This window comes from Rhyacophila brunnea, unplaced genomic scaffold (genome assembly GCF_057557595.1).
Source record: "Rhyacophila brunnea isolate RB1 unplaced genomic scaffold, BYU_Rbru_1.0 scaffold_12, whole genome shotgun sequence".
NCBI lineage: Eukaryota > Metazoa > Arthropoda > Insecta > Trichoptera > Rhyacophilidae > Rhyacophila > Rhyacophila brunnea.
Window position 1 is genome coordinate 17309728 of NW_028232774.1, and position 108621 is coordinate 17418348.

Here is a 108621-nt window from a genome sequence, read left to right on the forward strand (position 1 = left end):
CTGTGCTAGGTCCCACCCTGTACAACCTGTACACGCGGGACATAACGATTCCCATAGACAGCACCGGTAGCTCTACCATCTTAGCACAATACGCGGATGATACAGCTATCATAGCAAGATCGCACAACCTCAATCACGCCACCAAATTAGTCCAGACCTCGGCAAACCAAATTTCCAATTGGTGCGACAAATGGCGTATTCAAATCAACCCTTCAAAAAGCTCAGCCGTCATATTTTCCAAACGCGTAAACAGAAGACACTCACATAACGTTAAAAAAATTGTAATGAATTCACACCCCATCCCTTGGGACAAATCAGTTAAATATTTAGGCCTCACCATCGACAAAAGACTCACTTTTAACCCACACATTAATATCAAAAAACGCCAAGCCAAGGTAATAAACTCACGACTTCAACCCATGATGGGTAACAAAAGTAGACTGTCTACGCGAGCAAAACTTCTGCTATACACTGCAATCACTAGACCCATAATGACATACGCATGCCCCATCTGGGCATATTCAAACCCAAAACACCTGAAAACTCTACAGATAATACAAAACAAAACACTGCGTAGAATCACAAACGCACCCTGGCTCGTGCGCGGTTCTACGCTGCACAGAGATCTCAACTTAGAATCCATCCACGACCACGTCATGAAATTGTCAGAAAATTTTTACAAATCCTTGACAGGCCACCCTAACCCGACTATCCTAAACCTATCAACCTACGAAAAAAGCGACACAGATAACGTCTATAGGAGACCGAGGGCGATCCTTGACGACAAGCCACCATAGTTCCCCTCACATCCCTACCACAGACTCCCTCAGCCCGAGCGACTTAAACCACTGTTTAAAAACCAACCTTTAAAAAGACAATTACTGATGTTCGACCCCTCCCCGAGGATAAAAAAAAGATGAAGGGCAACCTGCCGCCCGTCGCTATTGCGCGGACGGAAGGAACTTTCCTCCCCTGACTTTTTAGGGGGATATCATGTATAAAAGATAAAATACTGCTCGGGTGATACAATCGGACATCGGAGGAAGATAATATTTTTGTTATCATCATGTACATCTGTTCTTCCACTTGTTAACTAATACTACTAACAGCCAAAGCTTTCATATCAACGACCAAGAGATGAAGGAGATAGGGGGCCCAGCCCCGGAGCTCCATCCAAATGTAAAAAGCTATACACCAATAAATAATAATATTTTATTAGAAATCGGCGAAGCTCCCGTCTGTTGCTATCAAGAATTTACTCTTTCTTAAATATGCGAATTTCCTCATGCTTTATATTACAGACGATAAATACCCTAATTAGGAACACAATAATGAAATAATATTTCCGAAAAGTTGAATTCTAGAGACTTTAAGGCGTTATTTTCTGAGTTAATCTGTGCGCCGGATACTTTTTAGCCGGTAACATTTTCGTATACACGCACAGAGGCACACCCATACCAACGCGTTGGTAGGTGTTGCTGCGTTATAATTTTAAGTGTTGCCACTCGCGGATAATTGATTCTATAATTATTAGTTTGCTATTAATGAGTTTACGGATCGAAATACCATTCGATTAGTGTGTTCCACATGACATATTAATTAATTATATACACTTTTAATACTAATCACTCGCTACCGCGTTCTTCTTCTTTATGTTAACAGTTATTCTTCTTCTTTCATACTATTACAAAATATATTAAATATGTTACACTCTTATAATAATCTCTCGCTACTGCATTCGTCTCTATATATTTAACAATCATTCTTCCCCTTTTATACTAATATACAGTTACATAATACATTCATATCTAACACTTTATAATAACATCGTCACAGGTTTTTTTATTGTACAGAACAAGGCAATTTTACATCCATCATTCTTTTACACTGCATTACCCTGCTCGTAGCAATCGATGCCCCGTTCGATACGTTTACATACCGAACGGGTAGCGTAAAAACCTGTGAACAGATAAACAATTTATATGTGATTCGACAAGGAAGCGTTTTTAGGCGTTTTACTAAGCCGTATAGTTAGAGATCAGGTTTACATGTCGGCTTATTACTAATCAATTTATTGTGCGAAGGCACCTACCTACAGGTAGGTGGTGACAATTCGCCCCCTCCGATGAAAGCTGACATGTACAGCCTGACCTCATCGGCCGCCTATACCTTCCTTGTTTAACCATCATACACATATAATATTTGTTTTTTTAGTTTAATTTTCCAGCCTCGGATTGCTTATATTCGTTTCTGGGCGTTTGATATGGAAGCGTTGTTCGCCGTATCGAGCGGCTAGCTTCGTACACATCATGCTACATTTCAGAAACGTTTACGCTATAACACTACTATTTATGGTATTTTTAATATTTATAACTACGTAATTAACTTAATTTTATGGGTGGTTTTCGTTTCATGTCTTCCAGATAGACGGCACTTGTTTTGTCGTCCTATCTGGGTCCATATACATTTTCGTTTTCGTTTATAGTTTACAGTTACAATTGACAATTTATAATTCACTGGTCTGACTGCAGCTCGGTAGAGAGTTTTATTAATTGCAATCGTCGACTCCTCCGAGTGCCAGCCTTACGGGGTTGTGTGCCCTCCGCTAACCGTTTGTTATTTATTCTTTCGTTAACTTTCTTTCGGTTATTATACACGTTCATAGGAATAGGTGTGGCCACATCTACTCCTATGGTGATAATTGTTTCGGGTATCGATACTTGTGTCGAACTAGTTGAGGGCATAGTCTCCTCGCCGATACAGGGAAGTATTTTGAGAGGGCGCATCTTTTTCCATGTCCTTTCCTTAACTTGTGCTAAGGGCAACTCGTCTTCAGATTCCTCACGTCGCGGTGACGGGGTTTGGGGTCGTATACTACCCCGCTCCACCTCCTCCGGTATCGCAAGTTGTGCGGGGTCGCCGTCTAAAGCACTGGGTTCTGCGAGTATGGCTTCCATCCGTCCTGCATCATTATTGTCATCCTCGTCATCCCTGTCTTCGGTAACTTCCTCTTCCATTGGAGGGTAATACTTTCTGATATGATCGATGTGGAATTTGTACGGTCGTCCACGGCGATCTACGTAGAACATTACGTCGCTGACCTTCCAAATGATCCGATGCGGGCCGCTCCATTTAGGATCAAAGCCGGCACACGCACCAGGTCGTTTCTTTGGGAATTCCCTTGTAAAAACGGAGTCCCCAACCCCGTATGTGGGTGGTTCGGGTCCACGTTCTTGCCGACGCTGTTCCACGTACCTTGCTTGGTTGGCCAACACTGCCGTATTCATCTCGGTTCTATCTCGCGCTACCTCATAACTGTCGATATCCCGCAGAGGGTTCGACCAGTAGCCCGGCGTACTTACTTTCTGCCCCCATAATACTTCAGCTGGGGAAAAACCCGTAGCTGCGTTTTTTCGGCGTCTAAGATCGCCTAAAATTTCGGTGACATGTTCATCCCATGTATTTTGTTCCAAACCGGCCAACCTAATACGTAACCCTTTCTTAATTTCTTGATTTCTTCTTTCCGTGGGGTTTTCTCGCGGCATCCATATGGACGTATTCCATTGCAAGGAATCCCAGCGTTCAAGTGCCGCAATCCAGGCCGGGTGATTGAACTGGGTTCCATTATCTGATAAGATTGCCCTTGGGCTACCGTAGCGTAGGATAATATTATCATGGATCAAGGGTATAATATTACCCACTACAGCTGATCTCATCGGAAAAGCTTCCGTCCATCGTGAAAATAGGTCTATTACAACTAGTAGGAAGCGATTCTTTTTTCGCGACGTAGGGTAAGGTCCCATAATATCGAGAGCGAGAATTTCCCATGGCCTTTTGGCCTCTACGTGAGTCGTTTGGGCGGCTTTGGGCTGTAGGGCGCCTCGTTTTCGAGTGGCGCAAATGCTACAGGCCCGGACATAAGTTTCTACCTCACTTCGTCTCTTATGCCAGGCGAATCCCTCACGAATCGCGTAGTCGGTTTCTGAAGCACCTGGGTGCCCATTTTCGTCATGAAAAGTTTTTAGTACCTCTTTAGTTAACGAGGCGGGCACTACGAGTTGTAAGTTCTGCCCGCTGCCTATTCGTACCAACGACCCGTTTCTAATAGCTAATCCTGTAAGTCCTCTATTCGAACCGTCGTTGGAGCGAATTTGTTGCATTAGTCCTCTGGTTATCGGGTCAGTTCGCTGACGTTCGATAACCCTTTGCCTTAGTGCTACGGTAGTTAGCAACATGGCCGTTACTGGTTTTGGTCTGCGTATAGGAGCGGCCATTCGTTCGTGTTCCTCATCAGGATTTTTATTATCACCGGCGGGTTCTTGGGGAAACCGCGAAAGATGATCGGCTAGGTGATTTTCTGATCCGGGGCAATGCTCTGTGTCAAAGTTGAACTCACTCAAGAGCATTCCCCACCTAGCAAGTTTGCCTTTTTGATGCTTCGCTGTATTAAGCCAAGTTAACGCTTGGTTGTCGGTAATAAGGGTGAACCTTCTATCTTCGAGGTACCCCCGGTATTTAGTGATTCCCCATACTGCGGCCAAGGTTTCCAGCTCATTGCTGTGATACCGGCTTTCGGCGTCGTTAACTCGTCTGCTCGCATATGCTATAACATCTCGGCCTCCGCTATCTTTCTTTTGAAAGAGCACCGCCGCAATTCCATGGCCCGAAGCGTCGGTTTGCAGGCAGAAAGGTCGTTCGAAATCCGGTCGTGCAAGTCGCAGAGGTTGTTTCAGTGCCTTTTTTATTAGTTCAAAGGCTTCTGTGGCCTCATCTGTCCACCGAAACCGAACTGTGGTACGCAGTAAGCGTGTTAATGGAACGGCCATTTCTGCAAAACGATGAATGTATTCGCGAAGCCAATTACATAACCCAAGGAAACTACGCACCTCCTTTTGGGTTGTTGGTTGAGCAGCTGCTTCTACCTCTTGAAGGTGATGTAGCTGGGGTTCGTTGCCGGTGGCAGTAATACGGTGGCCCAAATAGTCCACCTCGCGACATCCAATTCGACATTTCACCGGCGCAACTCGTAGGCCGTGGTATTGTAACCTCTCGAACACTAATCTCAAGTGATTTGCATGGTCCTCCCACGTTTTACTATAGATGATGATGTCATCTAAGTACACCATGCAAAATTTATTGATCAAACCCACAAGAACCTCTTGGGACATCAGTTTTTGAAAATGCGTCACTCCGTTTTTCAAGCCAAATGGAAGAACACGAAACTGGTAACTGCTGCCATCAGCGGTGGCAAAGGCAGTCAGCGGCTTCGTGTCCTTATGCAGCAAGACCTGCCAGTACCCAGAAACCAAATCCAGGCTGGAGAAGATGGTCGCCGTGCCGAGGTCCTTCAAGGTGTCTAGTATCAGTGGGAGAGTCGCTGCTTCCTCTATGGTTTTGCTGTTAAGTTTTCTAAAATCGATACAAAATCGAGATGATCCGTCCTTCTTGGCCACTAAGACTACAGGCGAACTATAGCTGGAGGTGCTCGGCTCGATCACACCATCAGCGAGCATTTGCTCGACGTCTTCCTGTATTTGTTTTCTTTTGGCTTCCGAGTGTTTATACGGCATCAATCGAAAAGGTACTTTATCTTTTAAAAAGATTTTAAGTTCGCTGGTTCTACTTGGAGGGCCTGAATCAGCGAATCTGTCTTCGAAGTCCTTCATGACCTTGGTCAGAGAGATGCGTGCTGCTTCAGGGATCCCCGGATTTAATTCTGCCAACGTTATGGGTCCGCATGATCGATGCGGTTTAGCGGTTTGACAATGAATGGTTTGCCTCTTCTTGTCACCGAAGTGCATGCAGCGCCTTTTCAGATCAATGACCGCTTCTTGTTGACTCAAGAAGTCCAAGCCCAGTAGCAAGTCCACGCTTAAACCGTCAAACGCGAGAGCGTTCAGTTCCACCGGACTATCGCGCAAATATCCGCGAATAAATACTTCGCCCCCGGTGCGTAAAGTTTCTCCATTGGCAGTGACCAGGTCTTGAGACATTCCCTTAACTCTATATGGTGGGCACACTAAGTCTCTTCTGACTAGGGTCCGTGTAGCTCCGGTGTCGATAACGGCTTCGTAACTCCCGGTTACTCCATCAATGCGCAGGGGTAATCTGAGGAGAGGTTTCACATTTACTTGTGAGTTTACTCCCCCCCCAGATAAATAGGCTCCTGCAGAAATCACGTTATCCGACACTACATACTTCAAGTTACCATTAAGTTCCACACTATTCACTTTATCTATAATATTTTTATATTTAACACTATTATTATACCTATTTTTATTTAATATCAAACTTTCACAATTATTTTTCACACTTTTACTGGGTAGATATATTTTATCACTATCATTGTTGTAATCCTTTTTAAAATCAACCCCATCTTGTGCGGGCAACAATTTAGTTTTATTTTTACATGGTAATTTCGGTTTTATATTTTTCTTTCTTCTTAAGTTATTATAATTCGCGTTATCGTTGGTGATAATTAATTTATTTATCACGCTTGGTTGATTATTTCTAGTTAAATCGGATGAATAAACGTTAATTTCTTTTTGTTTATACGGTTGGATATTATTTGTACGGCTGGCCGGTTGGGTCGTGTTAGCACGTGTTTTTGTCGAGCTATTTTTAGAAACTCGCGCGGCTCCGAGTTTTCGCACTTGCCGTATTATTTATATCAGCTTCGATATACATGTTATTATTTAATTCAGATACCCTATTTACTTTGTTCTTTAACATAATAGAGTCTTCATTAATGTTATATTGATATAGTACGTTAATATTTTTAAAAAAAGGTTGGTTTTTATTATTAATAGGATCGATGCCTTTATAACAAGAATTTAAACAACAAAATTTTGCGTCTGGCCTGACGTTAATATTTGACGTTAATTTATTACTTTGGCCTTTGAGATAATTGACGGGTGCTTTAAGAGCCGGGTAATTAATAATTTTGCCAGAGTCAGCTAAATATTTACTTACGGTTTGGTTTTGTGAGATCTCTGGATGAGCTGCGCCGTAGAGATGTTCTCTGTTTGTAGATAAAACTTGTTTCCAATCATTCTTCACCTTTCTTTCCTCGGATTTTACCATAGTTTTACGTCTTCCACGTTCGTTACTAATTATTTCACCTAACAACGCCGAGCCAAATACTTTTCGTCGTTTTGACGTAATACCCGTAGTAGGTATTTTTATCTGGGTAGCACCATTTGTTTCGGCGTCGTTAGGCGAAGTTATACATTTATATGGAACGTAAAACTGTTTACTAACATAATCTTTCTTATTACCTTGAGGAGGTTTCACAAATTCACTGTTGTCAGCCGTTAGAAGAACGTCCTGCCTTCCGCACTTAACACTAGTATTCAAGGACATTGGAAGAATGTTCCCGCTTTTAGCACCATGATGTCTGGCACTTGCAGATCCCCAGTCATCACCGTCGAGCCGTGGGTGACGTCTAGCTCCTGCAAGTCCTCTTCATTGCTCCCTCTGGACGTTCTCAGCCGGTGTCGTCCTTTCTTGATATTCCGGTCGGTTGTAATCCCCGCGCCAGTTCCCTCGGTAGTCGCCACGGCCTCTACCACGGAAGTTACCTCGATTTACGAAATATCCACCTCGGCCAACATAGGCTCCGGCCGGTGTTCTATCTGTGAGGTTTTCTTCCATCTGCGGTCTATGCCGGTCTACGTTTTCTGGGCGCGTTTCCCTCGTGGAATAGTTTATTTCGCGTGGTGGCGGCTGGCACGTACAGTGGCACGCGCAGTCTCTTTTAGTTGCTGGCCTCTGAATATGTGACAGCGGTACTGGAGGCAGGTAGTCTGGTGCCATCGGTCGAACGCGTTTGGCCACCTCCAGCAGTCCGTCTAGTGATTTCCAGCCACTCTGGCCCACTTGAAGCTGGTCGTGAGGGTTAAGAAGGTCGAAGAAAATCTCCGCCAATTCTTCTCCACCCGTAGTCGGCATCAAAACTTTGGCGAGCGCTTTCTTGTTCAGCAAGAACGGAAATACGTCCTCGTCAGGTTTCTGTCGGCGAGTTTTAAGCTCGCTTTCCTGTACTCGTCGTCTTGTGGAAGATTCAAAGAACCGGGTCATCCGGCTTTTGAAGGACTCTTAGTCGTCTTCGGGATCTACTTTCATGCTCCAGGTCTTGGCTTCACCTCGGAGCTGGCGTATAGCGAGTCGCGTCCAGTTTAGTGACGGGCTCCTGGCGGCTGCGTAATATTTCTCGCACTCCTCAAGAAATTCGGCTACTCTGTGCTGAGGTGCTCCGCTGAACGTCACCTCTAGTTCAGGTTTATGCATCCATTCCTTGTATTTTGGAAATTCCCCGGTCCTAGTCTCCTGAGTAATGCTTGGTAAAGATGACTCCGTGCCCGGGCTCCTCACGAACGCTGGTATACTGCGCTCAGGTATTTGTATACCTTCTTCCATCTCCTCATTCCTCTGGATCGGCTCCATCAGTGGAGGGTCCGCCATCTCTTCGCTAGATGTGTGTGGGTCCTTTGTCTGCGATCTAGTTCTCATATATATAATATATATATGAAATATATATATATATATTCCTCGTGTCTGTCGTCCGGTCGTGGATTCGAGAAAAAGAAGCTTTTTCTGAGCCCGTAAACGTTTGGCACCAAATTAACAACACCCCCTCAACGATACGCCACTGCGCACTTCGTTGATGTGTTTTCCTAGCTCAGTCGGTGGAGGGGTTATTAATAATAACGATGTTTCCTTTTGAAAAAGTCGGTAATGACTTGGTTTTATTTTCTTGTATGTAGCGTCTAGTAAATAATTTTACAGGCCAAATGTAGGTGAAGGCGGCAGACAGGAATACGTGACGACCGATGACTGCGAACGCGAGAGATGTTTCCCACCCGTAGGTAAACGGGATGTGAAACTCTCCCCGGGGAGTACTTCGGCGTTCAAGAAGCGAAGAGATGCGCGGCGAGAACTGGTGAAACTGGTCCAGAGTGTTTGAAGAGAGGCTGCTAGTAGAGATGAGACTTGTTCCCGAGGGAGGATCCGGTAGACTGATAAAAATCTCTCGGATGCGCCCTCTTTTATAGCAGCCTCCCTTATTCTAATTGGTCCAAAGAGTTTGAGAAGGGGTGACCAAAGATTCTACTATGTCCGTTAATTTCGTACTGCGTAATATCTCTTGTTTATTTAATAAGAATTTACTGGATTGTCAGAAGGACCAAGTATCAAGAGATAATATATTTTGTGCACGTGGATGGATATATTGACGTTATAAAATATCGTCTATCTAATTCTATGGATTTTATATGAATTTATTTAGAGCATTTAAATAGCTATCTCCGGCATAAACTCGCGGTTTTAGTCTTATGCCAGGAGTAAACGCACGATTTGATTAGCGTTTAAATTACATGCATTTACAACTACTTACTAGGTACCTATTGACATAATAATAGGCCCTGTAATCATTATCCATCGACCTTCACATAAACATTTGTGATTTTACGACGTAAAACCTGTCTGTTGCCTTTACCTTTTACAATATTACATTTATAATAATAACAGTTTAATCTTAAAACTACGTCTTATATAGTAATACGAAATAATATTTTACTATTTCCGAAAGATAGCAAAATACTACTTCTTCATAGAGGTAATTCGCAATTCAATGTCTAAGAGTATATCGATCGGCGATATTTCCCCCGCATTGCCTTATTTTTAGCCGCTGTCTTTACACCGCACAGCTGCATAAAGGTCGTGATTTTAATTTATTTTATTAGAAATCGGCGAAGCTCCCGTCTGTTGCTATCAAGAATTTACTCTTTCTTAAATATGCGAATTTCCTCATGCTTTATATTACAGACGATAAATACCCTAATTAGGAACACAATAATGAAATAATATTTCCGAAAAGTTGAATTCTAGAGACTTTAAGGCGTTATTTTCTGAGTTAATCTGTGCGCCGGATACTTTTTAGCCGGTAACATTTTCGTATACACGCACAGAGGCACACCCATACCAACGCGTTGGTAGGTGTTGCTGCGTTATAATTTTAAGTGTTGCCACTCGCGGATAATTGATTCTATAATTATTAGTTTGCTATTAATGAGTTTACGGATCGAAATACCATTCGATTAGTGTGTTCCACATGACATATTAATTAATTATATACACTTTTAATACTAATCACTCGCTACCGCGTTCTTCTTCTTTATGTTAACAGTTATTCTTCTTCTTTCATACTATTACAAAATATATTAAATATGTTACACTCTTATAATAATCTCTCGCTACTGCATTCGTCTCTATATATTTAACAATCATTCTTCCCCTTTTATACTAATATACAGTTACATAATACATTCATATCTAACACTTTATAATAACATCGTCACAGGTTTTTTTATTGTACAGAACAAGGCAATTTTACATCCATCATTCTTTTACACTGCATTACCCTGCTCGTAGCAATCGATGCCCCGTTCGATACGTTTACATACCGAACGGGTAGCGTAAAAACCTGTGAACAGATAAACAATTTATATGTGATTCGACAAGGAAGCGTTTTTAGGCGTTTTACTAAGCCGTATAGTTAGAGATCAGGTTTACATGTCGGCTTATTACTAATCAATTTATTGTGCGAAGGCACCTACCTACAGGTAGGTGGTGACATTCGCCTAAGAGATTTTTGACTAATTCATAGTTTTAATATTTTTATATCTATTTTAAAAAAACATAAATTTTTATAAAAAATATAAATGTGTATCACTTGAAATCCTTTTTATTTACTTATATCAAATTTTATTTATGTATGGTCCCAATATTGAATATTTTGTTTTTAGGAGAAATGATGCCAGCCACTTGCTCAACCTATTAGGTCCATACTCTGACTCATACACAAATTGAAAAACAATGTGTGTACTTACGTTATAGGCCGACGCTTAAGCCCCGCTGCCATCGTGGGTGTTGTCCCCTACTTTTCGTTTAAGTACCAAGAGACTTGAATTTTTGTACACATGTTGCATCTTATCAAATGTTTATATGATATTTCTGTTAATTTTAGAATAAGTACAATAAAATATTTACAATGGCACATTATGTTATATCGACAATAATGCAACACCCACATAAAAACTACTATCAATACGATGGCGTAGGTATTTACGGTAGGTTACGTCTTATTGGTCTGTGACCATAATCGCGCCCACTTATTCAATGACGAATGCTTACTTTTAATTCAACATCTTTCTGTTTTCTGGCGTTTGGTTGTTTTACGTTATAACGTTTTTAAAAATAGCATGCGTTTCAGATACGCCCATGAAAATCTTATCTGAGATTAGGTAATAATAATGTATGCACGAATATTAAATGGTACACATTTCAAGAGCATTACATTTTCAAAAAGTCACTAAGATCATGAGAGTATTAAAATTATGCTAAAATAAACATTATAAATGAATTTCACCTTACAAAGGCTTTTTAGTTTTCGTTTTTAGATAGTAACAGAATAATTTCGTGGCCAAGGCAATAAGCACGCATTAAAATAAGTTTATTGATATTTTAGGAGTTTTATTTTACATATATATTACTGTTTTATTTACCTAATATATAAGCTACAGTTTTCATTTGTGTGGAAGTTAAATCACATTTATATTAATAAGTATAATAAATAATTCATAATGTTACCAGAAGCTGATGTAAAAAATGTGAAAGAAGAAAATAATTGTGAAAAAAGTGTTGCAATAAAGGAAACTGTAATACATCAGTATATAGGGGCTATAATCAGTAAGTTTGTTTTAATTTCATTTTCAAAAAAGTGGTAAATCAATGGAAATCAGGGGTTTTACATATATTTGAGCGTTACGATTAAAAGTGAGTGAAAACGCTACAGACTATATAAAATAAATCATTTAGAACAATCACAGATGCCCTATACGCAAAACCACTCTTCACAGAGACTCGAACGTAGAAACCATTTACGACCACGTTTTGAAACTTTCTAAAAAAAATTAGGGCTACATGACAGAAGATTTCCTAAGCCAGTCGATCAAAGATCTAAACAATTACGATCCAGCCAACCTCGCCGAATTTTCAAAACCACGAGCAATACTGCTCTTCAAGGCTGTATTTTTCCCTACAGTAAGAGACAAAAAAGAGGTCATTTGGTTCCCTCTCCATCTGCATAGATGTAAAAAAAAATATTCCGCAGTGCTGACTCCGTCAATTTGAAGGAGAAACCACTGTATAACTCCTATTTTTCCCAGTTCTTCTTCATTTTTTTTCTATTCAGCCCACCACGAAGAGCCATGCGCTATTCGTTAATAGGTATACAAACGCGATTACTACAGATGACGAGGATAAAAGGCCGTTTGGCCTTGGTGCCTCATATTATACCTAGGTATATATTATAATTGATTGAAATAAAAGTGAGTTGGAGAGAATGAATGTATTAGAACTTACATGCTGATAGAAAATAAGAAAAAATTAACTAAGTAAGACTCAAACTCACGTATTTTTCTGGGGTTTTTGAAAACTACGTTTTTCTTTGTGTAATGATGAATCTGATATTATTAAACCTTATAAAAATATATTAAGTATTGATTAATATATAATAATTTTATCCTGATAGTCCTGATGCTCCTGATCATAAATAGTACCTAATTATTATAATAATAAAATAATGACAACTTTTGATAAAGTATAGCTCTTTGCTGAACTATACTTAGTAGAAAAAATATAGACTTACGATGCCCAAATCGGCAATCTAGTTTGAGTTAGAAAAACATCATATATAAATTGTTCTAATGCATTTAATTTTTGTACTATTCCATTTGAGTCGTTTTTTACGACCCGGGTTTCGCCTTTCGGCATCTTCAGGCACTATGTGAGTACCTTGGTATCAATGTGGGACATAAGCCATTTACAAAATTTTACAGGAGACTCACAAAAATATGTGAAAAGTGTCCGTTTTCCATATAAAATACCAACTTTAAACTCAAAAATCTCTATGAAAACTACCGTTTTTGATACTTTTGGTGGATTTTTTGAAAAGAGCTTCACTTGCACTACTAAAATCAATTAACACATGAATTTAGTGGGAGATGGCGTTTGTCCCATTTTGATACCAAAGTACTCATGTGGACTCACCAAAAGGAAAATACAAACTGACAACGAATACAATTAACTCTAACTATATAACAAATCAATACAATAAAGTAGGTACCTAATAAGTCAAGGATCACAATAAAAAAATTTAACAAACAAATTGTGAATAGTTTAAGTATTTGTAAAAAAAAAACCTTTATCTTATCAATCAAAGTTTTTGTTTACCTTTCCATGCACTTGGCTATTCGATCACTACACCTAAAACTATGTAACTTGAGTGTAGATGAGGAAGGCGTTATCACACAAAACTTAACTTTCAGGCAGTCTACAGTCATACATGTACGGAAACTCAATAGGGTGGCTGTCAAGTGCTCTGCCGTATCTGAATGCAGGGGAACAAGAGGGATGGATCGGAGGCGTTTTTTGCCTGGCAGCTCTTTTCGTTTGCCCTTTCTTCGGCTTCGTGGCTGATGCCAAAGGGCGGAAGATTGGTGGATTTATTGTGGCCTTGTGTTTTTTGGTAAGTTATATTTTTAAATAACCTATCTTTAAATGATAATATTCTTCTAAAATCTATGCAGTCGATTCTAGATTAATTTTCTGTCTGCTTTCCACATTCCTATTGGTCATCGAAAGGGTGATGTTTGCTTGAAAATATTATTTGTGCACATTAAACTTTGTCAGTCATACGTATTTTTTTTATTGGATTAAGACTACAATGTACAGATGAAGTTGGTTAATTTAAAAAAAAAACAATTAAACCCTGCATAAACCAAACCATAAAAGTGCATACTTTTTGATGCAAACTTATTTGTTTTCGTTGAATTAATAATACATATTATGACACTTGCTGTTAGTCAGTTTTTTTAATTCATTAAGCGCTGCTTAAACCAAGCCATAAAATATAAAAAATATTAGGTGCCTATATATAAAATATCCAAAATTATGTACGATTCAATGTCATAATAATAGATATTATTTACAGATAGATGAATATTTGTTGACTATTATCTATTATGGCTTGGTTTTCGCAATTTCGAACACCATCTGTAAATTATTGTACTCTTAGTTCAATGAAAACAAATACGTATAAATAACTGACAAAGTTTAGTACGTATGCACTATTTATATCGGATCTTAACAGCCTACCTCCACCTTTCGCTACTGCTATGTACGTCATGAAATAATTCTTGTTGACGCACTTCCGTAGCTCTAAAGATCACATTCTTAATAATCTTACTATATAAATAAACAATTTTTGCCAAAATGTCCTTTACGCCTTTTTAGACCATCAGCCTAATAATTGACAAAATGGCAGAAAAGCCTTCAAGCCGGGCAGAGAAAACACAATATTATATTACAATATAATTTTAAAATAATCATGACTGGTTTCATCTGTTTTGATGGGAAATTCTCAACTGATAGGAAATAATTACAAGATAAAAAGAACTTTTTATATACAACGTTTTTAAATGTTCTGTTGAATCATATAAACTTGACTTGACTAGCTTAAACGATCAAAAAAATTTGTTCTTGATAGAAATAATACTGAAATGTCATATTGATTTCCATAGTAACGCACGTATAGATTAATATTAATAATTTAGTTGCTAGGACCCACTTAGCAACCAATAATAGTTTTGCTTTTTACGGATTTCTTCCGAAATAACTTTTTATACAAAACAAAATTAACTGAAAATGAGATCAATTCTACTTAAAAATAGCTAAACGTATTTAAAAAATTCATTGGCATTGTGTTCTGATATGAGTACCTTGGTATCAAAGTGGGACATACGCCACCTCCCACTAAATTCATGTTTTAATTGATTATGGTAGTGCAAGTGATGCTCTTTTCAAAAAATCCACCAAAAGTATCAAAAACGGTAGTTTTCATAGAGATGTTTGAGTTTAAAGTTGGTATGTTATATGAAAAACAGTCACTTTTCACACATGTTTGTCAGTCTCCTGTAAAATTTTGTAAATGGCTTATGTCCCACTTTGATACCAAGGTACTCATATATTCTAAAAGTTTCAAATGTCTAGCTAGTCGGGAAGTTAGTTAAAAATCGATTGCAAGATTTGTACCGGACAAATAAGAATACGAGCTAAGAAAAACGTTGTAAAGTACATTATTACAGCTGTTTACTCCAATAATTTCAGGACAATATATATATTAAAGCCATGTACGTGAACAATTAACTTCACTTAATTTCACATAATACATTAACATTTATACCTAAACACTGAAACTGGTACTGATCGTTATTAAATTGAGTAAGTATATCAAATAATATATTGTAGTACCTACCTATTATGTTTTATTTTAATATAATATGAAATTTATTTGAAAACAATAATGTGGCATTCGGATTGAATTTTCTTCTGACATCTATTGATCGGTTTGATGGTTTTGTCCAATTATTTTTCTTCATATTTGTATCGCACACAGGGAATGCCCTTTACGTCCCCTTTTTTACGGTAAAACGTTGTAATGTATTTTTTTTTCAGATAAACTGGATACTCATTGTGTCCAGTACCAATATAGCATGTGTGCTGGTCGCGCGAATGTTCGCCGGGGCAGGGGGCTCGGGTTCGATTACAATCGTCTACATGTACAACAACGAGATAGCTGCCCCAAAATTAAAAACAGTACTTGGTAAGCGGGTTCAACATTTTAGGCGCAAAGCCCACAGAGCGCGGCGGGATGGAATCGGTGAACGGCGTAACCTCTAGCATCAAATACAATGTAAACATATACCGCAGTTACTGGTAATGACTCAGTTTGACCAGAGTGCGGGTGTGCGGGGCTTATCGCCATGTAAAGCCTAGTACCCACGCACGTTCTTGCTCGACGGTTTTGCTCGATCGAGCATATTGACTTGGAAGCATGTTCGTCGTTGCGTCCAAACAACTCGACACAAGACGCTGTAACGCCTCCGTCGCACCGCCACGACTTGACCACGAGTGAGAGCGAGGCCACACTAGCCTTGCCGGTGCGTCCTCACTCCCTCACTCAAATTAATCAATTACAGACCTTCAATATTTTTCGGATAGCGCAATTTGTTCGATGTCGAACAAAAAACCATCGAGCCAGATGGTACACACGTTGAGACATATTGGAATCAGCGTAAAACCATCGAGCAAGAACGCGCGTGTGTAGGTACTTACTATTAGGTGACATTGAATGCACTTCTTACGCCGCTTGCCAATCGTGTTTTCCAAAAACTAACATTTTTTTGGTGGTTTTGAAACAAACCTATTTTTGTTGTAAATTGTACGTAAAACATTTCACCGTGGCACACTTCGCCGTGAGGTTTTCAATCTTATTAGATTTAATATGATAATTCATTTAATTTTCATAGCTTATTTTGGCAAAATTCATGAAAACCTAACCTAACAAATAATCCAGTGTATCGGCTATTTTAAAAAAAAAAATACTGCTGGCTTACTGTAAAGTGTAAACCGACAAGAACCTTGTTCTATTTAGACATGAATTTACCACGAATGTTTTCTTTTTTGAATTATATGAATTCATCGCGTCAATTGTATAAGTATATTTGACGGATTTTGTTTTAATATTATTTAACATGTTCAGTCAATATATTTGCGTTTTGGCAGCTTCTAGCTGGCAACAACTTATATATTAAGTTTAATATACAATATAACAGTCAATTCATTTTCGAAACATATAAGCGTGTATGCTTTCTTATTACTTGAAACCGGTTTTTCGGTATCGATACATAATTTAATACCGGTATTGCAATCCCTAAATAGAACAACTAGCTACAAAGTACATAATTATATACAAATCTTGTATGCAAAAAAAGTAATACAAACATAATGAAAAAAGTACATCAAAATTTTTTTTTTGTGATGAGTGTACTGTTCTTTGTATAAATTAATTTCCAGGTGGTGCAATGGCTCTCCTGTACTCCATAGGCATATTGACTGCATATATATTGGGCGCCATCCTTTCGTACAACCAAGTGGCTTGCATTTATATTGGAGTATCCCTCGTCTTCTTTCCTTTGTGGTGGCTAATGCCAGAATCGCCGGCCCAGCTTCTTTTAAAGAAGAAAGAAAAGGTACAATTTATTTTTTTATTTCTTTGCTATTAAGTTTTTAATAATAATTATGAACAGTCAGAACGATTTGTTTCGATCATCTATCGCATGTTTTCATAAAGAGGGTACGAGGGGAATCTGGGGGAGGGGGTTTGTTGCTTTCACCATGAAGACAATTCAAAATAGTTAACACATCTATATGTTTCTGTGATTTTTAATGCGCCAAAATAACACGCATATCACTCGGAGATATTCCATAAACAAGGAATTATCTACAATAATTATTAACACACGGTACTGCGTCTTACATCATTCCAAATGCATTAAATTAGAATCAATTATGACGTGTTAAAAATATATTGCAGTAAGTACTATTCAACGATATTTTGACAGCTCGCCCGGCAGTTTACTTCCCAAGATGATAATTAACTGCCCATATACGAGATATCTCGAGATTTAACACTTTTTATTGATTGTGGAGTTATGTGATATTTTAGAGTATTGCCCTTCAGGGCTGGCAGAGGCAGTTGAGAAGATATTCATCGATAAAAAAGACACCAATAAAATTGGTCGCATTACCATTTTAAGCACGCACTTATTTACATGCTTATTATATAGGTATCAGACAGTAATCACCTTATAGAGTTGAACACGAATTTAGTCCGGCCATAAGCATTTTGACTAAAAACAGGAACTGATGCAGTTATAATATGACCACATGTAATTTATCGATACTGCCAACAAATACAAAGCCAATATATTATATTATAATTTAAATTTGGTAGCACACGTCATTAGGTGCATGCTTTTTTTAATTTTACCGATTTCATTACAAATAATAGTAATCAATCTTGCATATTTTGTGCAATCTATCATATTTTATTTTTAATTTATGTTCATAAATAATTTTATAATTTCAGTTACCATTAAATTAAATTAAACAAAATTTGTTTTATTTCCAAACTGGCATTTTAAAATTACACTCGCGATTTTATTATTAGTTGATAAAAGTATATGTACAATTTCCCGCAGGAATGAATGCTGGAAAACATCCTTGGAAAATTCGGGGAAAATAATGTATCTGAACTTCTGAACATAATATTGTATTTGTTTCGAATGTGGAGTTTTAAAAAACACAAAATTATTGTATAAATACTAATTTATACTTAGTACTTAAGCGGGTCCATGGAGTGGGGTTTTTCCATGCAGAGAAATTACCCTAACCACGTGTAATTATTATATATTATTTTATGAACATATTATGGGGAAAATGAACCACCATACTATTGCATCCTATTTCCTATATGAATCTTGTAAATGGTGGCTGTTTATAAATGTATTGCTTCGGTGATTTTTCTTATTTTTTTAATTTTCGATCATTAAGTAGATTGACTGTACTTTTTCCGCACCTATCAGTACGTGGCAGTGAATAAATAACGTCTCATTAGTGCGTAGCATTCTTGAATATTACCTGGTGTTCTTATGAGGTTTCCTATAAGCTTATTTTAGAACGCGCCCAGAAGAAATTTCTTCGATGTCTTTATTTCAAAACATTTAATTATGTTCCTTTCGATAATTCGTCAGATGATTATTTTCCGACTGCCTTTCTACAAGGCATGCTTACTTTTCACTCTCTTGAATCTTGTCGGTCTCTTCTGCTTTTGAAACACTTTTGCCTGTTATCGCGAGGGATGGTTTCCAATCCTGGTGTCCTAATGAATTTGAATTTACATACGCCTGTCAATTACCTACGTGGTCGTATCCATGATTTATTCTGAATTGGAACCGTTTCCTCGTGTCAAGCCTATCAGGCACTATTAGCGATGGGTGCAAGATTGGTAAATGCGCTCCCTAAAAACATAGACATTTTCAATGACGTACTTTGCATTTTGTTTTTGAAACTGTATTTTTCTGTATTAATTTGTACTTATGTAGGTATGTTTTGATTTTTTTTTTTGGTATTATTATTATTGTTATCATATTTTTTTTCTATATTCTCCTCTCTTGTGAGGGTAATGTTTGACTTGATTGATAATGTAAATATCATGTTGTGTACGTCTTGAATATAGATGTGTTATGTCCACAATGTTTTGTATTCTTAAATAAATAAATAAATAAGGATCGAGTGAGATGAAAAAAACATTGGAAGGCTTTAATGCAGCAGTGGATCGACCCCTGCTGATGAAAATTTTTACAACACTTCTACGATATACATTAAATTCATTTACGCATGTTTGTGTGTATTTTTTTATGACTGGCGTCTTTAAATCGAATGAATCGTTCTGAAGGATTTCTGTAATCTCTAGTAAACATGTGACACTATTTGTAATAGTAGGTATTAAATATAATATTATTTTACTTTTGCAATGTTCTTCAGGAAGCTTTGAAGGCTTTGACTTGGTTACGAGGATCTCCAGAAGCAGCTATTGAAGCATTGGAGAGTCTGATACAGCAGCAGGCCGGTGCAGCAAAGGCTGCATCACTCGTCTCGTTCTGTAAGGCTATTACGTACTTCTTACTTAATCTGGCGCTACAGACCACTTAGATTCATAGCTGACTGCCCAACTATCCTCCAGGAATCACTATCCCAAGCTCTCGCTATCTCTTCAGTAAGTCTCTGTAAGGTATTAAACCAATTTATTTGTCAAGATTAAATAAATTTCTAGTTTTATTTTAAATAATAATTGAGCCTCAAAACCCGTTTTGCAAATTTTGCAAAATCTGCTTTGGATATTTTAAAAACCTCTTTTTTATAAATTTCATGACATTTCCTTACTAATTGGGGTACCTGTGAGCATCGTTTTATGTCAGTTGATATGATATAAAAATATAATTATGTATTATATTAACGAGTAGGTAGTAGGTATGAAATAAAACCATTTTTAACCGGAATTATGCCACAAGCTTGTTTACACGCTCTACAATTCAGTGCAAAACAGGCCATAGAAAATGAACTTGTATACATACAAGCTGTAGTTAAGTCTCATTATACTAGCCCCGGTCATTTGTTTCAAATAATTTAATTAAACGTATACAAACTACCGTTTTTTGGAATATGATGAAATATTTATCCGAAAGTCCGAAAAGATATATAAGTACCTATTACAAAGTTTTATTTTTTCATAGAAATTCGCGACCCGCCGTTAAGTTATCTCGCGGTATTCAATGGGCTACGTAGATAAAGACCCAAATTCGGGGTTAAAGAATAACTTAATTGTTAATTATTGACTTTTTTACAACGTTTTTCTTAGCTCGTATTCTTATTTGTCCGGTACAAATCTTGCAATCGATTTTTCACTAACTTCCCGACTAGCTAGACATTTGAAACTTTTAGAATATATCAAAACACGATGCCAATGCATTTCTTTTATACTTTTAGCCACCTTTAAATAGAATTGATTGCATTTTCAATTAATTCTGTTTTGTATGAAAAGTTATTTCGGAAGAAATCCGTAAAAAGTAAAACTATTATTGGTTACTAAGTCTTTCCTAGCAACTAAAGTATTAATATTATTATATACATACGTTACTATGGAAATCAATATGACATTTCAGTATTATTTCTAACAAGTACAATTTTTTTTGATCGTTTAAGCTAGTCAAGTCAAGTTTATATGATTCAACAGAAAATTTTAAAACGTTGTAAGTATATAAAAATTTATTTTTATCTTGTAATTATTATGAATATATTTAACTATTTTTCTCAATACATATGGTAACTTCTCCTCTCCTCTGGTTATCTTTCACTATGTAGTGAGCCACTAGACAAGATTTCAATTAAAGCTTTAGTGCATAATTACAACATGCAAACACATATTTCCACGTAATTGACCGGCCCGGCAGCGTAATTATCTGTACGGAGATTTTACAATTAACCAAACACCACGTCATACTAATTATAAAGTTGACACATAATAAAACATAGATAAGATACCTACATAAAAACTAGCGAAAGTTAACTATGTTGTATTTTCACGGAAGCAAAAATATAAGGCCTCAGTAACATTTTTGGAGGACAGCCATGATTGTTTATAGACTATGCGTTGGTACCTACCGATACCTATGGGTATTATAAGAAACATTGTCTTCATGAGATACCTACCACCATTTATTTTTTGTTAAGCTCTGTAAAAATATTAAATTATGTCGACCATACTAAAAAAATCGGAAACCGTATTACCGAAATACGTATTTATTGAGGCGATGTCTTTACTTAACAGAGGCTCCTAGCGGAAAAATACAAAGCTTGCAATTTGAGACATTTACATATCATTAAAATTTAGTTTATTAAGTTTTCTATCTTGTACCTAAGAGATTTTTGACTAATTCATAGGCAGTTTTAATATTTTTTATATTTATTTAAAAAACATCGATTTTTATAAAAATATATAGGTATGTGTAGATATAACTTGAAATCCTTTCTATTTATATGAAATCTTATTTAGGGATGGTCCATTGCCGACTCAAGTAGAAAGCCGATACATTCACAACGACTGGTCCTACTTTTACCGCCCCTCCCGTTGTTGTCTATGGATGACCTGTTATTGCCTGTCATTATTCTATAGAGTGCTCGTCCTGACGCGTCTGTCGTGTTCCCACAGAGAATGGTTTGATTTGGATAGATGATTTACATGATAAATAATACACTATTATTAACACACCCTCTACAATTTTTTTTGTGTATGTAATGCATATATCAATGCTACATATTTTTTGGAAATCGATATTACCACCGGTTTTTGTGTGAAGGCCTAGTCTGACTTTGACAGCTGATGAATAACAGGAATGTATATTATTTATAAATAACACTGATAGTTAATATATTTGATTTGAGATTTTTTTATTATTCAATTTGAACGAGAAAGGGCGAATCAATATGTCAAGTAATCTGAGATCTGATTTTGAGAGCTGAACAGTAGAGCACTCGTTGATTGTGCAAAAAGATATGCTCAGGCTTTAAAAGATGGCGCTGGATGGTCCCAATATTGAAGCTCGATGAGTTTTTGTCAGCCCATTAATTAATACAGTTGAAATAGTAGATTTTCAAAAAAAAATCTCAAATTGCAAGCTTCGTATTTTTCCGCTAGGTACTTCTGGTAAAGACATTTATCAATTATCAAAAAAAAATCAAGCTTCGTATATTTCCGCTGGATGCCTCTGAGATGCGGCGTGACGCATGCACCTTAATAAACTAACATACAAACACCCATAGACCAACCCGCTTGATGATCATTGCCTGTTGTTATGTAGTTACTATGAGTGATCTCCGTCCAGTAATAGATCGAAAGCAAATACTTCAAGCAAAAATAACCATTACCATTTTTTGATAACATTATGCTTTATTTTAGTCAAGGACCGCACAGCAAGAAAGGCATTCTGGTTATGCGGAGTTATGATAGCAGTCCAATCTTTCTGCGGCATATTTGCGGTTCACTCCTACGCGGGATCCATCTTCAGCAGAGCCGGTGGTGCACTGTCTCCAACTGCAGGCACCATTCTCTATGGATGCCTCATGGTATTCGGTGCGGTGATACCGCCGCTTATTGCAGACAGAGCGCCACGAAAGGTACGATCGTATTTCTACAGAATCGTTATTGTTGGAATTCTGATATATTTGGTTCTAAGATAAGCACCGAACTTTAAGAGGCCAATTTCGACAATCTAAGTTCAGTGACCAAAACATAATATATTATTCTTATTAGAAAGCCTGGTCGCCACAAATGCCAATTTTGTTGCATTTAGAAAATTTCCAGCATCATACTGGCAACTTGAGACTTCCTTATTTAGATTGTTCGGCGGTTTTGCATTAGCTTTTGATACAAAACCGAAATTACCACATTTTTAAATTTTGTCACTACCTGCTATCTTCTCTCATCGGCACTTTTAACTTAAACTAATGTAAATTCACTCATAGCACATTTTAGTGCATGACAAAGTCTTGGTTAACTGCTCCTGAGACATTCCACACAACTACTCAAAAATCCTTGTTCTAAGATTATGGCGTTTGAATGTTGTGCAAAAATTTTCATTTTAATTTTAAAATTTAAGTTTTTTAAATTTAGTTTATTTGAATTCAGCAATGCACAATGAAATAAGGAATGAATGAATAAAGTCAGACATTTCAAAATATAATTAAATTAATGTATAATCTCAGAAAACGTTATTCGATTTTCACATTGAAGAAGTTGTTGACTCTTGTTTTCATAAATTACAAAGAGAAGACTTTTAACATCGAATGGCGTACTTAATTAAATCGAAAGCTTGTTTTCTTATTGAAATAGGGAATCGAATTGAGCTCATTTTTTTGTGATTTTACCGAGGCTTTGACTGCGACTCGCTGTCATATCGCCTCTTCTCTTCTAGAAGGGGATCCGTCGATCAGGTCCTCACTCTTATTCTGTTAAATAACTTTATAATTTTGCCTTGCTCTTCCGTCTTACCCACCGTCAGGACACCCTTCAATTCGTCGACACTCTCATAGATATCCGCAATTTGCAGCTGTACTCTGTGAAGTTCATATTTAGGGCATTGTAGTGCTATATGTACAATGTCCTCTAAAACATGACATTCATCGCAGAGTTGCGATTCGCTTCTTCCCATGAGGACATCAAATCTTTTGCCCATTGTGTGCCCTGTTCTTAGCCTCAGTATTAACATAAGCTCATTCTTCGTCAAAGGAGACTCTACAAAACAGGGCACCTCTCGTGGTGATGGTAGAATAGACTTACTCCATTTCCCCTTTTCTAATGATGCCCTATGGTGAAAATCTATCCACATACCTTGGCCCATTTTCTTTATAGCCTCATTCCAGTCCAGGTTTTCTGGTATCCACTGATATGGTACCCCTGAATGGCCAGCTTCCTTTGCCAGATCATCCGCCCTTTCATTGCCCTCAATACTCATGTGGGATGGGATCCATTGAAGGCATAGATCTCCTCCTCTATTTTTCTTGGTGTCTATCTGGTCAAGGATGTGGTATGCTATGGGTTTACTGTTATGTGAGCGAGTTGCTGCGACAAGATGTTGTAAAGCGCTTTTGGAGTCTGTTAATATGACAACAGATTGCGCCGAGAAATCATCGCTGAAAGTGTATTTAATTGCTTCGTTTATCGCGATGAGCTCCGCCGTCATTATTGGTATTGCTGGGTTTAGCTTCCAGCTCTTGTTTATACCTACTTCTGGTATCACAAGAGCTGCTCCTGCTCTATTCTCATCTTTGGACACATCTGTATAAAGGTGGATCCATCCTGCGTACCTCTCTATCAGCATTTTTTCGACGAGCTCTTTTGCTTTATCGCATACTATACTCCGTTTTGGTTTGTCTATTCATTTGACATCTAGTTTGATAACAGAGCTGAGGTCGTAGGTACCAACTGGCCTCCTCAGCTAATACATACCTAGGTATTTTGTATTTAATACCTCCCAACTTTCTGTGGCTTTGCGGATTCCTACCAGTAGTGGGAGCTTTCGTTTCTCATAGTATGTATTGCTTTCAACGAGCTCGTATAGGAGTTTCACTTTTGCCAATATGGGGTTATCTATTATAGATTTCCACTTCATCCATGTCTTGGTAGCCAGTGTCCATCTCCTGACATTCAGTGGAGGTACGCTGAGTTCCACTTGTAGCACGTAAATGGGTATTGTCCTGATAAATCTTCCACATATTCTTAATGCTTTGGACTGGATGTGGTCTAGCCTCACCGAATTAGTTTCGGCAGCGAAGTGGTAAAACATGCTCCCGTAATCTAATCGGCTTCTAATGAGTGCCGTGTATAACCTTCTCACATGAATGGGGTGCACGCCCCACCCACCTCCCGCCAGCACTTTAAGTATGTTCAGAGGTAGTGTCAGGCTGTTCGCGCAATGACTAATATGATGCTTCCACGTTAGTCTATAGTCCAGGTTCATACCTAAAAAATTTATAAGTGTCTACTCTTTCTATTATAGTGCCGTCGATTTTTAAATTAAGCTGGTTTTGTCTCTTGCCTCTGGCAAAAAGTACCACCTTGGTTTTGTTGGGAGCTACTTTGAGGCCTCGAGTTTCCAATAATAATTTCATTTCGTCAAGACTTCTCTGCATTAACCTTTGACATTCACCTACTCTTTTTCCCGAACAAAAATGTACAAAATCATCTGCATATTGTACAATGTTGACCCTTGTTATTAATTTTAATATGTCAGTTGTAAGAATGTTGAATATTAATAGGGATAGGGGGTCTCTTTGCGGAAGGCCTCTTGAGCATAACGTACTCTTCCGTTCATTATTAATGCAAATGGTGATTTTTCTTTCATTTAAATACTGCCTAAGATATTTAACGATCTTCCCACCGATTCCCCATTCATTCAACACATTTGACACTTCTTTCACCTGAACATTATTATACGCATCCTGGATGTCCAGGAATGTTGTCAGAATTACTTAGTTTTTGATCTGTGCTGCATTGATGTCTAGTACTAGGTTACCTATGTTCTCCAGAGTCGACTTTTGCCTTCTGAAACCCGTAGTATTGTGATGAAATAGTTATTTTTCTCTGAAAACCATTCAATTCTTCGTGCAATCATCTGGTTGAACGTTTTGCACATGCATGATATGAGTGCAATTGGTCTGACTGACGACACCAGGGTAGGGTCTCACCCTGATTTTAAGATTGGGATAATCATCGTTTCCTTCCATTGCCTTGGGACTTTGTCGGTTTCCATGATTAAGTTGAATATCTCCAGCTCATTCAAAAACATCATTGCGTATGTCTACCAGTGCCGAAGGGTGGAGGTAGGCTGTTAAGATCCGACATAAATAGTGTACACTAAACATTGTCAATCAAACGTATTTGTTTTCATTGAACTAAGACTATAATGTGTTAGCAGATAGTGTTTGTCGTTATAAAAAATACAATTAAACCCTGTGTAAGGCATACTAGATAACAGTAAAAAAATATTCGTTTTTCTATAAATTAAGCCATTAAACCATACACACATAATTTTAGATACGTTATGGATAGAATTTTTATTTCTCGATTATGGTTTGGCTTATGCAGGGTTTAATGAATTAAAAAAAAACCGTAATAATATGTATTCTTAAAACGGTACTTCAGTGAAACGGCAAATAATTTTCAACTATAAGTGCGACGAAATTTTGGATTCGCTGGCAATCGGAGAGCGAACGACGAGCTGTGAACACGTCAATTTGTTTCGTGATAGCGACGGGGGTATTAATTCTTAAATCGTGTAAAGATGACTAAAAACGTTAACCATTTACTTGAAAAAGAAAACATCTCAATGAATATATTATTACTGTTACTAATAGAACAATAAACAAAACGTTAAATGGACGCATGTTGGATTTATATGATAAATTATATTTCATTCGGCTCGCGTCATATTCACAATCCGCGCATCGCCTAGCCACGATCTTTTAGACCATGCCTCAACTGAGGTATAGCCTTAATTCAACGAAAACAAAAATAAGTATGACTGAAAAGTGTGCATTGTTTTATTATGGTATGGTTTAGGCAGGGCTTAATTGAATTAAAAACAAACTAGCACCATCTACAAATTGTATTCTTAGATCAATGAAAACAAATAAGTATGACTGAGAAAGTTTAGTGTGCACTATTTATTTCGAATTTTTACAGCCTACCTCCATCCCTCGCCAGTCGTCACTGCTGTCTACTCACTACGCCATCGAAGAATAACTATAATTACTGTGGTAGGTAATAGGTATTATAAAACAGCAATTATATCACCGTTGACCACCTTGTTTCACTACAATAATAACGTTTAACAACGCAATTTTAATTACATACATATTGTATTAGTGAATTGTTCTGTTTATCTATTCCTGAATAATACAGACACTAACTATATAGTAAACTAATAAATGGTGACAAGTATAATGAAATTTAAATATAACTTTGTAGGTAGTAATACCTTTTTGAACTCACGTGTGTGTGTGTGTGTGTGTGTGTGTGTGTGTGTGTGTGTGTGTGTGTGTGTGTGAGTGTGTGTGTGTGTGAGTGTGTGTGAGTGTGTGTGTGTGTGTGTGTGTGTGTGTGTGTGTGTGTGTGTGTGTGTGCGTGTGTGTGTGTGTGTGTGCGTGTGTGTGTGTGTGTGTGTGTGTGTGTGTGTGTGTGTGTGTGTGTGTGTGTGTGTGTGTGTGTGTGTGTGCGCGTGTGTGTGTGTGTGTGTGTGTGTGTGTGGAGTTCTTCTTTCGGGAATTTTTGGTGTTTGAGGAGTGAGAGATATTGAATAACGGGCACAAATTGATAACACAAAGGTTTAATTTATGTTTTATTACACTAAAGCGTGGAGAAGCATTAGACTTATTACAATTATATTTAAAGAGGTCTTAGATTAGGCACTACACATTTTAGGGGTTGATCTCACGGTAGGTATTCACTTTTATTAAGGTAGGCTAACTTTAGTTCGATTAATTTTAACACGAGTACACTACGGAGGTACACTGGTTTATAAAATCGAGACGGATGGAGTTTACTTTGTGATGATGCATCCGCTGCGTAGGCAACGGACACTCGCATGGTGCCTACCAGCTCCGCGATTATCTTTCTACCTCCAGTGTGAATTCCAGACTGCACGATTTTTTAAAAAGCGTCTTTCCGCTTGTAAGATGCGGGCGAGGGGCAAAGGGAGGCATCGGCTAACTAACGGGACTTTCGCTTAGGGTCTGTAAGTGGCCTCGGTATCAGCCGTATCAGGTATAATACCCTGCCCTCGAATGCGCGTCGTCTAATTCTGACAAATTCGTTTTGCGATAATATTATTATTTAGTATTTACCGAGGTTGCGAACATTTGCGGGGATGGTCATTTTAAAGGACGGTAGGCATTGTTTTATGTAAGGTTTCTGATATGGGATCGGTGACGTCTCTTTGCGAGGGGTTGTATTTGGTATCAGTAGTCAGTGGACGATTTTCCGTGGACGCCACTCCATTGATCTATATGTTAGGGCGTTAGCGATAGATTTGTCTGAAAACCTTCCTTTCAAAAACATATTACTATTTTTAATTAACTCAGAAGTTTTTGAGAATTATTCGTTGAATAAAAGAAATGGTTTATTAAAAATTGTTAGCATGTAGACGTAATAATTAAAATATTTGGCGAGAGCCGGGCGTCGGTTAGTAATTAAGGTAATTAATATTCCTTGATTTAATACACAGAAACCGAAAGTCAATAATAACGCAATTTGATAAGCATTTCATGTAGGACCTACTAGTTTAAATTGTCGCAATTGGATAGGAGGCTCATAGCATAATAATTGGTTAATGCACAGTACGAGCATCGTATTTTTTTTTCAAATATGATTTTTTTAGTGGATTATATCTGAGGTGTTCAGTATTACTATTTTGTTCTGTAACTACTGTCCAGTACTCTGAACTTTATTAAAGTATGTGCCATATTATTATAGTCTGTCAATTAGGCTCCATAATATGTGGACACGGTTCAAACTTTTATATTGCACAATGGCCACGCCGTTAACGCATCGGCTTATAATGTTGTTGGTCCCAGGTTCGCCCTGATTATACGATCATGTGGGTGATTAAAAAATAGCGGAATATGTAGGTTACCAACGTCGAAACTAACAGCCTAGTTTTAATAATATTAGGAATTAATGTTTTTTTTTTCAAAATTCTTCTTTTTTTCTGTTGACTACGTTCAATCCTAATAAATCATATGTTTTTCCACAGAGTGGAGATTTGTGTTAACAGATTTTTGTTTTGTACGAAAAACGAACGTCAGCCACTCGCTCAATCTATTAGGTCCATACTCTGACATTATAAAACAATTTGTGTATTTGCCAGAACCAGGATTCTAACTTGAAACCCACGACATTATAAGCCGACGCATTAGCCGCTCAACCATGAATAAAAAACACAAATTTGCAACTGGAAACTAGCATCACCAAATGAACACTTTTTTTTAAATTTAATTATTGAAAATCACGTATTAACTCAAAATAATAAATGCTTACTTCAAATACCTAACATTTTTTTTTTGCACCATCCACCAACAGCGACGACATTAATAACAAAAATGCACACAATTTATTTATGTGATATGACGTGACGCCATCTGTGAAGAATAATAATATTGGTTTAATATAAATATATATTATAAATACAATATATGTCGTTTTAGAGATCAAATCATCGATCTCTTCCATCCATGTGGATCAGGGACTGGTCAATTCGGAAGTATGGTAACCCTATGTATTAATTCTCTTGTATGGTGTCATAAATTTATGTTATTTTCAGATAGTGCTAGCAGGGTCATGCTTTGTGTTAGCAGCTGCTTTAGGCACAATGGCTTACCAGATGATGTATCCTGCTGAAGACTCTTTTATTCCAGCAATTGCTCTGGCAGTCAGCGTCTCCTCGTTTGTTCTCGGTCTGGGATCAGTCCTTTATGTATTAATGGCTGAAATATTCTCCGATGAGGTGGGCTATTTTTTTATGCATTTACATACTTAATTAAATATTTCCTTTCGTTAATTATACCACCTGGTAAGTACTTTTTCCTAATATTGGGTGAAGAAATGACTCTTTGTCTGTTGATTAATAAATGACTATTATACGTAATGAACGGACCTAATGAATTATCGACTCTCGTTGAAATATATACAGCCTGTGGCACAAAGTTGCTTGTGGCACTAAGAATTTTTCAATTGCTTCGTTCAATTTATTACCATTTATTTCATGCAAGTATCTTCATTTTCTACAGTTTACCATATTGCATTCCAAGTATTATGAGCAATAACTAAAGCTACGATAGAAGTTTACAGTTACGTATCAGACTGACTACAATGGGGTGCACTGACATCACCTGGACGCCAGGATTTAGAGGGCGGCCAAATACACGAAAAAACAATTTTTAATACGAATATACATAAAATTTAATTACATATTATATTTCAGTATATTACACTGAATATTATATTGCAAAATGTGGAATACTTACCTACTTATGTACATTCCGTACCTCTGAGGGCGGCATTTACCAAAGAGCGGAAAATCTAAAAATTAACGCACGGCAGGTACTTAACATTTCTCATCTGGTCATAGATACATCACAGGAATATACAAAAATACCGAAACCCACGCCAGACCTATAGATATACCATCATAAATCGTCTGGTGCTCGATTTTTGAACTAAGCTCATCATGGTATAAAAAGTATTGAATGATATGTCAAATGTTAGCATGTGCGCCCTCACTCAGCAGACAACTTAAACATGTGGATTTATTATTACTTTGTATATTTTTGAGGTATTTTCAAATTATGTATGTTCAATTAAGAATGTTACATTCTCAAATCTTGTGAATTATTATTTATATAATATTATGATACAAGTAGTTTATCATATATTAATCAATATACTTACATTGTTATTTTGGTTAATTGAGTGAATATAATGAGTTAAAAATATATATACCTACATCCATATTAATAAAGACAACCCTTATAAATGTTGTCATACTATGATACCAGTGGACGTTAAAGGACCACAGCATCGTTTTAAAGCCGCTGGACCGACGAACTCATCAAATTTGGTGGATGTACGTGGCAGCGGAAGAACTAGGAATCGATTAGAGTAGAAGCAGTTATGGGGAGAGTAGTGAAGTGACCCCACCCCGGCTCATGATTATTGAAATAAATTTGAACTGGGTAATTCGATGTTTTGTAATAATGATTCATGATTTCAGAATAGAGGCGTAGGCAGTTCGTTGCTGGTTGCATTGATTTGGGTGACTTGTTTCTTGCTGCTTCAATTTTATCCAACAGCCGTTCATGTAAGATTTTTAATCAATAAATCATTATTATCTATGATTTCACTAAATAATAAAATACATCGTATTGGCCATTGTTGTCCATTCAGCCAGTTTGCACCGGTTGCCCATTGGAGACAATTGGCGCCGTTGTTACAGTATTCAGAACATGGCGAAAGTCAAAAAATTATAATCATATGTTATAATATGTAGCTATAATTTTATGATTATAACTTTATATTTTGTGAGAATTATTTGATTTTTGATCAGTTCAGTACGTAAGAAAGAGTACAAAACTTATAATAGCTCTCCATCTTCTAAATATTTTGAAGAGTATTATATTTATCCTCAGTTTTAGTACCTATATCTTTTTTTATCATTTAATTATACCAATGATTTTTAGCTTAGTCATTTTGTATAAAGAAGGCAAAAAAACAATATTTGGCATGTTTTCTTGATTCCACTGATACACAAAATTCACTTAAAATATAAGTAAATAATAAAAGAATTTAATAATTTGATTTATTTAGTAATTACTGTGCCTTTTTAAGTGATCCGACAAAATCCACCTTGTCTCCAATGGGTTAAGACAAACCGGCTGTTACTTACAGGTAGTATGTAAAAATAACAACATTGTTTTTTAACACTCCAGTTACTGTAGTATAATGTCACGTTAGGTTACCGAGCCCAATAAACTGCAAATATTTTAGTTAATATGCACTTCGTCATCTTAATATTTCGGAAATTCAATCATCAATATTACACCTAATTCAAATGTTATTATTTTCAAAATCGATAGTATTATCCAGTAAATACATTTAATTGATAGATATAATTATTGTCAGATATCATTTACCTGTCATAAATAAAATTATAAATTCACATTGCAAACAGAGCGTCGTATTCCGTTACAAACAAAAAAAATAGATTTAAATTATATGCGACAAAGAGAGACATACTTACTCAATGGTGAGAAAGACATATTATGAACGGGATGAGATCAATACAGCATGTAGGGCGTAGGCTATAAGAATGTATAGAAATACTCATATAAGTATTATAAATCTTTGATACCTTCCTCATTTTATAGATAATATAATGGTGATGAACCTTAGACTATAGATACATCTAAGTTATTGTAAAGAAACACTAGGTCACTTGATATTAAAATACATAATAATATACAAATAAATTATCACGAACATGTATCAACTTACCTATGAAACGTAATACCATCTTCTTGCTTATCAGTATGGCTACCACATTTTAATACAACACACAGAACCATATTTTCTACTTAATTAACTATATTTACCACTGACTTTATGTTTAATACAAAAAATAGCAATTTTAGCAACACGGTTATCGACGCTTAGTTAAGCAATAAACTAAGATTTGGCGGCGACACCGTAGCAAACCATCTTCCACATCTGTAAACCTTTTATCTTACTATCGTACTTACGTATCGCAGAGATTATAAGGGTGCCGAATACTTTCTCACTCGCACTTATGCATCGTTTTTGTGCAGGCCTTGTGATGAACCCTTGTTAGATTTATCTATGTTGCCAAAATAAACATTTATTTTTTACCTACTGTAACATCGTCAATCTCGTACGGTAACCCAAGTAGATATCACCGGAACGGAAGGAATTTATTTGCATCGTAAAGGTTGATAGACGTGTAATCAAAATTACATTATGCTAAGATATGTACTGAAATCTTAGTACGATACAAGGTACTGAGATAACGATGAAAATCATGGCGTTCTTAGTGTGTAAATATTATTTCATTTTGCCTCAATTTAATGTTTTTATTAATTGTATCTTACTTCTGTTACTATTGGCATTAATCATTTTTTACACAGACTTTGGGCGATGACGTTGTCTTCTTCTTTTTCGCTGCCGTGTGCCTGTTTGGCGGCATTTTCTGCGCGGTGTTCATACCGGAAACGAGAGGACTCTCACGGCAGGAAATCGTCGCTCTGTTGAACGGGGAAAAGATCGACAAAAAAATGGCGGACCCTCCCACACTGACGCGACAGACCTCCGTCGTAGCTTCGAATGCGATGCTTGTCTATGACCAATAATAATAAAATGTTATGACTGTACATATACAATATATTATAATATAAAATTATACTCCAATCTGTTAAATGAATATTAATGATAAAATAACGTACCTACAGAACTAATAAAAAAAATACAACGTCTCTCATTCTGTTACTCCACACCAGTAGCGAGGGGTGGAGGTAGGCTGTTAAGATCCAACATTAATAATGTACACTAAACTTTGCCAGTCATACGTAGTTTTTATTGAACAAAGACGACAATGTGCAGATAGTGCTAGTTAATTTTTTAACTTCAGTTCAGTGTGCACTATTTATATAGGTTCTTAGCTGCCTACCTCCACCCCCTCGCCACTGCTCCACACAAAAGTAAAATACGACACATGTCTCGTTCACGAGATTTTATCAGAGATGAATACAAAATAATACATGACTGTTTATGTTATATTATAATTGTTGTCAATGCTGTATGATCAGGGTACATCCGAGATAAATAACGAAAAATAAGAAAGAGATTGCCAATAAAATTTCCGAGTTACAATTAAGAAGTTCGGGCTCAGCCACACAGTGGGTTTACAAACGCATCCGTTTAGAATCACCAGTTGAATAAAACAATCAATTTGAGATTCAAATGGGATACATTTAGATTTTAGAAACAAGTTAGGCCGGTTTCAGACGGGACACCGGTATCGCGCTTGTATATAATAAGGAGGCCTTTGTATTCGAATAAAAGGGTCTTTGTATTATGTTTATGAACATTGATGAATTGAATGCATGAATTTTATTATTGAGTCAAGGCGTGTATGGTACACTTTTCCGTCTGCCGCTACATTCTCAAGCCGTCGATATACATGTTTTTATGACCGCAGGCAGTTTTATGTTCTAATTTATTTCGCGAAATTATGCGTTGACTAATTTAGCTCTGGGCGTTTATAAATATAATACAAAGGACCCTTTATTCGAATACAACGGCCTCCTTAATATATACGAGCGCGACACCGGTGTCCCGTCTGAAACGGGGGCTAGATCTGTGTCGACGCGCTACAACATCTGTACCATATTGTGTTTGAGCCTTTAAACTGTTAAAGAATGCAATTATTTATAAAAATCACAGGAGTGGGAATAAACTAAAAATATTATTTACCAATGTTGTATTCATATTAATATTTATACGTACATATACTACTTCATTCACGTGATAAATAATTTATATAATGACGATAGGTACCAATTATATAGTGAAGTTGAGGTAAAGTTTACTAACATATAACCCTAATATTGGAGAAACGCTGGGTCTTTCCGATACATACCTGATCACAGATGCTGCAAAAATTCCTTTTTAAAAAACAATTTACTTAGCATGTAAGCGAAATAAAAATAATAAAAATTTTAAAATGCGTATAATAAAATGTAAATTATCATGTACCTACCATTAAGTACCTAATCGTCGAATCGCTTAAAAATAAAATAATTACTAAAATAACTTTTTATATACCACGTTTTTAATTTTCTGTTGAATCATATAAACTTGACAATTCTATGTATTAATAATTTACGACAAATAAAGCAATTGTCAACAAATCATTTTTTTGCTATTTTGCAACAAACAAACAAATATAGAATACTGAAATGTCATTTTGATTACGGATTTCTTCCGAAGTAACTTTTCATACAAAACAGAATTAACTGAAAATGAATTCAATTCTACTTAAAGATTGCTAAAAGTTAAAAGAATGCATTGGCATCGTGTTCTGATATATTCTAAAAGTTTCAAATGTCTAGCTAGTCGGGAAGTTAGTTAAAAATCGATTGCAAGATTTGTACTGGATAAACAACCACCGGATAAACAAGAATACGAGCTAAGAAAAACGTGGTAAAATACATACGTTTACTAAACCTGGATTCTGGCAATACCGACCTACTAAATATTTAACATTATAATAACATCTATAATTAAAATGACGGTGTTGTCAATAAGCGAATGTTTGTATAAGTAAATACGTGATTTTATTCATTCAAATATACATACAGTGATTATTTGCTTTGATCGTCATTAATAAAATATGTGGAGCGCTTGCTTGTGTTTGTGTTTGTTTTTTTTTTTGGTTCCAGAAAAGGGTTGGGCGAATCTCCAATAACTATTCCCCAATAATAAAAAAAACGTCTTAATTAAAAACTTAAAACCTCCCCAATCAGTTGATCGTTGACAGATCGTTAAAAAAGGCCTTATAGCATTCAGATCAAATGCATGTCTAAATACAACATTTAAAAATACGTAATAAAAACCACCGGAATACAATGGAAAGACCGAAGAAAGTATATAGGTAAGTAAATTAGAAATATAATCATATCGCATATTATATTTATAAATAATTCTGAATGACTCAAAAGTAGATTAGCAAGTGGGTACTCGATTCGTACCTATCAAATAACTAATAATAACAGTGTTATTATCATATATTTTATACCAATCATTATCAAATCGTTGAAATTTTTTGATCGCAATGCCATCAAAAAAATTTACCGATCTGTTTCCGATACAGCGGCTTACATTGAACTGTGAAACGGCGAGCTGCATACGTACAATTTACATGTAATCATGCAAAATATGCATTTCGACAAAATGGTCATATAAGACATAGGTATTGTCAGAATGCCTGCGAATATTACGTTTTTTCATACTATTAAATGGTTCGCGGAGATAACCAGCTGATTGACTCATTATGTTTTTTATGACACTTTCAGTATGTCCAGTTGGACTTGATAATATAATATATTATCGTATATTACACTTATGTCAGTGGCGAAGGGTGGAGGTAGGCTGTTAAGATTCGACATAAATAGTAGGTACACGCTACTCTTTGTCAGTCATACTTATTTGTTTTCATTGAACTAAGAATATAATTTGCAGATGGTATTGGTGAGTTTTTAAAAAATACTTAAACCCTGCCTAAACCAAACCATAATAGTTTTGGTATATTTTGGGTGATACGACAAAATTGTGCACACCTTTTCATTCATACTTATTTGTTTTCGTTGGATTAAGAATACATATTACACATATATTATCGGTTCATTCTTTTAAATTCATTAAACCCTGTCTAAACCAAACTTTTGATAGCGAAAAAATATTATTCTATCTACAAAATATGCAAAATTATGTATGATTTAATCGCATACCTTTAGATATTTTATATATTTTTTGACTATTATCTATTCTGACTTAGTTTCGCAGGGTTTTATTTAATTTTATATACAAACCAATACCATCTGTAATTGTTGGTCTTATTTAAATGAAAACAAATACGTGTGACTGACAAAGCTTAGTGTGCACTTTTTATGGCAGATCCTAACAACCTACCTCCACCCTTCGCCACTATCCATAAGTTAGTCAATCGCAAAATGCCAATCATATTCTCTAGGAGTGTTCCCATGAGAGTTACTCATGTCTGTCCAAGGGCTGTAGTAACCCAGCGTGACCCATGTGAAATTCCGATAGACTGACGAGTCCGAAAGGCAATGTTTTTCTGTCAAGCCTTTTAATCCTTAATTGCATGGTGTTGCCTTTCAGCAACAAACTGTATTATTCTTTATATTTTTTGTGTGAATAAAATTGTATTTAAAAACTTACAGTTATCTAAAAAGTGTGCTGACAGAATAGTTAAAAATTTTATTCACAGGTGCCACTATTAAATTATAGTAATATTAAACATTACGATATTGAAAAAGTAGTATGTACCTACATTAAAGAGTTGCCATCATGCATTTAAGGGTTAATTGCAAAACGCGATCATGTATAGATTACAAATATTATGATATTACAGATATCTTAAACTGTTAGATGACGTCACACGTAATAATTTCTGGTGTCTGTGAGTCTGGCAAATATTTAAATCAATCGATCAGCTGTTGCGACCTGCTATCTACAAGAGAAACTTATTCAGCTATTAGAAATTTTTAAGAGGCAGAAGTTCTCTAATCATATTATGATCTCAACTGGGGTGACAATAAATTAACCAACATAGATATTCTGGACACTAAAGCCTCGGTGACACTGAGCTACTTTACAAGCTGCTTGTCGGCGAATTTACAATCTGCTTTTAAACTTACCCAGTGTTATCATCGAACTAGCTAACAAGCAGATTGTAAACGATCTACCGAGAAAAGTTGAAAGCCGGGCTACTTTACACGCTACACGCTGGCGTGTGGACCGATTAAATGTCATTGGCCGATATGCATCTGCGCAGTCGAGCGATAGTGGCGACCTTCCGGTAAAAAAACGAACTACTCAATACGTCCTGTCAAAACAGCTTGTAAAGTAGCTCAATGTCATGAGGCTTTATACACAAAGAATTTTCGCCCAACATGCACTTGTCCGTGCCACGTTTATTCAATATTTATTTATTGTGGTAATTTAGTTAGGTACTAGAAGTAAAGTTTTACCATACAATTACCGTGGAAAACGGACTAGCTGTTGTCAAATTGTGTCACCTGTCCGCCAGTCCCTTCATGATGCCACTGTACATGGCATAGTGCAGGTTAGGAAGATGCCCAAGATTCATGCAGAATCTAACAGTTCTGCGCACAATCCAAATAATGACACCAGGAAAGCTGCCAGGTTAAATCCCTTCATAATGTCTACAAAAATTATTGACCTGTATAACAAAACATAAAATTATATTAGCAAAAATAGTATTCTATAGTAAGCATTTTATTTTCACTAGCATCCACACACGTAGTTTTTTTTATATTCAAATATTCTAATAGAAGCCCTTCTTCTGCAAGATGGAGAGTATTTAATTTACTTAGTTGAAAACACGTATTGTGCACGACAAATAAGGGATTACAATTAAATTAAATGGTTATAATAATAAAACGTCAAGGTTCCATTTTTTGGTTATTTATATTATGATGAATCTCAAAAACAAACGAAGTTCGCGAATAATTTTAATGTAAGTATGTATTTATTTTTTTCAGTTTGAAAATGGAATGTATGCACATAGATAAATGTTCTGCTAACCGAAAACCTCCATCTCTGATTTAATAAATAATCGATAATCGAATAGGTAAATAGTTCTGTGGTTCATAGGTTCTATGCTAATTCACGACATAATACCTAGTGCTTTAGGTAATTCTAACATAACTTTTATACATAATATAGGTACTTATAGCGCCTATACAAGTGCATCTATTTACTTGCACCAATAGTGTGTATTCTAAGCTATCGCGATAATAACTGTTTACAGGTGCTGACTGTGTACCGCTATTTGACAGATCGTGAAAATCGGTTAACCTCAAAATGCGTCTCTGCGCGGTGTAGCTAATTTTTTCGGCAGGTTCGCCACTATCGTCCTACTGCGCAGGCGCAGATATCGAACAATTCCCAACTGTCGCGTGAAAATTCAGAAACTTCCGAACTTATTTGATTCATGCATGCAATTTTGCTACTTGCACGATAATATTTGATTCTTCTTCTTCTTCTTCTTGGTCGTACAAGGTCGGCTGAGGATCGTGATCACATTTGAATTTCGTCATCCTTTGAGCGACCAAGACTTTCCATCCTTCTCGATCTTCCGCTTTGTGCGCAAGTGTTTCTCAACAATAACATATTATTATTGTGAAGCCATACACAGAAGAAGATGATGAGGTGTCAATACATCAATATATGATTACACGTGCATTTTCTTGTTATGGCCGCGATAATACATACTGTCAGCAGTTAATTCATGCACGTTAAAACGGGGTATTATGCTACATTAGGTGATGAGGTCCAATGACAGTAGTGTAGTGAAACAGTCTTGTAGTAAAATCACATACATTGTCAAATCATTGTGACCTCACCGGGAACGCCTCCGGATGAATGGAACTACGAGGGCGCTTATCTTTCGTTACGCCACTACACCAGATGATGTTATGAGCTGATATTAACTATTTATTAGAGATAACAAATACTATTTTAAAAACTTTTTCTACAAACTAATAATTTGAGTCCCAAATTTTGCTAAATAGTCATACTGCATAACTGCATAAATTTAGTATAATATCATCATTATTGCTTTACAATGAAACACTGCATTTTTGTAATATTCAAAAGTTTCAATACTTTGGTGTCAGGGCTCGAAATGGAACGGAACGCACCGGAGCGCTGTTCCGGCTCGTGAAATTTGTAAAATTATCGCTCCATCTCGTAGAAAAAATATGTTGACCATCTGAGCTAGATAGGCCATAGAATAGAAAATCTGACACACTTAATACACAAACGATTTGATGACTATGTAAATATCTTCAGAAAATTTGTCGAGCGCTCCGGTTCGTAAACTTTTCCATTTCGAGCGCTGCTTGGTGTATACCCTAATTGTAACATGTGAGTATCTCATTGTAATAATCTAGGTAATAAATAAATATGTAAATACATCACACACAATGAATACTAATTAGTTTCATTTTTATCGGTCAAGTACATTTAAGCACAGTCAATTAAGATAAGCTAGTAACGAATATTGCATGTTACTTCATTTTTCGCCATTTACCACCCGAATAATTGTTTTCTTTCGACGGTTTGTGAATTCAGCTGGTGTAATTTATAATCGAATTCGAATACTAAGTGATAATATGTCTGACTTAAAACAAAATGCGGGCCTCTAAGATAACATTGCGTAATGTTTGCAGTATTGAAATGGCTTCCGGGCCGCCATCTTGAAGAAATTTACAAAATAAAGCATTTGGCCAATTAGCCAGTTGTTATAAATAATTCATTGTTAATAGCCCAAAGACTTCATTTCATATTTATATAAATATGCCGCATATTTTTAGGTCTCACGTCATTCTTTTTAAAAATTTAAATAAGTAGTACCATACCTTTTACTTACAAGACTTTTTTTAATGTATTTTTTAGATGCAATACATACAATTTGAAAAATATGTTTTATAGGTACTAAATATACACACGATTTAATATTATTGGAATCTTTATTAAAGTAAAGATAATACTGTTATTAAAATTATATATTGGGACATTGAAATTTGTTACAATACAATATTAAACCTAGATTAGGTTAGGTTAGGCAGATAATACTGATACTTTAACTAAGGTTTTATTTGACAGATACCAACATTTCGTGTTATTTTATAGTAGGAATCGATTACAGTTGATTGATATACTATTATATAGACTTTCACGGTTGTTTTTTTATCGTAGATTATTGGGTTTCCGCCGCGTGTACCTCTTCCTTTTTTCCTCGACGTTTCGGGCTCGTCGCAGAGGCCATTATCAAGAGATATGTGTCATGTGTAGTGTAGGTGTTTGAATGCAAACGTCGCTCTGAGAATGCCAAAAGGAATCCGATTTGGTAAGAGCAAACGTTGCTCAGAGTAATGTGTCAATCGTTACGACCAGAGATACTGGAACGAATATTGGATTTTCCTGACAGTGCCGGAAGCAATGACGTTTTTAACCGTAACCCATCATCACTATTAATATTTTCAGGGTTTCCATGGATTTCGATGGCCTCCTTTATCAATCGAGAGAAATATTCCTTATCCCGACCCAGTATCGGACTGTCAAATTTGACTTCGAAACTAAAATGGAAAGACATGGCAGTAGAAATAACAAATTCTTCAAGTTATAATGTATCTGTTATTCAATTAATTTCATAAAATTATCAACCAATTTATAACATAATCTTTTTATTCCATAACTATTAATTATTATGTACGTGTTTTACATTATTTTAAATGCCACCTATTCGACGCTTGCATTCTCACTCTTTGTTTTACGGTAGCGAGACATGGCACCTTACAAAAGTTGAGAGAAATCGTATACTAAGCTTCAAGAACAGGTCCTGGCGGTGGATACAGGGCATGTGGTGGTATAATTTTATAAGTCACGGGTAGATCAGAGAGTAAACCATACATCTGCGTCGTTTTGTTACGTCCCCAAAAAGCGGAGTAGTTTAAGTAAAATAGATTATCACTTTCACTAGTTCTTTTAGTTTTTGTAATTACGAATTTAAATAGTCTTTATACGTGTAAACGTATTATTTGCTATTTTATTATTATACGGAGGACTATGGAAATAAGACTCTTTTAAAGTCTCTTTTGTTTTGTCGGGAATAGCGAAAAGAGAGCGGAAAACTTCACAGGAGATATCAAATTGAAAGAGAAGAACTTTTGATAGATGTTTCGATTTATTAAACGGAGAAGAATTACAGTAATACAGATATTACAACTGACCGAGAGCCAGCTTACAATACAAGTGGTACAATGGTTGACAGAGAACTAACAAATTAATTACGTGGGCAATGGTACATATATGGAAAGAAATAATATTCTAGAAACTTCTAATTATCAGCACAAATAACATTATATTATTGTTTGTGGTTTTCTGGAAATAATTAGAATAATTGAATCAATATTTTAATTAACAATATTATCGATATCAAAGAGGATGCTGTTGTTATCAGAGGAAGTTGCGGTTTCTCTAATTAGAATCTGTTATCTACTTGATTTTATGCATAACAGTTCGACCTGGCTCGTCCACGGACTACGGATACCTAAAAAAAATCAACTTGGCTTGCCTGTTCATCAAGATTACGCCTTCCATAGGGTGAAAGCGCAAGATGACTGGTGAGCGACTGGAATTCTCCAACGCGTGTGATCAGTGTCATGGTGTTCGTGTTTGGCGCGCTCAGATTAGCCATGTCACGCATAGTTTGCACAAGGTGGTCGATAGCCGGTGACCCATGGCTTTTACCTACTCTTGTAAAATAGCCTTTATAGTTTCATGAATCGTAATGCCGCCAGGTTAACTATATTGTATGTCTATAATGGTTCGGTCTAAACAGATGTCTCTGTGGAACTAATTTAATTGATACCATTTTTCGCGGTGTCAATAAGTACCTATCTATTTCTTTGGCCGTTTTGCTCCTAAGCGACGCTTTTAAATTAATTCTCATTAAACTCAGTCAAAGCACACTTGAGTGTGTGGCGACCTCAGTTTTGGAACTCTGTTCCTGAGACATTTCCAGGCGTAAACAACTGCTGATGCTTCGGATCAATCGTAGGGCGTCGTGATATGTTCGGTTTGGAAGGAACTATTAAGTATCTACTCTATGACAACATCTTATTGGCTACGTGTTAAAACTGTGAACTAACATGCTCCTTCTATTTTTAACCGCACTTCCACTATGAACTAACAAGCTCCTCCCATTTAGTCGACAACAGCGCCTTCCTTCACGTAGCCAAGAAGATGTCGTACAATAGACTGTTACTTATATTATTATTATGAGTCACTTCAAGTTATGGCAAGCCTCCTACTAAAATTTCACATACACATGACTGTAAAACGCCTGTCAACAATGCGACTTACTGACAAATAATTAACTATATCGATTACTATTTTAATTTATTACCAAAACTGTCCCGAAATACGATTGTTATTGTTAGCACAGTTGCCGTGATTTATTGAGCAAACTTCCTGTTTTACCGACGCAAGATTTCTCTACATTTTCAAGACGCCTTTTCAACTAACGTAAGTTGTGGAGCGCCGTTAATACAGGCCACTAGTGTTTTTTTTAGTAATTTTATACATTCGTGAAATACAGTATCAAATAGTGTTTAAGAAGATTATGAGAAATTATATTCGCCATTTTATTAATGACAATGACGGGTAATATTTATATACATTTCTATTTACCTAATTGTTTGAATTGAAGTATTTTTTTGTCAATTATGTATTCAAAAATGATGTCACGAGCTGAGTAAATATTAAAAATAGCATAAAAAACAATATGAAAGTGAAATGTTAACGCTAAATGGTAAGTTTTTTTCTTATTTTAGTGGGTAACATGCTTGTTTTACTATTGTAAAAATGTTTATTGCTGAAACTGTTTTGTTAAATACCATTGAAATCTTTTATTTTACCATAACAAAACTTATATTATATTAAATTATAGTGTAATAATTATGAGATTTTTTTAATATTTTGTCAGATCCATCATAATTTTTCTTTCAAAATGTTATATTACTTATTGTTAATACTATCTAGATAATAGGTACCTACTTATTAATAAATAATAGGTAACTACTTAACTACTTCTACATGATTCTTACAAAACAACAAGTTGAATGGTACCCAAAATAAGAAGGAAATCTCAATATTGAATGGTAAGTTACGTGTCTATATTTAACTGCGTAAAAATGACTTGTTTTTGTTGAATGTGATGCATAAGCTTTTATTCATTCTAGTGAAATAACATAAACTAATTATAATAAAATAAAATCTGTTCTAGATCTACACAGCACCTCAATAGACTTGCCAATTAATGAAGAAAGTTTGTTGGGTGATAGTCAAATACAGGTTGTAACAATGATGGAAAATTTTGTAGGCTTTAGTGACGATGATGACTGATGAAGATTACATTACAAGCCCGTCTGATTCTTTGGTATCCTTCAATGGCATAGAAAACAATTCTGGAAATATTGAAATTCTACCTGACACGTGTGTGGGGCAAAACAGGAATATCTAAACGTCAGCTATTTTATAACGGTTGGTTAAAATAACCAATGTAAAGATTATTGACCAAAAGTTCCTAGAGAGTGAGCATAGTTTATATGGAAGTGGATGCAATACACATATTTTTAGTGTCCGTGAGTGGTTAAATATTTTCAAATTGGATCGCTCACAAAAAGGACGTAACAAAAATAAAGATCCTTATGTGGTAAAAGAATTGCTCTATGATGACTCGATCGATGAATCGATTTAAAAAAAAGTTATCTCTTGGTACAATAAAAAATAAAACAATTGACGAAGGTGGAAACAAAGTAAACTGGTAAAAATAAAGTTCAGTTTCCATTTAATACATTCACTGTTGACCAGTTAATTGTTTTTTAATTACCACATTTAAATATCATGTTTTTTATATCTAATGGCCAACTACTGCAAACGCGCCAGTCGCGTTGTTGGCACTAAATGAGTTAAACTACGATATAAATACAATTATAGTGAAGATTCTTTTTCAATTATTGACGTCCGCCATGTGCGTAGAGGTAGACGGCAAGATATCGTCGAACGTTGTGGAATATCCAAATTATATAATAATATGATTCCAATTTCACATGCGAAAAAAAAGATCTCACGACATTGTGTGAAAAAAAAATATACCGCACGAGCTACAAAATTTGTACGCATGTATTCCTTCTGATAACAGCAGTGAAATAAACAGAGAGAATGTAGGATCTGATGGATCTGATGACGATGAGAAAGATGATTAATGGAAAGTAAATAGTGTTTCTTTTAGGCAAATATGTAAAAAAATACTAAAACGGACAAATATGTTTTTTTCTGATTTTTACGCTTTTGATAAAATATTATTAAAAAAATATATCACATAGTCGCCATAAACTGTATTTTCTCTCTTTGTACATTAATTTGTCACCGAAAATGCACTAAGTCAAGTCCTACCACCTTAATTTTTTTCCAAAAAGTAGCAAACCTGCGGTTATTTTTTAGCGACACATTAAAATTTCTTGTAGCCAATAAAACGATATGTAATTTGAAATCCATAACTGCATGACCTTTCATATGTATAAAAAAAGTAATTTTAATAATAACTAGTATTTTTGACTTAATGCGTTTTCGCAGTATACCCACGAAATATTCTTTATGTCTGACGACAAACCGTCGTGGAAATATACCTGAAAAAGAATGCACAAGGAACAAAAATCTAGTTTACTAAAATCACGGTTATAATAATTTGTCCTTTGTAACTAATTATCGACTGGGCCCAATACGATCTCCCATATGCTTAAAGTTGGGTTTCGGTAATTTACCGATGGGAATTCTCGAGAAATTCTCGAGATTTTCCATCCCGAATCTCGAAAATTGAAAATTTTAATATTTCGGGAAATCCCGGATCCCGAGAATTCAAAATTTCATCATTTCCGGTACTCGAGATTCGGGATTGAAATTTTCTCGGGAAATACCCAACTCTACATAATATATGCATATACATATTATAATATAACGAATAGCAGAATGCCAATCACATTATCTGAGACTATATCCATTTAAAACCATTTGGCCGATCTTGGCTTCCTCAAAAGATATATTAATTGAATTATTTTTTACAGCAAAGGGAAAAGATCTCTTCTTATTTAAGTTTGACTAAAATATCAAGAGAGTGGCCAAAGTAATAATGCTGAACTGTCTACGGCACGCCTTTTTTTGAGAAGTGCATTTTCCTGGGACACTCACATCATAAATAAAACGCTTTCATCATTAACGGAGCCGTCATCAATTACGTACAATTTGTGTTTTTCAGGCTTTATGACATTTCTGAGATTGGCAATCATTATATTATCAATCATCCTGGTCGCTGATAAAGTTGGTGCCCAAGATGCCAATTGTGACTACTTCCAAAATGTGAGTCATCAACGATAGTTAATGGTTCAAATTATAACATTTTAAAATTCTAGGATGTTTTTCTGTTTTTTGTCGAATATTTTAGACCTCACGTAAAGAAATTAAAAAATCTCTTTAAATAAATCTACTTCGAAATAACAAAGAGCAGACAAAACGGTTGCACACTTAAACCTTAATATTTTCAATTAACCATTTCTTTTGGTGAATGAATAATTCACAAGATTTAAGAATGTACCATTCTAATTATTGAACATACATATTTTTTTTTATATTTTTTTTTATTTTATTTATTAAGGAAAACAAACAGTTACATATTGATTACAGAAATTTAAAATGTAATAATAAAAAATTATTGCAAGCAGTAAAGTTTTCATATATACATTATAATATAGTTAAGCCTAACAAGTACATAAATATAAAGAAATTACATAAGAAGATTACATGAGAAAAATGAGAAAAATGAGAAAGAATTATGAATAATTAAATGATATACAAAAGATAAAAAAGAAAAATAAAAAAGTAACATAAAATTAAAAGAATATATTTATATATAAATGTATAAGTAAATACATTATATATCTATTTGTACAAAATTTTGGAGATAGCATGTTTAAATGAAACAGGTGAATTATTAAAAGGATCAACGGTGGAGAAATACATATTATAATTTAAACAAGAGCGCCGAATAAAGGAGTTGTGTGCATAATTAGAACCGCTACGGCTGATATGGTACAAAGTTTGGTTTCGCGTAAATCTTGATGGACAATGGAAACCCTCCCTTTCGAGTAGGTCTGGCGAGTCAACAAAACCATTGATAGTTTTAAAAAGAAAATATTGATCAGATATAGAACGTCGACTTTCCAAAGATGGTACCATAAAAGTTGCAGCGGTCAAAGTAGAATTAGATAAATCATGACAGTAGGCTTTAAAATTAACGTGCTTGCAAAATCGCTTTTGCACCGCTTCGAGCCGATTTATATAAGTAACGTACTGTGGATTCCACACGACAGAGGCATACTCAACTAAGGATCTAACATAAGAGAAGTAAAGAACCTTCAGAACATCAGATGAACTGAATGGTTTAGAGATCCGAATGATAAAACCTAGTAATTTTAATGCTTTATTGATAGTTTCATTGATATGAGCGTTAAAATTCATCTTATTATCCATTATAACACCCAGGTCACGTATTTTTGAGCTGCGTTTCAAGGGTTCGACTCCTGGTTTATAGTCTGTGTTGATGGGGTTCATATTTCTGGAGAATGTTATTGACGAGCAATTTTTGACGTTTAGATAAAGGTGATTCAGTTGACAGTATCTATACAGTCTATCTAAGTCAGATTGTAACTCAATACAATCATCGACTGAAGAGATATTTTTATTTATTTTTGTGTCATCTGCATAGATGGAAAATTGTGAGTTAAAAAAACAGGTGCTCATATCATTAATATATAAGATGAATAATAAGGGACCAAGGTGGGACCCCTGCGGTACTCCAGATGGAATGTGTATAAAACTGGAGACGAATCCTTTAATTGCAACAGCTTGCGACCGATTTGAGATGTATGAAGAAATCCAACGGAATAAATCCCCGTGAATCCCCAGGGCCCAGAATTTTTTAAGTAAGATGCAGTGATTGATTTTGTCGAAAGCTTTAGAAAAGTCCGTATATATAGCGTCCACTTGTGTTTCACTGCCCATGGAATTAAGTATGAAATCAGTGAATTCGAATAGGCTAGTTTCTACGGAGCGTCTCCTAAAAAAACCATGTTGATTTGGTGTGATGAAGTTACGTAGAGTTGCAAAAATATAGTCGGAAATGATCTTTTCTAACAATTTTCCGAAAATAGGAAGTTTGGATATCGGCCTGTAATTAGTAATGACGCTTTTGTCCCCACTTTTAAACATTGGAGTAATTAATGCTTTCTTCCATACATCAGGAAAACTTCCGCTTTTAACAGAAAATTTAAATAAAATTGATAATGGGGAGGCCAATTCTTCTCCACAAGAAGCAATCAAAATGGGAGGAATACGATCAGAACCGGCGCTTTTATTTATGTCTATGTTTTTAATGTATGAAAGAACTGATGACGGAGTGAATATTATTGAATTAATTATCATAGTGCTAACATCTTGCAAAACAGGTGTTTGTAAGGATGACGGAATAAATACAGATTTAAAATAGTCATTGAATAAATTACATATAGATTTGCCATCTGAAACAATTTTTTCATCAATGAGCATTTCACCGGGAATATTGGACCCATTGGATTTGGATTTTTGGAAAACACTTCTAAGAAAATATATTATAACCAATAGATAAAATCTTTTTGAAGTCCACGTATTATCCTCTATGCTAGGAGGTTACATACTAATTACGACAAATTTTATATATTTAAATTTAATTTAATTTAATTTTTTACATTGATCTTTCTATCGATCGCTGTGCCAATCTAAATATTTCTTCTCTCTTCCCTATCTTTAGTCTATTTTAATTATTTCGTCAATCTAACGGGTTTTTGGTCCCACTTAAACATATCGTTTAATACCTCTTGGCTACTACTAGATTAGATGTGCAATGAGCCTGCCCATTTTCAAATAAATCTCTCGATGCATAATATTATGCCCAGATTTTTCATTATCTCCTTGGCCACCACTAATTATTATTTTTTATTCAAACGAATAATTCACAAGATTTAAGAATGTAACATTATTTTATTGAACATACACAATTTGAAAATTGTTCTGAGAAATATATAACCAATAGAGAAAATCTTTTAAAAAAAAAATACGACACCCAGGAGGATTCAAACCAACGTATTTCGGGATTTGCACTCACGTACATTGACCACTATACTTTAGGTATCTTATCTAGTTGCGACAAATTTTAAATAATGATTTTTACAATACTCTCTGATGCGCTTTCTGAATTGCGATACTAATTGGCATTATGCTTTTGTATTTAATATTTAATTACCTTAATTACCAACCGGTGTGTCAGGATTTCCCCAATTTTTTTTATAACGTAGGTACTTACACTTTCTATTATTTTAATAAACTATTTTTATTATTCAATGAATAATTCACAACATTTAAGATTGTAACTTCTTCTTAGTAAATTCTTTTATTGAAAACACTTCCGAAAAATATATAACCATTAGAAAAAAACTTTTTGAAAAAAAATCGACAAACAGCGTGATTCTAACCTGAGCCCCTCGGGAATCGCGCCGATCTGCACTATTATGGATATATATATATATATATATATATATATATATATAAATATATATACTTACATATATTTCGTTTTTATCGTGATCTAAATCAGTGTACACTAATTCGTTTGAACTAGAGTGTCATTGGTATTACGCTATGCTCGTAAATAAAAATTAATTTTAATAAAACATTAAATCAAAATCTTTGCCGCTACATATTGACTTCACATTAACGGCCCAGGTGCTCGTCGTAGGTCAAAATTGAGTTTTTATTGTATTTTCAAACCATAATCGTGGACACTCCTTAAACGTTGTAGATAATCTATTTATATAATTTTGTAGCCTTATTATCCTTTATAGTTATTTTAAACATTTGATGACTGCATAAAGTACTTTTGTTACATAAAATAGTATTCTTTTAAACCTCTCGCTCTAATGTTTTAGAATATAGTCATATTTCGGTACATAACTGTGCAGTGGTGTTAAGATTGTTTACATTTATTAATTTTTAAACGCATTTATAAAACCATTAGTATAATTTATTACGAGATAATTTTTGTAAAATATTCACGATAAAAAAATATTTTGATAATCTCTGTGATCCCAAATTTGACAAGAATTGGGCATTTTATTATTCAAAAAATCGGCAAGATTAACACATTTGAAGATAATTCTAAAGATACATATTATAAGCTAAGTCTTTGACCATTTAAGTGTGATAAACATCTTATGAATAATGATTGCTTTATAATAATTTTTGACCTAAGAATAAGGTAGTGTTTTTTTGAAATACGCCATTTTTTTGTCATTCCCCAGTGGTTAAGTTACAACATACGGCCGTAGCCATACATTGACAAGCTATAATTAAAGTAGGGAGTAAAATGATATTGACGCGCGTGTTTGAACATGTACTGTTTAAAAAAAAATTTAAAAAAATTCGGTTAGGTACATGTTCAAACACGCGCGTTAACATAACTTTACTCCTTACTTTAATTATAGTTTGTCAATTTATGGTTACGGCCATATGTTGTAGCTTAACTACTAGGAAATGACAAAAGAAATGGCGTATTTCAAAAAAACACTACCTTATTCTTAGGTCAATAATTATTATAAAGCAATCATTATTCATAAGATGTTCATCACACTTGAATGGTCAAAGACATAGCTTATAATAAATATCTTTGGAAATATCTTCAAATGTGTTAATCTTGGCGATTTTTTGAATAATAAAATGTCTAATTCTTGTCAAATTTGGGATCACAGAGATTATCAATATAATTGTTTATCGTGAATATTTTACAAAAATTATCTCGTAATAAATTATACTAATAATTTTATAAGTGCATTTAAAAATTAATAAATGTAAAAAATCTTAACACCACTGCACAGTTATGTACCGAAATACGACTATATTCTAAAACATTAGAGCGAGAGGTTTAAAAGAATACTATTTTATGTAACAAAAATACTTTATGCAGTCATCAAATGACCCTAGACGAGCATGTCCCCCCAAATCTTACGTATTCCCTTGTTTTTTTTAGGTTGTATTAGGCCAACCATATTATGTATATTCTCCAAACTACCCTAACAACTACAACAAAGGAGTGACCTGCAGATGGCAAGGGTCGTGTCCAGCCAACACTGTCTGCAAACTCACTTGTTCAGAGATTAGACTTCCAAGTGTAAGTAGACAACAATACAGTATTGAATTCGCCATAATACGAGTATGTTCTCTAAGATGATAATATACATCCCGTGCCGTGATTTGCATTTAGAGATATGTTGTTACCCATTCCAATAACCAATATTTGAAGACAGAAACAAGGTGATTGAAATGATAAATCACCGTTCAAAACCTTATCAGATGGGAAAAAGACAGGTATACATTAATCAAGTTTCGGATAATATACGGCATCGACAGAATTTTAAGAAAGTATAAGAATATAGGATGATTTTATCTATTTATATCTTAGACACTTCCGATTTTAGCATTTATTCCAAACTCACAGAGATTAATCAACAATAACAGAGAATACTTCAAATGGTATACCTACGAAAACATATTAAATAACCAGATGAACTTGCCAAAGGATTAATTCATTTCAGGTAGGTATCGCATTTAACAACTAGATACCCATTTATCACTAGAAATGAATCTCAATAGTGTAAGGTGATAAATCTCACAAAAAAGGACCTGTATGATGAAGAAGGTCAGAGTAAATCAGACTAAACTGACTATCTGTCAGACTGTGAGAGATCTACGAGAGATCTGTGAGAGATATCAATTGCGGAGTCAACATAGAGTTAAATCCTAATCTTTCTACACTGTGATTGCGATGACCAGTCAACAGGCAGCGCTATCTATGGGTCTCTTTTTGAAGTCACGCCGCTATGTATAGAGTTAAATCCTAATCTGTATACAAAGCGCTTGTGGTGTCCAATCAATGGGCCGCACCATCTATGGGTCTCTTTTCAAAGTCAAGCCGCTATAAATAGAGTTAAATCCTAATGTGTCTACATAGCGCTTGCGGTGTCCAGTCAATGGGCCTCGGCATCTATGGGTCTATTCTAGAAGTCATGTCGCTATAAGAATAATGTATGAACAATAAGAAATATAAACCAAATTGTTTGAACATTAGTATTTACTAATAACTAGGGTTTGCATTCCCGGGACTCCACTCAATGCTTGCTGGGTGAAATGATAACTCATCGTTAGGTATTAGTTAGGTTAGGTTAGGTTAGGTATTAGTATTGTTAGATAGGAAAGAGAGAGAGTTATGCATACGCCAACCTTCGGATAAGAGGCGGCACCGATAGAGCGAGAAGTGTATAAAAAAAATAAATGTTCAATAATAAATCAAAACCAAATACTTAATACAACTAAAAACTTGATACAGAATCAATATTTTGTTAAGTTTTCCATTCCCGGGACTCAATCCTTGACCCTGAAATCACGATAGTGAAAGTGCTGGAATTCCGAAGTAGATTAGTTTTCACAAGATTTTCATTTGAAACAACTAATTCAAAAAATTCAGTTTTAACTTTGTTTTGCTAGTCGGTTACTTTAACGCGGCGTCTTACGTGGGCGAAGTCAATGCGAATGCGACGCGATGCGACGCGGCGCGACACGAAAATATCAAACAGTCAACGCCACCTGTTGTAGTGGCTTACGTGCAGATAATACCCGGCGAGCGGTGCGGGCAGTGGCAGCTCTATCTTAAGGGTTTATAGGGACCATCCCCAAATATTTATCATATAAAAAATATACGTCCCGATATTTTTATCATTGCCATAATACACTTACCCACTTAATTATATGATTAAATGAACTATTTATTTTATTATATCCATCTAAACCCGTCGCAATTTTATAGAGATATTTATTATTATTATACAAATGAATAAACCAATTATTGTATATTATGTAATAATATAATGATGGTTATGCGGTATTAAAGTAATTAATTAAATTATATAAATACTCCCTATTTAATGGCGACACCTAATATACAAATTAAAAAAAGTATGGCGTATATTTATCGCTTAAATTCTCAAATCACATTCTACAAAGTATGTGAATGAATTTACGTTCGTATACGTATACGGAAGATCTCCGGTAAGCAAGGCCCTGGTAGAAGAAGAACGTCCTGGCTCAAAAACCTCAGGGACTGGTTTGAGCTCAGCACTCCATCCCTATTCAGAGCAGCGACGGACAGGGGCCAAATTCATGGCCGATGTCTGATAACAAACATGGCACACAAAGAAGATACGTATACTGTGGAGCGAATCGAATAACCCTTCGGTGAGTAAATACGCACGCTGTATATCGTTGTTCAAAACTGATAATGGTAAGTCTATAATAATTATTATTATAAATAATTAAGTTACTTAAGTTACTTTTAAGCATGATTTTTAGATGGGATTAAGTAACGACTCAGATAATCATATTATTTATTCTGAAAAATGACTTATTTCCTCATTAATAAAATCATATTATTTTAATTAGTTTGGTACATAATGTATAATATGAGAGAGTAGGTAGGTATGTATATTTGTTAATTAATGGCTAAGCCCCACCACCAAGAAAGTTGTCGAGCTGCCACTGGGTGCGGGGCTTCCGCGACGCGATCAAACGGTTTGATTTTTTTGCGCGAACTGGACGCGGCGGTGTAGGCGTCGCTGTGGTAACAATTTTATAATAAACATAGGAGGTAATTATTTACATATATCTAAATATTTCTAGGCGTTACCATGGTAATAAACAATTTGTATAAATGTGCGATGGTGACAGCTGGTGACGCAGGTACACGTAGGACAACGATGCCGCTTCGCATCGTTTTGGATCGTATCGCTTCAAACCGCATCGCGATCGCGTTTTCATCGATTTCGCCCACGTAACGGCTCGTCTTACGTGAGCGACGTCGGCGAAGCGATGAGCGGTGCGCGCAACTCAAACGTATAAACGTACAACCAAAAAAGACTCTTTACGAACATTTTCACACACGGTTATACGTTTGAGTTGCGCGTGCCGCTCAACGCTTCGCTCGATTTCGCCCACGTAAATCGCCCCGTAAGACGCCCAGTTATTAATATATTACAATGTATTTATTTATGTTCAATATAGTTTATATTTAAATGATTTCATTTCGTTGTCTTAGTATAGACTAGCTTATGCTTGCTTTCGACGATACTTATTTACATAATTTATTTGTTTATTTCATAACAAAAACATTGTGTACATAACAAATCTGAATTCAAGACGTTCACAAGATAATATTTAAATTGAAAAAATCTGGTTTTAATCACACAGGTTACATAAAAATTCATAGCATATATTACCCTCACAAAAAATAGCTTTCAACAATAAAATATAATTTCAAAAGTAAAATACACGACATATCACTGAAAACTTGCATCTCTCTGTAAAACACATTTAATAGTCTCACATACCTCGATAATGGCACATGATAAGCCTGACAAGAGGAAACATTTCTGATCCGGAAGAAGTCATGTCTGCGACCACGTAGGTAATTAAAGGGCGCATATAAATTAAAATTCTTTATTTGTACATTATATCAGTATTGGAAACCATCCTTTTGAGTGCTTACGTATTTAGATATTTATTCAATTGTTCTCTTTATCAGTGGTTTTTAAGGTTCGTGGCTGTTAGCTAACTCAAACAGTTAAAAATTCTCACTCTCTCTTCCCTGTGATTTTTTTTATCAATTGTCATATTTTCACACAATATAACATTGATAAATAAAATGTTTCAGACATCCGCCTGCACTGGTGACCGACTTCTTGTCTCGAAGACCGGAGATTCAGCGCTTAATGGTGCTGAAAAATACTGCGGAACTGGTTCTCTGAATATTAAGTCATCATCCAACAGTATCTCTGTCGGTAAATCAGCTTTCAGAAGAAAGCATTTAGTATATGAATATTGGGGGTTTTTAATGAATTGTGAGAATAGAGTTAGTAATAAGTGAGTTAGAATTAATTTGAATTGCAAATATGAAATGTAGACCTTCTTCCAATAGAACTTCATACATACATTAATTTATTTGATGTAAAATGTATGTACGTCTAGATATATTATTTATTATATGTGGTAATTGGATTATCAAAACTCGGCTAAAGCCGGCAACCAAATATTTAAAAAATTGACTGAAAATGCAAAAAATAGTATATACTATTAATACTATCGACCAAAGGTACTTGATGGAATTTGAATTTAAATTCTAATGGATTCAAGCTCTGTACTATTCCATTTAAGTCGTTTTTTGAGACCCGGATTTCGCCTTTCGGCATCTTCAGGCGTCGTGTACACTCACCAAAGGTAAACACACACTGACAACGAAACTCTTAACTCTACCTTATATAGTAAATCAATACAATCAAGTAGGTAAAAACTCCATTATCTACCTACTTGATTGTATTGATTTACTATATAAGGTAGAGTTAAGAATTACGTTGTCAGTGTGTGTTTACCTTTGGTGAGTGTACACGACTCCTGAAGATGCCAAAAGGCGAAACCCAGGTCGTAAAAAACCACTTAAATAGAATAGTACAGAGCTTGAATCCATTAGAATTTAAATAGTATATAAATAGAATAAGTAACCAGTGGAACAGATGAAAATGAATCATCCTTGTCAGTTAAAATAAAATGTTTTACAGTAAAAAAAAACGGAGACAAATAAAGTGGATAAAATAGTGAAAAATAATAATTTACCCGGAAAAAACAGTAACTTACGTGAAAGAAAATATGAAATTACTTGTATAAAAATTAGATGATGGATAATAGGATAATCTACATGTGAAATGTTATTTTATGATTATTTTTAATGTTTTTTCACGACGCTAGTAAAATTTCTTTTTATGCAAATGATATTCATATAGTAGTAAGGGTCGTGACTCAAAAATTGTTGGAAACGACTATTAAAAAAACATTATAATAGAGTTCCACTAAGGCCAAATGAATTAATATAATGCAAGATTTACAACTATTCTAAATTAAGGAACCGTGTAGTGCTACAAGAAAATCTAGTATTAACTGACTTTTTATGAGGAATTGTTGCTTTCCCTTCGCCCACCACTTTGAATATTTGCATTTGATTAAAAACATGCATAGTTTGATTAGCCGTGGTTTCTAAACCGCGACTCATGGCTTCGATTTTATACAGAAACTAAAATAGAGAAGGAGAAAATAAAAAAAATCTTCTTTACGCGCCCAATGCCCACTGACGAGATAACAGCCGTATTCATACAGTCTCGAACCGCACTCAACGCAGTTAGTGGTTTATTGGCCGAATAATAAAACTATAAAAAATGCATACGTCACGAAGATGCGTACAGGAATGCGCACCAAACTTAAAATGGAAGCGATCTGCGCGATCTGTCAGTGTCACTTTAATATACGTCTAAAATGAGTTCATTACAATAAGCGTTTAGTAGGTTTAGTTCGTCTCGATTGAAGTTAACTGCCCGTCGTCGTTGGGCTATAGAATAGATTTATGATGGTAGAAATGATAAGATGGTTAAAAATGTATACAGATATCGAGGATCGATGGAAATGTCAATATTGTCAATGAGCCCGCGAAGCTGTATTGCCATATTATGGAAATGTTTACTGGGTATACTTTATCCTTTTGTGCATTAAGAAGTATAAAATAAATATGATATTATAACACATAAATTATTTAAAATTCATGATAATTATTCATTTATATGGTACCGTTTGCACATTTTATACCTATTCACAATTTCAAAATTTTAAAGTAATTATCGGGGAATTAAAATTTAAAAGTTGGTAACATTAGTCACGGCATGACGCGTATTACGTCAGCGACGTGACGTCACTATTCAACGGACTCTATTTAGGTTTATGCATACAAATTTGCATTAAATAGCTTGAATGCAGTTTGATGTTATATGCATACGGCAAGTGAAGTATAAGTATTATGTAATATAATATCATAATATTATATTAGTCATTAAAATTCATTGCATCCATCGATATTGAAGAATATGCGTGAACAAACCAAAAGAATAAATAAATTGTATCAACAATAAATTATTTAATACAAAATTGTTTATTTCTCTTGTTTACCATAATATAGATAATTTACCTAGCATACCGTCAGTATAATCATAGCCACTCAAATTAGGTTAATAAAGTAAAATTATATTTACATACTTACGTTAATATGGTACCGGATGGGGCAACAACTATTTTTTTCTACATTCTTTACATTGCAATAACTCTTTTATCTTTGTGGCAGATGATTGGTGTGGACCGATAGAGGTAATCTAACTTAGGCACAAACCAATCCATCTAACATGATCTTTATAAGTTCGACTATGTAGTAATAATACAAGCTCAATTCTGTTTGAAAGGTCTGATCACCACTTCAACGAGCACTGGTGGAAAATTCACCTGCACCCTGACAGCGGAGTCAAATTATGTCACTCCACCACCTACACCACCACCAACACCACCGCCATCACAATGTGATTGTGGATGGAAGAAAACTGTAAGACAATCATTTGTTTGACTGCATCCATTTAACAGAAACATATCTGAACATTGAATGACCCTTAGCAGCCATGGCTACCTCCTTGAATGACTTTCAGCAGATTAACAGATTTTCGTCTTCTAAGAAATTTGAATCCAGAAAGGCAATTTTTCATTATACACACGGAATAAAATTGTAATACAGTAAACCCCCGATTATCCGTGTGCGGATTATCCGTGCACGATACGATGTATACAATGATACAATAGCTCTTAGGAAAATTTAGAAAAAATATTAGAAAATCATTAAAAGATCCTGCAAACAAACCAAAATCACTGATTTTCTTAATAAATAATGAGTTTGGATTATGCATGTTTTTCTTTTATCCGTGCCGCTTCTCCTTACCATTAGCCCGGATAATCGGGAGTCTAATGTATAAACATTATTTTTTCGCTCTATCCATTTTACATATTATTATAACGATTTTTACCAGATTCACACAGTAATCCCAAATTGTGCGATTTTTCCTGTTTTGTAAAAAATCCTAGAAGTTGAATGTAGAAAAGTGAAATTCCATTATATTTGCACTATAATTCTATTAGAGGGCTCGCACATCAGAACTCGCTGCATGCGTCTTACGATGAATTCGTTGATGTGACGTCATCGTAAACCAAGAAACAAACGTTATCAAATGGAGCTTCGCAGATTGGCCGATGCAACTGCAACGCTGCGACGCTCCTGCATGCGACGTATGCGTTTGCTAGAGCCTGCATGTCGATTTCGAAAAATGTCGACTCCGCGCATGCGCACAGCTGCACAATCGGCCATTTCTGTCTCTGTCTACACTGTCATTGCTCGCTCATCGCTGGTCACCGCGTTTGACGTTTGTTTACACAATCAACACAATAAAAATGGCAAACGAGAGACTTCTCTTTTTTCGCGTTTGACGTTTGCCGCTAAGCAGATGTGCGAGGTTGTATCATGCAACATTTGCTGGTGGTGTCGGAAGTTTTGATTTATGGCCGTCAGGCACACAAGGCGAGTTGTGATGTGCAAGCCGGCTTAAGTTCTAGGTCAGAATTTCAACCACTTTCGCTTTTGTACACTTAAACTTTCTTTTAAACACATTCAAATTCATTTTATATATTATTTACTTATCGCAAAAAGTCGACTCCGGCGAGATTTTGTATTCTCAATTAATACTTATTACTGACGTGTATTAATATCTCAAGATTTCGCCAGTTAAAAAATATGCTCTTATTACACACACTAGTAGACCCTCGCGCCGACCGTCTGCCCCAATCGCCACCCGATCATGAATGTAATTTTGGATCTTTCTCTAGAGTTGTCACCAAAATGGCATAATTCCAATTTTTCGCTCACGACTCAGTCGACAATCATCAGTAACAGTTGAGTCGACGCTTGCCGCTAAGTTACAGGTAATCTGCCATCGATCGTTTCTACGACTACAGGAAACTTTCCAAAATGGTATTTTACGACCAGCGTGAATCGGTTGATCTGATTGAATCTGCAAATCTCCCAGTATAGTTTGAGTTTTCCATAAAGTGTAATTTAATAAACAAAGTCACCACAGGATTAGTTGGTGTGTCATCATATAACATAGTATTTCTTTTTTATATCTCGTTAACAAGCTGCCGTCATATGAATGTACGTTCAGATTCCTAAAAAAGTAAGCACAGACCTGCGCAGAATACACTCACTTTCATGCGCATAAGTAGATGTATAAACGCTGTGTCTACGAGTGTAAACGCTACGCATGTGTGTGAAAAGTCTGTTTTACATGATACAATATTATATTTTTACAGTTTAACAATAAATACCCCATCTCGATGGGGGTATTACAAAAAACCTTTACAAAGAAAAGCACGAGAAATCATTGTTTTTAATGTGATCGAATATTTTTAGAAGTGATGAGTACAATATGAAATATAATATTGTTAAATCAGCAAACGAAGCAACAGCGTACCTATTAACACCATTTAGAAAGTAATGCGGGAAGGCAAAAAATCGGTTATTCCTTGATTACACTCCAAACAAATAGAAAAAATGCTGTTAGCACGATATAAAAATCGAAGATTCTTATAGGGCAAATGATTTAGGAATAGACACACATATGGAAAACTTGATAATAAACATTAGTGTCGAGTCGGATAACAGCGATGATTATTATTTTCAGAACAGAACAGTGTATCAGATAAGATGTCGCGATTTATATTGTAAATAATTTAATAACTCATATTGAAACTAATTTAAACGATTTGCCACGTGTAATATGGACTGCCGTATTTGTAATTGAACTAAAACTTGCAAACCCACCCGAACCTCAAAAACGTCATGCTTATATTGTCTAATTATATTACATTAGCGGAAATTTAATGTCTCTGTGTGACTGATAAATAATACAATCTGGATACAAATCGTATCTGTCAATACTAGCTTGACGATGTATAACACATCGTCTATTCCTTCTGTACTCTCATCTAGCATTGGACTGATCTCAACTTATAATTATTATAATTACAATGATGAATTTCAGCGAGTTGAACTATTAGTTATAATGCGATATATTTTCAGACGAGAATTGTAGGTGGATCCCAGACCAGAATCAATGAGTATCCGATGATGGCAGCCTTGACGGACGTAAAACTGAAAATTGTGTACTGCGGCGCTGTTATCATTGATCAATTCTGGGTTCTGACAGCGGCCCACTGTCTGGCCAGTCAACAGATCTCGAATGTAGGAGTTCTCGTAGGAGAGCATAACGTTAGATTAGGTAAATACCTACATATTTTCAAATATTGGCAATTCGCCTTTAATATTTTATGATCACATATTGTGTCCATCGGTAAATATGCGTTAATATTTTTTAATAATATAAAATTAAACTGCACAGTGTAAAGTACGTTGGGGTTTTTGTCGATTTATTTGCTAACTAAATTCTAAAAAGTGAATTTTAGCTATAAATGCTAACTGACTTTTTGAGAAAGACTATTCTTCTTCTTCTTCCACGGCGCTACATCCCGGGGTGGGATTTGGCCTCCTCCATAACCGCTCTCCGCTCACTCCGGTCTCTCGCCACACTTCTTTAGTTACCGGGTCTTCCTATATGAAGCCAGTCCACTTCTACGGCGTCAGCACATCTCCTTCTTGGACGACCTCTGGGTCTCTTCCGTTGGGGTAGCCACTTCGTCATAATCCTTGGCGCTTCAGGCATTCTCTCCACATGTCCCGCCCATCGTAGTCTTTGGGACTTACAGTACCTTATGATTGTTTGCTGTTCAATCAGCTCTTCCAACTCGTGGTTCATTTTTATTCTGTAGTTCCCATTTTCCAACGTGGGTTCAAAGATTTTGCGGAGTATTTTGCACTCGAAGACAGCTAATTTGTTTTCCTCGTTTTGAGTTAAGCACTAAGTCTCACAGCCGTAAGTGACCACTGGCCTTATAATTGTTTTATATATTAGAAATTTACTTCTTCGGCCTAGAATTTTCGACCCCACCAGTCGCTTGCAGGCATGCCAGCATTTATTCCCGGAGATAAGGCGGATTTTTATCCTCTGCTGTTTTATTTTGGGTATTTAGGCTGGATCCGAGATACGTGAACTTGTCCATCCTTTCATTATGCATGCTGTCCTATGTCTATATTCTGCAGCGGTACCTGATTGCATGTGCTGACCATATACTTAGTTTTTGACTGGTTTATATGCAGCCAAGCGTTTTCTGCTTTTATTTTTATAGTGCCACCATGGTCGATCATCCTCTGTTTGGATCTGCTTGTTATTACTATGTCGTCAGCATAAGCGCACATCTGCGTTGTATTGTTATCTACCCATCCTCTTATGTTGGTTTCACGAGCTATGGATTCCACCACAAGGTTAAATACCATAGTGAATAGCGCATCTCCTTGTCTCACACCTGATTCGATTTTGAATCTTTCAGTTTAAGGAAGACTATTGGCTGGTGTGAACTTCGAACGAACAATTACTGCGCTTACTATATCTAGTAATAATTAGGTTGGCACTGCACTTTCATATTTTTATCACGTGGTTGCGTTTACATATTATTTATCAATAACACCATAATGATAAGGGGTACACTCTTATAAAATTGAAACAAGTGAGGTCTACATTGTGATATCTGAGGCGTCAATCACGCCGCATATCGGGCCAAGGCCGCTAAGTGCAGTTTTTTGTTTATATCCGTTCGGTAGTTGTTTTTGTACTGATTTTAAAATATCTAAATCTCCTAATAGTCCAGTCAAATTAGACCGAAAAATACGTTGAATAGATGGTTGCAAAAGGTGGGGTAAAAGATTTTTTTTCCAACTTGTATATACGAATTATAAACGAATAAAAAAACGATTTTGCTAATTCGGATGACTTCGGCACAACTTTTGGCGGGCAAAAATCTGCAAAATTTTGGGTTTCTTTTTGTTTTTCGCTTACATCTCAAAAACGGTCGGTCATAGCAAAAATATTATTATATACAATTTTAAAGCTTACTAATTTTTTTACATTATACGTTTTTTTCTATCTCTGACCGTTTGTGAGATATTTGCTGTTGAAAACTGTATATATGTATTCGAAAACACGCGTTTTAGTAAAAATCAAACTTTAATGACAAGAAATACCATTTTAAACTTAAGATCTTACAAATAAACAGTTTGGGGTTACAAACTAGACTTTATGGTCAATGGGCCCAATGTTTCAGATGGTTCGTGGGGGTGGGGGGAGGGGTAGTGGGTGTGGCAGAAAGGGCCACATTCCAGTATCGTGGCACCATCGGTACTGGTGGGGGTATTCTGGAATTTGAGACATTTTCGTACTAGGGGCTTCGTTTGGTAATAGTAGGTACCTGAAATTTATGTTGTTTCAAAAGCAAAATACAGGGCACACTACAATATGCTTTTCAGATTACGAATACGGTTAATTAAGAAATTTTCGTAGGATCTCAGTCATTTTTGACCCAACTGAGTAGGCAGAGTGTGTCCGGCGCTAAAAATATGTAAGTATTATTTTAATTCGGCCATGATTCGGGGAATGATCCAAAATGGCATTTTACGTTCGTTGACGATCGTAGCAGACGTTTGAAATTTGAGTTTTACAGTACACTTAGTTATATTATCAATTAAGAATGGCATCTGCAACAACGCCTAAAAGTAAGTCAATACGAACTTAAAAGTAAAGTACCTAGCATGATGTTGAACTGCGTTTTCTATGAATCTATTCTCTCTCAGTACAAATGATAGTATGATTGTTTTTTCGACTTCGTCAGCTTCATAATATGTGTTCAACTATTCCGTGTTAATTTTTCTTTTCTTCTAAACTTTAGATGACAGTACCGCAACCACTTTGATCAGATCTGTTCAATTTATCAAACATCCAAACTACGCGTGAGTATTTCTTTCCCTACCATTCTCCCATTATATCATTATCATCAAAAAATATTGGAAGCTTGGTATCACCATTGCTTCCAGACATTACAAGTTTCATGTACTGCCTTAGCTAAAAGATTTTGATCGAGAATTCTCGAGAAATAATCGTTTCTAGAGATTATGATTTCTTGAGACATTATTAATCCTATAGGTTAGTACATAAGAAAAAATACCGCCATCTTCAATTTATTGTTTTTGCCAATTTGTGGAGAACGAATCCCTGTGAATAGCAATTAGTTCACCTTGATAACTAAATACAAGAACCTACAAGTAAATGCCGCCTATTCGACGCTCAGTAAGTAAATTACATCAGTAAAATACTGGATATGAAACAAAATTCAAACGCAAGCCCGATAATAATATGTCTTTTCATATCCACGACGCCCGTGTGGTTATATTACCTATCTGGAAAATTCATATGTTATTTTTCAATGTGTGTATGGACCCAGAGTAGGCACCTAATAAGTTGAGCAAGTGGCTTACATCCATTTCTCGTAATATTTTTTTTTCAAAACAACCTTCATTCTGTGGAGACCCGCTAAAATTACATTGGTAGACTCTCAGACCAACCATCTGCCACGATCCCCCCCAATCATGAAAAGTCACTTGTGAGTCGTTTCCTGGAGTCGTGAGCAATCGTGAGCGAATCGGAACAATTTCTATTTTTTTGGGAAAGATTGCATCAATTAATCTTAAGCTTCCATGAGTAGTCGCACGAGCATGTCCTGTTTTGCGTTTAACATAACAACACAAATTAACGTTTACGTAATAAAGGCTGTCTGACTTTATTCATTATTTTAACCGACAATAATAATACAAAACAAAAATAATACTCTTGTAAATACAATCAGCAACTATGTTTGTCTAAATTCCATTTGTTGCTTTACTTATAGGTAATTGTTCACACTAGCAACTGAGCGTATATTATGAACCAATCAAATCAAGCGTCACTGCAATTGAGTTGGTGGCTGAATCGTTCAGTGTAATTTATATTTAAATTTGACTGTTGCTCAGGACGATGGTTGAATCTAGTTGGGTCTGCGAGTATGCTAGTCTAATATGACGCCTTAATGATTTCCGTGGTAAAAAAAAACATTTTTTCTGTTACCCAGCACAGCCGACCTTCCTTCAATAAACACACTTCACCACTGTAAATTATATTTGATGATGAGTAAAACACTTATCACAGTTTATATATTTAAAATTCCTTTCCTGAAAAGTTGCTGTAAAGGTACACGATATAATATAATATTAATAACTGAATTATGTTTATTTCAGTAACGGCTATGATTATGATATTGGTCTTGTGAAAACCGATAGAAGAATTGTGTACAGTGACAGAGTTGGACCAGTATGTCTTCCTTTTAGGTTTTCCAACACCAACTTTGCAACTGCCAACGTCGAGGTCCTGGGTAAGCTATTGTCAGAAAATATTTGAAGCTCTTATTTGAAGCTAATATATAAGTACATATTTCAGACCTGTGCATGTCGTGTATTTCATATATAGTTATGCATTTTATATGTAAGTATACATCCATGGCCCATTACAATGGTTTTCAAGAAACCCTTCTCAAAAATAGTCTTACTTAAATAAAACTATCTTCTATTAAACAGAAATAATAAAAAAAAATTCAAACGTAGTGTTAGTGCCTTCTTTCATATGCCAGTAAAATATGCGTGCAAGCTTAACATGACACGAATGCCACAGGTTCGCAACCGCTGCCGTAATGGCTGGAACTATATTTTCCTGAATCCACTGCTTGCAAAAGCACCCACTGCTTTTCCAAATAAATATTTCTCAACAAAATTATTTGTTAAACCAACAAACAACTTACCATTAAAGGATGGGGAACACAATCATTTGCTGGCGTAAATTCTGACTATCTCCAGAAAGTATACTTGAAGGTCATCGAACAGAATACATGCGCGTCTAGCTTGGCTACCATGGGATCTGTTGTAAACACACGGACTCTCTGCACGTTTACATCAAAAAAGGATGCCTGCCAGGTAAGCAAATTATTGAAATTAATATAATATGTGTGTAAAAAGCATCCCCCCCACAAAGTGGCCGGGGTTGACAGGGCTCTCACCTGTATGTAACCTGTAAGTATCACTGAGGAATAGGTATTGCAATACCGAATGAATATATTAATACCGATATTTTGATATTTCTTCTTGAATACTGGTATTCGTCAAAACATATTAAAGAAAAAAGAAGTAGGTTATATTAATTAATAAATATAACTATTAAAATTTATTTTATAGCAACATAAAATACCTACCTACCAGTGGCAAAGACTCCATACTAGGTGATTATTTAAAGCCTACCTTCTTAAGAAAAATAATTTTTATTTTCATATTGACGTAATAATGATATGCCCAAAGACATCTATCGTATAATTGTGATAATTTTACGATATTTTCCCATACTTCAATAAACACCATCTTTGGCATCTCTCGAAAGTTTAAAAAAATAAAACACACCGCATTTCGCTTCACATACTGTATGGGATTATTTTGACGTGAATCGTCGGGTTTTTCAATATGAAGTTTTTTTCTCATAATTTCAAAATGTCTGGCGTCCCGCATACAAATTTACAAGTTGGTTTGTTAGCGCTTATATGGTAGAGCACATTTATTCAAAATAATTAATTAGAAGGTAATTTAAAAAATAATTTCTATGGGATTCAATCACATAAATATGTATTGATTGTTGCTAAAAATATAAAATAATTTAGCTCATGATTTTTATTTATCTATTAGTTCACTCATTCGACAATTTATATATCTGATATTGTACCTACCTAAGTCAGTGCTTTAAATATGGAAGTATTTTAAAATGTCTATATTGTTTAAATATAATACATAATGTATAATACTCGTACATAACTGAGATAAAAACACATCACAAATTTGTTATAAGTAACTAAAAAAAATGTATGGTTGTGCTATGTTATTTGATGTGATATTAGGATTGATATACATACGTAAATGATAATGTGTAAGTATAATTTGAGTACCGCGAGATTTATATTAAATCTGTATTATTCTTTATTCTTCATATCGATTATTAAAAATTACATTAAAAATTAAATATTCTCTGGCAAGAACGAGTGGTCAGATATATTTAGACATATTTGTGTATGCGGATGTGCCTAGTGAGGGGGTTCGGCGTAGGCGCAGTTACGGGCGCGCCGCTGCTATAGTTGTTGTGATGTTAGCTCAAAATTAACAGACAACCATATCGCATCTATTTTGCATATTAACACCACAAAATTTGAGGCTAGATTGCAAGATTTAGTTTCTAACAAACAATTGTATACATCACAATATGGTGAAAAAAATTCACAATGAAATATTTTTTTTGCCGTATGTTTTTAAAAACAAAAAATATATAAAAACAAAAAAATGTATTAAAGAAAGGGTGGCCTGCAAGTATTTTTGATTTCAAAAATATCCCTTTGACAAAAAAAAATGTGAGCCCCTACGTTAGAGCATCACACTGCCCTTAACCTTGGCGATAAATAAGCGAACCCACTACAGGAAGCCCGTGTAGTCCAGTGTGTATGTAAAAGTATTTTTGTCTCATGCCTATTAACAGAATACGTCTGGATATAATAAGGAAGTTCGCCGCCTCTTGGAGGGTGCCGGCCACCTCGACTGCCATGCCGCAAATGCATTCTTATAAACGAGTTAATTTACAGTTTTTCTCTAAGGTACGTCCTTGAAACTACGGGGACGCCAAATGGACGCGATTAATAACTGTGGTGTCTGGTCCCACATTTGTACGTGATGATCGCGAGGTAGCTCCCCTGCCGAAAACGCAAGTTTGTCGGTTGAATTTTTCCTTTTGTTAGCGCGATCGGTACAAGTCAGTGTCTATCCGCTACGTAGTTTGCGTCTCAAGCGGGCTAATGAGTTTACACTTGAGGGATAACCGGCAATTACTTTCAGAACTCTATGCTTAAGTCTCCAGTCACTGCATGCCATTCGGGCCATTTTCTGGAAGGCTGAATTAGCATTAGAGACGATGACCTTCTTAGTGTGGCGTCATCAATAATCAGAGAAACGCACTTTGCCTTAGCCAAAATGAATTGAAGGAGTCCATCTTGGAAAGTGGACTCTGTTGCTGCTCTTGAGAAGGACAGCTTCAGTTTTTTCTCGGCTTAACTGGGGAGTATTGAACAAGGTCAGCTTGTTTAACACCCCCCAGTTAAGAATTCTGGCCAGTGCATCTGTTGCCACACCATCGAGTCCTGCATGAGTCAATGTTTCAACAACCAAGAGCAGGTCATCAAAGAGTAGGTATACGCAACAAGCGTGCAGCCCGGCGGCAGCGGCAGTGGCATACAGATTGCAAACAGCATGTTTCACAGCAAAGGTCCCAGAACAGAGCCCTGAGATATTCCAGAGTGGTCCTCTATGACTCAGTTTGAAACCAAAGTCGTAAACTATCTTCCTGTTACCGAAAAAGCTTTGAAAAAAGGCAAAAGGCTCTCAAGGGATCTGTCTCATCCAGAGCTTTACACAATTAGGAGCTACCACGCCGTATCAAATGTGCACACGATATTTTAAAAAACCCAGCAACGTGGTTCTTGCTAGAGCTTTCCACATAGTGTATTACAAAGTGAATTGCATCCAAAGTGGGCGTGATAGTACACTTTATCAGTTTTGACAACCGACTTGTGGATTTTACCAAAAGAGCCAAAACTATACTTCGATAAGTTATTGAGTTAACGATTTCAAAACGTTGAAATGCCGTATCGGAAATATATGGCCGTATATTAGAGACCGTCCAACCTCTTGGGTCGTATAGTCTTCTTCTTATTCTATCACCCTGTCACGTCCCAACATTGGGGCATTGGGCAAGCACAAGTTGGCGCCACTTCCCTCGGTCCATCGCCAACTCCTGCGCCTCCCGCCATGTCAGACCTGCAGCACGTATGTCGCTTTTGTAGTACCGCTGCAGGGTGAGGGAGGGCCGGCCACGGCGACGGAACCCTTGAGGCTGTGCCACAAGGGTACGAAGTGCCGCACTCTTTGGCGGCATCCGGAATACGTGTCCCAGCCACGTAAAGCGTCTCTTCGTGATAACTTCAATCACCGAAGGCTGTTCTGTCTGCTCACGAACTCGAGTGTTTGTAACGCGGTCCTACCAATGTACCCCTAAGATTCGGCGGAGACATCGATTCTCAAAGCTCAAAAGCCGAGACTCTTGAAGCTTAGTAAGATGCCATGTCTCACAGCCATACAGGAGCACAGGTGGCACGTACGCGTTAAACAAACGACATTTGGTCCTCACAGAATACAGCCTTGACCTCCATGCGACTCCAAGTTGGTTGAACTCAGAGCCCGAAACACCCATGCGGATTCCAAGCTCACTAGAAATCGGGTCATATAGTACTGACATAAAATGACACGAAATAGGGTCGTATAATAGTACTGACATAAAATTCATGTCTAAATAAAACACAGTTCTTGTCGGTTTACGTTTACAGGAAGCAAGCAGCAAAGAAATTTTGAAAATAGCCGATATACTAGATTATTAATGGTTAGTTTACGTTAAGTTAGGTTAGGTTTTCATTCCTGAATTCATATATTTTGCCAAAATCAGCTATGAAAATTGAATTAATGTTCATATCTCTTGAAGCTCGTAGGTCACTTCTGCTCTTAAAGCATTTTTCCTTGCTCTCACGTGGTATCATTTTCAATCCCGATATTCTAGAAAATTTTAATTTTTACACACCCGTCAATTACATGCGTGGTCGCAGCCATGACCTATTTTGGGTGAAAGCTGTTTCCTCATGTCAGGCTCACCAGGCACCAATAGCGAGGGCTGTGCGGTTGGTCAATGCACTCCCTAGAGATGTAGATATTTTTGCGATCCATTATATATTCTGTTTTTTAAATTCTATTTTATTGTTTAATTTGTACTTTTTGAATCATTGTTGTTTTTTTAAATTTTATTTCTTTTGTATAAAACTATTTTTGCTTTCTTTTTTTCCTCCACTTTGTTTTTTCTGATTTTCCTAACTGATTACTTGTAATTTTTATTCTAAATGTCATGTTGTGAACGTCCTGAAATAATAATTTGTTATGTACTCAACGTGTCTTTTTCAAATAAATAAATAAATATTGAATTTGATAAAATTGGAGACCATATAGTATTATATACCGTCATTTCTTTCCGATAAGAAAGCTCACGGCGAACTGTGCCACGGTGAAATGTTTTACGTACAGTTTACATATAACTGAAATACACACGGTGATAAACCAAACATCGAATGCGATAACATACAACTGTGAGAGATCAGTGATATATACGTACTTCAATATTATTTTTTGTTTGTTTTCAGTATGATTCTGGTGGTCCAGTGCTTTACCAAGAACCATCCAATGGAAGACTATACCTCTTGGGTATCATTATTGGAGGCTATGGCTGCGCCACCACAAAAACTGGTCTCAACGCGAGAGTTTCTGAATACATTCAATGGATCTCCGCCAATGCCGCTGGGGCAAACTTATGCAATAAATAAACAACTGTCCGTACTTTACAAGCTTTCTGAAGTACTTTTTGTTTTTTGTCACACTTTTTATCATAACTAAGTACATACTAAGCAATAACTTGAAATAGTTTTACGATCAAGGAAAGGCCACAGTTCTGTATTTTAAATAATACAATAAAATTAACAACTATTTTTTTATTCAACGAATAATTCACAAGATTTAAAAATATAACAGTCTTTTTATTGAACATAAATATAATTTGAAAACATTTCTGAGAAATGTATAACCAAGAGAAAAAAAAATTGAAAAAAATACGACACCCAGCAGGATACGAACCTGCGTCTCTCGAAATTTGCGCCCACGTGCGCTGACCACTATGCTATAGCTATCTTATCTAATTGTGACGAATTTTAACTAATGGTTCTCAGAAAGCTCTCGGAAGCGTTTACTGAATTGCGTTACTATCGATTTTTATATTTTAAATCAAAGTAGGTATTAAATTACCTTAATTACTAACCGACGTCAATGATCACTGTCAGATTTTTTGTTGTAACGTACTTGAACTTGCTAATAATTTATTTAACGATTTTTTTTATTCAACGCCAAATTTACAAGATTTGAGAATCTAACATTCTTTTTATTGAACATACATAATTTCACTACTCTTCTACTTCACTGCAGGGCTCTTTATTTTGCTAGCCATATTGTACAAAAATAAACCTTCTCTGTATTACATAATAACGCTAACTTCTTGTAAAAAATACTAAGTTGTAATTTTCCGTCATAAAAAGCTACGATTAGACCAGATCAAGTAACGTTACCCTGTTTTCTTAAAGTATAAGATTAACGTTATGTGATTCAACATACATATACCTGAGAAGCAACGTTCACATCTACGCAAGTTGACTAATAGTGGCGAAGCACATTTCAAAAATCGCAGTGAGCCTAATGCCGTGTCCACACTGGCAACAAGTTGCTAACAACCTCATTAAATTTTACAATAATTATCATAATTATCGTTAAATCTAACGAGGTTGCCAGCAACTTGTTGCCAGTGTGGACCCGGCATAATGTTTCAAATACATTATCATCACGTTACGTGCTGTCACAGTAAGCTGCTGCTACGGGAAAAAATGTGTAAAATCGTTATTCTTGGTATTTAAAATGTTATCAGACTGCCCATCCCGTAGCAGATTTTCAATCTTTAAACGAATATTGGCACTCAGCAAAATCTGCTGAAATCACCAGAACAACAATATGGTTACCTTAGGCGTACCGCGCTACATCGGCAACCGCACGACTTATTACTATTTGTTACATGCCTACACATTTTTGAGTCATGTCGTGTTCTTTGTTTTTAGTGATTTTCGCTGTAGATTGTCTATTAAATTATTATCTATGTCTGGTATTTACGTCTACTATATATTCTAGCTTATATTAAAATTTTTATCTATATATATGCAATATCGTAAGAAATTTTAACACACACGTAGAAACTGTTAAAATTAATTATAATTACCATGAATGATGAATAATTCAAAATACTAATAAATTACAGTCGGCATTTTCCGTAACTGAATTTATAGAGATAGTGATCATTCAAATATTCTGCGTAATGACAAAACCATAGACTACATTGTCTAAAATATTATTATGATAGCACATGGCATGATCATAATGTAATCTCAGTATACGCATGCTGAAATTATACTGCACTATCCGACAAATTGACAGAAACTACACAAAGATCAGGGCAGCTGAAAAGAGGGTGAAGGAGGCGCTATGACTCAAATTAGCTGCAGTTCCATCAAAGGAGAATATCTACTAAACCTTTGAACGAGAAAAAATAAACGTTAAATTTTGTTTTTCAATCTTTTATTGAAATAACCTCTATAAGTGTTTAAAATTTTTAATAATAAAATATACTAAAGAAGTAATATGATCAAAAAGTTAATAGATGAAGGGGTTGATGTATTTTAAATCTATTTCAATTGAGTGATGATTTTAGAAAACAGAAAAAAAATATTATTTATAAAAAATATGCAATAATATTTACTGGGTATGTTGCCCATTAATATTATTATTGATATTTGAATGCCTTACAGATATGATAAAACATGTCAATGTGCCAAATAAAATACCTGTTTATCAAAAATTAAATATCGTTTTATTCTTTCACAATTCTGACTGAAACGGTTCCATTACCCTCGACAATCCTCCGCCATTTATAACTGCACTTCGAAGCATCCCTCTCCTGATCACTCCAGCGTATCGGAAACTTTCCAATTCCTTTTCCGACTTTTCCACTACCACTCAAAAACAACGCAAAACCGAGTATGCATTTTATACAGATTAATTCGATTGCTTTATTGCTTGTCCATTTATCAAGTCATTATGCAGTGCTATGTATTTACCTAATACTTATAGTTATGCCAATTGCAAAAAAAATATTGACTTAAAACAAAATGCGACCTCAACTATGCTTACCATTGATCTTTCCATTCCATTGACTAGTTGGCGAATGCTGTAATTTTGTTCTCTCAAAATATGGCCAAAGTACTGTAGTTTCCTGGTTTTGATACTATGCAAAACTTCTCGGCCCTTCAATCCTTTGGAGACATAGACTCTGGTCAAGTTATTTCATTACAAATAGTTGAACTTAATACGGACTTACAATAATAAATAATGCTAAATATACGTAAATTAAGCCGAAAAAATGTCAAAAACACTCATCCATGATATTAAACTCATAGCAATTTAAACCTAAAGGTATTATTATCAGTTATGATAATATAAAATATATTTTTTTAATATATAGCTCGTATGCAAAACAACGCTTAGTAACATAAATTTACTACTCTGTCAGTAATAATAAATAATGATATCAAAACATTCATTGACATATCATAAATCATGACATATTGACAGATACATGATCACTCTAATCAAATCAACATCCTATGCATGTAAAAATAACGATGTCGCCCGGATGAAACATATAGTTTCATTGAAAAAAAATATATTTAGATAAAATGGTTCCCTTGATATTCCTTAATTCACGGTCCGCAAACTGTTACGTGACATTGTGAGATAACATGTAGTACCTTTATCCAAACGTAATGTTATATTACATTAACCGTTATGTACCAACAATGCGTACCTAGATAAGAATTTTATAATCTTTACATGCATTCGGTGTTAAGCTGTTTTAGTATATTATAAACATAAAAATCACCTATGTCAATAATAATAGCCTACCCAGTGAAATGGAGAAAAATGGCACATCAAAAAAATGACTATTACGCCGTTGCTGATTTTCCATCTAAATTCTATTGGGAGCAATTCTGTACACATACCGTATTACCCAATTGATATCCTATGGAAAAGGGCAGACCATGCGTTGCTTACGGGTAAGACATTATAAAAGGCGGTAAATAAATGAAAGAATAAAACTGCTAAGAATACTTTACGTGGAAATGTGACTCACGTTTCGCCTGCGGTGCTGAATATTGTACCTGCTATATGCATTAGTATGGATTATTATTGCATAGTTGATATATAAAAATATTCTAGGTAGATAGATAGAAGAAGGACATAAGTATTCTTGAGGCATTGCGGCCACGACAAAATCACTTTGAAACGGTGTTAGAGGCATTTTAAAGTAACTAGATAAATCCACAACTAAATGAGTCGCCGGCACTGCCACAAGAATCTGACATTATTCTACTTAATGATTTTACATACAATTTGTCTCTAAGCATTAGGGGGGCAGTTAGGGTGGCACATTATCTAGGGACGTTAATGTCACCTGTAGATCCATTGTGCATAGAGTTGGGTATTTCCCGAGAAAATCTCAATCTCGAGATTTGGGATTTCCCGAAATGATGAAATTTTGAATTCTCGAGATTCGGGATTTCCAGAAAAGAATTCTCGAGAATTCTCGAAATTTTAAAAAAACCTGTAAATTTCCTAAAATCAGTGTAAAGACAGACAAATTCAGATTCAGAAAAGAAAATTTGAGATTTGAATTGAATTTAGAATATGTGTAATATGTTTGATTTTACCACGTCTTTATTAGCTCGTATTCTTGTTTGTCCGGTACAGATTTTTTCTTGTGTGTCCAGTACAATTTTTTTCTTGTTTGTCCAAGATTTTTAACTAACTTCCCGACTAGCAAGACATTTGAAACCTTTAGAATATATCAGAATTCGACGACAATGCATTCTTTTAATACTTTTGGCCATCTTTAAGGGGGGACATGCTCGTCGAAGGTCAAAATTGAGTTTTTATTGTATTTTCAAACCATGATCCTGGACACTCCTTAAACGTTGTAGATAATCTATTTATATAATTTTGAAGCCTTATTATCCTTTATAGTTATTTTAAACATTTGATGACTGCATAAAGTATTTTTGTTACATAAAATAGTATTCTTTTAAACCTCTCGCTCTAATGTTTTAGAATATAGTCATATTTCGGTACATTACTGTGCAGTGGTGTTAAGATTTTTTACATTTATTAATTTTTAAACGCATTTATAAAACCATTAGTATAATTTATTACGAGATAATTTTTGTAAAATATTCACGATAAAAAATTATATTGATAATCTCTGTGATCCCAAATTTGACAAGAATTAGGCATTTTATTATTAAAAAAATCGGCAAGATTAACACACTTAAAGATGATTCTAAAGATATCTATTATAAACTTTGTCTTTGACCATTCAAGTGTGATAAACATTTTATGAATAATGATTGCTTTATAATAATTATTGACCTAAGCATAAGGTAGTGTTTTTTTGAAATACGCCATTTCTTTTGGTATTCCCCAGTGGTTAAGCTACAACATACGGCCGTAGCCATAAAATGACAAACTATAATTAAAGTAGGGAGTAAAATTATGTTAACGCGTGTGTTTGAACATGTACCTAACCGAATTTTTTTTATTTTTTTTAAACGGTACATGTTCAAACACGCGCATCAATATCATTTTACTCCCTACTTTAATTATAGTTTGTCAATTTATGGCTACGGCCGTATGTTGTAGCTTAACCACTGGGGAATGCCAAAAGAAATGGCGTATTTCAAAAAAACACTACCTTATTCTTAGGTCAATAATTATTATAAAGCAATCATTATTCATAAGATGTTTATCACACTTGAATGGTCAAAGACATGGTTTATAATAAGTATCTTTAAAATCATCTTCAAATGTGTTAATCTTGCCGATTTTTTTAATAATAAAATGCCTAATTCTTGTCAAATTTGGGATCACAGAGATTATCAATATATTTTTTTATCGTGAATATTTTACAAAAATTATCTCGTAATAAATTATACTAATGGTTTTATAAATGCGTTTAAAAATTAATAAATGTAAAAAATCTTAACACCACTGCACAGTTATGTACCGAAATATGACTATATTCTAAAACATTAGAGCAAGAGGTTTAAAATAATACTATTTTATGTAACAAAAATACTTTATGCAGTCATCAAATATTTAAAATAACTATAAAGGATAATAAGGCTTCAAAATTATATAAATAGATTATCTACAACGTTTAAGAAGTGTCCAGGATCATGGTTTGAAAATACGATAAAAACTCAATTTTGACCTACGTCGATCACGTGGGCCGTTAAGCAGAATTGAATTCATTTTCAGTTAATTCTGTTTTGTATGTTTTGGAAAAAAATCGTTAAAAGTAAAACACTACTATTGGTTGCTAAGGGGGGCAACTAAATTATTAATATATACTGCCCCCATAAGCAAAAACACAGCTAATGGGAAAAAATTAAAAATTAAAGTAAGTATGAGGTGACATACTAGATAAAATTCTGAACATAATTGCATGACAAAATAAACTGCAAATCATTTTTTTTCATATAGAAATCATCATAATATTGTGTTCATTACTTTTGCAAAAATGTTAGGCTTTTCGATGCAACAAAACAGTAAATAATGATTCATAAACAAAAACACAGCACATCTATCGATTTGCTGTGTTTTTTGCTTAAAAACGCTGGCCTACTGTTTTCTTGTTTATGATTCTATAATTTTTACATAAACGTAATACCGCATGTAACTGGTAATAATGAGATAACCTCAAATTAATCATTCACTAACTTCATATCGCCCTACATTTTTAATGATATTTTAAGACTCAAAGGTGATTAAGTTCGAAATTGGACTAAGAATCGTGAAAAAAAGATTCTCAACCTTTTTTTGGAGAGTATGCAATTGGATAAACTTGATCAAAATGCTGCAAAATCCAATGAAATAAAATATTAATGACCAGTTAATCACTTTTTAATTACCATATTTAAATATCATGTTAATTATATCTAATGGCCAACTACTGAAAACGCTCCAGCCCGTTGTTAGCACTAAATGAGATTTATTAATTTTAATCTTAATCTATCATAAAATACATTTCTATTTAACTAGTCTTATTAAATTAATGATATTTGTACTTATGTCTCTGAACATTTGATATTTAAAAATAATGCAAAAGGAAATTCATCAATATTCCTTTTTTCCAATGCGAGCCGCATGGCTGCTTCTAAGTTTAAATTTGTCAACTGGCTTCGATATTTGTTTTTTGTGAAGTGCATTTCACTGAATAATCTTTCACAGTATACAGTAGTAGGAAAAATTGACAATATTAACTCAAGAAATTTAAGACAAGTCATGTGTAATCAACCAATTTCATAATTTTAAAAATACATTTTTGAAATATTATCATGTGTGGCCGTGGTGGCCGCATGCGGATGCGTAAACACGCGCTTTAACATAATTTTATTCTCTATTTTAATTATAGTTTGTCAATTTATGGCTACGGCCGTATGTTGTAGCTTAACCACTGGGGAATACCAAAAGAAATGGCGTATTTCAAAAAAACACTACCTTATTCTTAGGTCAATAATTATTATAAAGCAATCATTATTCATAAGATGTTTATCACACTTGAATGGTCAAAGACATGGTTTATAATAAGTATCTTTAGAATCATCTTCAAATGTGTTAATCTTGCCGATTTTTTGAATAATAAAATGCCTAATTCTTGTCAAATTTGGGATCACAGAGATTATCAATATAATTTTTTATCGTGAATATTTTACAAAAATTATCTCGTAATAAATTATACTAATGGTTTTATAAATGCGTTTAAAAATTAATAAATGTAAAAAATCGTAACACCACTGCACAGTTATGTACCGAAATATGACTATATTCTAAAACATTATAGCGAGAGGTTTAAAAGAATACTATTTTATGTAACAAAAATACTTTATGCAGTCATCAAATGTTTAAAATAACTATAAAGGATAATAAGGCTTCAAAATTATATAAATAGATTATCTACAACGTTTAAAAAGTGTCCAGGATCATGGTTTGAAAATACAATAAAAACTCAATTTTGACCTTCGACGAGCATGTCCCCCCTTGAAAAGTATATAACCAACAGAAAAAATGCTTACCTTATAGGATGACCACTATGCTGTAGGAATTGAAATTATCTATGTTCAATAGAAAAATGAGTAATATGTAACCAATAGAAAAAATGCTCAAAAAAATACGACACCCAAAAGGATTGGGATTCTCTCGTCTCTTGGGATTCGCGCCCACGTGCAGTGACCACTATGCTATAGGAATTGAAATTATCTATGTTCAGTAAAAAAAATGTTACATCCTTAAATCCTTTGAATTATTCGTTTGAATAAAAAAAATAATTAATTAAATTATTAGCAAGTTCAAGTAAGTTACAACAAAGAATCTTGGCATGATCCGTGATGTCGGTTAGTAATTAAGGTAATTTAATACCTACCTTGATTTAAAATACAAAAGCCGATTTAACGCAATTTAGAAAGCACTTCAGAAAGTACCTATTGTAAGAACCATTAGTTAAAATGCACGTTATGATATGTTATAAATGATAAGATTCCCATAATAGCATAGTGGTCAATGCACGTGGGCGTGAATCCCGAAAGACGAGAGAATCCCATGGGTGTCGCTTTTTTTTAAGATTTTCTCTATTGGTTATATATTTCTCAGAAGTTTTTTCAAAACAGTAATATTGTATCTACAAATAATAAAATGCAAAAGAGTTTCCACATTATTAATAATATACCTAAATCTACTGATGTAAATACATAGATAACAGACAATTAACACACCAGGGAACTCAGAAATAATGGGAACTGAAATACATAACGGGTAAGGCGATAGCAGGTAACCGACTCGAGAAAGGAAGAATCCGGGCTAAACTTCCACTCGTGTCAAGAATACGTTTTACGTCGAATACTAAAAACTGCTCTCGGTTTATGCATTTACGCTCATTTAATGTTGGTGTATTACACACACTATTGCACGTGCACAATGCGTGCTTCATTTTCGTAGGACACTCACACATTCAAAACCTTGCATCAAGATGCGGCGTTTTGAATATAGCCAATCTGTATTATATTTATTATCTGTTCTGTGTAACACACTATGTATATTGTATGCTGGGTATCGTATGTTTTTCAAAAAAGATTTTTTCTATTAGTTATATAAATATATCTCAGAAGTGTTTTCAAATTATGTCTGTTCAATAAAAAGAATGTTACATTGTTAAATCTTGTGAATTATTCGTTTGAATAAAACAATAGTTTATCTTTTTTAAATGAGTCCCTTATTTTAATATATTTATTAGACTCCATATTGTAAATAACATACTTAGTATAATTTTTCATGCAGTTAGAAACTTGTCTACTGACGTATTCAGTCTACGTGAGTAATTAAAACATTTCACTTAAATTGTTGTTTGATAACGTATCTCGGTAAATATCCTTAATTATTATGCCCGGTGTCTGTAAATATATACCACTACTCCTTTTTTCCACACACTGGTAATAAAATATCACTGTTAATTTTCCCATTTTACTAATAATTTACATATTATAATTATTATGACCCATTATTGGTAACTTAGTAATTATAATACGTATCTATTTACTTAAAGTTATTGTAATATTTCGTAAAAACAAACTAAATCGTATTTACTTTGTTCCGAGATATGGAATACAATTTATGTGAGTTTATATTTAAAAAATGTGAATTGCTACCGATGGATTTTTTTAATTAATTTAAATAATAAAATAGTTAATTTTATTGAAAGTAGAGTATATGCTTCATAACTTTGCACTCCGGCGCTAGGATAAAAATGATGGAACATATTCTAAAAATATATCTTTTCATATAATTATTTTCTATTTATTTATTTATTTATTTATTACTAGATATATTATAATGAATACATGTGAATATAATTTGATCTAATTTTATGTGAGGTAATCAGGTAAAGAGGTGTATCAGTGTAGTAAAAATAGCAAAGTTATAAAACATACCTATACTCTATCTAGATAGATTTTTCAAGGTTTTGGAATCTGTAGATTTTTTAAAAATTATTTATCGAATATAGCGCATCATACAAATTTTGGGGCCTTGGGTTATAACTCTTAATCATTGTTGTAAATTTGCCCCTGGTGACTCGTATTCATATACATGGCCCAGACATCTAAGACGGCCCAATCTGATAGACTGTATTATAAGAAACGGGCTCATGTGCAAAGTATATAACTTGTTGTTATATTATATCCGTCCCCATTCTAACTGTGTGTCATTGATAAGACATCTAAAGTATGTAAGTAATTATTATCAACAATTTATTTTGAATTAATCTCTAATTCTGTCATTTTATCTAAATGGAATATCATTTTCTTCAAAGAGAAATCATATCTAAAAAAATATCACGCATTTTTAATAACATATTCGTGTTCACGGCGGCAAAGATTTGAACGATGACAATAATTTCATTTGACTTTGGTTTCGGCTAATTTTCTATCATACACGCGTTTTCGTACAACTTGACTAGATTAGAAATTGACGTATGAAAATATGAGAAATATAAAACGACACGTCGTGACTCCCATCCACTGATGTCACGGTTGTTACTTATACGCAATTCAGCGACAGATACAACTTACTATATGGACGAAAGGAAGGAATCCATCATCACGAAAGTAAGCTATTTAATATGAAGAAGTAACCCCCTACGTTATAGGTAACCGGACAATCAAGATAGAAAAAAGTACAGTTAAGTACAAAATTAAAAAAATATATACATTTTAATGGTAAGTGTTTACGTACAAGCCAAGGTGGTCTGGTTGGTATAGCAGCCGTCTCTAATTCCGTGATTGCACGAATAGGAAAAAAATATATGTTGTTTTTTTCAATGTGTGTTCGACCCAGTGCAAGCTCTCAGTGGGTTATAAAATTGACTAACAACTGTTCCTCGTATTTTTTTGTTACTATAACCTCCACTCGACGGAGGCCCTATACTGCTGAAAGCTATATTTTTTTTATATTATATTCTTATACAGGTACCTATTATTAATTGAATCACTCCGTTTCTTACTTGTTTTTCAAATTCAATAAATATTAACTCTTTTTTTTAATTCCCATATTTAAATAACGTGTATAGTTTTGATGTCGCTTCACTATACATTATCATATTTTATCAATCGGCTTAAATTTTTGCTATCCTATATAGCATCCTACCGTACCTTTGATAGGTACCAATATCAATAAACAAAATTCAAACCTCCTTGTCCACATTGCATAATCACAAAATATCCAAATTCAATTAAATCAATACTAATAAATCGCATATAGGTCTAGAGACATAATTTTTAGAACATATTATTTAATTTCAACATAGTTCATCAATATAATATTAAATCTATGCTGTACATAATGAGCGAGTATTAAATGAAACTAAATAATTGCGTCGATTGTCAACATATCTTTGGAGACGTTGTAGTAGTCACCAGTTTCGATGTAGGTGAAGGTGAATGAGCGATGGATGAGTGAAGAACTGAGAATTATGTAGATTGTGTGTTTATTTGCGAATTTGACAGATACAATGATACAATGGTAAAAGATAATAACGAAGCAATGTACAGAGTGGTAGTTTTCAATATTGAGTGAACTATTTCGCATGAGACATTTTGTTCGATCGTTTTAGACTTTTTATATTTAACCCAACACGGTTAAAATAAAAGCACAAGTATCAGAGGCTTTGGTGACATAAAACATTTTAATATAATGTTACTGAGGTGAAAAAGTTCTTACTTGCAAAAAGTAATTTGACTGTGTGAATTTTGTATGTAATAGAATATATTTAATTAACATCTTATTTTTTACCTTTTTCACCAAGTCAGTGTTATATAAAACTGCTGAAGACTTGTAAATCATAAAATAAATGACAATTAAATAAATGATCTTAATTTGAGAACTGGGTCACACAGATCCGTTGACATATTTATGAAAAGATTAAACTTTAAAACATATGAATTAATTTTAAAACCTTTCGCTCACTATATAAACAGATAACATGATCTCTTAATAATACTCAAAGTTTCCTCTTAAAATATTCTCAATTATAATGCTTTGAAATAATTGCATCTAGATTCGTAGAAAAATGTACTTTTCAGAACTCAGAACTTTTCAAAGAGAATCGTATTATTTTCCCTCAATTAACTATCCCAATTCTAAACGACTGTATCATCTCGCCAATGAGTTGAAAAAGTCAGCGCCGTACATACAAGAGGGGTCTAATTATTTATATATATAAATAATGTGGATACATTGACGTCTTTCCGTTCCGCTGATGATATTATGTGTGATAGTTTTTGTAACGCATGTTAATTAATTTTCCGATTATTTAGGTATATCTGTAATCTTGTTGGTAATATAATAAAATTACCTTCACTAATTACAAAAAGCGGTACCATCCGAGAAATTTGACTGCCTTGGGGCCAAATGCGAAGATATTTAAGTTATATATATATCTAAGAAAAACAGAAAGTGTTGCCATTTTACAAATTCTTCGTTTTCATATTTTTTAAATTGAAGCAAAGTAAAGTAAAATAAATTATAAAAAGTTCACAATATAGATTTATTTATTCTAAATTAAAAGTTAACATAATATATTTATTATTTTACCATATTAAATAACAATATTCTAAACGTATGAAAAGTGCACGATTTTATTAAGAGTCAAATTATTTTTTTAATAATTTAATGATTACATTATGTATCTGTGGTATATTTGAATAAATGGAGGTTGCGAAAAGCGAGCCCTTAAGGGGGGACATGCTCGTCGAAGGTCAAAATTGAGTTTTTATTGTATTTTCAAACCATGATCCTGGACACTCCTTAAACGTTGTAGATAATCTATTTATATAATTTTGAAGCCTTATTATCCTTTATAGTTATTTTAAACATTTGATGACTGCATAAAGTATTTTTGTTACATAAAATAGTATTCTTTTAAACCTCTCGCTCTAATGTTTTAGAATATAGTCATATTTCGGTACATAACTGTGCAGTGGTGTTACGATTTTTTACATTTATTAATTTTTAAACGCATTTATAAAACCATTAGCATAATTTATTACGAGATAATTTTTGTAAAATATTCACGATAAAAAATTATATTGATAATCTCTGTGATCCCAAATTTGACAAGAATTAGGCATTTTATTATTCAAAAAATCGGCAAGATTAACACATTTCAAGATGATTCTAAAGATATTTATTATAAGCTATGTCTTTGACCATTTAAGTGTGATAAACATCTTATGAATAATGATTGCTTTATAATAATTATTGACCTAAGAATAAGGTAGTGTTTTTTTGAAATACGCCATTTCTTTTGTCATTCCCCAGTAGTTAAGCTACAACATACGGCCGTAGTCAGAAATTTACAAACTATAATTGATGTAGGGAGTAAAATAATATTGACGCGCGTGTTTGAACATGTACCGTTTAAAAAAAAATAAAAAAAAATTCGGTTAGGTACATGTTCAAACACGCGCGTTAACATAATTTTACTCCCTACTTTAATTATAGTTTGTCATTTTATGGCTATGGCCGTATGTTGTAGCTTAACTACTAGGGAATGACAAAAGAAATGGCGTATTTCAAAAAAACACTACCTTATTCTTAGGTCAATAATTATTATAAAGCAATCATTATTCATAAGATTTTTATCACACTTGAATGGTCAAAGACATAGCTTATAATAAGTATCTTTAGAATCATCTTCAAATGTGTTAATCTTGCCGATTTTTTGAATAATAAAATGCCTAATTCTTGTCAAATTTGGGATCACAGAGATTATCAAAATAATTTTTTATCGTGAATATTTTACAAAAATTATCTCATAATAAATTACACTGATGGTTTTATAAATGCGTTTAAAAATTAATAAATGTAAAAAATCTTAACACCACTGCACAGTTCTGTACCGAAATATGACTATATTCTAAAACATTAGAGCGAGAGGTTTAAAAGAATACTATTTTATGTAACAAAAATACTTCATGCAGTCATCAAGTGTGTAAAATAACTATAAAGAATAATAAGGCTTCAAAATTATATAAATAAATTATCTACTACGTTTAAGGAGTGTCCAGGATCATGGTTTGAAAATACAATAAAAACTCAATTTTGACCTTCGACGAGCATGTCCCCCCTTAACATTATTTGTATTTATTATGGAAATGGAAACACACACTATAAATAATAATATGCTCATTATTTTTTTACAAATCTCGTGTCCACATACTAAATGCATGGAAATTATTCAATCCAATAGTCTTTTTCTTCGATTTTTTCATAAATATACAGTTGCCATTAACCAACATTCTAAACTATATTTACTTGATTTATGTTTTCAAAGCGTATATATTTAACATTGTTATGTTATAAGTTATTACTGTTTCAATTTCTTCACTATAATAGCCACTTTTTTGATTCGAATACATTATTCGATCTGTCAAAAAATCGGCTACATAACTCATACGTCTACTTATTTACATAAGTTTAACTGTGCATAGGACTTTTGCGCTTTTGGAACATATTACTTTACTTAACTTTCCATTGTTTTTGTATTTAAAATTTTTCGAGTTGATAAAGTTTTATAGACTATATTATGACTCACTTCAAGTTACGCTATGCCTCCTCCTAAAATCACATAGAGACGTCACAGTAAAACACATGTCAACAATGTGACTTAGATACAAATACTTAATTAGATCGATTACTATTGTAATTTATTACCAAAACTGTCTCGAAATACGGTTGTTATTGTTAATACAGTTGCCGTTGTATGTCCAATGGAGCAAACTTCCTGTTTTTCCGACGCAAATTTTTGCTACATTTTCACGACGCTTTTTCAAACGACGTCAGTTGTCGAGCGCCGTTAAAACAGGCCACAAGTGTTTTTTTAAGTAATTTTACAACATTCGTAAATTACAGTATTAATTAGTTTTTAAGAAGATTCCAAGGAATTACTATCGTCATTTATTAATGACAATGAAGGGTAATATTTCCAAACATTTCTAATTAATTATTTGAATTGATAATTTTTTTTTTTGTAAACATACAAAATTTTGTTTAATTACAAAAACTTATTAAGTATGTTGGTACTTTTTCCCTTTTGTTAAACAACATTTTTAACATTTGTACAAAATCTTTAAATAACTTCTTTTATATTATAATATCACACTACTTAAGTATTATAATTTGTTAATTATGAAACTAATTGAAGCGTGACATTCCAATGTCGAAGCATAGAATGATAATTTAGTTCGAGATATTCATGGTTTTGTTTTATTTTTTGCCCTTAATAAGTAACTTTTTTTGAAAAAATATTGAATACAATAACATTAAAAATTATTATAATTTCAACAAAATCGATTCTAAATTTGTGTTCTTCACCGGGTCCTTTGTAAGGAGGGAGTACAAAAATAATGGAAAGTGGGTGAAACCTTCTGAGTAGAGCTATAACAAGGTTTAATTCTCGAGTTTATAATATATTCTTTAACATGTGTTTAAGTTTATCCCATATTTATAATATGTAACATGTTAATTAAAAAATTAAAATATACCATTTTCAATAGTTGCGCCTGAACCATAAGTATTAAAGTTTTTCACGTAAATGAAACGCGCATTCAATACTGGTAATAGTTCAAGTGGTTTTGTATTTCTTCAGTTTTACGGCCACACCGTCATAAAATTCATAAATCGTAACTAGTTGAAAAGCTTTGGTCCATTGCGACTGGCTTTCACATTTATATCTTATTAATCTGTTCTGTGTTGGTATTTATTGAATAAAAGATCATATCTATATACGTTGACATCAAATTAAAGAGATTTTGATATTGAAATTGAAATTGATTCAAACAAATTATAGATCTTAACAGACATTTACATTCAACAAAAGTGATAAAGCACTGACAATTTTCAAAATCATTGAAACATTTGTCATTTCTAATTTGGTTAGATATCGCATCATGGTTTTGTTAGAGATTTATTTTCGAACAAAATTTTAGTAGCTCCAAAACGTTAATTTTTTTGTAAAAATGTTTCAAATCATATTTATTTTTACGTATATTATTAAAGCTAGTCATATAGAAATATTATGAGATGTTATGTACGTACACTTATATATTATAATTTACCCTTCTTGCCATGAAAATGTCTCAGTCAAGTAGGAGTCCTCCGAGATTTTACATAATGCTTCAAGAAAATCACTTCTATACGGGTGTAATTCCAACGAATTATTTTTTTTTAGAATTTAATTAAAAATATATCCAATAATTTAATTTGATAGTATTTTACATTACCTGATTGAGTATTATATAAACATAAACATTATAAGTTTTGAATAAAACGTACTATTAAAATTTTAAATTTAAACAGACCAAATATTAATTAAAGTCACTATGGGAGAGTTAGAGATAAATATAAATCACTCGATTCCATTTATATATATGGAAGATATAATATGTTATTATGGTGCCCTTACTTTTGGTATTTATTGAATTGGAAAGAGATAATAATTTATTACACCAGCATAAAGTGCGACAAATAAAGATCGCAAAATAATATATAGGCATGCATACATCCAAAATTAACAAGCAATTGAAAACCGACTGCCAATGCAAAGGTTTACTGAATATATTGTAATATAATGGTAAATGCTCATTAAACTACATGCGCGTATTGATAACAGAATAATTTGAAACACTTGCTATGACCATGAATATCTTTTTAAACACAACATAAATAAATTCTTCATTTTAAAACGAGGCAGTTCAAAATTATCTTTAATGGTGTTAATACTATCTTTTATGTGATTTTCAAATGTTAATTCATCCAATACTAAAACATAGAAAATCATATTCTTATTGCTTTGAATCAGATATTTTTTTGTTTGGTAGATCTGGTAGGAAAAATACCCCAAACCTACATTGCGATTTAAGTGCGTTTTACGAATCACCATCGATGTCTTTACGTATTTTTCCTATTTTGCTATCGTGTCCGTTTAAATGCTGTCACATACAAAAATATTGCATAATTTCAAATACAAAAGTATTGGTTGAACATTTAAAAGAAGGCGTATTTGTAAAAATAAATAAATCATGTATTTGACTTCTCTTACTAACGTATCCACTTTAACCCATTGGAGACAATGGGCGCCAATTTGGCACCGCTGTTACAGGATGCAGGACGTGGCAAAAATCAAACAATTTTAATCATATTTAGATTTGTTTTAAGTTGAAATGACTTAATAATAGATGATAGTAATTATAGGGTTCGATATATTTTTTTAAGGATTATTCGACTTGTAAAATCTATTTTTATTTAAATTTGTCAAAATAATGATCAGTTTTACAGGCAAGAGGTTTTTGAGTGAGTAAAATTGATACAATGGCCCTCCATCTTTAAATATCTTAAAGAGTATTATATTTAGCTTCAATTTTAGTATATCTTTCTTTTGTGTTTTACTTCTTTCATGGACTTTTTATATATGTCATTTTGTATAAAGAGGGCAAAAAAAAACACAAAAAGGTATATTTTACTTGTTTTCTTGATTCCATTAACACACAAAGTTAATATAAAATATAAAAAAATAATAGAAGAATTCAATACCTGCCTATAAATTTTAAAAAGATTTCATTGAATTTAATGAATAATCAATTAGTTATATGAATTTTAATAATCAGTGTGCCGTTTTAAGTCAGGACCACTTTCAGGATCAAATTCCCCATTTTTTCAATGGGTTAATTGCTTGACATTTTGTATCTAACGCAGCATATGTGGAACGCTGTGCAATTGGTGGTGTTTTAAGTCTTGTTCTCAAAAAATATCTCTCGAAAAATGTGTTAATACCTACAACTTCACTCTATGGAGACCTATATAATCTTTTTAAGACCAAACAGTCAATAAAAAATCTTGTGGTCCATATTTCCTGGTGATATTAATTTTGATAAAACATATTACTCTTCTAAACTATCAATTTTTAATAATATTTGTCATGGATTTATCTGTAACGCATGAGGGAAAAACATAAAAATCTGTACGAGAGAAGGAGTAAGGGAGCAACGCAAAATTGAAATTTGAGAAATCAGAAATTAATCAGATCGTGAAAAAAAACAAACAAAAACTCTCATGATACCTTGACAGATGCTTTAATACCATATTGAGTGATTAGAGTATTGGAATATCAGTATGTTATCCAATAGATTTAATGATAATTAGAATAGATATAGGTTGCTTTAACCTATTGTAACTTTAGGCAATATACACAATTAATCAAAAAATAGAAACTTTGTAGATGTGAAAGATCCATCAGTTTAGTTCAGCGATGGGGTGCTCGGTAAAGTCAAGAGACTCTACAAAGACTCCGCCAGGCTAATGCAGCAGCTAGCATACAAATAATTAAGTCTGAAACACCAGAACATAGACAGTAAGACAGAATATACTCGCAAACGTATAAAAGAGAGGAAGATAGGGAAAAAACATACATGAAAATGTTTACAGACGGTACTGCCACCTGATAATATTTTCTAGTAGATTAATAATACGCATATTGGTATGAACTCTGTATGAACTGTTTTGTTAATGGGTCTAGATTATTTATAAGATTTTTTATTTGAGATAGTATCAAAATATTAGTTAATGCTTTCAAATTCGTCGATTATGTTCACTATCTAATCAAAACTTTTGATTTACCTTAATCAGATAATATATGATTATAATCTAAACAAAGATTGGACAATATATATGTTTTAATTTTCCTTCGTATATTTGAAAATGAAAACAATATTCATATTTAAACATAGCTACGTTATCAGTAGAAAACATGTTATTTTTATTTATGTTTACTGTCACGCTGTAACTTAGTTAGTAAAATAGTAGCCAAGTAATTAAAATGCATTCTTTAAAAATATTAATTGCAGTGTTTTTTTAAGTATGTAGGTACTAAGTAGATAATAATATATAATATTATTATATTACAGCCACAGAACAGATTAATAAATAGAATTCAGATAGGCTATACCCCAATACACTACATTTTGACGCAGGATTTTGAATGTATGAGTGTCCTACCAAAATGAAACAAATATTAAAGGCGTGCAATAGTATGTGTTGCAACCTTCAAATATACCAATATTTAATGAGCGCCGGTGAATAAACTGAGAGCATTTGTCAGAATAAGGGATAAATTTAAAATGACGTGTTGTTGACACGTGTTTAAGTTTATCCCATATTCTTCCATACTCAAGATCGGTAGCCTGTTACTATACACCCGTTAGGTATTTCAGTTCCCATTGATTCTGTATTCCCTAATTTTAGCCAACTCAATATTTACATAAGTATGTGAATCAAGTCAGTAGAAATCTATATTGATTTTGATTGGATGATTTTTTTTATTAATTAAGATAAAAACACAATATTATATTGTTCTATTTCAGATTCAATATAAATATCCGTATTATTGTAAACTTTATAACAGTTGACAATGCCTTTTTGAAGCAGGTGAAACCGGTCCCGAATAATATTAAACTAAGTAGAATTAGTAATATATGTTGTGTTTTATTTTAATTTTATTTAAACATGTATTTACGTTTTTCAGGGTTCAAGGTATTCCTGAAATTGGCAATCATTTTACCAATCATCCTGATCGCTGATAAAGTTGGTGCCCAGGATGCTAATTGTGACTACTTCCAAAGTGTGAGTCGTCTGCGATAGTTATTGAAAATTTAAATGCGTCCTTTCTCTTTTCAATCCTATGTCTTTCTTTTCTACGTATCTGACTGCATTTAATTTTTTCATCAATTTGGTGGGTTCTCGGCTTCCCTTTAAATCTGCCAATATCTCGGTTACTACCGGATTAGATTTCTCCATAAATTATCAACTGTTCTTCGGTTATCATTGACTGTTATCGTAATTGAAATTGTACACTTTTGTCTAAACTTATTAATTAAACTTCTACATAATGACTATTGTAAAACTTATACAGGCCTAAACATTTACATTTTTTAATATTATAAAAATTTGAATCGTACGAATGTTCTTGTCATTTTCCAGGTTGTATTAGGCCAAACATATTATGTGTATTCTCCAAACTATCCTAACTTTTACAACAAGGGAGTGACCTGCAGATGGCAAGCGTCGTGTCCTGCCAACACTGTCTGCAGACTCAAATGTCCAGAGATTAATCTTCCAGCAGTAAGTAGACATAAATAGACACATTAATTCTCTACAAATGCTCCAAATTTATTATAATTATGCATCCCCTGACGTGCATTGGAAGATTTTAGGTTATCCATTCCGTTAACCAACATTTAAGGGTAGAAAAGAGATGAACAAAATGATTACCCGCCATTCAGAGTCTTGTTAGATAATTAGGAAGGATACAGTTATACAGAAGCCAACTTTCAGATAATAGCACGAGAAGAAATATAATAATATGTTCAATTAGAAATCAAAACCAAATTGTTTGATTCAAAATCAGTATTTATAAGGGTTTGCATTCTCAGGACTCTGATTGATCCTTGATCCCAAAATCACGATATTGAAAGTGCTGGAATTTCAAACCAAATAAACATTCACACGATTTTCATTTGAAACAACAAATTCAAAAATTCTAAGAAAATTTTAATTTAATCTCTTAAAAATCTGTTAAAAACTAGATTTTTTTTGTTTCACATTTTATTAATCGATTACTTTAATTAATATTTAACAACATTTTTATTTATTTTCAACACAGTATAGATACATGATTTCATTTCATCATCATACTAAAAACTGTGCTAAACTCATTGATAGAATGAATTTTCATAATTTCGATGAAAAATGATTCATAAGTAACCATTTACCGGAATTTAGAACTAACTTCACCACAGTATATAAAAGTATTGAATAATATGTCAAATGTTAGCATGTGGCGCTCTCACTCAGCAGACAACTTATACTGGTGTATCTTTATATCTTCAGTAAAATCGTGTCACTAAATTTAAAGTATGTATTTAAGTATTTAAGCAAAAGGTTATTTTCATTTTAAGAAATAGTGAATGAAACTCAGGTACATTTCATTTGATTTCAATTAACCACGACTAATCTCTAGCCCCCTCCAAGAACTTCTTCTATCTCCCCTTATCCTGGGCCAGTGACCTTAAATCATCCGGTCTGGTATCCAAGATTCCCCTCGGTGGTTCAGCACTGTCCATTTTTTTTACATGGCCCGCCCAACAGCGACTACTACCAAGTTTAAGAATATGGAGATACATTCTTCTTGGAAGAGGTTTTGGAGCTCCAGTTTATGCCGAATACGCTATTCTTCTCCTACGAATATGAGCCCATATATCCCACCTTCCTCTATAATGTATTGAGTTCATGCTCATCGGCGAGTTCAATCCTCTAATCCGTAGGTCTATATTCTGTCAATGTAGTATTAATTTAAATAAAACATAAATTGTATCGTACTGTTTCTATTTTTACTTAAAGTTTTCAGTTGAAAATGTCCCTTTGAGGCGGACGAAACTTGTTCAATTATTAAATAAAAGTAAAGTTAGTTCGAAACAATTATTTGCCTTTTATTTAAATTATTAATAGGTACAATACATTTCCACTATGAATTAGTGACAGCTAACACAAAACAAGAAATTCTGTCATTGATAAAAATTCCTAATATCTACTGATTCATAATGATATTCTACAACTGACTCATTCTGGGAAGAGGAAGACATATTTTAATATGTAGGTATATGATAATTACTGAAGAATTGTTTTAGTATATTATGTGATTGAATTGAATATTATTACAAAGTTGCCAGTCTGTGTGTTGATAGGTTCCAATTAATTTAATAACAATAAATGGTGGCTTGATTTTGACGCGTTTGGCTTTGATTGCCTATTTACGTACCTACTTGCATATTTATATGATTTATCAAGTCTGTCAGTGATTTCCAAAGTCGGCACTGCTGCTCCTTTGAGGATTACTAGGCAACAAGGGGGTTTGTCAATTATTAACTAAATCAAACAGTGTTAAACTTCTCACTCCCTCTATTATGTCACATAAAAATTTTATCAATCGTCCCATTCTCTCGTAATATATAATTTTATAAACAAAATATTTCAGTCAACCAGCTGCTCTGGTGACAGACTCCTTGTGTCGAAGACCGGAGATTCTGCGCTTACTGGCGCTGAAAAATACTGTGGAACTGGTTCTCTGGATATCAAGTCATTATCGAACAGTATCTCTGTCGGTAAGTTTTAATTCTAAATGAAATAACTTCAATCTGATAATAGTTTGTTTTGTTCAATATTTTTTTTCAGCTTTCAAATGATAGAAAAATATACTAATATAAGCTTATTTGACAAAATTTCTGTTAATTCTACAGTTTTTAATTTATTGATGTTGACAGGTGTCTTGGGCTAAATAAATTGTTTCAACGGTCTAAAAACAGCTATACAAAGAGTCAATAACTCAAATATGTAAAATAAATACTAACTTGTCTTTAAATAAGGATTTCCAAACCATGGGTCGCGACCCTCGTGCCAGTCGCAAGGTGTTTTCTAGCGGGTCGCTATTTAAATAGTAAACTGTAAAAATATTGACTATGACGCAAAGTTCTATATCGAAATTCATTTTTAATCAGTACTTCGATATTTGAATAAGAATTCGAATCAAATTTCTTACATACATTTATTTATGTCTCGTACGTGTAAAATTTATATAAGTCAGAAAATCGAAACTCGGCTAATGTCGTCAACCAAAAAAACAAAGAATTAGGCTGAAAGTGATAAAATATAGTAATAAGTATAGTATATAATAAAAGTGCAGTGAATAATTTATAAAAAGAATTAGTAACCGGTGGAAAAGATAAAAAACATTTCATTAGGAAAGGTGTAATGTCAAACAATAAAATAAAATAGAGACCAGTACGGTGGAAAAAAATGTGACGATTAATAATCTACGTGGAAAAAACAGTAGAAATGTGATAATTACGAAGTTAAGTAATAAAAATTAGATAATGGTGAAGAGATTAGTAGAATAATCTACGTACAAAATGTTGTCTTATGATTATCATTAATGTTTTCATCAACCTATTAAAATAATCTTTCATGCGAAAAACGTTGAGAACGAGTGTTTAAAAAAAACATTTTATTATAGTTCCACTAAAGCCAATTGAATTAATATAACACAACATTTATTTTATAATTATTCCAATTTAATGAATACTAAACATGCAAATAAATACAATTTTCTGATAATTTACATTCTCTACAAGTGTTTTATTTAATCAATACGTATTTAATAATATTTTTAAAAAGTCAATTACCATGTTAGATCTTAAGATATACATATCTTCAACCTTTTGACGAGTAATAGTTATTAAGCATTTGGGCAACATATTGTGTCCTTGCACTGGATCAAATACAAATTAAACAACATGTATACTTTGATTAGCCGTGGTTTCCAACCCGCGACCGATGGCTTCGCATTTATATAAAAACGACCGCTCCACGCACCTACTAGAGAGAGCCTAGGCCCTAGGCCAGTGATTCCCAAACGCGGGGCATACGCCCTACCGGGGGGCAATTTGAATGTTTTGGGGTGCAAAAAGGTTACCTTGACAATCATTTGAAGAAGAAGCATAGCACAAGGATCACACTATTTTTCTTACGAGTTGTACATGTAACCTAATATACATATTTACTTAAAAGGTTAAATTAAAAGTAGTATTGCCTGTGTGCATTTTTTATTTGAAGCAATTCATTTTTTTTCAAAATTATTTAGGTAACTATAAAATTTTGATAAGGGGGGAATGGAGATTTCTGAAGCGTTGAAGTGGGGCTTGGCAAAAATAAGGTTGGGAATTACTGGTCTAGGCCAACGTTTGTGCCGAGATATTAAAAATAATTTATTGATGTTGACAACTTTTTCGGGCAATGAGACCATTGTTTACTATTATTTTTTTGTATTGTGACGATACCTAATTCCAATAAATATAAATAAAAAGGATTTCGATAGGTATACTAATACAAGTTTCTATTTTGTAAAAAAATCAACGATTTTTAATTAAATCAAAAATACATTATAACTATGAAAAATCTCTCCGACACTTAACTTATTAACTGTATTTCAATGATAAAAATAATTATAAAAAATATGTCGCGCCGAGATAGACGAGTGGTAACGTGTCCGCTTATGAAGTCGTGGGTTTCGGGTTCGAATTCTGAGTGATGTTTCAATGTATGTTTGAACACAGAACGTGGTCCTAATGGGTTCGAATTTTATCCATAACATAAACAGGTGCAAACAAGATGTTTTCAGAATAAACGGTTGAGAGGTGGCCAAGATCTACATTAGATTGTAGAGCAAATATTAATAAAATTATTTAGAGCATTCATATAACAAGTGTTCAACGAAGGTTGTAATATTTTTTTGCATTTGAATCGTTTTTTGCGACCTCACCGTAAGTAAATGCACTCTGACAAATACAGTCAATTCCCGCGAATATAATAAATTTATTCAATATTGATATCTTCGAAGGACCACAGCTTTCAAAAGGTTTACGGCATTTTACGGCGAGCGAGAATGTCTTTTCTCAACGAGAATAGACCGTCATTTACTATATCAAAATAGGAATCACGCACATTCTAGTGCACGCCAACTAAGGTTTTGAGAAGTTGCTCCTAGGACACTCTCAGCCAGTGGCAATGCGTCCTTGAGAGCGCTAGAGTGCTGAACACCCAATTTATAAGAAAAGAAAATATTTTTTTTAAATATTTCATTTATATTTGATTTATTAAAAAACAGTGTTCTGGTCTATTACTGTAGTCATTAATTTATATACAAAAACAATTCTAATATGTGTTTTAACCGCCTATTTTAAATCCTATGTATAATGTCCATGAGTGCGAATTTTCAAAGCGCACCAGTAATCCTGATTTGAGATAATGAGAATGAGTGAAATAGCAATAGTCATATTATAATATTCTTTACGTTAATTTGCTGATTGGGAGCGCCGGATAATAAAGTATAATCTCCATTCCGTAGAAGTCAATATGCTCCGCTTAGGAGGATATATTTGCAGTATATATTTCAGTCACCAGCGCATCTATAATACTTTACACACAAGGCCACTATCGGCAACTATCGGCGGCTATCGATTTTCATATTTACGTATTGAGGTATTATAATTGTTGCAATAAGTTAGCCTTCTAAACTGTCAAAACTCTCTATCTCGCTCTAAAAATTAACACAGTCAAGAGAGGTGCTGTTAAAATAGAGTACTTTTTGACAGTTCAAACAATATGATAAACTACCCTCGATAGCCACTGATAGTCGCCGATAGCAGGCTTGTGTATAGAATATATACGCAGGTGTCATTAGAAATTAAGACAATGGTGGGACAATTTTAACGATCGATAAATAATTATTATTAAAGTCGAAGTCTGTTGCCTGTTAAAACCTGTTTATTTCTCATAAATATTAGTATAATTTATAGTACTGTTTCTTAACATATCAGAATCATTTTTTTAATCTGAGTGTAATTAAATAACTAAAATAGCAAACGTCTTGTTTGATGAGCATAAATCTGAGCTGCGCCTACTTATTTAATTATTTGTCTCGTCTCTTATTTATATAGTTCAGATGGCGTATGTATTTTAATTGTATATATTATATACTTAAAAGTCATCGTACTTAACTAAACATTAAATAAATAGTTGCATGAGATAATATTAATAGTATATAATTCAAATTGTATAGTTCACTACTTATATGGAAATGAATTTGGATTGTGAGATATTATTCACGGACGTTCACAACCTAACCGAAAAAAAATCTTTTTTTTTAAACGGTGAATGTTCAAACATGCGCGTTAACATTATTTTACTCCCAACTTCAATTATATTTTGTCAATTTATGGCTACGGCCGTATGTTGTAGCTTAACCACTGGGGAATGCCAAAAGAAATGGCGTATTTCAAAAAAACACTACCTTATTCTTATGGCAAAAATTATTATAAAGCAATCATTATTCATAGGATGTTTATCACACTTGAATGGTCAAAGACATAGCTTATAATTAGGTACATTAGAATTATCTTCAAATGTGTTAATCTTGCCCATTTTTTGAATAATAAAATGCCTAATTCTTGTCAAATTTGGGATCACAGAGATTATCAATATAATTTTTTATCGTAAATATTTTACTAAAATTATCTCGTGATAAATTATACTAATGGTTTTAGAAATGCGTTTAAAAATTAATAAATGTAAAAAATTTTAACACCACTGCACAGTTATGTACTGAAATATGACTATATTCTAAAACATTAGAGCGAGAGGTTTAAAAGAATACTATTTTATGTAACAAAAATACTTTATGTGGTCATCAAATTTTTAAAATAAATATAAAGGATAATAAGGCTTCAAAATTATATAAATAGATTATCTACAACGTTTAAGGTATGTCCAGGATCATGCTTTGAAAATAGAACAAAAGCTCCATTTTGACCCACACTGAGCACGTCCGCCCTTAAGGGGGAGACGCATGCCAGCAGAGAACCTAGCGGAAATATACGAAGCTTGCAATTTGAGATTTTTTTTGATAATTTACAATTTCAACTGTATTATTTAATAAATATGTATCCGAAAACATTAAAAAGATTTTTTATTTTTTTTTAAACTTAAAGATAAACTTACAATAATTGTAAAAAAATGTAATAAAATGTGAATTCGTTACAGGGTCAAATATTATTATTGCATTATATTTTATGGTCATAATTATCATTAAAATTTAGTTTATTAAGTTTTAGATTTTATGTAGTGTAGATTTTTGACTAATTCATCGTTATAATATTTTTTATATATATTTTAAAAAACATTGATTTTTATAAAAATATAAATGTGCTAACTTGAAATCCTTTTTATTTATATCAACTCGAGCCATGCCTAAAATAAAATTTGATATAAATAAAATGGATTTCAAGTTATACACATTTATATTTTTTTTTTAAATCGATGTTTTTAAAAATATATATAAAAAATATTAAAACGATGAATTAGTCAAAAATCTACACCACATAAAATCTATAACTTAATAAACTAAATTTTAATAATAAATATGCCCATAAAATATAATGTAATAATAAGATTTGACCCTGCAACGAATTCACATTTTATTACATTTTTTTACAATTGCCAGTTTATCTTTAAATTTAAAAAAAAATAAAAAATCTTTTTAGTGTTTTCAGATACATAATCATTAATAACTACAGTTGAAATTGTAAATTATCAAAAAAAATCTCAAATTGCAAGCTTCGTATTTTTCCGTTAGGTGCCTCTTTTCGCCTCTGATAGTATAAGCGTATAAGCATCCCCCTTAAGAGCAATAGTGACCTACGAGCTTCGATATAATGAAAAACGAACACAAGAAATGCAGTCTGAAAATAATCGTTTGACAAATTATCGAAAGGAAAATAGTTATTATGTTAAAATAAAGATATCGAAGAAATTTCTTCTGGACGCGCTCTAAAATAAGCTTGCAAGAAACTTCGTAATGGCTCCAGATAATTGACCATATTCAAGAATAGCACTCACTATCGAGACGTAGAGTGTACTTAATATTATAATAACATTATAATAGTCATAAACATTCATTTGACTTTGATACTTTGAAGAATTAGTGTAAACAAAACATTATAATAATAATAATAAATAGTATGTAGGTAATATTAAATTACTCTAAAATTGTTTTTGTACTCGTATGTTGTTTACTCGATTATAAGTTATTACCTAAGTAATCTAACCGTCGTATCCTATTTAACAATAAAATTGTAGCAGGCATCTCTCGTGGTGCAGCGCGTAAGGCGCTGACCTTCCACCCGAGAGTTCTGGGTTCGATTCCCGGTGAGGACACAATATTTATGTGATTTTCTCAAAACTTGAGTGTTTGTGAATGTTCAAAATAATTACTAACAACCACCTTGAAAGAAAAAGCAAGGACACGGTTATTAATAATTCTAAAAAAAATATAGCCAGGAAAATCAGGTTAATAGAGTACCTAATTTTTTTAGATAAATGAATGCTTGTATAAACATACTTATATCAAAATGATAGCCAGTGGGGCAGTAACAAGTCCTTTTCTACATTATTTAGATCGATCAGGAACACTTTTATGATGCCAATTGTCTGCGGCACGGACTGATACAGGTCATATAATTTAGGCACAAACCAATCCAACTACCACAATTTTTGTAAGTTCGACTATGTAGTAATAATTAAACCTCAATTCTGCATTAAAGGTCTGATCTCCACTCCAACGAGCACTGGTGGAAAATTCCTCTGCAACCTAACGGCAGAGTCAAATAACGTCACTCCACCACCACAATGTGATTGTGGATGGAAGAAAACTGTAAGACAATCATTTGTTTCACTGTAGCCATTTAACGTTATATTATAATAATCATTAAATCTAATGGCCCTTACAAGCCATGAATACCCCCTTGAATGACTTTCACCAGATTTACAGATTTTCAGAGCGTGCGAAATTTCCCGTCTTGCAAGAAAGTTGAATGTAAAAGGCAAAATTTCATTATTATTTCCTCCAATAATCTTAAAAATTCTGAGACAAATGTCACAATTTAATTGACGTTTGCGTTCATATACTCTTACTTTCTTTTGTAGACACGCAAATTCATTTTATATAATATTTAGGTACTAATAGTACTAATAGTAAAGAAGTCGCCTGTGGTAAAATTTTGTTCAGTATTACTGAAAATTACTAATATTTCCAAAATTGACAAAACGAGACTATTACACTAGGATTAGGTGTTTCTGTTTTTTTGTCTCATTAACAAGCTATAGCTTTATGATATACATATATATAACACAAAAAATGCAATAAGTATCTACTTGAACTAGAATATATTGTTATTTTTTTTAAATTGTGTACTGTCTGTCGGAATTCTAACAGTTATTGACCGGTCAATTAGGCTGTATGTTTAAAAAAATACTGGTTGTGTGACATTCTAAAGTTTTTGATCTGAAAACAGAAATATCATGTCTCTGTGTGAGAAATCTTCATAAACCGTATACAAATCTTATCTGGGAATACTAGTTTAACAACATATAGCTCATTGTCTACTCCTTCTGTACCTTCACCTAGCATTGAATGGTCCCAGCTGACGATTATGTCGAAGTTCAACGAGTCGAACTAATTAATTGTAATATGTTATAATATTTTCAGACGAGGATTGTAGGCGGACAGCAGACCGGAATCAATGAGTATCCGATGATGGTGGCCTTGGTGGACGTAACACTCAAAATTGTGTACTGCGGCGCTGTTATTATTGACTATAACTGGGTCCTGACAGCGGCCCACTGTCTGTCCAACCAACAGGTTTCGAATGTCGGAGTCCTCGTAGGAGAGCATAACCTAAAATTAAGTAAGTATCCAATATCAAATAGGAGATACCCACCTTTCAATAGTTTACAATGTGTCAACTGATATTTGTGTGATATTTTCGTACATTTTCAATAATTTTTCAGCGAGTGACTCGAATGCCCTTTGCAACGAGCCTTCAATGGACTGTGTTGTGTTCGATACGGTTTGATACGGTGTATACGGTTCGAACCGATCAAAAAGTGCAGTTTCCATGAAACTATTATCTTTCAGTACAAATATTAATATGACAGTTTTCTCGACTGCAGCATCTTTATAATAAATTAAGTGATCGATTATTTCATGCTAATTGTTTTCTCTTCTTCTGAATTTCAGATGACAGTCCCGCGACTTCCTTGATCAGAGCTGTTCAATTTATTAAACATCCACAATACGTGTGAGTACTGTCTTATGACTTATCAAATTCAATTGGCTGTGAATTGCCCTCTGTAGTAACCGTGGTTTCACCCAGATTCTTCTACGTTTTCGTTTTGAAAACTTCCGTAAATAAATATAACACGTGATACCCGCTAAACACAGCAACAATTCGTCGTCCATGGCTCGAGACGCTTTGACTGAGCGTCTTGTGTCGAGCTACTTGAGCGTGTGGACGCCACGACGAGCATGCTTCCAAGTCAACATGTTCGATCGAGCAAAACCGTCGAGCAAGAATGTACGTGTGTACTTAGCATTAAGTTCATATTACATAATATATACTCTTCGTACATAGTATGTATGCTACATAATATACTCGTACATAACGTCATGTCATATTTCAATAACTGAATTATTTATATTTCAGGAACGGCTATGATTATGATATTGGTCTTGTGAAAACCGATACAAGAATTGTGTACAGTGACAGAGTTGGACCAGTATGTCTTCCCTTTAAGTTTTCCAACACCAACTTCGCAACTGCCAACGTCGAGGTCCTAGGTAAGCTATTATCACATAATATTTTAAGCTTAATGGTATATTATTTGTAAGCAGAATATACCACAGAAGAGATTAATAAATATAATTAAAATAGGCCCTATACAATACATTTTGAAGTAGGGTTTTGAATGGGTGAGTGTCCTACGACAAAGATACACACATTACAGGCGTACACTAGTCTATACTTCAACCTTCAAATACACTAATGTTGAATGAGCGTCAGTGAATAAACTGAGAGTAGTAGTATCAGAACGAAGGACACGCTTAGAATGACGTATTCTTGACACGTGTTTAAGTTTATCCCATATTCTTCCATACTCGAGATCGCTTTCATGTTACTCTACACCCGTTATGTATTTCAGTTCCCATTTTTTCTGTGTTTCTTGGTATATACGTATTCAAGTATATATATATATATATATATATATATATATATATATATATATATATATATAAATAGTTATTAATACATATCGAAATGCCTTACAAAAAAATAAAGAAAAATGATCGTAGGTATATTAGAAAGAAATTTAATTTTACATAATATGAAAGTAAATCGTTATCGCAGTGGCAATTACCAGATATAAAACGATTATTTGACGTGTACCCTGGCCCTTTAAAAGTAACTAACATGTACGTACTACCCTATCTCGTGTCCGGAAACTTGTACGTATGCAGTTCGTCGGATCACACTTCACCGTGAAAATGTTGTATCGGAAATGGAAATATATAGATTAATGACCATCCAACCTCTTTGGATCATTATATTACTGACATAAAATTCATGTCTACATAAAACACGGTTCTTGTCGGCTTATAATTCTTCACAGGAGACCACCAGCAAATGAATTTTAAAAATAGCCGATATACTGGATTATTTATTAGATTAGGTTAGGTTGGGTTTTTCGTTAGGTTAAGGAATTTTGCCAAAATCAGCCATGAAAATTGAATTAATTTTCATATTGAATCTAATAAAATTGAAGACCGTAGCTATAGCATACAGTCATCTCTTTCCAATAAAAAGCTCGTGGCGAACTGTGCCACGGTGAAATGTTTTACGTACAATTTACATGTAACCATCCAATATACAGTTATTAATTATTGCACTCGTAAATAATATCAGAAACTATGGCCACCTGTAAATTTGGGAAAATAACTTATTATTGTATCTACAATCGCAGCTGGTATTACGAACGTTTATTATCGTTACAAAATAATATTTAAAATAATAAATTTCGTTTTTTTTCTCTTCTGTTCGAATCAAGCCGAATATGATAGAACTAATTTATTGCCACGGAAATATACATAAACATAGTTAAGATATTATTTACGTTGATAGGTTAAATAATATATGCGAACTATCAATAATACACCCTTTGCCCCTTTTCATGAATATTACTCGACAAACAGTGGCGGCTCGAAGACTTCTTAGGTGGTGGGGTTTAGCCATTAATTATTACATATACATAACTACCTACTTTTTCATATTATACATTATGTACCAAGCTACTTATGATTTTATTAATGAGGAATTCAGTAATTTTTCAAAACAAATAATAATATGATTATCTGAGTCGTTATTTAATTAAAAATCAAATTAAAAAGCGTGCTTAAAAATATTAACTTAATCAATAATACGAGGGTGGGTCAATAATTCCTTAGAAAAAAGCATTAAAACAGGTTTTATTTTTGTATTTTTTTTTTATTTCTCAACATAATTTCCTTGGAGCTCAATACACTTGGTTAGACGTTTCTCAATTTTTTTTAAACCGTCAGAAAAATAAGTTTTCGGAAGGTCCTCAAAATAAGCATTTGTCCGATCGATGACTTCTTCATTTGAAAAAAAACGTTGTCCACTTAGCCATTTTTTTAAGTTTGGGAAAAGGAAAAAGTCACTGGGGGCTAAATCTGGCGAATAAGGTGGGTGGTCGACCAATTCGAACTTCAATTCTTCAATTTTAGCCATTGATCGTAAACATGTGTGAACACGGGCATTGTCTTGATGAAAGAGGATTTTTTTTCTGTTTAAATGAGGCCGTTTTTCTTCAATTTTGTTTTTTAGCTGGTCCAATAAAGATGCATAATAATCCCCTGTTATTGTTTTTCCTTTTTCCAAATAGTCAACGAAAATAATTTCACGTGCATCCCAAAATACAGTAGCCATAACCTTACCAGCTGATTTTACGGTTTTCGCCTTCTTTGGACATGGTTTGCCTTCGCAATCCACTGCTTTGACTATTCTTTCGTCTCGGGAGTATAGTGGTGTATCCATGTTTCATCTACAGTCACAAAGCGACGAAAAAATTCATCCGGATTGCGTTGCATGAGCGACAACAGGGCTTTAGAGGCCACCACCCTACTGCGTTTATTGTCGACTGTGAGCAAAGGCGGCACCCATCTTGCAGAAATATTTTTCATGCCCAATTTGTCATGTAAAATAGAAATGACGCTACCTTTTGAGATCCCTGTAACCTCAATTATCTCACTCAACTTTAATCTTCGGTCACTTAACACCATATCGTGGATTTTATTGATCATTTCTGGTGTAGTCACCTCTACAGAACGTCCTGAGCGTGGTTCATCCTTTGTTGATGTACGACCACGTTTAAATTCATTTAACCAGTTATAAATAGTTGCAAGTGAAGGAGCAGATATGCCGTGAACTAAATCCAACTCATTTTTTATTTCCTTTGCTGTTAACCCTTTTATATTAAAATGTTTAATAACAACTCTAAACTCAATTGTCTCCATTTTCCATTTTTCCATTTTCGACAAGCAAATTTTTTTTTTAAATGTACGAGAAACACACAACAACCCGACCAATCTGATTGAAACTTCGCAGCATACTGAATCGGTAGTGCCGCTGCATGAAAACAAACCGCTTGCAGTACTAGTCGCGCCACCTGTCGGCTTTTCTAAGGACTTATTGACCCACCCTCGTACCTAATTATTATTATTGACTTACCATTATCAGTTTTGAACAACGACATACAGCGAGCGTTTTTACTCACCCATAAGTTATTTAATTCGCTCCCCAGTATGCGTATACTAACGCTAATGCATTCACATGCTTTGTAGAACAAGATTTTTACCACGGTGACGGGATGGGACTGAGTGACCCCGGTCACCGAAAAATAAACGTCATAGATTTCTTAATTTGTACATAGGTGTCACTGTGAAATATAACGGGTTTAATTTAATTAATTATTTTAACACTGCGTAATCATCATTATGTTATTACATAATTTACGATCATTGCTTTATTTATTTATATAATAATAATAATAAATATCTCTATAAAAGATGGAGAAAATAAATCAAATAGTTCATTCAATCGTGTAATTAGGTAGGTATATTATGACAATGATAATAATATTGGACGTATATTTTTGACATGATAACGATGTGGGGATGGTCCCTACATACCCTTAAGATAGAGTCGCCTCTGTTGACAACATTTGTTAAACAAACGGACAATTATTTAACATTACAGGATGGGGAACACAATCCTTCGCCGGCGCAGATTCCGACTATCTCCAGAAAACGACCTTGAAGGTTGTCGATCAGATTGCATGCGCTAACACCATGGGAACGGTCGTAAACACACGGACCCTCTGCACATTCGCATCAGGCAAGGATGCATGTCAGGTAAGCAAATTATTCCAGTAAATATAATATTACGTCTGTCAAAATCCACCTGTTGGAGAGTGATAAGCTCAGATATACATTATCTGTTTATATGTGATCAATTTATGTGCATAATATTAATCCGATGAAAGTATTACGAACCTACGTCTTTATTCCATGTACCCATCGCGAGTGGAATGGAATGTATGGTTGCCTAGTGTAATCAAGGTGATAACCAGGGACGGCTCTTGTATAGAAGCAAATGTGCACTGATCTCCCAAATTATTATGTAATAATATGAACGTAGTCAAATAACTACATATTGTAATAATTAATTATTGTAAACTATCTTTAATTTGTCGCCCGTCCGCTACGCGCATCTACGTACGTATTTCTGGCGTATTTTAACCGGCCGCTGAGCTGGATGCCTGCATACATGTACGTCTTTCATAGTATTTGTTGAATGTTCGAAAGAGGATCTGTGCTGCCCAACCACATTATTATTTCTGAGTTCCCTGTGCCCGACCGTAGACGATTTTTTTTGCATGCTGCCGATATGTACCTCACTGAACGTACAATTTTTACCTTGCTTTGTGCAATGTTCTCCCTCCTAGCGCTTCAAGTATAACTAACAGATGTCGCGATTTACTGGCGCGTTTATAATAATATTATTGTACGTACGTATGAATTAGGTAAAAGGTTCCCGCGCAGTATTTAAAAATACTAGGTATATTATTATTTCATACGTTATGAGGTAAATGCTCCGTTGTGTGATGCGCCATGTTAATATTGAATCAATCAAAATATCGATTAGAGTAATATTGTGATCATTAAGTTAGGTACAGCCATCTCACCATACGAATACGATTTTATAATTATTTTCCATTTCAAAATTAAACTTTTTAATATTTTAAACTTTTTAATTATTTTAAACTAAATAATTTTAATATAAATCTACAGCAAATTAAGTCAGTAACATAATACATAAAATATACCTACTTATACTTACTATTATTTTTGACGTTGAATGTCTTTCAAATCAGTCCCATTTTGAGTGCAATTCTGAAGTTGAGGTGTACAAAAGTAGCAAATTTTTAACACAAGTGATATCCCGTTTGAAAATTAATGATCCATGCCTAGTATTTATAAAAATGAGACAGCGCGTATATGAGAATAATGTGGGATGACAAATGAGGATTTTGCGGCTTTTCTCAATGACACATGTCTAAAATATTTACATCAGTTACGATTTATGGAAGTTACGAGTGACAAACGTGGTAACTATGTCGGCATATATGAAGTGTAATTAGGTACAATAAAAATCGAAAAAGGTGTGTAGGTACCTATTGCCTTTTGCATCATACTTATCATACCAGAGGCTTGAAATTTGTAACTTTAGCAACAAAAAATTTCTGTCCGTGAATGTAAGCGTCTTTTAGCATACGCCTACCTCCACCACGAAGGCTATTACAGATTTTTTTTCAATACCATGAAAAGAAAAATGCATGTCTTTATTTGCACTCCCTAATTTTATTATCACCGGCCGCCACTAGTGATAACAAATCGTTAATCACATACCAACATATTGTAGATCCTGTAATAAAAAGTTTTTTTCGCCTGCGGCGCTACCGTCACATACAGAAACATTAATAAATTAAGGTATATATTTTAAAAGGTTTTGATTAAATGTACCTTTATTGTTGTAGTTCTACTACGTTCTATCAATTCGTGTTTAATATAAATTTGTGCAACCTATTTTCCAAATACTAAATAGATGTATACTGCTGTATGTACTTGTATGTATTGAGATTTGTAAAAAATATGACTGTTTCAATCAAATAATGTTTGTATTATTTATGTAAAAATTAAATTAATGAATTGTTTGAATGCATGGATACCATTTCCATATCTAGCAAGTCCATGCCAGTGGTAATAATATGACAGTGGCGAAGGCTCCATACAAGGCGATTGTTTGAAGCCTACCTTAGATCTTCAAGTATTGAATTTAATTTTTTTTTAAAATTTGATTGTGCGGAAACCATCTATCGTCAAAATAATTAATTAATATATATTTTTAAAGTGAGAGTAATCTATCGTCAGAATTTAGAATAAATAAAAAATACGTGACAAGCGCCATGTGTTTTCTATTGAGTATTGAAATAGGTAGCGATTCCTTTAAGAGAATTTCGACGATAGTTTTGTATGAACTGCACTTCACGTGACATCAGAGCAGTCTGGCTTTTTTCATACAAATCTGTAAGCTTAAAAAGCGAAGCCTACCGCATATATTTATTATCGATGACTGCTGCCTTTATTCCAATAATAAATAATTATTAACAATACGATAATTTAAATCAATCACATTATAAAGATAGAATATTTTTAAAAATAAATTAATTAAGTAATTAATTCAGTCATTGATTAACATAAGTTGATAATGCTATATTTACCGATGATGTATTGTAGGCGTATGTTATCTGTAAGTATAGGAAAATACATAATTTATACTCATCGCTCAATTGTATATCGTCAGTGAGCAATTGAAATTTCATCAATTTAATGTAACGTTGACATTTATTAGTGTATACCTATTCATCAGTAGTAATATAGTATTAACATCTTTTTTCCCGTAAGTGTACGTGACAAGTGCGTTCTTTTCTCTGATCTCCACAGCCTACCTCTTTCCAAAAGTCACCCTTCGCCACTGTAAATAATATGATAACAAATGACAATCAAGTAATATTTATATTATCATGTAGGTATGTTTAATATTATTTTTGTTTATTTTCAGCATGATTCTGGTGGCCCAGTCCTATACCAAGATCCATCTAATGGAAGACTATACCACTTGGGTGTTGTCATTGGAGGATATGGCTGCGCGACCTCTAAGCCCGGTCTCAACACGAGAGTTTCTCAATACCTTCAATGGATCACTGCCAATACCCCTGGGGCAGTATTCTGCCAAAAATAAATGACTATCCGTATTTTACTACCTAGCTTTCTGAAGTATCTATTTTTGTTGTTCTATATCACTTTTTTGGTCATTACTAGACATCAATACAGTGACACCCCGATTCTACGATTTTCAAGGGACCCTAGAAAAAAAACGATAAATGAGGGATATATATAAAAAAAATTAAATTAATTTTCTCCTGTATTTTTTCGACGTCCTCTCAGTTTCTCAGCTAGAGTTCTAGTTTTCTTCATGAGGGGCATTTTAGTTGCGACTTATAAAAAATAGTGATACAAGATACGAGGCAAGCCTGAACGTCGACCAAACCTGTGCAAACAAAGCGACGCGACTGAAAAGTCTGTAATAGTTTGTAAATCATAAACAATTCTACGAAAGCGAAATGAAAAATATTCAACAAAAACGGTCAATCGGGATAACATTTGTGACGGGACCATAATATTTAGACGATAGATCGAGGAAAACGATAAATCGAGGAACGGTTAATGCGGGATTATTTAACATTGTTCTTATGGGTGTTTGGCGGGACTTTCAAAAATGAACGATCCGTGCGGGAAAACGATTTATACGAGAACGGTAGATCGGGGTTCCACTGTATACTAAATTAATAGTATTTTAAATGTATTTGTATTTTTTTTAACGTGGTGATTCTTAGCTACCGTGCTAACTAAACTTATTCCTTAATTACTCGCCACAATTTTACATTTTTCAAGAGCATATCATGAAAACTTTCCAATACCCTAGTTATATCAGCCGTATACAGTGCTCAAAATGGACTTTATGATGCAAATGATCGCACCGGAGCATAGTTCTGGATCGTGGTATTCTCGAGACTACCGCTCCGTCTCGTGAGAAATTAAAAATGGCATTACCACAATCATTACTATATTTTTTTTAAATCAAGGATAATAATAAACTTGACATATCGTATACCTACCAACAACAATAAAGTTTTGTGTTATTTCGTAAAAAGATTTTCTGCGATCTTACTATGACATAAATAGTGAATATTAAGAATGTTGTACGATACCATAGGATTTGGGTGAAGTGTTCGCTGGGTTTGCTTCAAAGGATTCGCATCTTCAATGTCTGTGGATATTGTATGATATTACTAATTTCACGAACTAAACGACCGGAAATAATAAATTATTTCTAAGTACCCATGTACAAAGCAGTGGCATCCCATGGGGGTAGACGGCCGATAAAGTAAGACAACATAATAATTATTAATTGAATTTAATAAAACGTAAAATTTTTATAGTACTTTTTCCACTTTTAATAATAAATCTGGACCAGTTTCGTCCGTCTCAGAGAGACATTTTCAAGTAATTAGATTAATAATACAATGCATTTCCAACGTGAATTGACAGTTAACACAATAAAAGAAAAAGAAAATTCCATTTTTAATAGTATATTTCGTAAACAATTGTTTTTTCGCCAGCGGCGCTAGAAATCACTCCCTGCCCAAATCTTTAATAGTAGTGTGTATCAAATGTATGTCTTAAACCTGTTATTGTCCGTCTAAGGTAATTAGGTAACACATTAATATTTTTATAAAATGATTGTGCGCTCCGGTTCATCAACTTTTCTATTTCGAGCGCTGGTCGTAGGTACACAATTTATTATATGCAGTATTATTTGTTTCACTACTATGATTGCGGTTATGCATTATCGATAATAAACCAGTGGCAAAGACTCTATCCTAGGCAATTATTTAAACCCTACCTCCCTAATAAATATAAATGTGAATAACCTAAAGATATGTCAATGTTTAAAAAACACCAACAGAGTCATTCGTCTTTAAGTATTAAATTTAGCATTCACATATACCTACATAAATATACTGTATCTAAGCTTATCGAATCTTCTACTAACACACGCAAACAAAGGTTTGGTATAATCAAAAGTTTTTTGTGTAGTTTGATGTTGTTTTATTTGAGAACTCAGAACTGTCCACATTATTAGGTATATGAATCGATTAATGCTTCCAACTATTACGCCTACCTACCTACTTTGGCATATATTGTATTATTTTGAGGACTGACTTTGAGAAGTCTGTGAAGTCTACTGGATAAGAAGGCCAGCTAACAAAGCCGTAGATTTTTTAATGCGAGTCGATTACCGATTCGACTCACGCTAAAAAATATAATATTTTATTTTCATTATATATCAGTAAAACACTGAAGATGAACTAAAGTTCAGATTCTAGTCCCGTAAATAATGCTGTTTTAGGAGTATTTTTCAGTTACTTACTACAGTCTTTCTTCTGTCAGCATGCACCCTTCGTCACTGTAATTACTCTCTCTTTCACATTGTAACGCTTACAAGTTTGTAGTAATTGTCCTTCAAAAAAAGCATGTAGGCACTTAGATACATTGCTAAAGTGAGACGAGATTAAGTAACGTTTCCTTGTTCTCTCAAAGGATAAAATTGACATTTTTTGATTCAATATATATCTGAGAGGGTTGGCTAATATTCCTACGCGGTAGCTTGTAGTAGGGTGCGGCACTCAGTGGTGACTTGCGGTGGACTTTGGGTAACAGTCTACTGCAAACTACCGTGTGTGTGAAAGAGATTATTGAAAATACGAAATGATCAGGACAGCTGGAAAAGGTAAAGTTCACATATCAAAACCTTGACCTATTCACGCTAGAGCAACATGTTAATTTTTTTTTTTTAATTATTAAAAGTTAAAAATTATCCGTTAATGTTAAGCATCATATTGTTTTTTTTTTCAAAAATATTACAAAAGTACCTACAGTCAACCCATTTTACCAGATTAAATGAACTGGCTTTTACATGGTAGAACTCTAATTACAATGATTTTAAATACATTAAAGTAGAAATCACAAAAACAAACAATCAATCTGACTTTATCCAATAAAAATATAATATTATGTTATATTTTTCACATTACATTTAAAGAGGGATTAGATTAAAATATGTTTCACGTTTTAATTTAACAATAAATTTCTATGTCTTTCGCCTTTACTACATAAATTATAATATTATTTATACAAAATTAATTTTATCATTTTAGATGGGTAAAAATAACGTTAAATTTTGTCATACAATATTTTGTTTCAATAATCTCTATGAGTGTTTATTTATTTTTTAATAAAGCATATTGAAATATAAATTTTTAACAATAAAATGAAGATGAAATAATATGATCAAAAAAAAACGTAATACGATGAAGGGATGTAGGTTTTCTAAATTTATTTCAAATTTGTGATGATTTTAGAAAATTGAAAAAATTATTTAAGTAAGTATATAAATTATATAAAATAAAGTATGCAATTATATGCCCAGTAACTATTAATAATATTGAAACTCCAATGCCTTACAGTTATTATAAAATATGTAAATGTGCCAAATAAAATACCTGCTTAATAAAAAAACCAATGTCGTTTTATTTCTTCACAATGTATTCTGACTGAAATAGTTTCTACTACTACTACACTTCAAAGCTGCAAGGACTGTATTTGGTAGAAAAAAGCCTGTGGCGTCCTTTACCAGGTCACTTCAGCGAGTTGGAAACTTTCCAAGTACTCTTCATTTTACGACTTTTCCGATGACTACCAATTTCTCTAGATTATCGATATGGCCAAATAAACCGAGTATGCATTTTACAATATTTA

The 108621-nt window shown here is 33.9% G+C and overlaps 3 protein-coding genes across 4 annotated transcripts; all 3 read left to right on the forward strand.

Moving 5' to 3' along the window:
* The first annotated feature begins 11436 nt into the window (after window positions 1–11436).
* On the forward strand, window positions 11437–33120 carry LOC147077834 (solute carrier family 2, facilitated glucose transporter member 6-like). The gene is made up of 9 exons (XM_085940144.1): window positions 11437–11748; window positions 13389–13588; window positions 15577–15724; window positions 16978–17153; window positions 19510–19627; window positions 22481–22698; window positions 29400–29582; window positions 30849–30935; window positions 32776–33120. The coding sequence occupies exons 1-9, from the start codon at window positions 11643–11645 to the stop codon at window positions 32995–32997; spliced, it is 1458 nt and encodes a 485-aa protein (XP_085796270.1). The 5' UTR covers window positions 11437–11642; the 3' UTR covers window positions 32998–33120.
* Window positions 33121–42487: 9367 nt separating this feature from the next.
* LOC147077835 (venom serine protease-like) lies at window positions 42488–68878 on the forward strand. Its single transcript, XM_085960866.1, has 10 exons — window positions 42488–42643; window positions 45297–45397; window positions 50154–50294; window positions 53886–54012; window positions 56506–56642; window positions 59220–59418; window positions 61976–62036; window positions 63357–63490; window positions 63922–64085; window positions 68435–68878. The coding sequence occupies exons 1-10, from the start codon at window positions 42631–42633 to the stop codon at window positions 68612–68614; spliced, it is 1257 nt and encodes a 418-aa protein (XP_085816992.1). The 5' UTR covers window positions 42488–42630; the 3' UTR covers window positions 68615–68878.
* Window positions 68879–82884: 14006 nt separating this feature from the next.
* LOC147077836 (venom serine protease 34-like) lies at window positions 82885–106680 on the forward strand. 2 transcript variants are annotated; one of them, XR_015072243.1, is made up of 11 exons: window positions 82885–83019; window positions 87622–87719; window positions 88077–88217; window positions 90130–90256; window positions 96308–96417; window positions 97252–97450; window positions 97783–97843; window positions 98249–98382; window positions 101876–102030; window positions 104801–105071; window positions 105561–106680. XR_015072243.1 is itself a non-coding variant. In XM_085960867.1 (10 exons), exons 1-10 carry the CDS (start codon window positions 83007–83009, stop codon window positions 104978–104980), a joined length of 1218 nt encoding a protein of 405 aa, XP_085816993.1. In that variant the 5' UTR covers window positions 82885–83006; the 3' UTR covers window positions 104981–106680. The 2 variants fall into 2 exon arrangements, 1 of the variants encoding a protein (XP_085816993.1); XM_085960867.1 differs by having other exon boundaries at window positions 104801–106680.
* Window positions 106681–108621: the final 1941 nt, after the last annotated feature.

Coding starts and splice junctions, on each gene's coding strand:
- LOC147077834 (XM_085940144.1), top strand. CDS start 11,643: ATGTTACCAGAAGCTGATGTAAAAAATGTGAAAGAAGAAAATAATTGT. Junction 13,589..15,576: donor TTGTGGCCTTGTGTTTTTTG/GTAAGTTATATT, acceptor TTTTTTTTTCAG/ATAAACTGGATACTCATTGT. Junction 15,725..16,977: donor AAAATTAAAAACAGTACTTG/GTAAGCGGGTTC, acceptor ATTAATTTCCAG/GTGGTGCAATGGCTCTCCTG.
- LOC147077835 (XM_085960866.1), top strand. Junction 59,419..61,975: donor AGAGCATAACGTTAGATTAG/GTAAATACCTAC, acceptor TCTAAACTTTAG/ATGACAGTACCGCAACCACT. Junction 64,086..68,434: donor CAAAAAAGGATGCCTGCCAG/GTAAGCAAATTA, acceptor GTTTGTTTTCAG/TATGATTCTGGTGGTCCAGT.
- LOC147077836 (XM_085960867.1), top strand. Junction 88,218..90,129: donor CAGAGATTAATCTTCCAGCA/GTAAGTAGACAT, acceptor AAAATATTTCAG/TCAACCAGCTGCTCTGGTGA. Junction 97,451..97,782: donor AGAGCATAACCTAAAATTAA/GTAAGTATCCAA, acceptor TCTGAATTTCAG/ATGACAGTCCCGCGACTTCC.